Source organism: Triturus cristatus, chromosome 4_2 (assembly GCF_964204655.1).
Source record: "Triturus cristatus chromosome 4_2, aTriCri1.1, whole genome shotgun sequence".
Classification (NCBI taxonomy): Eukaryota; Metazoa; Chordata; class Amphibia; order Caudata; family Salamandridae; genus Triturus; species Triturus cristatus.
The window spans coordinates 237516023-237660201 of record NC_140586.1 but is presented as its reverse complement, the minus strand read 5'-3'; the positions used below and the strand labels follow the sequence as shown (position 1 = coordinate 237660201).

General features: G+C 46.1%; 2 protein-coding genes across 4 annotated transcripts; one reads left to right on the top strand and one right to left on the bottom strand.

Moving 5' to 3' along the window:
- Positions 1 to 19072: 19072 nt before the first annotated feature.
- LGALS2 (galectin 2) lies at positions 19073 to 29401 on the top strand. The gene is made up of 4 exons (XM_085601368.1): positions 19073 to 19213; positions 21625 to 21707; positions 23275 to 23434; positions 29147 to 29401. The coding sequence occupies exons 1-4, from the start codon at positions 19208 to 19210 to the stop codon at positions 29291 to 29293; spliced, it is 396 nt and encodes a 131-aa protein (XP_085457494.1). The 5' UTR covers positions 19073 to 19207; the 3' UTR covers positions 29294 to 29401.
- A 37931-nt stretch (positions 29402 to 67332) lies between these two features.
- Positions 67333 to 141755, bottom strand: CDC42EP1 (CDC42 effector protein 1). 3 transcript variants are annotated; one of them, XM_085601365.1, is made up of 3 exons: positions 141204 to 141755; positions 128495 to 129715; positions 67333 to 73271 (listed from the first exon to the last, which is right to left on the bottom strand). In XM_085601365.1, the coding sequence occupies exons 2-3, from the start codon at positions 128937 to 128939 to the stop codon at positions 72379 to 72381; spliced, it is 1338 nt and encodes a 445-aa protein (XP_085457491.1). In that variant the 5' UTR covers positions 128940 to 129715; positions 141204 to 141755; the 3' UTR covers positions 67333 to 72378. The 3 variants fall into 3 exon arrangements, with proteins under 3 accessions (XP_085457491.1, XP_085457493.1, XP_085457492.1); XM_085601367.1 differs by having other exon boundaries at positions 141300 to 141755; XM_085601366.1 differs by having other exon boundaries at positions 141431 to 141755.
- Between the last annotated feature and the right edge of the window lie 2424 nt (positions 141756 to 144179).

The following is a 144179-nucleotide window of genomic DNA, read 5'->3' as shown; positions in this document are numbered from 1 at the left end:
GTGCTGTTAGCGGTGCATCCACGTGCTGATGTAATTAAGTTCACGTATTTGCTTACCCCTGGTGCAGTATTGTGCTCATTCTCTCTTTATAACCCCCCGGGTGGTCATGCGATATTCCCGCACTCGTGCTACTAGACTCTTTCAGATCTGTCTACTATCTGGCATCATCCCATTGGATATAAGTTGTTACTGAGGGCGGACAGGGGCTGCAGACAGGCCTGTCGCAGCCCAGTGCTGTTACTGGGACTCCTTGAACTATTTGACTTGTGTTCCTCTATTAATCGCATTGTGTGCTGTTGTTGCATCTATCTCCCGCCGCCGCTTTCTAAATTTCTTTTTGCGGACGCTGTGTGGAGGACTCCATTTCTCAGGCTTTGAAGCACCGGAAGGAGGTGTTTGAGGCTCTTTTGTCAATGTACCTGAAAGTGCGCTAAATTTTCGCCTGACTCCCGCATTGTGAGCACAGCGCACGGGCAGCGGACAAAGGGCGGGTTCCTTGCGGCCCAACTTGACTTGATCGGACTGGGCCGGGAACTTTAGTTGTGTCCATACTATAGACATCAGAACTACAAATTTTTGTTTCTTCATTGTCATACTCATATTATTCAAGGGGTAACCATATTGTTGATACGAAGCCCAGATCCTATAGGAGAACAGTACCACTCTAAAACTCATAGGAGTATTAAGTGGGGATAACATGAGTAAGAACAAGGGCACATCAATGGCAACTCGTTCAATTTCTAGGAAAAAGGCTCAGGTTAACACACCACTCCCCAGCATCACTGCCATAGACAGGATGCTTCAAAGGACCATAGGAGTTGTTGTGAACGCGATCGAGAACACCGAAAGGCGCCTCTCATTACCCCCAAATATGTGTCTATCGACCCAACTGACTGAGGGTGTAAATATTGATGCAAATACCTCTATTGTCACTACATATTCACAGGATTCCATTCTTATGGGCACATTTGTTGGTCTCCCAGTAAGAGAGACAAATCAGATAATACCTTCACAACAAATTTCCCCCCCTGAGCTTATAAGTCGGGAAAGTAGGCTGTCAGCGACTCCAAACACCCAGATGAGTATAGAATCTTCACCACATATTAACATCTCAGAAGGTGAGGTAGGGATGGATGTTTGCATTGTTAATGAAGATAGTAACACACTTGATAAAGCTAACTCCACATGTAATCATCTGATGGAGAAGGGGCGTATAGACAAGCTGGAACCCAAAAAGGTGAGGGCTGCAAACAAATCAAGAGCAAAATCAAAAATTGCAAAGCCTAAACACGGATCAGGGCAGGGCAGAAATGCGAACCCTGTGACAAGAATCACTAATAGGACAATAGAACCCACAATACACACAGATCAATCACAGGAAATAATCACACAGGGAAACACTTGTCACAAAATTACTGATACAGTTTTCTGCAATCAGGGTAGTACTAACAATTTTTGCACGGAGAACCTAATGTCTAGAATGGAGCAGCTATTGAAGTCACTTATGCTCCCCACAAATGAAAGGGTAAAAACAATAGGGGAAAGGCTGGATAAAATTGAAACTGTGCAACAGCAAAATAATGAAATTCTGTTGAAACTTGTCAAGTCTCTCCAAACACAGAGCCAAAATATTATTAATGATAAGCCAGAGTGCTCATGGAATAATGAGAATAGCCTGAGAGATGTGCCGGGCACTAGTAAGCATACTCAATTAACCCAGCGACTTATATCGGTAGATAAGGGGCACAAGGAGCCGCTAATAGCCCCTCAAAAGAGCTTGGATGGGGCTAAAGAAGTGCCACCTCCCCCTAGTGCACAGACTGGAGACCCAGGCATAGAGCATACTATTGAGAAGGATGGGAGTAAGTGGGTAGCCAAGGGATCATGTGGAAATAATAGCAATGCCACTCAGGAAAAACCTGAGAGACTAAGGCCGCTTAGTAAGAGCGTATGTGTTGATTTACCACCAGAATCGCACCCCTTTACTGTGGTCATGATAGGAGTACCAACTTTAAGAGAGGGCAAGTCAGAAAATTACATCGAACTGAAGAACAAGGTCAGCCATTGGCTATCACAACATAGGCCTATCCCCCCATATTTAAATGGTCAAATACTTCACGTTAGAAGATTAAAATGGGTGGGACAGAGACAAAAGGACTATGAAGGTGACTGTATTATTATAAATTTCAAAGACAGACGTTTAGTAAATTACATCAGTGGGTGGAGGGAAGGTGATCCGGAGAGTAGAATTCAAACAGTAGATCTCACCTATTTTTACCCACCCTCCCTACTCGTCCAAAGAAACCTGTCTCGAAATTTTATTCAAGGGAATAGGTACTTCGATTATTACGATAACCGACACCTGCCACAAAGTCATCCACGCCCCGAACCCATATATGAAGATAGGCATTTTGATTTTGATTATTATGACAATCAATATAGGATACCCATTTATAATCGCTTCGACGCTTTTAATCTTCAAGGTTTAGAGGATGTGGACTGACCCTTTGAAGAGATTGTCACACTACCAAGTCCCAACCTATTTGAATCAAAAGGTAGTGTAACAATCAAAGAACAGGCCCAGGTAACCTTGAATTCAGTAGATGAACGGCTGGCCAGCCCCAACTCATTGTCTATAAATACCCTTGGAGTCCAGGATATGATTAAGAATCACTCAGAGCAATTGGTGGTTGCTAACGAACCATCGATTAATAAAAAAACCATCTAAAGACTTATCCCTATATATGCACGAACCTATTAGACTTCCAATAAAAGACCACAATAAAGTCTATGACCTAAAAATACTTAGTTGGAATGTCGCCGGCCTTGAACCCAGACTAAAAGATAAAGACTGGGTGGAGTTAATTACAAGGTACGACATAATCATGTTCCAAGAAACGTGGGCACCTTATAATTTGCACATCAATGGGTTTCACTGTTATAATATACCAGCGCGTAAATCGCAACATGGTCGGGCTGTTGGTGGTTTGTTTGTTGGCCTCAGTATAATGGCCGGGGGAAACCATAGGGCCATTGAGACTGATAATGCCAACATACAGGCCATTGAGTATAAGCGGAAAAATCCCTTTGTTTTAATACATTTTTATAATAATGATTTTATAACAGTCCCAAATAAGAATTTTATAGCACTCTCTAATTTCATTTCTATATTAGTTGATAGATGGGGGAAAATTGTTGGGCCTGAGATTGTTGTGGCCGGGGATTTCAATGCCCAGCTCCCAAGAGATGCATGGCAGGCACAGCAGCGAAAGGGACCCCTTGTTAATCACAGGGGTCAGGAATTGAGAGCCTTCTTAGATCACCATATTCTTAGTAACATAATGGATCACGGTCTGGAACAATCGCAGCGGCTGGTACCCACACATAGAGGATCAGTCAGTACCTCCACTATTGACTTCATTTTTGTCTCTCCTGGCATGGCTGATCGTATAATGGAAACCGATACGGTAGTCACTGATTTTGGGGATCACAACCCTGTAACTGTAATATTTAAAATGGCACCAAAACGGGTTTACAGTACATTGCAGGGAGCAAAAGATTTAAGTGTATTTACTGACAAATTAAGGTTAAAATGGAAAGGTATAGATAAAGCAGGAACCATGAGATCTCTGTTAAGGGAAAACCAGCAGTGCATAGATTTTTGCCTAGACCAAACAACTAGTGGCCAGCTAACTATAATATATTTTAGCAAAATATGTGCCACAGTTAGGACTATGCTGATGGTTCAAGCCTCTCAGAGCCCTAAAGATCCCAGGTGGTTTGACCACAGCTGTTCTGTGGCTAATAGGAACTTACGCAAGATACTTGCAGAAGTTCCTAGAATTGGAGTAAAAGTAAGTGTAGCAAGGAAGGCTTATAAACTAGCACTAGAGAAAAGGAGATCTACGCTCCTGGATGAACGCTGGGAGGCATTGGCTCTGACCGCTGAAGGAAGAAAATCGAGTAATTTATTCTGGCCAGCAGTAAAAGAACTCCGGAATATGGGCCAACAATTTACTCCAATTAGTTGTACCATTTCCGCTAGTTCTTGGGAATCACATTTCTCTAAAATCTATGCTGCCCCGGTAAAAGGCCCAATCATTAACATCCACGAAACTTCTCCCAATTTAAAGATAACCATCGGAGAAGTGGAGGAGGCAATCGCTCAGAGTCTTGGCAATAAGGCCCCCGGCCCAGATGGACTTCCAATAGATCTCATTAAATGGCAACCTGATTTCTGGGCACCCATATTGGTGAATGTTTTTAATAGTTTGCCCGAATCATTAATGCCTGATACATGGAGTACTAGCATAATAGTTCCAATTTATAAGAAAGGGGATAGGTCCGACCCTATAAATTATAGACCAATCTCACTGTTAGATAACACACTGAAAATATTAGGTCGTGTTATCTACAACAGATTAATTACATGGACAGAGGAGACTGGGATACTATCCCCTTGCCAGTTAGGATTCAGATCAAGGGTCGGCACAGTGGAACAAAGCCTTAATCTTAAATTAATTATTGACAAATATAACATTGCCCACTCCCAACCTATTTATTTAGCCTTTATGGATTTGTCATCCGCCTTTGATTTGGTTAATCGGTCCAAACTTTGGACTATTTTATTAGAGTATGGTTTAGATATCTCTCTGGTCCACTTTTTAGCTTTTTTACATACGGACCTAAAGTCCAGAGTGAGAATAGGCGTCGGTGGGGAACTGTCTGGACCCATTGAAATCAGAAGAGGAGTCAGACAGGGGTGCGTTTTAGCTCCCCTGCTTTTTATTATCTATATAAATGGGCTCAGTAATTATCTTGTAAAGTTTAAACCAGACGTACCCTTAATAAATGGTAAAGCCATACCCACTCTTCTGTACGCAGATGATGCGGTGCTAATGGGACGTACGCCAAACTCGCTCCGTTCTTTGGTTCTTAATTTTACCACATTTATGGATGACTTGGATTTACGAGTCAATTTAAAAAAATCTTTTATAATGGCAACTGGCCCTGGCAAACGACAATTTAGCCCCATACAGGTCGGGGGAGAAAAACCTATTGCTACCAATACCTTTCCATATTTGGTTGTGACCTTTGCTGCGAATGGCTCGTGGTCTGGGCATTTGGCCCAGGCCACGAGCAAATTCTCAAAGGCCACAAACTCAATTTTAAGTATTCCCAAACCAAAGAGATCGGGAGTTACCAAGGCGATTGCTAAGATTTTTAAACTTCAATGTGCCCCAGTGGCAACTTATGGAGCAGAAGTTTGGGGCATTGGGAACAGCATCTCTATCCAGCGAGTGGAGAAACAGTTCTGTAGGAGACCATTAAACGTGCCAATTTTTACATCTAATTTTATTACACACCATGAATTAAATCTAAATTTTATCTCAGATTTTGTTAGTTCCCGACCAGTGCTATTTTGGCACTCGGTCTGGATGAATAAATCAGCGTCACTTACGCAAGAAATAATAACCGATTGTCTAAGCTGTGATAGGGGGTTGAAGATCCCGTGGATTTCTTATATACACACAAATTTGAGAGAAATAGGCATGGATAATATTTTTATTAACCCTACCCATGCCAGCAAAATTAAGAAATCCGAACTAAAAGAGGCATTAAGTGTACTGTACTCCCAAAAGAGACTCAGGAGGGAACAAGAGAAACCAAAAGTTACGAGGTACATGGATATAGTAGTACCCAGATATCCCCCTGCATTATACCTAACGATACAACTGACAAATTGGGAAAGAAGCCTTTTATGTCGCTTGAGGGCTGGAACTATTAGGTATTTGTTAAATTTCCCCTTGGGTTACCAGGAAAGTACAACCACGATGAGCTGTCCCTGTAATGGACAAAGTAAACAAAATGATTTGCATTTCTTTTTTCTCTGTGATTTTTATTCAAAGTACACAAGATGGTTTTTAACTTCTTATTTTAAAAAACTTAGACCAATTAGTTTGGTCAAATCTTATCAGGCACTGTTAACACTTGAAAATGAGGAAATAATTTTTCGTGTTTGCAGTTTTTTAAAGATTGCTGTTTATGCGCGCAGAACGATGGAAATGTAAATAATGATGTGCTTTAATCTGTATGCCTTTTATTTGGGACTTAGATTTTCTTATGTGTTATAAGATGTCCTTTTATGAATTGTTATAATTCGAATAAAGATTCTTTGAATTGAATTGAATTTAATTGAATTGAAAATTGATAAGTAACACAGGGCAGTACAATGCACTGCAGTACATTTTATTTCAAAGCAATACAAATAACTATTTGCGTAGCTTTGTAAATATTACAAAGGATCTTGTTTCGGGTCTGTGTAAAGAAAGTGATGCAAACCTGACACAAAATCTTTTAAAATTTGACCCATTTTGTAAAAAAGATCCCACTTGACGGTGAGCCTGGGCAGGTGACTTACAGTCCTGCTCGTGGATAGGACCTGAGGATGAGGCATGCAAAAAAAAATAATTGAGGATCCTTTATCACAACAAATGGATGATGAGGATTACTCCCTAGTGATTTTAGGTGGAACAGAATATTTGTCTGTCATACTGTGTTGCACAAAACGGACAATGGAAGGATGTAAGGTAAATGACACTTAACTTCTTCTCTCCCTCTTTCTGTTTATCAACAATTAGCAACAAAGCTCCATGAAATGGCTGGAACTGGATACAAATCTTTATGTAATGAATGTAATGTATGCGTTTTCCTTAATATGAAATATCCTTGAAATGTTGGAACAGGATCATATCTTACTGAAATGCCTGATTTTAGCCTACATTTTAATGGAATGGATGTAATAAAATCAAAATATAAATATCCCGGTATTGGATTGGTGCTAGAAAAACCACATTCTTTCATGACTACAGGCAAGCTTCAGGCATAAGACCAGTAAAGTTGACCAGGCCTTTCGCTTCCTCCTGGTAAAGTGGAAGATGGTGGACCTGACTAATGGGTGACCTTTATGTGGACTTGATCGACCTCCATGCTGCATTTGACCTTGTGCCTAGAGGGAGATTATGGGAGGTGCTACAGAGGATGGCCCCCCACCCAGATCTCCTGCATTTGATTCAGATGCTCCACAAGGGGTATTATGCAAAAATAAGATGCGGTGTAAAGGGAGAATGAATCAAGGCTTTCCCTGTAAACCAAGGCATGCACCAAGGATGTGTCCTTGCCCCAACCCTATTCCTCCTATATATTAACAACTGTATTGCCTACCTATTAAGTTATACCAACAACTCCCCAACTCTGTCAGGAGAACCAGCACTCCTTTTCACGGACGACACGTTGTTGCTGTCCAAAACTACGAGGGGCCTTCAATACTTGATTGATAGCTTCAACTAATTTTGTGAAGACTTTAGTCTTGAAATTAATAGGTCCAAGACCAAATATATGATATATACTAAGAGAGGCAGAGTGAGTGGGTCATCAAGGTGGGCTCTGGAATACTGGATTTGGGTATCAGGCTGGAAGATACCGGATCCTGGGACCCTCAGATCACTAAGAGCACTTAAATTGTGTAACATCAAGCTTCAGCCATGCACAAATTTGCCACAAAAGCAGCCTGGCCCCCTACCCGCCCAGCAATTTAAATTTACACACTATATGGGGAGGAATTACGGGGCCATTGCAACATGAGTACCTTGATCACAGCAGAAAAAAACTACCTTAGGGTCCTCCTGGGCTTAGCTATATTTGAGGTTTGCAGGGGAATCTGGGTAGGAAAAGGTTGTGGGATCCACACAAGCCATATCTCCCCGGAATGAAATGTGATGTGTCCATGTTGCGTATTAGGCTGTTTCATGTCGGGACAGTAGGCCACCCACACAAGTGAGGTACCATTTTTATCAGGAGACTTAGGGAAATGCTGGGTGGGTGGAAATTGGTGGAAATTGGTGGCTCCCCACAGATTCCAGAACTTTCCATCATAAAAATGTAAGGAATATTTGTTTTTTGACAAAGTTTGTGGTGTGCAAGGGGTTATGGGTAACAGAACCTGGTGAGAGCCACACAAGTCACCGCATCCTGGCTTCCCCTGGGTGTCTAGTTTACAGAAATGTACAGGTTTGCTAGGTTTCCCTAGGTGCCGGCTGAGCTAGGGCCCAAAATCTACAGCCATGCACATTGCAAAAAAAGGGTTTGTGCCCAGTGGGCTTTCTTCCCCCAGGGAGGGGGGAAGACCTGGGGTTATTACCCAGATATGCCCCCCTAAGAAAGGACAAAAAGACTGTGGCTATTGTTTATGGGGGTGGGGTCATTGGCATGCCCATTCTGGGCAGCCCCAGCGCCTACACTAAGAAATAAAAATAGTCCCTTGTGCCTAGTGGGCTTTCTACTTCCCCGGTGGCCAGATCGGGGGCTATTGCTCCCATATGCCCCCAGGGAGCAGAAAGACTGTGCCCATTTTAATGGGGGGTGGGTGGGGGCATTGGCTTACCTATTGTGGGCAGTCCCCAGCCCTACGCTAAATAAAAAAATAGTCCCTGGTTCTTAATAGCCTTTCTGCCCCACGGGGGGAGATCAGGGGCTATTGCCTCACCTTCCCCCTAGGGGGGAGGCAGAAAGACTTCAGCCCCCATTTATGTGGGGTGGAGGCATGGTCAGGCCCATTGTTGCCAGCCCCCACCCATCTTTTATATGAAAAAAAAAATCCTGGTGTTCAGAGTGCTTTCTGCCTCCCCAGGGAGCAGATCTGGGTATTAACCCCCATCTACCCCTGGGGGGGCAGAAAGACTGTCCCATTTGTGTTTGGGGGATGGGGGCAATGGTACGCCCATTTTGGGCAGCCCCCAGGCCTACATATTAAAACAAAAAAATGGCGCCTAGTGGTCTTTCTGCCCCCGGGGTATATCGGGGGCTAATACCCCCATCTGCCCCCCAGGGGAGGCAGAAAGACTGTTTGGAATGTAATTTAGGTGGGGGGCTGGTCTTGCCCATTGTATGCAGCACCCACCACTCTTTTATATTTAAAAAAACCCGAAATCATTGGTGTCTAGTGGGCTTTCTGCCCCCTGGGTGCTGATAGGGGTAATTACTCACATCTGCCTCCCAGGGGGGACAAAAAGACTGTGGAGGTTGTTTGGGGTGGGGGCATTGGCACCCACCTCTAAATTTGCATTGAAAGAAATCCCTGGTGCCTAGTGTGCTTAGAAAGACTTTCCAGTTTGTTTGGAGTTCGTGGAGGCATTGGCATACCCATTTTGGGCATCCCCACCCCTAAATGTACAATTTAAAAAAATCCCTGGTGCCTAGTGTGCTTTCTGCTCCGCCTGTGGGGCACAAAGACTGTTTCCAATTACATTTGGGTGGGTGCATTTTCCTGCCCATTGTGGGAAGCCCCCACCCCACTTTTATAAAATAAAATAAAATCCCTGATGTCTAGTGGGCAGATTAGATTGTGGGTATATAACCCCCATCTGCCACCCAGAGGGGACAAAAAGACTGTGGAGGTTGTTTGGGGGGTGGGGGCATCGGCACCTACCTCTAAATTTACATTGAAAAAAAGTAGTATGCTTTCTGCCCCCGGGGGGCAGAAAGACTGTCCTGTTTGTTTGGTGGGAGCAAAGGCCGTTGCCCAAGGGGCCGCTCCCGGGGGGGAGCGGCTCCCGGCCGTCCGATGCATGGATGTGGTTAATGCTCTTATAGTGTCTTAACATTTTGTCAATGTATTTTTGATGATGAGACTGAATTCTTGAACTAGCAATAAAATGGAAATATCCCTAGTTGGCAGTGTGCAAGGGGTGATGACTCAGAAGAAACCCTGGCAGAACAGTTTTCCGAAACCTCCAACTCATTTGCCTTTCTTTGAGGGTAAGGACATATTTAAAGCTGACTGTCATCTAACACCAATGTGGGAGGTCTAAAATGTATGTGGGAAGACATATGACGGATTATGCCAAATGGCACCATCTGTCCTCTCTTCAAGAAGCCAAATGGCATCTAATTTGAAGCATGGAAAGATTTCAGGACATCCCCTCAACTGACTTCCTTCACTTGCAGACCGCCTGCTAGTGACGTCATTAGTGGTACAGAGGTGTCACCCTTTCCCTGGGATGAGCATAGAACTGACTCTGCTGAAGTCTACAATGTCTCTCCCCAGACCATCCCATGGCTTGAAGAGGTACCTACTGTGACATCAAAGTACAGCAAAAGGTGAACAGCCATGGTCTACTCTAAGAGGAAAGGAAGGGCTGGGAACTGAAGTACTGTATGACATAAGTGATTATGAACAATAAACTCAATGTCAAATCAGAGCTACAGGTTTGAAAATAAATATATACTTTATTTACATAAAGGAAAATAGGTCCCTTGAAGCCAAAACGAACACAAAAAATAAGGTCCAAGCACATTCTGTGGCTACAGATATGAGTACGGCCAAATGCACAATTATAGTGCAGATGTGTCTAAGCACTACAATTAAACTAACTTAGGACCCTGTGGTCAGTGTTGCCCAATGGGCATTGTTCAAGTGTCTGTGGTCATGTATAGGAACTCTCTGGTCTTAAGTCTCACTATGGGCTGTCTTTACAATGTCCATCCATTGGCCAAAGGTGCCAAAAAAGGTTTCAATTTATTGAGATAGCTATGATACATGTGCCTTTTGCCCTAGTTTCTTATTGATTATTGTTGCAAGACAGGGCATATCCGGAGGTCTGAGAACGGATGCCCGGGAATCTGCATAAACCATCCCGTAAAAAAGAAAGTCACCTAAAAATCCCAACTCCATAAATAAAGAAGAGTGTCACCTACGTCATAAGTGATGTCTCAGAGTTCTGGGATCCAGTTAAGGGGGCCGCCTAGGTTTTTGTATTCAATTCAAGGACCAGGTGGGGCACCTACGGGTCGAATTGGTCTTATTCACAATTAATACTTAATGAATATTGGTACTTTAATTTTTGTTAGACTGAAGGAGGAACCAGAGGTACCAAAGACAACTCCTCTCAGACTGTCAAAACCTCCAGTGCTCATCTCCACAAGCTAAGCTAAGCTTTTTGGTTGATGGTGGCACTTAGGGGAACAAGGACACGTAATTAAACCACAAGAACACCAGTTAAAAATGGGGAATGGGATTTGTGGTGCAATCATGAATATAAGCAAAGATATTTCCAGAACTATACAGACTAGAGAGGTGGTTCGAATTGTTTTTGGAAAAGGGCAAACAGCTGCTAGTAATAGCCACTATGTGAAGGCTCAGAGTGAAGATCAAACACTTCTGGCTCCCCTTTGGCTTGGAGTATGGCAGCTGTAGGATCCACAAAGAAAGGCATGGAGCCGAGTGTAGAATTCTGGAGGCCTTTGACCCACTAGTAACAAAATATGCCCTTCAGGAATCTCAGGCCTATTGAACTGCACAGTCCAACTGGGCGGTTCACTTCCTCAAGTGAATATCTGCACAGACTTTGGGCGGCTGAGCCCCAATCAATTGTCTTGGTAAGTAGCCGGCTCCTCACCAAACTGATCAGTGCAGCTTACCATTCTGCTGAGACCTTATTTCAGTGCCTTGGGCCTGTACCATGTCTGGTGGAGAATGCAGACATGATCTGTTGAACAAAGCACCTTCTGAAAGCCAAGACAAAGTTACTGGTTCAAGAGATACTGCACCGTTTCTGCTTTGGGATCACGGACAGGCCTGGGCGAAATTTCTGTTACGCTAATGTAATCTCACATAATGTCTGGTATTTCGTGTTATCATTGTTGAGCCAAATGCCAGAGATTACACCATTATGCCATGTCATGTAACTGGATTGCTTTCTGGTAAAAGTCCTATTATGGAAACACGAAAACAACGTGAACAAACGATGCGAGCTGCTGTTGTTCACAACACATGGGATTTTGTGATTTTCTTTAAGTACGTTTTGCATGTTTTTTTTCTGGAATTTCATATAATTATTGCTAATGGAATTACGCAAATTTCGACCATTCCTGTTCACTAACAGGAAGCCAGTTCCCAGACAAGCCCAAGCTCTCTTTACATTTTAAATTCTCCTCCAATCTGTAAAGTGTAGAACTTTTGGGGATTTTAGGTAGGTCAAAAGAGGGGCTGGTATCAACAGTAAGGTTGTGTGTATTTAAGCCACAATGTTAGCCAAGGCCTGTGGTATTGCCGGGGTCCTCCTTTTACCCGACCTGTCTGCAGCATTCAACACCAACAATCACTCTATCCAAGAGGTCTTCAAATTGGGGGGAGGGTCACCCCCCTAGGGGTCCGTGGCAGCAATTGGGGGGAGGGTCACCCCCCTAGGGGTCCGTGGCAGCGTTCCCAGGGGGTCGCAAATGCCGCATTGAGTACCGAATGAAGATGGCGTGAAAGCGAAACTTTTTTTATTTTGGAGGTTTCCAGGCTATCTTCATTTAGATATTTATAATCAAAAAGGAGTCAAAGAGGGAAAAACTACCAGGTCACCCTCCACTCAGTCACTAAATACACAGCAAAAGACCTGGTAATGTATAGGCACTTCTTGTAAATACATGGGATAAACAGAAGGGTAATGTAAACAACTATTACTCCTACAGCAGTAGTTCCCATCATGAACTATCATTCCATCCCTCGTGCCAACAAACTTAGTATTTTTAAAGAAATTTCAAAAAATGAACACCAAAAACAACCATGTGCAACGTGTTTAACCACAAAAGGTGTGAGGAAGTTTTGAAAAAATTGTGAAAAAATGAGAAAGTATCTCACGTGCGCAACACCAGGGGAGCTGCTGGCAGGTTCTCACCAGTTTGCTCACGATTTTCTCATCATTGATATCTTTCTCATGTATAAACGATAATGTGTCCCAATTACAAAACAAGGAAAAAGAGGAAAGAGGGAAGCAGGGAGGTTTTTTAAGGCAGCCCAAAACCAAAAGAAGGAGAAAGAAAGATCCGTGAAATCTTTATGGGTAAAATTAGGTCTGGCTCACGTCTATATTCCAATTAGTTTATTCCATTCCATGAGTCATCCCAAGGTTAAAAACACGGTCATGTTATGTAACCACATTAAGGAATGGCCAACATGTTTCATTGCCTACTTATCTTTGCGGCAAATTCATCAGGGCGTCAAGGGTCTGCACTCGCTTCCCTGGATTTTTCTATTTGAAAAGAAAAAACCTGCACACATGCAGAAGACACAATGAACACACATGGTTGATGAGTGTAACAAGGAAACCACATACACCCCACTTTAATTTTCAAGGCATATATCCTGAGCGACGACTGTACAATCATCACTGCGAGTTACCTAATAGGAGCCACGGGCCCGCATACCGGCTCTCAATTAGCTTAGGGAATCAATGCAACTTGCACTTAAGTTGATGATTGTACAGTCGTCGCTCAGGATATATGCCTTGAAAATTAAAGTGGGGTGTATGTGGTTTCCTTGTTACACTCATCAACCATGTGTGTTCATTGTGTCTTCTGCATGTGTGCAGGTTTTTTCTTTTCAAATAGAAAAATCCAGGGAAGCGAGTGCAGACCCTTGACGCCCTGATGAATTTGCCGCAAAGATAAGTAGGCAATGAAACATGTTGGCCATTCCTTAATGTGGTTACATAACATGACCGTGTTTTTAACCTTGGGATGACTCACGGAATGGAATAAACTAATTGGAATATAGACGTGAGCCAGACCTAATTTTACCCATAAAGATTTCACGGATCTTTCTTTTTCCTTCTTTTGGTTTTGGGCTGCCTTAAAAAACCTCCCTGCTTCCCTCTTTCCTCTTTTTCCTTGTTTTGTAATTGGGACACGTTATCGTTTATACATGAGAAAGATATCAATGATGAGAAAATCGTGAGCAAACTGGTGAGAACCTGCCAGCAGCTCCCCTGGTGTTGCGCACGTGAGATACTTTCTCATTTTTTCACAATTTTTTCAAAACTTCCTCACACCTTTTGTGGTTAAACACGTTGCACATGGTTGTTTTGGTGTTCATTTTTTGAAATTTCTTTAAAAATACTAAGTTTGTTGGCACGAGGGATGGAATGATAGTTCATGACGGGAACTACTGCTGTAGGAGTAATAGTTGTTTACATTACCCTTCTGTTTATCCCATGTATTTACAAGAAGTGCCTATACATTACCAGGTCTTTTGCTGTGTATTTATCTTCATTTAGATGACAGTTGACGTGGAGAAAGGAAGGCAACTGTGATCCTGAACCCTAAGGTGGTGAGGTCAAAGGCTTGGCTAAAAACAACAACAAATTATATAAGTATTTTGTTGTATGTTCATGTTTATAGCAACTGCATTTAAAATAATGCACACACCTAAAAGTGTATAACTGCAGATGTCTGTATGTGAGACCAGAGAGTCACAGAACGGAATCCTGGTTGGTGCAGAGCATAATAGTGACTTTTGTATTTATAGTGTTATAAGTTCCCAGCATGCAACAGAAAGCAATGTGAATATGTAAGGCATTATTCTAAAATTGTATTAAACACTGTATAAGATAGGCTGCCAGACAATAATTTTGTGTTTGTGTTCAGGGCCACTGGAATTATGCGGCGGGTAAGCACCAAATTATGCAGAAGGGTTTACTAAAGTATGCAGAAAGAAAAGGCAAATTATGTAGAACTGTATAATGTGGCACATTGTTTGCTAATATTACTTAATTATTTTGTAAACATTTTCACATAGTAGTACTGTTTAGGCAAAGATTTCACCTTCAGTACCAATTTAACAGCCAAATACAGAAATCAGCTACTGAAAGATGACCAATGACCCTTTGTGGAGGGCTACCAGCGCGCGCAAACACGCCACCTTGTTTTTAGTAACTTTTGATATGTGTGAGCTAGAAACAAAATTGTTTTTGCTTTAATGTGCATATTACACTGCAGGTGGTGGATTATGTGGCAAATAGGGCAAATCAATACATTTGCAAAAAAAATGCCACTGCTGCAGAATCGCTTAATTCCAGTGGCCCTGTATAAGATAAAACAAGTGCTTTCAAAGAATACATATTAGCAATAGCTAACCAGACTATACCTAGTGCAGGTATTTTTTTATAAGTCAATTAAAAGGACACTTTTCAAAATTCAGCATCCTTACATTACCTCTAAAAAAGAATACATTTTTGTTATCATAATGCTTTAAGTTACTCCTTAAACTAAATCACTTTAGACCCCTCTTTTAACTCTCATGCAGAGGTACCTTCATGTCCCCATTTACAAATCTGGAGTGGTTGTTTTCAACAAAAGGTATGAGAACAATTTTTGTAAAAATTAAAAACCCATGGGCATCTTACTTAGTCCTCATACACCCTACCAACTTTGGGCTCTGTTTACATGCAGATATCCTTTCAGGTCAGATGAAAGGGTAGAAGGGAGGAGGCCAAAAGAGTCTTATTAGAGGACTGATCATCTGGACCCATGGTGTTTCTGGGTAATGGTCCAGGAGAAATAGCAAAGGAGGAAAATTCATGGATAGTGTCAAAAAGATGGCCTGGAGGGGGTGGCGCTATGTGGAATATAATTTTTTCATTTTTAAATGAGACAGTTATCCTCCTTTCTCTGAGAGATGCCATAAAGAAGGTGTTGAGAAATGCGGGCTCATTATTTTTAAAAGGCCATCACTACCAGTAGTTCCGCGGATGCATTGTCACTGGGATAGTTGTGTGAGCGGCCACTGCACCCCAATAATGGGTGTGGTACTAGCACAAAGGGGTGGAAAGCCATTTTCCTTGTTAGCATTGGGGCCCAGAGTACAAGCAACCAGGGGTGGGGGGATGTGGATATTTTCCCGTTTTTTACAAAACAAAGGAGCAGTCTGCTTTGGATCGCAGAGGAGTAGGCATCATTGGTGATGCAGGTGCAGTGGCACCAGGACCCAGGGTGTGAGGGCCCAACTAAACCCCTATTATGGCTGCTTTACTCATTCCTTTCTTACATTAGGGCCAGTGCACCCTTGTTGTGCCAGTGTTGCTTTCGGCATTGGACCAATGGCCCAAGAGAGGGGATAATTGGAGAAGAGGAGTCACCTTATCATTAGGCTTCGGGGAGATGGCAGAAAGGAAGATGGGAGAAGGACTTTAACAAGGGGCAGAGAAGACGTCCTGCTTTGCAAGGCAGTAGGTCTCATTAGTGAAACAAGCAAAGTGGTACTGGGGCCCAAGAGTGTGAAGGGCCCCCTGCATCACAATTAAGACTGTCTTATACTTTACAAAAAGACATGGGGAGAGCATTAGGGAATGAGGTGAGCCATATGTGGGCGCTCATTTTTACTGAAAGGGACAATCTACTTCAAGAATGGAGTGATGCCCAGATGTGGTGGAGAAGGGGTGAAAGAGGCAGAGGGGATAGCCTAATATGGGGGCCCGCAGCTATCACTGGTGCAGCAGGTGCAGTTGCATTGGGACCCAAGAGCATGAGGACCTCAATTATTGGGAGTAGTGTTTTTTTGTCTAGTGCAGTTTTTTATGTGTTTGCTCTTTTATATGTCTCACATTTAGGGGTCCATTAGGATGTAAGGCGGATCGCCACTGCCCGCATGGCGGTGGTGAACCACCCTACATCCTTCCCCGCCCGCCACCCATTTACCCCCCGCCATATTAGTATGGCGGGGGAACCCCGAGGGACAGAAAGATCGGCGGAAAAGGTGCTCAATATGGTGGCGGTGTCTGCATGACACCGCCATCCATATTAGGTTGCAGGTGGAGACGTGCCTTTTCAAGGCATGCAGGTTTTGCATTCGGGGGCCCGTTGCGGGCCCCCAGGGTATTGGGGGGTGGGGGTTGCACATGGGGGGTACCTATGGTACCCCCCCTGCATTGTCATGGACATGGTGGCAGGCCCCTCGAGGTGCCTGTCACCTTGTGCATGCCAATGCACACAGTGCATTCCCAGCATTGTGGCGGGCGGTGCTGTGAGCACAGTCCGCCACAATGCTGGGAATGGAGGATGCCACGGTGGCATCCTAATTGCAGGTGCAGGACCGCCGCACCACTGGTGGCCGGTCCCAGCTGCGCTAGGGTGGCGGGCGGACATTCTAATGGGCCCCTTAGTGTGGAGAAGGAGCTACTGAAAAAGTGCCCCTGATATTATCTTATAATCCCCACCCTCGCGCTCAGCCCTAACCCTCCCAATTACCCAAAAGGTAATTTGGAGGGGTCTCAAACTCAAAATATTATGAGTATGGGGGCTCAGAGCAAAAAAGCTTGAAGACCTCTGCTCTATCCTCACCAGCAGACCCCTTGCACTATCATCCAGGAGCTTGCCTTGGGCTTGTTTATGCCCTTCAAGGAAGAGCAAACTTGAGTTTAGGGTGACCCTCCAGGTAATCTCAACACTATTCCTCTATGGGTTTCTAGATGATGCACTCACTACCCGGATGCAAGAGAGCTCTGATGCCCAGCCTGGCCGTCCTGTATGAATACTGCCAGTTCAACTAGACCACTATGGGGTGTCTGGGGCACGGCCACAAGGACAGCAGCTTGCTAGGTGCCACATCCACAAGGCATGGCAAAGACACCGTGAAAAAGGGTCATCACACACAAACACCTCATGTACACATATGGCCCACCACACCCACATGCATAAAGTCTCCTTCACTTCCGCACTCAACTCCGCCGTCATGGGGGTACAGAATACATTTTACAAGATAGGACCAACGGGCAGCCTCCAAACCAAGCCCTGTGCCCCTGGCTGAAACTATGATCAGCTTCCATCAACCGGTAGTCACAATATTGCGCGCTATCAGGGGCATGGGTCTTCTTTACAGGGGATGAGGGCACACTTTGGATGCCTCCTAAACAGCAGATCATTATCTTTTCCTGGCACAGAATATTCCTTTCACTGTGGAGGAAATATCAGGGCGGACAAGGAAAATTCAAACAGAGCAAGGTGGCACAGACATCCCAGCCACGAGAATTACACGTACACCACCTATCAGTTTTTGTATCCACACACATGTATATGGGCTCAGCCTTTAGCCAGTAAGTGTGGCTCTTATATTTGCGTTTCTACTGAATTTCAATTTCACAACAAAATAAAGACAGTGAAGTATATGTTCTCCGGTCTTCATTAGTGTTTAAAAATAGAAACATGGAAAGCAGATGTTCTTTTGTTCTCTCCACTGTTAAATGTGTATGCTTGGGCAATGTCTATTCAGACTGACAAATTGAGTGCTAAAAATCGACCAGTTGGGAATATCCTTGCATTGCATTACTAATGCTTTCAAACGAATATGTTGTTGTATGGTCACTTCTAGCCCTAGGCTAGAACCATAATAGGATTTAAGTAGAGTTAAATATATGTGAAAAAAACATCTGCAGAGTTTTGGAGAAATAAAAAATTAATACAGCTAAATCCTGGAAAGTGAAATACGGAAAATTACTGACAGAAAAATAAAAATTACACTAAAATCGGGAGCCCTGTGTAAAAGTTACTTGTGGAATTTGTACAATTGCAACCTGTGTGCAAATAGGCACATACACAGGATATGACTAGGGGTGTGCGCAATTGCATACAATTATGCGAAATTCGAATCTAGCATTTGGTGCTTATATTTCAGCACGAACTGCATTCTCGCGTTAATTTTTATATGAGAACGCATTTCATGCTAAAAATACAGCGCAAAAAAAAAAGTACTGTGAAGAGAGCCACGCGTTTTCTGATTGTTCCCGTTGATCCCATGCAACAATTTTGTTGCGAACTGTGGCGTAGTTAGTAGTTACACAACGTGGCATACTTTCAGGAATTATGCATAACAAACCTAACGCACAATTACCAAAAAGAAAGCAAGCTACGGGGGCATGATTTACATTTCACCTGGGGGAATAGACATGACACCACTCTAAGCGGCGTGGGGGCCTCAAGTTCACTCCCAGGTTCCTGTTGTCTGGAGCAGGTTCGTCAGATCCTGCCTTGTGACCAAGGGGTCACTGGCAGGTGACATTGCTGCACCTCCTCCCTCATCCTCACGCCCAGACCTCTCCCTGCTGTTCCGCATTATCAGGCCGTGCCTGGGAGGGTGTGCTGAAACCCCCTCCAACACACACTTTTATGATATTGATTGAGGAAGTTTAGCAAGGGCACAGGTGGTGGTTCAAAGTTCTTCCATTGTTGCAGATGGGTAATGGTACCGAGGTAATGAAGGGGAGGGATGGTTAATGAATGACAGGTAGGATATCATCCCAGCTGCTGGTTATAAAGGCGGCAGTGCACTGAGCAGTTCAGCCCCGTCCTCGCCAGAAGATCCGGAGCTGCCCTAAGACAACCTGCCACCATGTCGGTGAGTACACCCTCGTGCAGTGTCAATGTAGAGTGAGTAAAGGGGTTATGACCAGCGCCAGCCTCCACCGAGAACAGGAGCCTCCCACGGCTGAGCTCCACCCGCTGCCTTTGCTTGGCTCCAAAGCTGCTGTCGCATACCCCATTGAGAGTCAGACCTTCCCCGGGCTCAGCGGTGCTCCCTACCCTGGCGTAGTTCGAGGAGTTGCAATGGGTGTGATACTAAAATTCAGATCTCGCTGACAGACGTACCCTGAGCGCTAAACTCTGCAGCCCTTAGACCCGGACCCTGCTGACTTCCAAACCCTGCAAAGCTCTAGATCCTCCCATGGAGTAGCTCCAGCCATGAAGTACTGACCTCCAGGCCCTATCACGGGAGATCTCTGCACCCTAGGACCCTTGCAAGTAGACCCTGCCTTGGCTGAGCGTCAGACTAGCATGGGGGAGACGATTGAACAACGACCAACCCAATTATTTGTGGAGATAGCAGCTTATAAGGAAATAGGTCTCAGCGCTACAACACCATGTGCAGCCCTGGCTTCAAAGTCTTACAGACTCATCTAATTAATAATGCTAATGCAAAAATCACTCCTACTCCAGCGCCCTCCCCTGAGTAACCCACCCTCTCGATGCTACCGGCCTTTCTTCCCCTGCAAGATCAAAGGCAACCTGCTCTGCCAGTCTCAAAAGCAATCCTTATTCTGTCATCTCCTCCTTCTGCTTAATGTCCCTTCATCTTTCCCAATTTATACATAAATGTGCATCCCTGCACTGCCCCGCTTCAATGACACTTAATGGGTGACACGTAAGTCGCACCACTCACCGAAAATGACAGAAGGAAGACTTCATTTCCTGGCTTAACCCTGGGACTCCCATCTCCTGAGCCCACTGAGCATCAAACCCTGCTGGCATCCACACGCTGCCCTCACAGAGCTCCAGGCCACATCCCGCTGAACTACAGACATCACCCCAACTGAGGTATAGGCCCCACCCAACTGACCACTGGACATTGCCTTTGTTGAGCTCCAGAGCCCAGCGCATTAGGCACCGATATTCCCTTTTCTGAGACCCAGACCTCACTGTGCAGACATATACATTGCTTCTCCGAAGTCATGCCCTATGTTGACAATCCGCTCTGGTCATTGCTGACAGTGACCCCAGAATCCAACTGACCTCTCACAGCCCCCACTCGAGAGAGCTCAAGAAATTGCATCAGCTAAGTTCCAGAGCACTACCCTACTGAGAAGTGGAGATTGCCTGTACTGCGTTCCAGACGCGACCTCAGTCAGCTCCAACTCCAACACCCCTCCTGTGGCACAAACCATGCCCTGCCGCGGACCCTGACCCACACGAGCTCCACACCCCCACATGGGCTGCAGGTTACACCCCATATGAGCTCCAGACCTCACCCCCCACGGGCTGCAGACCACACTCTGACCTACCCCACTGAGGTCTGTGCATTGTTTACTCTTAGCTTCAAACCCCACCACATATGCGCTGCAAATCCCATATCACATGAGCTCTGGACTCCACAGTTCAGGTCCGACTTCATATAACCTCTAGATCTCCCCCCATAATATAAGATCCAACCCTAATTCCATGGGAAATCCAGACCATACTCTGCCCTCACACTAAGCTCAGGATATTGTCCACACTGAGCTCCAAGCCCTGCCTCACTTGCGCTGTACACCTTACCCAACCCCAGCCCATGGAGCTCTGGAATCTGCCTCTGCTGCATCCCAGACCCGCCCCCCCTCCCCCGAGTTCTGGGCGTAGACTCTGCTCCAGCTGAGCTTCAGAGGCTGTCCCATATGAATTCTGGAGATTACCTCTACTTAGCTACAAATGGCAACCCATATGAGCTGCAAATCCTATTCCCGCCCAGTGCTCAGCATCGCCTCCGCTGAGCTCTGACCCACACCCTAACCGAACTCCAGATATTAACCCCCAGATGAACCTTAGACCCCACCTCACTGACTACCAATCTGAAGCTCCATGTCCTACTCCACTCAGGACACTGACGGAAAATGAATTTTTATCTCCGAGCATGGACCGGTCCTATTTTAACCCTCACCCACTCTTGTCCCGTCTCTGATGTCTAATGTGTGCAACTACCAAGTTGCGTGAATGGGCAGGGACGTGCATTTCTGTATCTCAACCTTTAATGTATAATTCAGTATTGTTCGGTCACATAGGCCTTGAATTAGCAGAAAAAAATTCAAAGTTGTTCCTGACAAGCGCACCCAAAATATTTCTTGGATGGTACCCCTCAAAATCCTTTAGATGACACTGTGACTGGGTGGAGGCTACGGTGCATAGGATGTACTCCTGGACCATGAGACGGGTTGGTGTGAATGTGAGGTTATTCCAGCCTCTAGTGTAGTGACATTCAAGACTCTTGTTTGATTGCAGGAGAAGTTTGAAATGGTGAATTTGGACATTAAGCAAGGAGAGTCGGTGAAGGTGAAGTGCAAGCTCCCCGGAGACTGCAAGAAGTAAGTGGGGAAAAGGGGGTGCAGGGTGCTAGTTAGACGGTTTAGAGGGTTGTGGGAAGGGGGTGTTTGACCAGAAAAATATGCAGTGGATTGGGCAGCTGTATTTAAAAAGAACGCACAGAGATGAGGAGTAATTACCGTGGTTTGGTTGGTCAGTGCCATGGGGTTGACAATACTAAGGGTTGGCAGGGGTTGGTAGGGGAGCAGTTATGTTCCTCCATCCTTTTGAGGCTCTTCGTGGGGCTACCATTTTCGCCCTTTGCACTTGAGGAACTTGTGGTGAGCTATCTGCCTGGTTGTTTGCGATTCTGGTGAAAAATAACATTGATGACTCCTGATATAGTGCATTCTTTTTCCACATGCATATTTCCTCTTTTTTTTTTTGTTTAATGAATGGCATTTCCAAGATAGAAACGTCATCCTTGCAAATGTCTTTCATGAAAAAAAAATCCCCTGGTCACTTTACTTCCTCTTCCCTGTCAAAACTATTCGGGGAGGGACAGACCTGCAATATCGTTCCTTGTTGTCTAATCTCATTTTTTAAACAAAGTGGTTTTCTTTATTTTGGATAGTGTCCAAAATGGACGCTTGAAGTCGTCAGGCTGGTGTTCTCCATTTAGTTTTTTCTCAGAAATGAGGTACAGCCATTTGTCTGCCATTTCGAGTCCCTCAACCTCTCTCTTCCTGCTAGTCAAACGCTTCCAATAGACAGCAGAGAAAGCAGCACTATGTGGGAACTTTCACTGGGAATATATTCACCTGGCATTGGCAACTCTACTAACAGAAAGAAACTACAACTTGGCAGTTCACCCAACCTACCCCTGACTGTGGCAGACCACCTACCACCATTTTGCTGCCAAGCTGGCACCTCTGAAATTGTCGGTACATACGTTTTAATGGCGTGTACTGGCTCCACTCAGCGGAGGTGTCATCACCGCTTTATTTGTAAAAGAGCCAGTGTTGAGGCAAAAGTTTCTGGAAGAAGCCTTTGGCTTGTACTTCCGAATGTCAGGGCTGCCGAATACCAAACCTTAATAGTCTTGATTCCACCCGATAAATCCTTCGTCCAGCACCACACACACTCCCTGTCGTTTTAGCTCACTCTTACAGGTTCTTTTGTGTTCCTGCTTCATCCCTTTTTCAGTTGTAATCCTCCTTTCTCTTCCTCCTTCTTCTCCTTTCATATCTTTGTCTTCCTCTGGGTCAAAGTCTGATTTTGAAAATAAGCGCCGCCAGTGGTCCCACCAGCAACCACTGGCTCAAATTAGCCACTGGATGCAATATTTCCAATGGGTCGGGAAAAGTCCTCCTCACCACACTATGGCAGCAGCAATAAGCCCTTCATGACTGACTGATGAGACTGAACTTGGAAATCCCTCACTCTTCATCACTCACTTCTAATCCCTCACTTCTCACTCCGGAGTCCTCAGTCTTTATTTTTCACTCCTTGTTCCCCATCAGAAGTGTTCGCTGTTCATATTGATTTTCTGGTGGTTATTAATGTGGTGAGGCTGTTCACAACTTGGAGCGTATCTGATTTTTGCACTTCCGTCCATCTACATCACAGTTTCTCCATCAACTTGGGCAAGGGTCCTTCGGACGTGGGTCTGCACTTCAACCCCCGCCTCAATGACAAGGTCATTGTGTGCAACTCCAAGACCAGCAACAACTGGCAGTCTGAGCAACGCAGCAACCACATGTGCTTCCAACCAGGGACAGAGGTCAAGGTGAGTGACATAAGAGTGTGTGTGTGTGTATGTGCGTGCACAAGCTCACTCTCACCTTTGCGTGGAGAGGGCTGGAGGCAACCAGCAAGTTTGAGTCCAAGCTCAGTTGTAGACTCTTTGGGGTAAACTTATCAGGGCTTTGAGGTACCACAAAGTCAAGCAAAGTGGCTGAAATATTTATTTTCAAGGTCTAAACTTTTTTTGTGCCGGAAAGTTGCCTTTAAAGTAGCATATATAGTGCTTTGCATCAAAGGACGTTCCATGGGTGGTTCTTGGGCATTACAATGCTCCCACACATGGTTTTTGATGCAAAAGCAGATCTAGAGAGATTGTCAGACCTGGCTTTACATAAAAAACACAAGGCATCTTTTAGGCAGGTGCAAAGTCAGGGAACAGTTTCAATTCCACCCAACATTTCGCTTATTGCATATATCTTTGCACTGTGCAGCACACATCCAATGTGTGAAACGTTTTTTAAAAAGTGTTCAACCATAGGTTTTTGTACTGGAAGGGTATCCTTCCAGTACAAAATCGTTGCTATATATATATATCACACAACTGAATTATTTCAGCGATTTTTTATAATTACTGTTTATGTTACCCTTCTCAAAAGTTCTCATATTATCGGCCACTGAAGGACAAAAGGCAGATCCAGATACACCAAGACTCAAACGTGAAACTGACAGCAGCCATATATGCAGCAAGCATGTTAACACACTGAGCCATCTTGTCAGCTACATTTTCCTCTACTATTCATTTCTGAAGGTGTGCGTGGACTATGTTGGATCAGAAGGCTTATGGTTGTCCATCAACAATGATCAGCCATATTGTCCTCCTTCTCTGGTGGTTCAGCAAGTTAATCCACCTGCCACAGAAACATGTATGTCACCTGTAGATCACATGTTTTAAGTGCTTTCTACAGACATATGTTTGTATTCAGCATGCATGACACATGCTTGAATCAGGGTAGAAAAGTTTAGGAATGTAATGTGCCCACTGCAGAAATCTGTGTGTTGCCTGTGGGACAGAGGCTGAAATCCCAGGACATATACTCAGTGCACTCATGTGTCTTGTCTGCTTCAGAGATCTGTGTGTATTCTGGATGTTACAAGTTTGAATATGGACAGGGCTGCTATAGCATTTAATTCCTTCTGAGGCCGATACAATGAGTACCAAGTTGTTTGAAAAACATTACTTTTGTAACATAATTTGAAACGTGTCTAGATGATGTAGGAAATGAAATAAAACAATTCCAGGTCTTCACAACACCAGAAAGCATGTATTCTGGTTGGTTATCTCAATCCTGCCCCTAGTAAAAACTTGTTAGCTCCAACTCTTCTGTTAGTAATGATGTTAGCTAATCTATTCCCATAAGAATGATGTGTGCCCACCTCACTTATTAGTGAAACCCCTTTTCCTCATCCTTTCTCCTAGTAATACACCGTGTTCTCACCTTTTCTAAGTAAAACATGTTAGTTACTGTTTTATTTCAGGAATATAGTTTACCAATCTCTTCTTCTGGTAATAACCTGTATTACTAGGATTACCGCTTGCTCATCTTGCCTCTTAGTAACACCCTATCGGTTAATCTCTTCATCTTAGTATCGCTGTTTGCTCATCGCCTCTTATAGTAGTCTCCCATATACTCATATTTTCTTCCTGTGATACCCTGCTTATTTATCTCTTTTATTAGTATAACTGCTAGCTCATCTTGTGTCTTAGGTATACCCAGCTTGCTCCTCTCGTCCCTGTTTATTCAACGTTTCATAGTATTAATGTTTGCTCCCTTTGTCTCTTAGTAATACCTGTTTGTTCATCTTGTCCCTTAGTAATACCGTGTTTTTCATATTTTCTTAGTATTATAATAAGCTCATTTTGCTTTTAGTAGTACTTTGTGCGTTCATCTCTTTTCCTAGTAATAACTATTTTGTTCATTTGCAGTCATAATTATACTTGATTACTCACCTGTGATCCTAGTAATACCCTGTTTCCTCGTCTTTTCTCCTAAGACAATGTTTGTCCGTTTTTTTTAATAGTACTCTTTTTATACCTTTCTTCTACTAGTAATACTCTGTTAGTCCATCACTTCCTGTAGTAATGCTCTGTAGCAAACTCAATTTTCTTAGAAATGCCCAAGTGATTCATCTGTACTCCTAGCAATACCCAGTTTGCACATCTTTTGCCATAATAATACTATGTTTACGCATCTCTTTCCTAATTAATACCCTGCATGCTCTTCTCTTCGCCTAGTAATACCCTGCTTCCTTGTCTCATTTCTAAGAAATATGCTTTTTGTTCCATCTTTGTCCCCATGAATCTGGGGCTCTGCATCGCTGCCATTAGTAGTTCCATGTTCTCCTTCTCTATTCCATAACCCGCACTGGTGCCTTCTCCACCTCTAGGGAGCCTGTTTGCTCCATCTCTACCTTTAGTAATCGTTTCTCTTGTCCTTCTTTGCACCTAGACATTCTCTCATCTCCTCCGCCTCTAGTAAACTTCCTGTTCCTCTAAGTCCACCTTTGGTAATCTCCCAATTTGTAATGCCAAACTGCTTTCATCACCTCCTCTAATAATGTATAGTTCCTTTCCTCTACACCTATAGTAATCTCCAATTATTATCACCAAGCTCTAGTAATCCAGAACTTATTTCCATTCCACATATAACAATCCCCGTTTCCTTTAATCTCCACCTATAATAATACCTTGTACCTTTGTCTCCACCTATACTAATGCCTGCTTTCTTTAACCAGCATCTCCGCTGTAATGCCTCCTTCCTTTAATCCCCATCTTCATTAATTACCCGTTCCTTTCCACTCCACCTCTAGTTCTTTACTACCTACCTCTAGTACAGTCCAACTTCTTTCCACACCACCTTTAATAATCCCTGGTTCCTTTACTCTCCACCTTTGTTAATGCTCAGTACCTTCCCATTCCACGTACCGTTGATCTCAACCAGTAGAAATACCTGGTTCATTTGTCTCCACCTATACTAATGCCTGCTTTCTTTAATCAGCATCTCCGCTGTAATGCCTCCTTCCTTTAATCCCCATCTTCATTAATTACCCGTTCCTTTCCACTCCACCTCTAGTAGTGCCTGGTTTCTTTACTACCTACCTCTAGTACAGTCCAACTTCTTTCCACACCACCTTTAATAATCCCTGGTTCCTTTACTCTCCACCTTTGTTAATGCTCAGTTCCTTCCCATTTCACGTTCCGTTGATCTCAACCAGTAGAAATACCTGGTTCATTTCATCTCCACTTCTTAAAATACTCGTTTCCATGATTCTTCATGTTTAGTCATCTTGATTCCCTTTCATCTCCACTCCTAGTAAAGCTTGGTTCATTCAATCTTCACCTTTAATAGCTTCTAGTAATGCTCGTTGTCTCTAATCTCCACATCTGGTAATGTTCAAGTCCTTTCATCATCACCTCTAGTAACATCCGGTGTGATCGTCTCTACCTACTGTAATGCTTGGTTCCTTTAATCTGCACTTCTAGTAATGCCTGGTTTATTTAATAAATACCCCTAGTAGAGCTCCATTCCTTTCCAATCAAACTTTAGTAATGTCTGGTTCATGTTATTTCCGCCCCTAGAAATGTCTGTCTTTTTTAATCTCTACCTATGCTAATGCCTAGTTCATCTCATCTCTACCTCTAATAATCTCTAGTTTCTTATGTATTTGCCTTAAGTAGTGCCCATTCCCTATGACCTACACCGCTAGCAATCTTATGACTTCTTCGTCTTCACCTCTAGTTATCCCTGGTTCCTTTGTGGTCCACCTTTGATAATCTTCTTGTTTACTTCTTATCTACCTCTAGTTTCCCCCACCATCTATGCCTTTCATATTCCCATGCTTCCCCTCTCAGGCTTTAGTAATCCAATTTTTACTCTGCCCCACCCTCTAGTAATCTTTTGCTCTACTTGCACATCCAGCAATCCGCCATGTGAAAGATCCCCCACCACTACAAATGCCCCGCATGTGCCATCCACACCTCTACTAATCTCCCATTTGCTCTAATCTCACTGTAATCTCCGGTCTGCTTTACCCCACCTCTAACAATCCCTTGTTTGCTCTACTACCTCCTCTAATAATCCCGTTTGTGAGATACCCACCACTAATAATCACACATTTGTGTCATCTCATCCACATATTTAGTAATCCCCAGTTTGTTCTCCCCCACCTCTAGTAACACCCCTTTGCTCTACTCCCATCTCTTTAAGTCAAGTTTGTGAAATCCCGACCACTACTAATTCTGCACTTGTGTCATACTCACCTCTAGTAATCCCCTGTCTGCTCTACCCCACTGCTAGCAATCCCTGCTTGCACTATGCCCGCTTCTAGTAACACTTTATTGTCCCTTCCGTAGAAATAAGTTTGTTCATTGCTGCTCTTGTTAATTTTGTTTGCTACAATTCCATCTCTAGTTACCCTGTTGCTTCACCTCTAGTAACCCCATTTGCACCACCTCTAGCAACATGGCTTACCCCACCTCTAGTAACCCAGCTTTGTCGGCCTCCAGTAAGCCTGTTTGCTTCACTGTAGTAATCATTATTGCTCCGCCTCTAGTAAAACATCTTATTGCACTCCTAGTAATCCCATTTGCTCAACCTCTAGTAACACCACATTCTCCACCTCTAGTAATGCTGCTTGTTACATCTCTAGTACCCCCACTTACTCTGCCTGTAGTAACCCTGCTTGCTCCGACTCCAGTAAATCCATTTGCTCCACATCCAGTCACTGCGCTCGACCTCCAGTAACCCTGCTTGCTCCACCTCTAGTAATGCTGCTTGCTCCAAGTTTAGTAACCCTGCTTGCTCTGGCTTTAGACCCCCCACTTGCTCCACCTTCAGTAACGCCACGCTACCCCTAAGGTAACCCCGAAGCTCCACCGCCACCAATCCTGATTGCTCCTCCTTTAGTAATCCCATTTGCTGCATGTCTAGTAAGGCCACTTGCTCCATCTCTAGTAAACGCTCTTGCTCTGCCTTCATCAACCCCGCTTGTTTACCCTCCAGTAACCCTGCTTGTTTCCTCTCCAGTAACCCTGCTTGTTTCCCTTCAGTAACCCTGCTTGCTCTGCCTCCAGTAACCCGGATTGCCTCCCCTCCAGTAAACCTGCTTGCTTCCCCTCCAGTAAACCTGCTTGCCTCCCCTCCAGTAACCCCGCGTGCTTCCCCTCCAGTAAACCTGCTTGCTTCCCCTCCGGTAACCCTGCTGGTTTCCCCTCAGGTAACCCTGCTTGCTTCCCCTCCAGTAACCCTGCTCGTTTCCCCTCAGGTAACCCTGCTCGTTTCCCCTCCGGTAACTCTGCCTGCTTCCCTCCGGTAACCCCGCTTTCTTCCCCTCCGGTAACCCTTCTTACTTCCCCTCCGGTAACCCTGCCTGCTTCCCTCCGGTAACCCCGCTTTCTTCCCCTCCGGTAACCCCCACTTTCTTCCCCTCCGGTAACCCTTCTTGCTTCCCCTCCGGTGATCCTGCTTGCTTCCCCTCCAGTAACCCTGCTGCTTGTTTGCCCTCTGGTAATCCTGCTTGCTCCGCCTCAGCTTACTTCCCCTCCAGTAACCCTGCTTGTTTCCCCTCCGGTAACCCTGCTTGCTCCGCCTCCAGTAACCCCATTTGTTGCACCTCTAGTAGTAACCTTGCTTGTTCTACCTCTAGCAATGCCGTTTCCTTAAATTCTCTCTCAAACTCTCTCTGGTTCTGCCCACAGGTCAGCATCAAGCACTTAGGAGACAAGTTCGAGGTCAAGCTTCCCGACGGCCACGAGATCACCTTCCCCAACAGGCACGGCTACGACAAGCTGAGCTACATGTCCGTCAAGGGGGACGTCAAAATCACCTCCTTCAAGTACGAGTGAGGGCTGCCGTCCACGTGCTGCCCGTTCACCTCAAGCCCAGTGCGCTGTGACATGCCACTCACACCTGTAATAAAGATCCCAACAGGGATGTCAACTTTTTATACTATATTTATGGCGTCCGTCTTAATTCTTCCAATTGAAGAGGCCTTCCACTCTCTGGGGGATGGGGTTTCGCTGCTCGAGAAGGAAGTAGTGTGGTGGAAGGATGTCTCAACCATCAGTGCTGTTGCTACCTCCATCTGTGTTTGTAAAAATATTGCCCTGTTGGAGTTAAAAGTAGAAAAAGTACACCCAATGGGACAACACTTCTGTAAACAACATTTATGCAAACAATATTTATGTCAGAGGATAATTCGGACTACAATATGCTAGCCGCTTCCCTCGCTTAAGCTTCTGGCGTTGCTGACATCAGACTGCTCTGCATAGGTGCTATGCTGCTGCACGTCTGCCTATTGTATCAGGGTTTTATATATCATCGTGAAGCAACTTGGCAGCAGCTCCTGGGTATTCTGAGATCATGGAGGCACCAGGGTTGGACCGGCCTCCCAGGCTTTCTGGCAGTCTGGCGATGGCAGACGGGCCAGTCTGTGGGCTGTTTTTTCCGTCCCGTCACACGCGTCAGGCTGCTAGAAAGACTGAAAGGCCAGTCCAACACTGGCAGCCATAAGACATAAAAAAAGTAGCAGGATGCAGAAAAAGAGCAAAGTGCCTCGAAGGGTGTGAGCTAGGCGATGAAATGATGCGTGCAGGCTGCGACACACCAGAGGGCCCCCTGTTCACCAGGATTCTTAGAAAATGTTTCCGTAGACTCATCACAGTACCTTTCCACGTGTGTCATCTTCAGCTTAATTCAGTGGTGTAGCAAGGTTGCCATCATCCCTGGTGCAAGCAAGGCTCCCCTGTCTGTATATTAAAATACAGTCATAATAGGGATGCAGTGTCCCCCCCACCACAAAGCCCCTTGTCCCCAGTGTTACTGCACCTGCTGTACTATTAAAAGCTATGCCCATGATTTAATTACAGCCCAATGGTACAAAGGGGAGATGAAGAAAGACAGGTTGGGCTATCCTACATTCAACTCTCGCTTTCAGCCACGAAATCTCCCAGGTGTGATCCGAAACCTCACAGGCACGGCTCACCAGGGTTCGGCACTAAGGCATGGCTTGGGAGGTTGGCCAGGAACATAGCAGACCAGGCCTATCCCTCACCAGGCTGTCTCCTCTTGTCTCTGGACTTTGTCAGATGAGTTTGTCTCTTAAATTGTGTTTAAACCTACAGGTAGACCACATCATGAGTACCATGTGCCTAGCATAGAGTCTTCTGGGAACTCTTTAATTGGCTACTCTTGTGAGTGTAGCTGCACAACCATTCTTATACAAACCTACGATCCTCAACCTCTCCAGCTCAATTTGTAATCTTTTACCTCTGCCCCATCCAGTAATCCCAACCTCCTATCCCCATCTTCCAAATTATAAAACTCTGACAATGGTGGGAAAAGCCAACACACGTGAGGACATTGGCAATACCTCAAAGGGCTCAGCAGGACCATAAGCGATGCTCTACCTCACAAACAGAGGTGGCCTTGGCCATTAGGGATAAGGTGTGGTCAGCACAGATGTGCAAAATAGGCCATGACCAACAGAGGGGAGGCCATAGCCAACACAACAGTATACATAGCGAGCACATGGTAGTTAGGGGGCAAAATTACTATAAATGTAGTTTTTTTCTGAAAACTACTAAAGTATCAGTTACTATGAAGGAATAATCTGTTATTGACAGGCCTCCTGCTGAAGAAGAGGTTTTACAATAGAAAGTATTTATTTAGCAGAGTGAGCCGATTCGGTTAGCTTAAAGTGGTGCTGTCTTTTTTTATTTTTTCTAATCTATTTATGAACATGTCTTGCCCACTTTATAATTCATTGTGAACTTGCTAAACACCAGTCTAGGCATTTCTCAGAAAATATTTGTCAGGCAGTTACAGACTAGAAAGCACAATGACTTACCCGTTGCTGGGAACCAGTCAAGTTCTTCATCGGGATCATTTCAGACTTTATAGTTACAATTCAAGATATTCAAGAATCTGTTCAGCATGATGGCCTTGAGTGCTTTTTGTAGTATTGTTTTCTTGATCCTCTCACTTCAGGAATGCCTAGATGACCATTAAGGTCAAGCTTTAAACACACTGATATGGTCATGTGTTAGTGACACAACAGTCAGTCCCTGCAGTGATCAAATAAAGTGGATAACTTACTCAAAATCATTAGGAATAAAATCACCAAATACCTTCAACAAATGAATCTCTGCTCCAGATTGGCACCTAGCCTTAAAATCCCATCATGCAGGAGAAAAAACATAGGTGAACATCTTTCTTTGCTCAAGCAACCATACTATGGAATTAATTACCCCCAAACATAAGCTCCCCGGATAACAATCTTGTCTTCAGAAGACTACTCAAAAGTTGTCTCTTTCCTACATAACCGCCATACTCAAACAGAAATGTACAGCATATCCCTGTGCATATAAGCATGTAATTTGATTATATGTATGTATCAAGATGTGTGTATTTCTTAATATAAATATGTACTTATGTATCTATCTATTTATTACTTTACTCCTACTGTAAAAAAAAAAAGTTAACTCTCTCCGTTGCACTACCCTTTATTTCACCTTATACCTCTCTCAATATATCCTCTACCTCCACTGTCGGACTCATCCCAAGCCTCATTCTCCTACTATGATCTCCAAAATAACTCTTTCTAGACTCTTCCCTCCTCTATCCCTCTTTGGATCACCTCAAAACTCATTTTAATACTATGATCTCCCAAATAACCCTTCAAAAATCTTCCCTCACCTATCCCTCGTTTGACTCATCCCAAAACTTATAGACCTACTATGACCTCCCAATAAACACTTTCTAGACTCTTCCCTCTTCTATCCCCCTATTCCCCCATTATCATCTTCAATCCATCTAATAGACTCACATGTCCACTGCTCAAATAAACTCAAATGTCACTATATGAATCCACCACTAATCCTTTTTGGTTTCCGGAGTAGCGTGCTATTCGCCGAAAAGCGCTTTGATGCCTTGTTGGGGGTAGTAAGTGCTATATAAATACAATTACAGTACAATGCAATGAACAAGTCTATACTTAGTATGCAGACGAAGTCAAAGCTAACACAAAGAAAAGACTAACCAATACGTTAGAACAAGGGAGCTAATAGCCGAAGCCAACTCACTGAGGAAGCCAACAAGCTGAAAGGTCTGGCTACCAACCAGACACATGGGACAGACGCCATAGCCAACAAATAAGGACGCCTAACACACAGGGGAGGCCGCAACCGGCAGCGATAGAGGTCTGGCCAGCACTTGCCTAACGAACCTTAGACTGTAATAACTGCATCATCTCGGACAGCTCGTCGTATACCGCCATCTACTGGTGAAAGATATGAGTACACCTTAGAACCAGGGGTTTTGAGCAGCTTTAAGCAACATGTGAGCGCAGTCCCTAAGGAGGGTTTTGTCCGTATCAGTAAACAGAATAAGTGAGGGGTCCAAAGATTTCCTCTGAAGCGTCTGGTGCTTTCAAATTCAAAGGTCGTGGTGCATAATGCCAAGACTGCGGAGTCTGGATTCCAGCTGATGCCTCTTTCATCCACCACCAGACACTCCTGCCTGTTTGAGTCACTCCTGCATGCAGTGCTTTAAATGGAAAAAAAAAAGTGCAGGTACTCACCAAATTGAGATGTGGACTAGGGGGCAGGGTTTAGGGCGGGGCTATGGGGGCGGGGCTACTGGCAATGCTAAGGGACCCGGCTAGAGGCATACATTTAATTTGACTGAGATTCAATTGATACGCAGATGTGCATAATGACACTGAGATGCAAAACATACATTCACCTGAGCCACTCAATGCAAATTTGATTGTACTCTAGCCTAAGAACAATTTGATTACGCTTCCCTAAATAGGCCAACAATCTTCTCAGCAGCTAAGTCTACTCACAAAACCCAGCAAAAAGCGAGGAAAGCGGATTAAATCGGTGTAATTGTCCTATTACAGGGTCGCCCCTTAGGCTGTAGTGTCTCTGCCTTCTCAGAAGAAAAAGAGTGGGTGCCAAAAATAATACTGTTGGACTACAGCACTCGGTTTTCACCATCTCCGCGCAAGTTACAGGGGAATCTTGGGGAACAAAGAGATAAACCAGCTTGGTCAGAATATCAAGGAAGCTTCTTGTATTGAAAAAGTTCACAAAAGTACAGCATTTAGGCTAATAAAGTACTAGTTTTGAAAATCCAAAGGACTTTGGTTTAAAATTCTATGTGCTTTATGGTACAGACTGCCAACTCATGGTCATAGAGAATTTAGGATATTCCATGGCCGGAGAAAAACAATTCACAAAGTGCTTTGTAGTAGGGTTTGATCATTATTAAGGTAAAGTGGTTAGTTTCTCTTTGACTAGAGCATTGGACCATACGATCAATTGCCCAACAAATAACAAAACATTTGCTTTAGGCAACACACTTCACACACAAATGAAGCAAACCTATTTGCTGGTTCACTCGCAGAGAATTGTTCTGAACACAACCTCTTTTCCCACAAGTTTTAAATTCAGCTCGGAGTATTTCTTACTGAACAAGAACATTTTTGCTTCTGGTTGTAATGCCCCCTGCACCCTTCACATCCAACGGGCATGACAAAGGACAATGGGATTCAAATGTGCCACGACTCTCCATTTCCGTGAAGCACTCTGATCGAGTGCTAATCTCCCCTCCTGTTGGCATAGCAGAATACGGCAGCATTTGTTTGGAGTCCGATAAAGGAGGAAGGTGGTGATAGTGACGATGTAGCTGGTGGAAATCAAGGCTTAGTAATGTGGGCAGACTCCCTTTATCGGACTACAAACAAATGCAGCTGTATTCTGCAATGCCAGCAGGAAGACTTCTTTAGATTTACGCAAGTCACGAGATATGCCTTTTAGCCGTCCCTGCTCACAAATATACAGCGCTATTGACTTCACTGCATGAGTGGACACTGTGTAAATAATCACAGTGTGACTTGGGCTCTCCCAAACGTCCTGCCAGCTCTGAATGAATGCATACCGGCCGCTTCTTAACTGACACATTGTTTAGGGAGATTAGCACTCGATCAGAGTGCTTCACGAAAACGGACTGTGTCCGGCTTCTTTTTTTGTATATGCTAAATTTCACTGAGCTTGGCTTGATGCCCCATGAGTACCGGTACTGTCTTAGTACAAAGAGAAGTTCCGGTACTCAAGCCCCGAAAATTTAGAAGTGCCGGTACTTAGTACCGGTGAGTACCGGCCCATTTAAAGCACTGCCTGCATGTTCTTTTCACTCTCTGCTTCCTCCCTGTCTTGTGCTGGTGGTCCCCAAAAATGAATGTCCGTGGGCGCCACCCGCAACCAAAGCCTCAAAGGCGGCTCGGCCTTTCTGCCCTTGTGCTCTCCCTGTCGTGGAGCCCCTGTGCCTGTTGCACGTACTCTCAGGTGCCGGAGAAAGGGACAGAGGCATCAGCAGCGGCCCTGGACTTTCAAAACCAGCTCCCAATGGCTCCAGCCCACCGGGGAAATGCCCAACAGAAGAGAAGGCCTGTCCGGCCCTGCTCGGCATTACACTGCATCATCAGTCAGAGGAAGGCTGTGATAACATCTGGATTGCGCTGCGCACATCTCAAGGCGATTATTAACCAAGTATCTTAGTCGGAGTTAGAAGATATGCTGTAGTTATTTTTGCTGGCAATACTTAACGCATGGCTCGCCCCCAACCCACCCACCATTTTCCCGAACTGCCAGAGAAACACTGTTTGCACCCTTTGCCTTTCGCACTTTGGAATTGCAAGGCTCACAGCTACTCACACTGAACCTGTGGGGGATGCGAAAAAAACCTAGAACATGAACTGTAATCGACACAAATGTTGGCAAAAGAAGTGAATGACACCTGGAAGGGTTGAGGAGGCGGCAGCAGAAGCGTGGCTGGAAAGAGCACCGTATCCAGGCTTTTAATATTACACTTATTTTCACTAACCATTAACTCTGCAAAAAAATATTGTTGAAACTGCACGCTCCGCTGATGGCTGCACGTTCATTTGATTGACATTGTATATTTAATTGGCAATACTGTCTAATCTAAGAATTGAATTAGCGTGAAATGTGCTCTTAAGGTAGTATCCATGTCCAATGTCTGATATATCGTCGGCCTCTCTGGGTGAGAAATGCCCGCAAGGAGGGTAAACTGTCAGAGTAAAAGAGCCCTGCAGCCCTCTCTAGTCTACCCAGTGATTGCCTCCCTGCCTTTCCTCCTAGGTTTGTCTGACGTTTCTGCAAGAAGAGATGGGGCTAAAACGTAATGCAGTGCTTCTGGGCGCCACTTCGGTTGTTGCCAGAGACCATAAACACCTATTTCAATTAAACCAACAAAAACTGACTCCTGGGATAGAAAACTTAGCCTCGCGCACCATCTAGTGGCATGGTCATGTAAGCTTTTCTGAGGGCGCCTGAAAAGAGCGGGCTATATGGGCCACACAGACCGCCTGCTACCATGATGACCACCACATTTCGCTTGAGCCTATTTCTGAAAGACGTTTGGTTGCAAAAAAAATATTTAAGCAAACAGAGAGTGATAAAAAAAAATCAGAATACGGTCTTGAGTTTTCTCGCAAGCAGCACAATATGCACATTTTTGTTGCTGTTTTTATATATCAAGACGTTGGCCCAGGCTCAGGGGACTTAGATAGATCGTTGAAATTGCAACAGTGCTTTTTTGAGACACACGGATTTACCCAGAAACACATATGTTGAGCGTGTCTGGCTCCCCAGATCCCAAGTCGGCAGCTCTTGCGATTAGGCCACATCGCTTCCCAATTGACTGAGTGAGGGCATAGTTCAGAGTCAGTGATACTTCAGGAGTAATTCTGAAAGGACCGCAGGCCTCAGGACCGTTCTTTCCCTCTCTGGCTCGCCGTCCTTCAAGCCTCTTCTCTTTTTGTGACCAATGAACATGGTCGGAGAGCTGTGATGACGTGGGCACGGATGCATTGGACCAGCCATACGAGGGACGTGGAAAACACAGGTAGGCTGAGAACCAGCGGCTGCTTTGTGGGGATCAGCAGCTGTACGGTCTGGCAAACAATCCCGAGGCAATATACACAAGATACAGATATAATCTATTTGCCCCACATACTCTTTCTCGAGACAGTCTGACGCACTCGGTACACTGCTGCTGTGCAATATGGGGCAGGCAGAAACACATTTTCCTGGCCTGCTTTTAGCTCCAAGTCTACCATTGCGTGTAGGCAGTGCTTTAAAAGGACAGGCACTGTCATGTACCGAGTACCTGCACTTCTTTAATTTGAAAGAGAGAGTACCTGCACTTCTCAGTATTGTTTTAATACATTTAAAGGGACAGTACCAGAACTCCTTAAAAGCAAACAGGTACTCAGCGGTAGTGAGCACCTGCACTGCTATATTTTCGTTTCAAGCACTGAGCGCAGGTAACCAAACCATGCCCTATGGCGGCCTCTCCCTGCCGCCGCCAGTGGAGCCCAAGGTCACGCCACTGATACAGGCATTCATTCACACGACTGACTGGCCTTCAAAGGACACGCCAGAGAGCAGGAATTTTCTAAATATGGTGTGCGCTGGGGAACCGGTGACGTCAGCTGGTTAATGTGTAACTCAGGTACATTTCAGGTGGCCTCACAATCAAATGAAGCTGTCGCCGGGTAGGGTAGTGCCAGCCTCCAACACGGCCAAGGTTACGTCAATTTACCCCCGTTCACTCGATAACACCCGGGAGTTACAAAACGAGGCCGTATTTCACAAAATGTGCACAGGTGCAAACCAAAGAGGAAATTGAAATATTTGTGTTGCGTGTGCAAAAGGGAATGCTACAAATGATATTTGCAAAGTAGTAAAAAAAACACAGATGGAGCGAACTGATTTCAGGTTATTTTTGCCCAGTTTCCATATTAAGTATTTAAAAAAATACATTTGCTGCACCTCCCCGAGCTGAAAGATGGGATTGTGTTTGTGGCAAAATCCTTTTCCTTGTTTTTCACGATAAAGATTGCAAAAATACAGCAAACTGTGTGTTGCCTTCTTTTAGAGGTTTATTCGTGTAAGTATATGTGTTTGTTAAAATCTCTTTGACTCATTTTGCATTTATAAATGCATTTATTTTCCTTCATTTTTACTCTGATGAAAAAAACTGTATGTGAAGTTGACAGACACAAAATCTAGTGGCCCTTTTTAGACCTGAAGAAGCTGCAACAATGGTCCAAAAGCAGCGTCGGATTGGTAACGCGGGCACCCAGGAAATGGCCAAAGGGCCAGTAGCCGATTTCTAGCTGTGGGCAGCTTTTTTGGGCAGCCTGGGGGCGGTCTGTGCTGTCAGGATGCCGTCAGCGGCCCTGTGGGTGCCTGAGTGGCCTTTCTAGAGGCAGATGGGCGGAGGTGTCACTCCCTGTCTCTCGCCGGGCCGGCCCATTATTGTATGCTGATTGAGCGGGGCAGGGGGCCTAAGCATTCATGTGTGGCTCAGCAGTGTGAACTAATCTGTGCATTTATTTTTTTCATCTAAGTGAAGTTAATAAAACATGCCCCCCACTCCCTTTCTTTTCATAAAACTTCGCTGAAGCACTGTTTTACGGAAAGGCAATATGCAAGTGTGGGCCACTTTTTTTGATGTCCCCAGGCCGATTTTTGATCCTGATCCAACCGTGTCCAAAAGGACTCCTTCTTCGTTGCATTAGTGCAACATTTCTTTAAAATAAACGTGACTCCGGAGCGCGTTGACAGCTGTGAGCGTGCCACTGTAGACTGACATTGTAGGGGTGCGAGGCAGACGGGAGGGAAAACTGAACATTTTCAGTAAGCAGTCTGTTTTCTGTGCGTTGGCAGCAGGAGGTGCTCTCCCTCTCACTGATAGCAGATGGCGCTAGTTCCATTGTCCACAGAGGTGCCCACTCTTTGCTGACAGCAGGAAACTATTTGTAGGCTGATATCAGGAGGTGCAGTGACAGTGAAGGGTGTTCTGTACATAGACAGGATGTACTCTTCCTATACTGACTGCAGAGGGCGCTGGGTACATTGTATTGTCAGAAGAGGTAACTAGTCTATGCTGACAGCAGAAAGTGCTTTTTAGGTCTCGCCTGGCGTTAGCAACACGCATGCGCTGCTTCACCATGCGAGAGCTTTTGGAATAGATACAATTTCAGAAGGGGGCTTTAAGCCACACCCTTCTTTTCAATTGGCTCGCGTCCTTAATTATGTTAAACGAGGGAGCGTGATTGGCAACTGGGCTTTTGGGTTACCGCCTTGTCCACTTTTAGGACGTCCCATGTGGACAGCCCAACGTCATCTTTGTTTACTTTAATGAGTGCGCTCGCTCTCGCTTCTCATAACGCAGCTTTTGTATCCTGGTTGCCTGACAACGGACAGACTCTTCGAGTGGCCGATGCTTTCTAATAGTAGACTGCACGGCAACGCAACTTTGTCTGGACTTGCTTTTGTCCAGTTCAGTGGGCTGTGTCGGGCACCGGCAGCGCCTTGTTAAACCCGCCAGAGAATCTCGCGCACAACTTGTTTAGTTTAGTTTAAAGCCTTGACCTAGTGACGCAGCAGCAACGGGACGGGACTGACAGGAAATAAAGCGTTGTACTTACAACAACATGCTCTAAGGCATTTATGATGTTAGAAGTGCCTTATAATATATCAATAGCCTGAAAGGGAATGATAATAAAATAATGTTACCATATAATCGCGAGTTAAAGCAAACAGGTGGTGCATCGAGGCAACAACTTTCCGTAAAATAATTACTGCACACCGCGAGTTAATGGAGCCTCGGCTCGGTCGTATTATCACTAACGAAGCTGTCATTACGGACACCAGGCCTGAATATTTTACAGGGTTGGCGCCTACTCGGTTCTCCAACAGGCTGGGCCCAAGCTGCACTTAGAGGCTCTGCAGGGGCATACCTCTCCCTCCCACGCCATGGGGTTGTTGGGCCCACTATGCTCCTTCAGAGAAGTTGTGGACGTGGACATTCGCCACAGAAACCCACAGGACCAGAAGTAACCAACCGGACTAAACTGAGAGAAACAGGCTGTCTGAGAGGGTAAGGCAGGAAGAACCTCCTCCAAAACCCTTGGGCTCACCTTGTACTTACCCCGAATATGGTCAGACACTGTATACAAGGGGTCAGGTGCGGTTCACTTAAATTACATACACACAAAAGCCCTACCAGCACAAACAAGCAGCCAAGGACTACTTCTGCCTGGAGAACTTTTAAAAGGACTGAGCGTACAGCCAAGGTGGCTTGGACTCCCAAGGCTGAATAATTTAACCATCTCACAAGAGAAGGGTGAGGCTCTAGTGTGGAAAAAGGGGATTGAGGGTGGGCAGAGAGACACACTGGGTTGGGGTGGGTGCAATGAGAACAAGCATTGAAAATGCAATAGGTCTCGCCTTTGATTAAGTTAAAGCCATTTGCTTTGCTAATGGTATTGTATAGTAAAGCAAATGGCTTTAACTTAATGAAAGGCGAGACCTATTACATTTTTAATGCTTGTTAATCAAGCAGTGTTCTATGTGCACTGACAGCAGGGGTGCACACTATAAACTAACCGCAGAAGATGCTCGGTACACTTTCAGTACTGGTGTCTTTGTACAGTGACACCAGAATTTACTCTGTACACTAACAACAGGAAGTCTACACTGCGAGAGTTGGATATTGTCCATGAAGCGCACCCACCTTGATGAAAGTTTGACTACAGGGGGTCACTCCCAATCTCACGCTAGTTAGCGTTGCAGTATATGAAACTCAAACACAGAGTGCATGTTATACAGGGGAGCCCTCTGCTTGGAAGCAATGCATTCCAAGAATACCTAATTCAGGTTCAGAGGCCAACACATTTTGGGATCCGAAGGGTCCTGACGAATGCCGGTGTGACCCAACACTGAGGGCACGAATCAAACGGCAGAATCATGACAACACTTTGGCAGTAAGGAGGGGGGGTGAAGGACATCTTTATCTTCTCCTATCACCACCATCCTTCATGTTTTTAGACCAAGCCCGGGGTGGGGGGGGGGGTCGGGGGTGGGGGGGGGTAGAGAAAAACATTTCGAGAGGGAACACTTCCGAGCTAGTTTTAATCTTCACTGCACTTTTCTTCGGTGATCTCAATTTTTATTTTTGTATTGTTTTCCCCTCCCCTTTGCTCCACCCCAAACGTTGGTCTGCGCAGGGGTGTATTGAAGCAGGCCCGATGATGAAGCATGTCACAATTCAGTGAGTGAGGGCAGTACTTTTCCAAGAAGCACGTGCCACTGCTGTATTGCATTTCCCTACTCCTCCATGTGCGTGATAGAGCCTGTGTACAATGACAGAAGGGGTGCCCTCTGTACAGTTCAACATGGATTCTCTGTACAATGACAGCCGGGATGCTCTGTGTACATTGCAGCAGAGACCCTCTGTAGCATGGGCTCTCTGCACTAACAGCAGGGGTGCTTTATGCACTGTGCAGCAGAGACCCTCTATAGCCTGGGCTCTGTGCACTGACAGCTGGAGTGCTTTATGCACTGTGCACCAGAGACCCTCCGTAGTATGGGCTCTGTGCAGGGACAACAGGGGTCCTCTATGCACAGTGCAGCAGAGACTCTTGGTAACCTGGGCTCTCTGCACTGACAACAGGGGTGCACTATGCACAATGCTGCAGCGCTCCCTGGTAGCCTGGGCTCTGTACACAGACAGCAGGGGTGTTCCCTGTGTGGCGACAGCAGAAAGTGTTCTCTGTGCATTGGCAGCAGATGATTTTTAATACTATAGGTGGGATGTGTTTTCTGTACCACCTCCACACCAACAGAGGGAGCACTTTGCTCTGTGACAGCACAGAGTGCTCTCTCTCCTGGTGCACTGACAGCGGATAACACTTGTGAGAAGTTGGCCTGGTATATGCTGTCCATTAGTTATAGTGGGCACCTTGCACCAGTCCAAACAACCCTTATTGATGATAAGGTTTAAAACAACCTTTATTGAAATCTATCCTAGTGGTAGCTATGGAAAGCTGCCTTCAGGCTAAGTCTTGAAGGAGTGTAAAGCAGCTTGGTTTACCAGATTATAACCTCTTGAATAACTAATTGAAAGGAAAACCAAACAAGGTATATATATAAAATATATGTATTTATTTCTAAACACTCTCTACTAACCTCTTTATGGAGTTAGAGAGCAAGGCACACAATAATACAGTTATTAAACAACAGTAAATAGCACAATATACAATGGGCCCCAGGGGGAGACCAAACCACATATTAAGAAAGTGGTATAAGAACCACGACTTGACTAGACATAGTGCCTAGAGCACGTAGAATCGCTGGGACCCCAAGGAAGTGACACAGGAGACCCACGGGGGACGTGTGCAGTGTGAGAACACAGCCGCGAGCCCCGTACACTTCAATCGGAAAGTCGCGTTTGGAATTTTAAAGAATAAGGACACTTAGGAGAGGACTTTGAGTAAACCCCTTTAGACTTAGAGGGTTCTCGGGCCAGCACCCATGGGAGTACCGGAGTACTCATGTTACCTCACCCAGAGAAGCCGGGTGCATAGGTGTCAAATGGTGTCGGGAATCGTCGTTGATTTCAATGGCGATGTGCTGCAAAGTTCTGCTGCCGTGGAAAGGAGAAGTGTCCGGTGTGATCCAAGCCTGGATCAAAGATGTGAAGAACCTGAAAGCAGAGGGGACAGAGTCTAGGTCACTTGCCAGTGACCAGGGGCACGCTAGACGAATGCCCACTGATGTCGGGTGTTTCAGGTGCGAAAAGGTGAAGCTTGACTCCACTGCCACGGGGACCAGGAGGAGTCGACGATGACCACAGTCCGCAAGCGAGCTGTCCCACAAAGGATGTCGAGTGCTGGGGGGTCAGGTTCCGGAATGGAGACCAGCAAGCCTTGGCAACTGCAACCCATGCGGTGAGAGAAAAATGGCTTCCATGTGGACCAGCAAGGTCCTGTGGACTCCCCAAGAGATGGGAGAGTCAGGGCACATCCGGTGCAACCAGGTAAGCCAGTTGAAAGTCAAAGAACCCTTCTCAGGGACCCACAAGTTGATGGACAAGTGATCCGAAAGGGACCTCGAGAGGAATCACTAGATACCAGCCCACGGGTCACTCGAGGAGTGTAGGCCAGCAATCTTCAGTGGAATCACTGCTCGGGGTCTGGACTACAAGAACCCCAAAGCACAGCCTCAGTGATTGCCAAGAAGCATATGCTGCTGCAAGAGGTCGCGGTGTACAGGGGCTCGGGTTGCACGCTCCCCACAAGGGCTTTGAATCTCAGAGTTGCTGAGAGCACGGATCGGCCTCGGGGAAGCTTGGAAACCCACCTCCTGTGTTGCAAAATTGTCGGTGTCCTTCGGGAGCAGCGTCGATGCAAACCGGACAGATACATCTTTGGTGCCTGCCTTGCAGGGGAGTATCTCCTTTACTTCAAGGGAGATTTTTCAGTCATCCAACGTCGTGTAGATAGTAGAAGTTCTGGGATTCAGTAGCAGAGTTTCATCCAGGTAAATCTAAAGTACTGTAGTCAGGGGTTCCTACTTTATACCCAAGGATGGGGTGGGACAAACTCTGGGGACCCACCTATGTCAGGACAGAGGGGTGGCCACACACATGTCCTTGACCCCTGCAACCGGTTTGAGCTGGACTATGCACAGGGACACCAAATGTGCCCCCAGTGCAGACATCAAAGCACGCTTGGAGTGCACCCACCCAGCCCCAATACACTAAAGCCTGTCTGGGAGGTGGTTACACCTCCCTGTGAGAGGAAACCTATTGTCCAGGCCTCCCCTGCCAGAGTTTCATCCAGCAGCAGGAGGGAGGACTCGTGTCTGTGGCTGGCAGCATCCATTTTGTGATGCCAGGGCCTGTTAAGCTGGTACCGGGTATACTGGTGCTGTCATGTTTCTCCCTCTAGTAGGGTGGAATCATACCTCCCTCACCAGTTACTGGTGTGGGGGTATGATTCCAAGGTGTTTGACACCAAACACAACATGATTCCATGCAGCCATTCCAAAGTTTGCATTTACCGCGAGGTTATAATGCACTTCAGAGTATATGGTTTGACTGCATCACAAACAACCCCGGAATAAAGGTTCCGAAAGCTGCAGAGGAGCTCTGCCCATGCATGGGCACCCTCTGACATGAAACCCAGCAACCTGCCTTCAGGATTGTTAAGGCCTTCCATAGGGGTGACTGATAGGTTTACATGTGCAGTGATATGGAGAGATATAGGCAACCTATATCTCAGTAAGGGGTGCATACACCACCTTACACAGGCTGCTGTAGCAGACCTGTTGTGTCATTTTAAAGGGCTTCCCAGGGGTGGCACAATGCATGCTGCTGCCCCTGGTAGGTCTCTGGGGTACCTATGCTCTGGGTACATAGTATACCATATACTAGGGACTTATAAGGGTACCCCAGAATCCAATCTGGAGTGTACCTAAAGTACATACAATCAATTTAGAGAGGAAGCAGCTAGGCTGGGGCCCTGAATAGCAGGGTCCCAGCCAGACTAAAGTCGAAAAACAGTGAAACATCAGCAAAAAGTGGGGGTAACCATAAGAAGCAGATCCTACTCTCCTACAACACTTGCCTACAGCCCTGACAGCTGGGATGCTCTCACGCGGGGCTCTTCCAGCAAGGACACTCTCACCTGCTTCACTGACAGCAGGTGACTAAGCAGAGACAGAGACGCTATCACCCAGAGCACTGACAGCAGGGAAACCTCTCTCCTGGTGTCCTGACAGCAGATATATTGATATTGAGAAATTTGTACAGCGCGAATGCCACAGGCGTTTTGGTACTCATGTCTACTGCACAGAATTGAAGGATAAGCCTAGGCTAAAAGACCATTTATGGTAGAAAGAACCTTTAGCTGATTGCACAACAAGAAAATAAACAGCTTCTCAGGGCACCTGCTGATTTCGTTGGGTAAGAGAACAGCCATGTTGTGAGCTGCTTCCTGAAAATGAGAAGATATGACTGATGTCTAAGATGTACCGGAAGATGATTCCACAGTTGAGCTGTAGAAAAAGTAAAGCTCCTGCCTCCCCATTTCTTTGTTCTAATTTTACAAGCATCACTAGAGTTCTTTGAATGCAGTGTTCTTCTTGGGCAGTACCACTAATGTCTTATTTCAGGTAGGCCGGGCCATCTTCATACAGTGTTTTATGTGCTAGACATAGGGCTTTAAACCTACATCTCTTTATTGCAGGCAGCCAGTGAAGATTGTGCAATGTTTCTGCCACTGTTTGTGCAATGTTTCTGCCACTGGCTTAAACTTGGAAATTTTCATTAGCAAGCAGGCTGCTGCAGCTAACACTTGCCTACAGCCCTGGCAGCTGGGATGCTCTCCCGTATGGCAATGAAAGCAGTGAAAGCTGTTGTTCAGCCCACGGAAAGTAGATGACCCTCACCTAGGGCACTGACAGCAGCAATGGTCTCAAGTGAGGCACTGACAGCAGGGACACTCTAACTTAGGACACAGACAGCAGGGAAGCTCTCACATAGCTCACTGACAGCAGTTGACACTCACCTAGGTTACTGACTGCAAGAAGCTTCTCAGCTTGGGACCCTTTCACCAGATGAGTCACTCAGTGACAGCAAGGTGGGCTCTCAACCAGTATCTCACTTCCTGCCACCATCAACTCATCGCCCCCTGCCCACAGTGAAAAACAAAAGACTGCAAACACTCCTCAACACTCCCACTTCCAAGACTCTATCACGGAAGGAGGCTGGGAACTAAACCCACCCCAGCCATATTCACCAAACTCACAACACCCTTCCACATGACTCAGCTCCACCTCTAGTGACCTGTCGAATGGCACTCTCTGGTCAGCCTTCGCCTCCTACTATCCCATGCACCTTCAGAAAACCCAAAAAATCCCAGTCTTGTCCTCGAATAACCTCCGCCACCTTGCTTCCACCTGCAGATGACCTACTCACCCCTACTCTCTCTACCTTTAGCCTCTTAAACATTTGTTGTACGGCCGCCACTTAGCAATAGCCTGGGTGCACACAATGCATCATGTATACACGCCACGCATGTGCAATACTTCTACCTGCGGGTAGGACAGCATTACGTAATCACCTGCAGGGAATGACAACAGTGGACACTCTTGCCTGAGGGAACTCTTAACTTGGCACAATGAACAGACAGACCCCAATCCCCCTTCACTGTGCCCCAGATGGCCTGAAATTGCCATGTAACAAGCACACAATGAACAGAGACACCCCATCCTAAAATGAGCAAGCATTGTCTGGTGTTGACTGCCATCCTCTTGGCGTTGCCAATGCTTGTTTTGTCTTGTTTATTTTTTTACAAAGCTTCATGTTGCCGAAAGCTACCGGACCCTTATCAATCTGAAAAAAGATTGGTTAGTAACAGAAATATTGTTTTGGTCTAAAAAAACACACTGTGCCATAGTAGGTCCTAGCCCAGCATGGGCACTACTTTATGTGTAAATGTGCTCCTTGTGAAAGGGCAGAATGCCTATACTCACATTAGAGTTGGCCAATGGCTGAGAGGGCTGACCCATTACCTCATGCTGTATTGTAGTAGGTAGAAGAAAAATGAGAATGACCCAACAATGTACCAATGGATGAAGACAGCTGTCAGAAAGACTTGAGAATTAAGAATACTACACATACAGTTTTAGTAAAAGCAAACTGTCTTGGCTAACGTCAAACCTGAATATAGCCAAAATACTAACAGCAAGAATCGTTTCTCCTTCCAGAATATCTATTCCAGATATGGCATGGATCAGATCTACAACTCAACCCCCACCTTCTGTGCGTTCCCAAAGCAGGCCATTGGTTACTCCACCCATCACAGCAGCCACAAAAATGAAGTAAACCCCTGCCCCAAAAATGCCAGCAGACACCCTTCCTCCGTTCAACATAGGAGTATAACTTGATTAAGGAACTCAATGTGCTAGTTTGTAGATGTGTGGCAGGAGCTTCACCCCCAGCACAGGAGTATTCTAGTTACTTTCCAACCCATGTTAGCCACAGTAGATTGGTAAATTTCTTGTTGCTGCCGAGGGAGTTCTCGACATTTTAATAGCGTCTTGCCAATGCGTTTTCTCTCTGACCACGCCCCGCTGATCCTGGAATGTAGGGTGATGAGTCGTCGGCCCGGTATCCCTTTATGGAGGTTCAGAACTGAGTCTCTAGGAGATCCAGAATATACCACTGACATGCAGGACGTACTCCAGGGTTTTTTCAACATGATCTGGCGCACTGCGAGTTGCCATGGGGTAGAATGGAAAACACTGAAGGTAGTTATTAGAGGGGCGAGTCTTGGTAAGAGATACGGTATTAGCAGGAAGCAGTAATGGGAACTGGGAGAAAAGGAAACAGAGCTTGCTGGGTTGCATGGACAGATGCAGTGGCGAGAGCGGGACGAGACAGCCAGCGTCAGATTGGTAACGCGGGCAATCGGGCAATGCCAGAGGGGCCGGTGTCCGAGTTCCAGCTGTGGGCTGGTCTTTTGGGCAGCTTGGGGGGCTGATTTGGGCTGTGTCTCTGTTGTTCAGATACAGCCAGTGGCCCAGTGGGTTTCTGAGTGGCCTTTCTGGAGGCAGATGGGCACTCATTAACTTCTTCCATGCGCAGGACGGCCGGGAGCCGTCACGTGTCACGGTGGGCGTGTGCGCACGACGGCTCCCGGCCGTCCGAATCCCCGTCCACTAAGAGAAACGTCCGCACAGCGCGAGAAATTCCCCGCGCATGGAAGGGGTTAAATTGGGGGCTCATTAACTCTCGTTTAGCAACGGGCAGAGGTGTCACTCCCTTTCTTTGGCTGGGCCGGCCCATTAATGTATGCATACTGAGTGGGGCAGGGGGCCTGAGCAGAGCTGGCCTCACTTGTTTTCAGGTGTGTTTCACCAGTGTAAACTAATCCTTGCATTTTTTTTACCCCCACCCTTTTTTTTAATAAAATGTCACCGAAGCAGTGTTTTGAGGAAAGGCACTATGCAAATGTGGGCCACTTTTTTTTAGCGTACCCGGGCCGATTTTTAATCCCAATCCAGCTCTGGAGACAGCCCTGACGGAGGCACACAGAACGATGGCAATTTACTAGGATAGGCTAGACTGCCACTTGTGAAAAGATTACGGGCAACAGCTCCATAGAGCGTGAGATCAGTCGAGCGCATGCTGGCATAGTTGCTCAAGAGGGAACACCCTCCACCAACTATTTTCGCTTTGCAGGCACCCGATGGTGTGCTGGTTATGGGTCAGATAGCTATTACACAACTCCTACGCAGCCACCTCGCTGGGTTTTATACTGCACCAGTGCAAGCAGTTATTGTGGGAGTTGACGGGTTCCTGCATCGAGTGACTCTCCCCTGATTAACGCCACTCAGGCAGAGGGACTGGGTGAGGCCATAATATTAGAGGAACTGAGGGAGGCGCTCTGAGCCATGGCGGGGGGGGAAATGACTGGGCCCCGACGGACTGAAGGTTGAGTACTATCAGGCACATTCTGCCACCTTGATCCCAGCAATTTTGGAGACCCTCTTGGAGGCACACAAGTTGGGCGAACTCCTGCCACATATGAGAGAAGCAGCTATACTCATGCTCCCAAAGCCGGGCAAGGACTCTGGAACCTGGGTCATACAGGCCACTCTCTATGCTGAACGTGGATGTAAAATTGCTCACAAAGGTTTTAGCTCTCCAGCTGGGGCGGGTTATAGTGTGTTTGGTGTGGGAAGATAAGTGAGGATTCGTACCAGGTAGGTGTTCCCATAAGAATCTGCGGCGACTGTCACACGTGAGGCATGAGACCCGGGCATCCACCTTTGGAGCAGCTTTGGTGGCATTGGACATAGAGAAGGCTTTCAATACCCTGCCTTGGCTGTACCTATGGGAAGTTCAGAGTCATATGGAATTGGGGACCGGGTATCTGTCTTGGGTCCAGTTGCTTTATAAATTGCCCACAGCAACATTGCGGTTGGGTGCAGGGTGTCCTAGGCTTTCAGTGTGGGCAAGGGTACCCGGTAGGGCTGCCAATTGTCATCGCTCTTGTTCGTGTTGCCAATGGAACCACTTGCGATATATCTTAGGGACCAATTGCTAGATTGGAGCATACCAGAAGGAGATAAAAGTAATTTTGTGTCAATGTACGCAGGTGACACATTGGTATATGTGAGGGATCCTGAACACTCGGTGCCACTTCTCATGCAGTTACTGAAGCATTTTGGCGATGCATCGGGCTCCACATCAACTGACACAAGATGGTGCTCTACCGCCTGGCTGCTCTGGAGGATGATGATGAGGCAGATCTCCCAGCAGTGGGAATGCCATGGGAAACGCGTAGCTTCCGGTGTCTTGGATTCCATATTACCCATAACCGTCACCTCCAATATGAACTAAACATGGGAAGGATTCTGGACTGTCTCACTGGCTCAGTTCTATTCTGGACTACACTGCTCCTGTCAGTGATGGGTAGATTGTCTCTGAGAAAAATGGTCCTCCTGCCCTGTTGCCTTTATGCGATGCAGAACTCTTTTTGTACCCTACCGCTGGCGATGTTTCATCAGATAGCTATGCTATTAGTAAATCTGAAAATGGATGGGCAAAAGGTGCAAGGTTCGATTGGAGATATTGAAACTGGATCTCAGTGAGGGTGGGTTGGGGCTCCTTGATTCACAATTGTATTACCTGGCAGGTCTCTTGTAGTATGCGGCGATGTGGTGTGATGCTGACCCCAACTAGGTAAAGAGTTTGATGTTGGGTCCACTGGAACTGTTTGGCTCCCCCACTTGCTGATGTGTGGCAGGGCACTACTGCTGGGGAGCTCTTTTTGTGTGGCTACGGTAGCACAGGCATGGGACTTGACTGTTAGGAAAGTTATCAAGAAGGCACCGTTCGCCCGCTTCTCCCACTTTGGTGGTTGCGCCCCTGCCTGCATGTTCGTGAATCTATGAATATCGAGGGCTGGATAGATAGGGGCTGCTGGACAGAGGGAGACTTGTATTTGAATGGTAACTTTATGACCATAGAGGAAGTGGAAATGAACTATGGAGTTGATAATCAACAGATTTTGCAATATGCGAGTATTTCACATACTGTCCGTGAGATATGGCCCACTTTCCCTGAGGAGCCGGAGCAGTCCCAGGTACTGTGAGTAATTCTGGGCCCTTGTTTCTTTAAGGGCATTATTTCCTGACTAACTGTAGCCTTAAAATCTGATAGAATAATGAGTATTGCCCCGAAGCGGGTGGCATGGAAGAGGGAGTTAGAAGCACCATTCTCTGACAATGAATGGTGCAGAGCTCGAGCACAAGTGCGTGCGGTGGCTAGAAATGCCCGCTTCAAACTGGTGCACTTTTATTTCCTTTACCAAGCATATCTGACTCCATCTCGTCTACATAGGGTATGCCTAACGAGGTCAACGGGGTGTACCAGATGTGGGATAACACCTGCAGATTTTTGCCACATAGCATGGAATTGCAAGCAAATGACTGCGTACTGGAATGAAGTGCGCGGGGAAATACATAGGGTGACAAGGGTAGCCACGGAAATTTCAATCCGTCACTGTTTTCTGGGACCGCTGCCCCTCCCCAAGAAGGGGAGAAAATGATAAATAAGTTTGCTCATGTGGGCCTACTGCTGACACAATGCTATACAGCTATGCACTGGGCCAGCCGGTCCCCCCAGCACTCACTAAATGGAGGATGGATTTGTTGGAATGGGCGGTGGCGGAGAAATGTAGACTCCAGAGAGTGCGCACGGATGAGCACGCGGAACGGGATCTTGAAGTATGGTCAAATATGTTGGACGCACTCTGGGAATGTAGTGGGGAGCGGGAAATGGAGAGGATCAAAATGGCAGTGATGGGGAGGGAGACACAGCTTCAGATTGGGAACACAAGCTGGGGGCTACATTAGATGCACACGTATCACAAAACAGTGAACGATCATTGGTCCTGATCAGGCTTGATGATTAAGCCTCTGAGTAGACGCTAAATCGGGCTCACGCTTATAGTTGAGACACACTCTGTTGACCACACATAAAACTCAGCATATGTATAACATGTATGACTGAGGGAACTATACTCTCCTCCCATCCATGCTGTATCTTGAGAACCCCCTGCTCGGCCTTGACACTTACTGCATATTGCTAAATAAGAATGTTGATTGAAATGTTTTGAGCTGCACTGTTATTTGTATTTCTCTTGACAGGAACTTGATGTACTCAAAAGCATTAGAAATGTAAATAAATGAAGTCTTTGAGAACCAGAGCACCACAACTGGCCCCACCCAAACCGGTCTCCCATTAGGGACAAAAAGTACAAACGCATGCTTGTCAATGTAAGATATATATATCAAAGACTAAATATAAAACACACTAAACTTAATAACAGACTCACAATAAGAAAGGTTATTCATAACTGAAATAAGCAGATGACACCTCCCTCATCTTGCAGAAAGAAATATTACCAGAATATAAAATTACTATGAAAAACATCTGAACTCACGGGAAAGTATGATTAGTGCGACGAGAGGCAAGATGGCGGCCGCTTGAGACAGCAGTGCAGTCCAAACGGTGCTCGTAAGAATTTGATTAAGCGCAACATGCAACGTGGATGAGGGGAGCCTAAGGATATTCCGTTTGGATTATGAGTTATGAATATCGAGTCGTGCGGATGTAGTGTATAATGTTGGAAGGGGAGATTGCCGAGAAATACAGAGTGCTACTTAAAAGACAGGTCCCAGCGCTGGCCACAGTAATTGGCCTCTCCGTGATTCGGTATCTATCCTGGGGGGTCTGCAGATTATTCAAATGGAGCAAACTGCGGTAGTACTCCTGCATGGCTCCCAAGCTTTACAACTCGGGTCTGAAACTGTCAGTGAGGATTATCCGGATAAAGACAGAGATAAGGATAAGGACAAAGACCCTAGTGATTTTTACTCTTTCTCAGATGAGCTGGGTTAGTCAACCGATACAGGATCCCACTTGACTGATTCTAGTGATGATGAAACCAGCACCAAGGAGATTAGAACGGCTCAGCAGAGTTGGCTTGGGACTATACACCTACCAGCAATCTTCTCCCAGCAGTCACTCCAACACATTCACATGGGCTAACCTCTGGCCTAGCTCAGCATCAGGAGCCTGGAACTTCTCAAGATATAGTAGCACCTACGATTGAAACCGTCTTGTTAGCCATAGCTGCGCACAGGGAGGAGACATCTCATGATGGTCGTAAGGCCCAAGCAGAGCTACGTAAGGTGCAGGGTGTGGTCCGTAAACTTTCAAGGAAAATTGGTTCCTTTAGTGATCGAATGACTGAGATGGAGTCGAGAGTGTTGGCAAATGAGACAGAAATAGCCTCAAATCGGTTCCTGAAGGAGTGGAAGGGGGGGATGCTCGTTCCTTTGTGGTTAAATTATTTCAAGACTTCCTTACTGAGCTGTCAGCCTGGAATTAGGATATAGAGGTGCAGCGAGCGCATCGGGTACCCTTTAACATGAGAAGTACACCTAAACTTGGGGCATATCCCAGGGCCATATTAGTGTATTTTTGCAATTTCCTACTTAGGCAGGCGATCTGGAAAAAAGCGAGACCAGAGGCTAAGAAAACCAGTGGTCATATAACTTACTTTGTACGCCCCGACTTCTGTCATGTAACGGTTGAGCGGAGGTGGCGCTTGCGTCAACTCATCAAACCATTCCAAGATAAGAAACTTCAGGTATTTCTAAACAACCCAGCTCGGCTGAAAGTCATTAATGGAGATCAGATAAAATTTTTCCCCTCCGAAATTAAGGCAAAGGAATATTTGAATAGCCTTCCGTGATAAATAGTATGAGTTAGGAGTTAGGAGAATTTTTGCCTTTATATAACGACAAAATCGGGGAATATGTGAAGCTTTAAAAATTCTTTTTATGTCTTCCCATTTTTTTTGTGTTATTAAGATTTACCTTTTCTTTGGAAGTGGTATAATTTTGTTTTTTTAGAGAAGGAGGGGGTGAAAAGATATAAAGGGAAGAGAAAAAAAAATGGGTTAAAGAGGGAAAATAAAGGGGGAAAAAAAAATACATGAAAATGGAAGAAATACAGAGATAAGAACTGGTTCCTCGTATACGTTGCTCACTGTATGTTAGGGAGCATCAGACCGGTACTGCACGTCCATCACTATAGACTCTTATGGAGTCTTTTTGCCTCAATTGTGGGAGGCGGGGGAGGGCTGGGGGGGCTGAGGGTAGAGGGGGTAAGGGAGACAGGGAAGGGGGAGAAAGCGCATAAAAATGGCAACTATAATTGTAGAAATAGAAATAAAAATCGAAATTATAAGATTAATGCTAAATTTGGTCACATAGCGGATTCTGATTGGAAAACAAATATAACATAATATGGCTAGGCTAAAACTGTGTTGCTGGAATATAGCGGGGCTTAATGATAGGGCGAAAAGGGATCAAATGCGTGGGATAATTATCCAAAATACATTTGACATAATATGTCTTCAAGAGACCCACATTCCATGGGCAGAAAGGGGTGTATTGAGGGTCCCGGGGTTTAATTTATTGGTATGTACAAGCCATACTACAAGAACAAGAGTCGTCGCAATTTTAACAAAATCATTTTTGGGCGAGGCCTTACGCAAGGCAGCTGATCCTATGGGTAGATGGGTGATTGTGGAGCTTAAAATTGGAATTACAATATGTTCTATCTACGCTTCCAATCAGGATGATCCCTCTATCTTTACTGATCTCGAAATGGAGCTTGCATCCTGGCCTCAGGCATTGATATTCTGTGGGGACTTCAATATTTCTTTGACTCAAAAAGGGTTAGTACATAATCAAGGTCAATATAAATATGTTGGACGTAAACCGAAAGTATACAGAGCTATTTCACAACTCAAGGAAAGCCTAGGCCTGGTTGATGTATGGGATCTGAAGCAGCATCAGGATCCAGGGTATACGCATTTCTCACACCCGCATAATAAATATGTTCGTATTGATTATATCTGGATGACAAGTAATTGCGCCAATAGGACACAAATTAGTAAACTGCCGAAGATTATTTCGGACCACAATCCTTTAGTACTCACACTAAGTATTAATAATATGCCTAGAACTCGCTCAAGTTGGTCCTTTGATAGGAAATTGCTTGTTAATAATGAGTACATAGAGTATATTAAGAAATGGGCGCAAGGATTCATTGACTGTAATTAGTATAGTGCTTCGAGAGATATGGTCTGGGACAGTTTTAAGGCGTCAATTCGTGGACAGACAATAAGTTACGTGGCTAGACAGAGGAAAGAAATCGCTAGGATAAACAAATTACAGCTCCAAGAATTAGCTCGAATAGAGGAGAAGCATACTACTTTATTAATGCAGGGTGGGGACGGGGGGCCAACCTTTAGAGAGATGATTCTCAAAACTGAGATAAATAGTAGGTTCTCTCAGAGGGCGGCTGAGACGTATCAATCTCATCGCAATAAGATTTACGAAGCGGGGGAGAAGTGTGGTAAGCAGTTGGCTCTTCGCACTCGCCAAAAACAATCTTTAAACCTTATCACTAGCATCAAGTTAGATGGGCAAGAATATACATAAATATAAACTTTATTGCGTGATTTAAAAGTAAACCATTGCAAATACAAACATTTAAAATTCGAGGTTAATTTAAGACGATAATTCCATAAAAAGTTGATATGTATGGATAATAAGGTAAAACTTCAGTTTAAAAAGTCATATTCAAAGGAGCCAGAAGCAGCAAGTGAGGATTTAGCAGCATTATTCCAATGGGGGGTCGCAGACTCTGGACAGCTCAGTATGTTTTTTTGCAGCGCACTCCATAAATCTTACTAGGGCACAATTTAATTTAGTGTTCCTAGGATCGAAACACGCCAAAACTGCTGCTCTACAGCTTCTAATCATCTTTCTATTCCAGTGATGCTTGAGTAAAGCCCGTCGCTCTGTCAATAGTAGAGGACACAGGCATATGATGTGTATAATGTCTTCTTTGGGAGACCCACAAAGTCGGCACTGTACTTTTCCATGTTCTCTTTTCCATTTTGGCCGATGTGTCAACAGATTGATGACTCCCAGTCTCAGTTTTAAAAAACTTAGTTTCGTCCGAGCACTAAACAATGTGGTAAGGTACGGCTGTGGGATTAGTAAGGCATAGGATTGAAGAGTCATCCACCCATGACTTCTTTTTGCGAGGCTGGCTTTGTCTTCCACTCTTGATAATTGTTTAGTGCTGATTTTCGCTAGCCTTTTGAATTCCTTCTGACTGGCATGCAGGATCCAGAGGTCATTTAGGCACAGAGTTTTTAAGCCTTTTGACCAATATTCGTGTCCTGCTCGCCATAAGTTGTTATCAATGCAGGCCCACAAATGGTAACCTAAACTTCCCTCCTTTGATAACCTCAACTTGTGACAGCACACGAGGAAGGACATGGCTCTAGCCAGTCGTTGTTTGCAGATGCCAAATTCCAACCTGATTTGTGCAGGTGATGTATGGTTTGGTAATTTAAACACGGACCTGTAGATATTAGTGATTATTTTATCCAGATGGTCACTGTCCAATCCTTTTAAGGCTTCACTGCCATAAGTTAGAGTGGGAATGATTTTTGCCTGAGCCACCTGAAGTGTGGGTGCAAGAGTAGGGCCTTGAAGTTTCTTTTGAATTAGACCGATTGCAAAGGCAAGTGCCGTGCCCTTCCTTTTTTGCTCTTCTAGTTGGGATTTGTATTTTCCGTTGTTGTTAAAAGTGACACCAAGGTACCTTTGGCAGTTGGATTCGACAATGCGTTCGTTATTCAGAGCCCATGACAGCTTCTTTGCTTTCCTTGAATGCACCGCTAGAATTTTCGTCTTCCTGTTGTTAATGCGAAGCTCATTATTGTTGGAGTAGTCGGAAATAGCATCCAGAAGTCTTTGCATTCCGATCTTTGTTTTACTTAACAGTACCACGTCATCAGCATATAATAGGTTTGTCAGCGGCAAACCGGATAATTTAGGAGCGTGGGAGTTGACCTTATTGAGAACTTCGGGAAGGTCGGCTAGGAATAGATTGAAAAGTATTGGGGCCAAGACACATCCCTGTTGGAGGCCTTTTTCTGTCGAAATCTGGCGAGACAGTCTTGAGCCGTCCCCGATCTTAATTCTAACCCATGTATCCTGGTGCAGGAGTTGTATGGCTCTTAGAAGGGCATCTGGAATGTTGAAACTGGACAGCTTCTGCCATAATTTGCTTCTGTTGACATTGTCAAAGGCCGCTTGATAGTCGATAAACCCCATATAAAGTGAACAAGAGCAGAATTTAGCTTGGTCAATTAGGCATGAGAGGGACATGAGATTGACTGAAGTTCCGGTGTTTATTGTAAAGCCTGTTTGATTCGGGGGAATTATGGAGTTTTCCACAGCCCATGACCTAAGTGAGTTTAGCAGCACTCCCGCAAAATACTTTGCTTCGTTGTCAATGAGTGCAATGAGGCGGTAATTCCCAGGAGATTTTTTGTCCCCGCCTTTAAAGATTGGTGCAAGGATAGATCCACGCCAGGAGGGCGGTATGATGTTGTTTTGGAGACATGTGTTGAAAAGGGGGCTTAGTTTCGCAGCCCAAAAAGTTGGATCTTCCTTGAACAAAGCTTGAGGAATTCCCCCAGGGCCAGGCGCGCCATCCTGACGTCCCTTTTTTATTATTTTTTCAATTTCGCCCTTCTGAACTAGCACTAAGTTAGCGCAGCTCTGGATCGAATGAATTACTTTTATTGGTGTCATTTTGTGGCCGAGCTTTTTTGAAGAGTTTGAAGAGTTCTGATGAGATTCTGAGACAGTCTCTGATTGTAGTAGTGTGTCCCTGAAAGGGGGATATTGATCATTAATGCGCAATTCCTGGTCATTGAAGTGGGAAGAAAGATATTCAACCCACTCTATTTCGAGAATGCTCGAGGAAGCGACTTTGGAAGAGCGTTCAGATGTACTATTGATTGTGCGGCAAAACCTGGCAGAGTTGTTTGATTTAATATCATACTGTAATTTGACCCAAAACAGGTTCCATTGGTTTTTGCGTAGTTCACGTTTAACTTTCTTAAGATGATTACGTGCCTCTCTCAGTTTTTTTATTTTGCTGGGATCCGATGGGTCAGTTTTTATAGCCCGCCATGAGCGATTCATTGCTCTTTTTGCAGATAGTATCTCACTGTTTGAGCGTGGCGTGTTCTTTTGATCAATTTGGCTTGCATGTTTTGTTAGTTTCGCAAATCTATCCGTAAGTTCGGTAGCAAATATTGACCAGTTGGCACATATATTGCCCGAGCACGTTTGGCGCTCAATTATTTGTTTGGCCTCGGCTGATATGGGTTGAATATTCTTAAGGGAACATTTGATGCGTTTGAGGTTGATTGTGAGGCTCTCAGATGGCAAGTCCCTTACCTTTTTATATTGTGTGAGGCCAGTCCTCAAAGTAATTTCTTGAGGGCAATGATCACTTTCTATTCTGTTACCAAGACAGTATCCAGCTACTTGATGGAGCAAAGAGATGCTGACAAAGGTATAGTCGATTAATGAAGTGCCTTTTTTCGATAGGTAGGAGAATCGAGGTGGCTTGTCAGCAGGATAACGTCCGTTTAAGGCTCTTAGACCCAGATTTTCGAGGTTACCTTGTAGAGAACTTCCGTGAGAATCCTCCTTATGCCAACCCGGCTTGGCTTGCGGTGGGATCACCCAGATGCTATCGTGTGATTTGGTGACCTCATTTTTATGAAGAACTGACATTAACCACATGTTAAAGTCACCAGTGAGTAAAATTTCTGAGTTTGGAAAACCTGTTTGCGCTCTTATTACTGATGCCGATACTTCATCTGCAAAGGATTTCCTGGATGCTGTATTTGGGCGAACATAGACGTTCATGAGTGTTAACCTCCATTTTTGGCCATTGTTCACGATAAGAGAGATTCCCACACATTGGAGGCGATTTGATGAGGCCGGCAAGTCCCAGGAAGTGGCTGCGTTTTTTGTTGATATATAAACTGCTAGACCGCCACTCCCCCTTCCCGGACGATTCAGTTTGTGCGCTGGAATGTGGTGGATTTTGAAGCCTTCTAGATGATGCGGTGCCATGAGCCATGTCTCTTGTAATAAGAGTATGTCAAAACCCCGAAGGTAGGGAATGGTAGTGTTGTCCTCGAGTTTGTTCGTGAGGCCATTTATGTTCCATGAACAGATTTTTAAAGGAATCTTATCGTAGCAGTCCACCCTGCTAGGATGTCAGCGTAAAAGACGGGTTGTATTCAGGGCGCCGGCCAGCCAAGACCAAGAACCCACCTCGTCCAGATTCCTATTTGTTGTGCACCCATCTTCTTTTGCTTTCCTCATTGGGTGGGAAGAGTTGGGAGTTTTATTACATGCTCCCCTAAGGACGGAGTAAACTGTACCCCTACCTACGCTTCTATTTACAGCACCGCAGCTTCCCTGTAAAACGTGTGGGTAACCCTCTTCCCTTCCCGGTTGTATCAGTATTCCCCATTGTTTGAAGGTGTCGATTGACCCTAAAATTTTGTTCATTTTTTCAGCAGTTTTCCAGGTGATTTTTGTAGAATCATTTGATTGGCCTTGACATGGTGCGATGAATTCTACCGAGATTATGTCTTGAGAGGTAATTTCATCAGACAGACCTAACGCTTGTATCAGCTTTAAAATGTTACCCCGATTTAGGATATCGTGGCTGCCTTTAGACTTGTATTCTGGATAGAAGAGGGTAGAGTAGTAGTCCCCACTCCGAACTGTGCTATTTGGCCTGGGCATTGCCTCTGTTTTATCCATGAATGGTAATTGCGCTATTTTTATCAAAGGACCCTTGAAGGGGATCTCATTGCGCAAAGTGTCAGGCTTTTCATTATTTACATGACCAAAGTTCCAGTTTTTATTTACTGGGAGTGGGCCCTGTTGATGATTGGCACAGGTTGCTGCATCTTCCAGCTTTGAGGAGGGGCCTCCAAGCGGCCTTGTCGCAAGACTCGGAGCATGATTCACGTCTATTCCATTCTGCTTGATGTGTATGTTGGGGGGAGCCAAGTTGGTGGTGGTTTTTTGTTCTTTTGCATCAATGGGCAAATATTTTCCCGAAGGGACCGTTGGTGGTTCCTTTACTATTGGCGGGCTGGAAGTGAGGCTCTTCCTTTTGTCACAAACTTGATTGATTGGTTGTGCTTCCGTTGTTGTTCCTGGGACAGAGGGAGTTACTTGCTCGACATCTCCGGAAACACCAGGTGGTCCAAGGCTGTTAAACATCGGGTAGAGGTTTAGGACTTGTTTGCCCCTTTTCATTTTATTGCGTCCTTTCCGCTTTCTCTGTCTCTTAATTTTCCCCGCAGGGTTTTCCTCTTCTTGTTCAATTGAAGAGAGAGGGGTGGAACTGGCTCTACTAGTAACCTGCTTCCCTCTCGTGCCACCACTTTGCGCCGTGTTCTCTTCGGGTCGTAGGGAGTTGTCAATTTCTTCCACACTTGGTCTTAAATTAAAGACTGTTTTAGATTGACGAGCTTCGCTTGGATTTCCTGGGTCTGTATCGCTACCATTCCCAGAGGTAGGTGTAGCTTTTGCTATTTCTTTTAAGTCTGCTACCAGCTTTTCCATTATGCCTGGAAGCGAACTGAGTTTCTCCACAATAGGTAAGCAGTCGCATCCTTGCTGCGGGCGATCTACAGTTTCCTGGGCCCGTCTGATCAGGCTGTTTAGATTTGAGATCCTTTCGTCGATTTTGGTAACGTATATGGCAAGTGTGTTTAAAAGGCTGATTTGTATATCCATTTTGTCAGCCTGATAGAGCATAGCGTCTGCTGACTTTTGAAGGATATCAAGGGCGGTGGCCCATGCATTTTCTTGCGAGGGTACCTCACCTTTGTCCTGCCTTGAATTTGCTGGTGGCTTGGGAGAGCCAGGATTTGAATTCCCATATGAGTTCAACATTTTTGCCCATTCCGTCGATTCGAGATAGGAAAGCTCCTTCATGACACCCTCAGCGTCTTCTGTGTTCGTTACAGTTTCATTATGCACTGATTCAGATTTGCATACACAGTGAGAAACCTGTTGGTTGCAACCACCCCCCCCAGGGAAGGTGCCTAGCTTTTCCGTCATAAGGGAGGTGTTAATACCCTTAATAAAGTGAAGCGCAGATTCTCTGTTTTGACTGCACGGGATGGTTAAGCTAACTTCAGGAAGCGTACGGTTGAGATTTCCAAAAATCCTGTTGTTTTCCGCCACTGATTCAGTGTCAGTTTCCTTTATGTTGAGGTCAACACTCCTTGGACCCCCGTTTACTGAGCGATGCTTGGAAATAATCACAAGTGGGCTTAGGGGGGTTGGGAGCCCGGTGATGTTCTTGTTGCTAGAAAAAACCGCTGACCCAGCGTCCTTTAAGTAGTTGAATTTTGTTGTTATCTTCGGTTGGTTCCCAATAAATTTACTGGCCCTTGTATCAGAATGCTTCTTCAAGGCCTGGGACTCGATAACAGTTGTGGTATCGGTGTCGCTCAGCAACAGAATAGGTGACCGACTTGGGTCAGAGACTATCCTCTCGTTTCTCCCTTTGCTTTTCTTTTTCCTTTGGGGAGCCGTCGTCCTCACCCTGCCAGATCTCATCTCAAGGCAACAAAGTAGAGGGGGGCTTGACTGAGGAAAAGCTCACAGGACTACTGCCGGACTTCTGCAGCGACAGGGCTTTGATCAAATACTACCAGCCAAATGAGCGCTGCACGATTTCCGCGCCCTCAAGCTCTAATACTGGCTAGTGCGGCTTCATCCCAGGTCAGATCTCCTCTGCCACATCTGCAATGGGAACAGCCGTATCGGCACTGTCTGTTCCACTCCAGAAGTGATCCCAGCGCCCACCAATGGGAAATCCTACGAAATAGTACAGCGCTGAACAAATCGAAATGATTTACTATGACTTCCAACAAAAAAAAGAAAAAAGCGTTGTGTAAATGGGTGATTGAGTTACTGCTGTTAACTCAGAGGGCCTTTTGTTACTTGCAGTTCATAAAATGCAAACTTTTCAATATAACGCAGTCACTTATGTTCAGTATTAGCTGGTGTCTTGGAATTGGTATGACTCCCAAAGACAAACAACGGGCAACAAAGCAATGCCCCTCAGCTGCGCGCGCCTTACTTGCTGAATCTCCCAGGACCTGGTATCAGCGTGCAGCCTCCAGCGTCGGTCTCAGTGCTTGGTGAAACGTTCGATAGTTTAATCCCGACCTCAGCGGGCTGAGTGATCAAAAAAAAAAAAAAAAAAGGGTCCGTACTTCTTTAAGGGCCTTAAGGCAGGCAGGCTTCGCCCAGCCTGTGTCCTTCGCTGCCTCGTCTTTCCCTCCTAGCTCCCGGGGAAGCAATCCTTCGACTGGGGAGCCACCGACAAACCGCCAACGAACCGCCCTGGGGAAAGGAGGGACGGTCGCCGTTGCCCCCAGGCCGCTCCTCCGGCTCGCTCCCCGGAATGAAGGCAGAGTAAGCTCCTGCGCCTGACTCCCCGACTCCCCGTCGGCCGGCCGATCTGATCCGCAGGTAGGCTTGGGTGTTGATTAGTTTGCCGCTGCTCCAACCAATGGCCAATTGGGGAAAGCACTGGAGAGTAAGCAAGGATCAGTGGTTTGCCGCTGCTCCAACCGACCAACCACCGAACCGCCAACTGGGCAAGAATATACAACATCCGAGGCTATCCTAGAAGTTTTAAAAATATATTATCAGAAGTTGTATCAAAACGAGGATATGTTAGACCCTGTAGCAATTAAAGAAGCACTTGCTAGATGGGTAATTGAGCCGGAAGATAGTCTAGGAATAGATATGGCTACTAAGCAAGATCTAGAAAGGGATATAACTCAGATGGAGCTGCAAATGGCCCTCGCTGAGCTAGCCTCGGGTAAAGCCGTAGGCCCTGACAAAATACCACTGGAGCTATATAGAAATTTGGGCGATGTTATAACACCTTTACTTCTAGATTTATTTATCGGGATTCAAGTGAGTAGTACCCCTCCTAGGTCATGGATGGAAACTAATATAGTGATTTTCCCCCCCAAAAAATAAACCCCCTAACCTACCTTCATCTTACCGCCCAATTTCTCTCATAAACTCTGATTCGAAGTTATATTCTAAGATTCTAGCTAACCGGCTCAGGGGGGTCATCAAGAGTCTGGTCTCCCCGTGGCAAGATGGCTTCATTCCGGGCAAGGACACTACGGGCCATACCCGTCGGGCTATAGCATTGTTTGATGCCATGAGTGTCACGGGGGGCCGGATGTCGATGGTCCTCCTTGACGCCGAGAAGGCCTTCGACAGGGTTTCGTGGGAATTTCTATGGGCAGTTTTAGATCAAAATAAATTGGGCCCCAGTTTTGTGAAGTCCATTAAGGCTATGTACCATACACCTAAGGCTAGGGTATTGGTAATGGGTCAGGAGTCTAAGATCTTTGATATATTTCGTGGGACTAGGCAGGGGTGTCCTTGCTCTCCGATTCTCTTTGCCCTATATATAAATCCCCTGATTCTAAAATTGTTAGGCGCAGAGGCAATCAAACCAATTACAGTAGGCCCCTTCGACACTAAAATATTAGCATACGCAGATGACATCGCGCTAGTAACATCTCACCCCACGGAGGCAATAATGGAAATTGAACAGATTACTCGAGCTTTTGGACAGTTCTCGGGGTATTCCCTTAATAGGGATAAAACGATGGTTATATGCACTCAGAATACGCAATTTGAAGATCCAAGAAAGGTGGAAAGTGCCGTATATCTTGGAGTTCGAATATCTCCTAAGATGGATGAAATCATTAAAATAAACTATGATCCTCTTCTTCAAAAGGTTAAGAATGATTTTAAAAGGATAGACGGTTTACATCTCTCAATTATTGGAAGAGGTAATTTTCTTCAAATGAATATTTTACCCAGGGTCCTATATCTGTTCCGTGCGATCCCGTTGTTGGTGGATGATAAAACTATTAAGGCCCTGGAATCCCAGATGAGTAAATTTGTATGGGGGTATGGGAAGATAAGGAGATCCATCCGGTACCTCTCTTTACCAGTTAAAAGGGGGGGTTTGGCAATCCCCAATTTAGGATTCTACCTGTGGGCTACCTTGCTTCAGCAGATGACATCATTACTTTATATTAAAACACCTGAAATAGAGATAGGGGAGAATTTTATACACTCAGTGTACGAATTGGTCATTGGAGTTAAGGCTAGTGGTCTCTTTGTAAAGCAACTAGAACCCTCATACTTCAAGAAAGTTAAGTTTAAGATCATATCGAGTGCCTGGGGAATTTGGAGGAAAACTGTCAGGCATCTTAATATTCCTAAATATAATAGATATATGTCGCTATGGCATTCTACACTGCTACCAGCCCAAATATACGATGATATTGCTAGAAGTTGGGAATATTTAGGAGTATTAACGGTAGGAGATTTCTTACTGCCTGGCTATGGTAATAGATTCCAACAACTGCAAAGCAAATTTTCTATCCCTAATACTAGTGTATTTAAATTTATCCAAATTAATACAATTCTTAACATAAAAAGTGCTGACATTTCATTGGATAATATTCCCCTATTTGATTGTATGGACAAATCCACAACTAGGATTGGTACTATATATGATGTCTTAATCGAAAGTCAACGGGATGACGTAGAGTCTATTGAAGCAAGCTGGTCAAGGAAACTGAACAATTCTAATGTAGATATTGATATGTCATTAACACTCTTAATGAAGCTGTTTGTGACCTCCAATCTGAAAGCTCAGTTGTATAAGACTATATACGATCTCTATTTTACACCGGCTAAACTTTACTCTTGGGGGAAAAGAGCTACATCAGAATGCCCGAGATGTGGAAAAACCGCGGCACATTTAATCCATATGTTATATGAGTGTGATAAACTCTTAATTTTGAGAGGTATGATAGCAGGTTTTTGGCTGGAAGTTTTTGGGCATGTAATAGCTGAATCTCCTACCCTTTACATCTTGGGATATGATAATACATTGAGGCATACCAAGGAGGAGGAAACATGTCTCTTTTTGGGGACGGCTGTATATAGGATTATTTTAACAGCTCGTTGGAAGGATATAGATCCCCCCAACTTTCAGGTTTGGCTTGCCCGGCTGTTAGGTATGTATAATCAAGAAAAGGCAATTTTTGCCTGTAAAGGGAAGAAGGCGAGAGCTCAAGGTATTAAGATCTGGGAATCAATTGAAAATTGGAGTAATAATAATAGAGCTTCCTAGTCGAATTTGTTTTTTTTAACCTCTGTTCTTTATTCCCGAAGCCGTGGCAGATCTATTATGTTTCTCCCAAACTCTTTGATATGCTGTATATTCCTGGTATTTCTAGTGCGATGTTCGACTCGACGTTCAAATATCCCTAGTATTGACCTATAGTACTGAGAGGAGGTTGAAGCTGCTACCTGAATCTTGGTAGCATATTCCCATAGTATGTCAATATTGCCTCTCTGTAGACAGATTTGTATTGTTCCTTTTTTTTTTTTTTACTGAATCTGTTTGTCTCATGCGTTTTATTGTGCCTCTACTCTATTGTCTTTGTTTTCTTGTATACTGTATCAAAAGATTCAATTTATTTATTTACATTTAGCAAAACCATTGTTATAACAGAACAAGGTGAAATTAATAACCGATGTGACCAATTGTTGTTATTTGAAAAAAAAAATTGTATTATTTTTAATAGTTTGCCAATAAAAACAAAATTTTAAAAAAAAGAAAAACATCTGAACTAAAGGGTGGCAGGAATCACTATTGTGCATAACAATTCCCTAAATACTTTGCATCTACATGACTACTTAGTGGTAGAATCTGAATCTCTCATTGTTAAATCGTCCGTCAGCCAACGACTCAATCTGATTCTTGCTGATCAACAGTTCAACACCACAAAGCACCTCATTCACAACAAATGTCTGCAATACTGCCACCAGCCTCAGTCTTAGGACAACCAAACATCATTGTACTGATGTTTGGTTACCAATACCTGGCTCGACAAACCAGATTTACTCTAAAGACATTTACCACTATGGGACTTCAGAGATTTTGACCTGACACAGGCCTTCACAAACGAAATGCTCTTTGCATGACACACCCTTGATGAAACCTTCAGTAACACTAGCAACATAACTGCATCCAATCCTCTACTCTTAACATGGAGCAACCCTCTTGACATCCTTTCAACATTACAATGCCAAACTTTTGCAAATACTTAAGGCAACTGCATCCAAGAACTGTCTCACCTAAAAACCTGGGGGGAAAAGGCATCTAACACCTTGGAAATAACCCTAATTACAACAAAAACCCACACAGGAACATTTAGCTGCATGTCGTCAGCAATTTCAATACTCAGTGAATGTCTGTCTAAAGCTTTTGACACAAACCATCCAACGAACAAAGAGCTCGTAACACTCAAAGCCCCAAACAGAGCACTTGATCATAAATGGAGGAAAAAACTAGACCTGGACAGTAGAAACTGATAAACAGAGCAGCCTTCAGAAAAGAAAAAATAAATATTATTCCTTTTGCCTCTCCTATGCATGACGCTCTTCAAAAGAGGTCTTCAAGCTCGTCACTGAATGTAAAGACCCTACAGTTTGCTCCACTTGATCTGGGGCCTCCCACATGCCCCTCGATGCTCCTGCCCATGATTTCATGGGGGGGGGGGGGGAGGAATGAAGAATTACACACTCTCAGCTCAAAGACACCAAGAAACAACAACCACCCCAAAGCAGCATGATCTATACAAACTACTGAAAGAAACACTTTTAAAATGTTCCCCCTGTTATAGGACCAATATTTTAAATAACTAGTGTTGCACAGCAAAAACGTCTGGATCACTAGTTCACACATGTCCCCTAATATTTTCGAGGAAATATCTTTAATTCTTTTGCAGAAAACATCCAAATCAATATCAATGCATTGCTTACTACAAGTATCATGCTGAAAGAGTGCAAATGCTCACCAATCAAACCACTTCTAAGGAAACGTGGTCTGGGTCCAAAGAAGCCTGTGAATAACAGATCACTGCCAAGTAATCTAAAACGAAGCAAAATGGCATTTCACCTAAAAACAAAAAGAAATGCTTTTCTTGTGCGCAAACTGGCTTCAGTCCTTCTAGAGGAACATAATCATCCTTTACAATGGATGAAATAAGAACACAAGCAGATGCTAATGGAACAGCTGCCTTGATCGTACTTGACCTCTCTGACATTTTAGACACGGTCCACCAACAAAAACTACTGCCAGGGAGCAGAACGTGGGCATCCACAGAAAAGCCTTGGATTGCATCACTTTTTTCCTGACAAATCACATCATTTCTCTGCCACCTTTTACCTCCAAACCCTAGCATGGGATACTGGTGTCCTCACAGGGGTAACCATCTCCTCCCTTCTGTTTAACATCTACCTCAGACCTTTGCATGGGGTTCAATCCATCTGTCTGTCTTTTTAACAAGTATGCCAGTGACACCACAGATTATCCTCAAAACTAAGACCCTCAGTGATACACGAAATCCAGACAGGCACCCTGCCGGGTAGCAATGAAAGCTTGAATGACCACCGATCACCTTAAATCCAGCACAGCCACTATCCACCTGCACAAGAGATCTCACCCTAGCCTGCAGACCAAAGAAAAGTGCTTGCACAACCAACCACCACAAAACCTCTAGTAGTCTTTGTAGGTAGGTTCCGCTCTTACTCTGGGCCACAAATAATGCCGGGCCACAAATAATGCCGTGAAGTTCTCAACAAGAATGTTCACGACAATGTCCTCAACCTAGGCTTTCCCCACAAAGTTGAAACCACAGCTGTGCTTGTGCTCTGTCCTCTGGATTATGAAATGGACATCATTCCTATACATATTACAACAAGTGTAAAGCTGCTGTCAGGCTACTCCTACACCTGAAACAACGGGGCCTCGAACACCAGCACTAATGATCTTGCACTGACTCCCAGTGTCTTTCAGGGTCACATCCGAAGGACTGTGCACAATACATCACACCAAACAATGGCTTGAACTTTGACCGAAATGTCTCCAACATGCGTGCCCCACTGCCTTTACAGCGCCTTCGAAGCCATGCCGTCTCACAGCTGAATGTGCCACGCGTCAGCGAACCCCAGTTTGGCGGGCGCTCCTCTAGGGATGATGACAGCAGGGAGAGCACCTCCCTGAAAGCGGTGACAGCAGGAGGCGCTCTCATCTGATAGCACTGAAAGCAGGGACGACCTCTGACCTGCCGGGCTGGCAGCAGGGCTCAGTCTCCTGGGCACTGTCGCTCACCTGGAGACGCAGACAGCAGGACCCGTCCTCACCTGTGGTACCGCAGAATGGGCGCTCTCACCAGGATCCACCAGCGACCCTTTCACCTGGGGACGGTGATAACAGGACGCCGCCTCTCCTGGTGGCCCTAACAGCATGGACGGCCTCTCCCCTGTAGGTACAACCATGACGTATATGGAGGTTTAAACGTCATGGGGCGCTCTCGCCTGGAGGTACAGGCGGCCGCGCGCGCTCTCACTGAGGCATGGCCAGCACGCGGACCTCCCTGACCTGAGGGGGCGCCCTCGCCTTGAACGCTGCTAGCAAGGGGCGCCTTCGCCTGGGCTGCGCCAGCAGAGCGCGCTCCGCTCAGGTAACACTGACAGCTGAGGGGCTTTTACTTGATTGCACTGACCGGAAGGGGGCACCCTCTCACCTGGAGACACAGGAAGCGGTGGACAGCTTTCACGTGGGACAGCCTGATGCTCACCACGCACGAGCACTGACCGCAGGGGGCGCTCTCACCAATGACCCTATGAACAGGGGGGCATTCTCTCAGCTGGAGGCAGTCAGCAGAGGGGCTCGCTCCCAAGGCGCTGGCAGGGGCGGCGCTATCACCCGGGGCTGCGACAGAAAGGCGCTATCTAACCTCGAGGGACAGTCTGCAGGGAGCGCCCTCTCCCGACCGGATACAACAGAATCATAGGACATAAAACATGTTTAAAAAAGCTTTAATATACTTTGTTCTCAAAAGACGTATTCGGTAGACGTTCAAAGCTTGAATAAGGATGGCCCCTTAAGCCTCTAACAGAACGAGATGTGCTACCCCAAAACTACACTTCACCCTAAGAAAAACCCTCGTGCCTACTTGTCGACCCCAGAGAAGACCAAGTAAAAACACCTGCCCAATGACCTTCTGCTAGGGGGGTCTATTTCGAGTTAAACCATCCCTTGTACCAGGGATACGGGGTTTCCCGGGGAGAAGGCAGGGCAAGTGGAGAGAGTGCTGGCCTGGCGGGGAGGGGTAGCTCACTGACAGGGGTAGCTGGCTGGGGAGTGTAGGGGTGGCAATGAATGCTCGTTGCAGGAGGCATGAAAGCTGGCAAGAGTTAATGAGCTGGCAGATGGTAGTTCTACCCTGCAGGAGCCAGGGTAGCTGGTGAGGGGGCAGGAGCTGGCAGCATGCCCCTGCTGGAACACAGTTTGCAATTGAAGGTGTTGGCAGGGTGAACCGGGCAGGTACCAGATCAACTGGTAACCGGGTCCCTGCTGGAGTCAGGGCAGCTGATGAGAATGCAGAGGCTTGCTATGGGATGTACCCGACAGAACCCATGGCATCAGGTGAGGCAGCTTGGGCTGGCAGGGGTTCAACCCAGCAGGAGCCACGCAGCTGGAGAGGGCACCAGGGCTGGCAGGTGTAATCATTGCAAGATTTGGGTCCGCTGGTGAGGGCGCTTACTGGGGGTGCCAGGGTGACGCAGCTGGCAACAGGAGCTGAAGATGGCAGGGGCGCCCACTCTGGTGAGGGTGCCAGGATCGGTTGCTCATGGAGTGAGTCAGGGCTGCAGGTCTGTGGTGATCATCTGGTGAGAAGCATGGGCCTGCAGTGAGCACTCTTTGTGGGAGGTGGGCAACTGGTGCTGCCACGCTGTGCTTCCTGCAGAAAGTGGTAAACCTGGTGATGGAGGTGCCAGGAATAGGGAAGATGGAGGGATGCTTTGGTTGGCACAGGTAATGGTAGGAGCTAAGCAGTTGGTACAGTTCCACTGGAGCTGGGCAGATGGGCGTGGCACTAGAACTGGCAAGGGTGCTTCTTGTGGTAGCTTGGCATTTGATCATGATGCTTTGGCTGGGATGGGATTCTGCTGGCTGGGCAGTTGCACAGGTGCTGAGAGGTGAAACAAACTGCCTGAGATGGGCAGCTGGTAAGAATGCTGGCTTAGGATGCTCCTTGTTGATGGCGGTCACCTGTCGTAGACTGCTGGGCATGCAAGGGGCTCTCTGCTGGGCAGAGAGTGAGGCTTGTTGGGTATGGCAGTGGATATGCTCTCTATATGGTCACCAACTGGTGCCGTCTTGGACTAGCAAGGGTGCTCCCTGAAGGAGCTGAGCTACTGCAGAGGGTGCTGTGCAGCAGGTGCTACCTGTTGAGGAAGCTGGGGAGTCCTGTTGAAGAAGGTGGGGGTGTCTGTTTTGCATGCAGTGAAAGTGAGGGGCAGGCAGAGGTTGCTCCTTGTAGAAGTTGCATCACAACAAGGTGATGGATCGAAATCTTATATCAGTCTCAGCCAATGGCAATCGCTCGGGCTGCATACCAGTCCATTGTGTTTCGCCCACCAAGCCACCTCAGTTTGGACCCAGCCATATGCAAATCAGACTTGGCCCTGCTCTAATGGGAACAGTCCAGCTCGAAATACCAGGCCAGGTACTCCCTGAACCAATGCACCAAAAACGTAGGTCTGGTTTCGCCCTGATAAGGGCTCCTTAGCTGAGTATAGCTTGATTCTAGTGGCACAGTAAGCAAGGGACCCACATCTGGGCATACCTGCACCACTTAGGAACCCATTCCATCGTTTTTCGCTTACAATACCACCTCTGTTTGGACCCAGTCATAAGTTGGGCAGTTCACGAGGGTGCTGGGTAGTGAGTGCTCCCACTGGGCCGTTGAGGAGGGTGTTAGCAGGGGTGCTGGCGCCCGGGCAACTGGTGAGGGTATTGCTGTGGGGGGGCAGCTATTTAGACTGATGGGGCAGGTGTATGGTGCTCCCTGTAGAAGCTTCTAGGCAGGTGTCGAGGGTAATTCTGGGGACTCATTTGCTGGACACCGGGTGAGAGTGCTGCTAGGCAGGGCGAGGAGCACGACACGAGACTGCGGGGGCAGGCAACAGCTCCGCTCAGTTGGCACTAGCACGGACAGATGATTGCTCCCAGATGGTAAGGCGTCGAAGGAGCCCCTTTTCAGGCCCCGGCACCCTCACCAGCTGCGTGCCATTCGCAAGGGTACCACGGCCTGCGCAGCCTCAGGCTCGAGGGTGAAGTGACATCTGAGCGAGAAAGTGCACAGCCGCCACCCCTGTCCCTGGCACACTGCCTGGCATTGTCCTGCCAGGGAAGGCGGGTGACCTCACTGCCCTGGCATCTCCCTGTCACTGAGGCTTTCTGTGGGCAGAGAGACCGTCCCGGATCCTGGGCAGGAGGGGGCGGGGGAGGAGGAAGTGGGGAAAGAGACCCAGCGCGAGAGAGGGGCACGGTGGTAGAAGGGAGGCTGACGATTCAAGGGAGTGAAAGGAAAGTGTGAGGAGAGGAGATGGAATGCCATGGACGAGAGGCCATACAGAAAGAGGGGTACATCAGGGGGGGGGGGGGGGTCATAGGGACATCTGGCAGTACAGGGGAAGCGATATTGGGTCAGAGGGAACCAGGAGCAGGGGGGTGGTATTTCGGAGTGGCCTCCAGGTCACCTAGGGTAGAGGCTCCCACGAAGCACAGGGAAGGAGGGGCAGCTGGAAAAAAATTGGGGAGAGAGAGAGGACGCCCACGGGAGGGGTCCGCAGGGAAGATAGGGCAGGGCTCCTCGAGGAGTATAGGCGGGGCCACAGGAATTATGCGATTTTGCGTCTGCGTCGTTCTAATTTGGCACTTAATGCATCATCTGATGCATAAGCTGTAGATTTTAGAGAAAAAAATATATAGCTTAAACTAATCAAAAGTTACTAAAAATGTAGCAACATGTTTTGCTGCGCAGTGGAAGGCCTGTTGCAAAAGTTGACTGGCCCTCTTTTATGTTCCTTATTATGTATTTGGGTGTTAAATTAGTAGCTATGAGGTGAAATCTTTGCACAGACAGTGTTAGCTTGTGTAAAAATAACACAACAAGGAAGTACTACTATCACAAATTGTGCAGCATTATGCCGCATAATCTAGTCTTCCCCTGCTGCATAATTCCAGTGGCCCTGAGTAGAGGGAAGAGCCCCCAGGAAACCTAGGAGCGGGGCGGTGAGGGGGCAAATGAAAGGTTCTAAGGAGGGCCTAGAATGAGAGAGCAGAAGCTGCTGCCCCAGCACGTCTCACCCTTGTAGTGCAGCTGGGCTCTCTCTTTGGCTACCTGCGCATGTGTCTCTTTGCTCTGCTGGGGTGTACTATGGACAGAAAGCTCTCTCTCTTTCTCTGGTATGCATCAATCCCCAGGGCGCTTTTGGTTTTGTCACTGTTTCTTTGGTCTTTGGTGACAGTATATTTGAGGTGTCTCTTTAGTATGTGCTAGCTGTCTCCTGTGATTGGCTGCATGTCTCTTTGGACAGTCTAGCACACTCTCATTGGTATCCTATGTTTGTGCGAGGCCTGCCTCGAGGATGTCCGTCTCTGCACCACTATGTGGCTGTCTCTTTGGTGCTCCTGACTGCTGCTTATGTATCTTAAGCTGTCTCCTTGGGGTTATGTGAGACGTCTCTTTGGAGGTGTGCAATATCTCCTACGGATAGTTAACCCTGTCTTTGGTGTGATCTTTTTGGGGTACAGTTACTGTCATATGTAACACCTCGATATCACTTTGTAGAGGGCATACAGGTTCCTCTGCAGGTCTGGTGATTGTCTCTTTATAGAATGCATGCTGTTTCTTAAAGCTATCTCTGTGGAGGGGTCTCTGTTTATATTCTGATTGTCTCTGCGGTGTGTGTGACAGCCTCTTCTGTCTGTGCGGGCATCTTGCTCCCTCTTCAAGACGCAGTGAACACTCTTCCTCCCTTCCTACACAACGTCATCTCCCTTCCAATATCTCTCCCCTCAACCTCTCCCTCCCTTTCTACCCTACGTCATCTCTCTTCCTCTCCCGCTCTCACCCCACTCACTCAACCTACCCCTCTCATTGCCTTCATTGCGTATCCCACTCCTTCTCCCTTTCTTCTCGAACAGAGTCTATTTTCTTGCACTCACTCTGCCCTCGTCTCCCGCCCTCCAACTTTCTAGGTCACTCCTTCTCATTCTGCCCGGCTCTCTTTTGCTCCATCTTCCTCTCAACCATACGCCCCTCTTTTGATGTATCTTTCCACACCTAAGGTACCCTCTCAACTGGTCATATGCCCACTTCTGCACTCAATATCTAGCTCTCTATGTATCTTCTCGACACATCCATTCTCTATCTTGTGTCTCACTCCTTATCTACCATTCCATTCCTCCTTACTCTTGCATTTTGTCCTCCTCCTTTATCCCCCCTTCTCAAATTCTCTCCTTTCCGCTGCCTTTTCCACACTACCTCTCCCCTCTGTCTCTTTGTCTGCCACTCATTTTATCGCTCTCTCTCTCGAGTCTCTCTGGCACCTCTCTCTCTCTCTCTCTCTCTCATCAGGCGCCTCCCTCCTGCTTGTTTCTGTGGTCTCCTCTCTTGTCCTTCTTTTGTGACATTCTCTTCACTTCTCACACTCTCTCATCCTTCCCCAGGCATACTTACTCTCTGCCCCCCCCCCCCACCGTTCTCACTCTGCCCTTCTCTGTAATTCCTCACCATTGTCAGTTCTCTCTCTTCCACTGGCACTCTTTCCATTTATCTTTCGCACTTTCTTTCCTATGTTGTATCTTTACCGTGCCCTCTCCCACACCCCTCACTTCTCTTTCCCTTTCTCTCCCCGCCCCTCTCTCCTCAGAAGCCGTTGTTAGCGTTTCCTATTAACGTACAGAACGCCAGAGCCCGCCCTTCGTCACGTGCTGCGCTGCAAAGTTCCATGAATGTCCCAAGTCCTGTTTATGTCCCGCGCGGAGGTCGAGGTCACAGTTTCACCTCGTCATCGTCCTCTTCCTCCTCTGCATATGCGAAGGCCCCTCCCCGCAGGGCCAGGTAGACTCGGCTGGCCTTTGGCGCCGGAGCCTTAGTGTCTGTTTCTTCCTCTTCCGCTGGCAACGGGACTACTTCCTCCTCGTGCTCCTCTTTGCAGGCTTCACCAGGAGTCGCCTCGTATTGGTTTTCCAAAACTCGGGCAACCCTGCTGAACTCGCCAGCCCTCATACCCACCTTGGAAACTGCAAAATGGCGGGCCTGCGGCGTGACCTCTGCTTTGAAGTCCGGGTTAGCTGGTCCCATGTGCTCTTGGTCCCTGGACAGGTCAGGTCGCTCGTTTTGCCACGATCCACGCTGCCTGCGAGGGCTTGGGGTCGGCTTTGTGACAGAATCTGTGTCTCTTTTAAAACTGTCGTGATCTACCGTTAAGACTGCTTGGGGGATCGCGTGGCTACTAAGGCCATTCAAGCGAATGCTCCCTGTGTCCTGCGTATGGGAAGTATGTTCCCATGGGGCCTGGTGGTTTGCGACACCCTCTGCACGTCGCTCTGTATGCGCATCCTGGGGTTGTTGTGCAAAATGGCCGTTTGTCATCGCGCCAGAGGAGTTCCCATTGGGCGAGTAACCCCAACCATTCTCCTCTTCTTCCTCCTCCTCAGCGATGGTGGCTGGAAATCCAATGCCCCCCATGACCTCACTCATCAACGAAGGCCCAAAGTCCAGGTGGAAGTATTGCAGGGAGTCGCGTCCCTCAGTGTCTGGCTCTGAGTCTTCGTCTGACTCGGCCTCCTCCGGATCCTCTGGGTCCTCCAACGCGTAGGAAGGTTCTGGGGTCCTCTCTTGACGGGAAAACCGGGGGATGGTGCAGAATCCAGACTCCAGCCCTGCAATGGAAGGGAAGAAGAGCTTCAGTGTGTGAACTATTTAACATTTGAACAGCAATAATGTGATGGATGAATTGCTTAAATTAATCCGAACCACTGATAATTACTTTAAGTGCATTCATTTACATCATTTTTTAGGTTGTCTGTGCTATGACAAAGAAAGCCTAACTATACCCACATCCGACTTGGTGTTTACACAAAAGGGACAGATGAGTCCGAACTGCCAGGCCAAGGCCACTGGAAACAGCAACCCCAACTGGTTTCGGCCTCGTTGTGCCTCATCAGTGAGGTGCGAAAGAAATGGTGTCTTGCAAAAGTTTGAAAATCACAATGTTCCAAGCGGTAGCAGATTTTTCATTGATCCAAATCCCCATCTGTATGAAAAGGTTCCCACCTTGGACAGTTGGGTGTCATTTCAAGACTGTTTTCTTTATGATTTTACTGGGAAATATTCATTACAACGCAGTTATTACAACTACCTACCTTTACAACACAACTGTTACAACGCAAATGCCTTTACATCGCATGCCATTACAACGTATGTCATTACAATGCATGCCATTACAATGCTTACCATTACAACGCATGACATTATAATGTATTATAAGGTAAGTAGTGGAGATTTTTTTAGTATCAGGGTGTGTATGGGTTTTGGGGTACCTGGTAATAGTAATTTTTACCCCTACACTATCCAACACTTACCCTACTGTTGCACTCACTGGAGTAGGAATAGTAATTTTTACCCCTACACTATCCAACACTTAGTAATTTTTACCCCTACACTATCCAACACTTACCCTACTGTTGCACTCACTGGAGTGGGAATAGTAATTTTTACCCCTACACTATCCAAAACTTACCCTACTGTTTGCCCTAAAAGTATTGTGCGTTGTAATGGTATGCGTTGTAATGGTAGTTTAAAAAAATGCTTTGTGATGGCATGCGTTGTAAAATCATGCAATGTAATGGTAGTTGCGATGTAAAGACTGCGTTGTAAAAGCATACGTTGTAATTGCATGCGTTGTAACGTCATACATACGATTTTACTGTGCACAGTGTTTGTTGCCTTTATTTGGGTACAGTGCTTAATTTGTTAAAAAAATAAAAAAAAGTGCCAGGGCCCCAAGTATTTCTCAGGCGGCCACTGCAGCTTGCACCAACACTGCCTCTGCCAGTGTTAACTAATGCCAGTAACAATACTTTTTACCAACCATCACACTACTGCAAATGAGACAGTTTTGACTATTCCAGCACCCAAAACTTGCCTGGTAGCGGTGATATTATTTTTTTGATGACAGCGACACCATATGGTAGACTATCATAGTGCCGGTGTCAAGAAACAGGTGCCAGTTCCAAGCACCAGAATTACTGGCACAAAGTATGCACTGGCTGCACTCTGAGAAGCAGCAGCGGCTGGCATTGCACTGGATGGCACATGTACTACTCTAACTTCAGTCCTATTCCGCCAAACATTGCAATTTGGAGTCTCAATGTAAACACAGATCCTGTTTCCCAAGGGTTCCGCCGAAGCCACTAGACTATGAATACCTTAATGCTTGTGTCCAAAATGCTTTTTTACGAAGTTTGTTTTCCCTTCAATTGTCTCGTAAGTCTTTTCTGACCAAGGCGGCATAGCAGAAGTCCTCTAAAGGGGCGCCTATTTTGTTGCAGAAGTCTCGATGCGCCTCCTTATCACTATGTCAAACTACAATAAAAACAGCCTTATCCGTCAGGGCGCAGATGTACCTGGTTTAAACAACATCCCTTCTCAACCACTACCCCTCATCTCTCCTCCCTAACCTTCGCCTCTCTCCCGGGACCTGACCGACAGCACTGGGTGATACACTTGCAGTATGCGTTGGATAAACCAGGAATTGGGTTTCTGTGCTGGGCTTTATTTGGGCTGGAATTTCAGGCTCCTCTTACCAATGGACGCGTTTCTGCTGCTCAATTTTTATAGGATCTGAAAAACATGGTATGAAAACAACTCTAATCGCTGTGTTTGTCACATATGACACGTTTTGGCACGAGCCCCTGTCAGAACATGTCGAATGACTGCCTGACAAGAGGTTCTTTGGTGCTATAAACACCTACCTGTATCACTAAAACAATCAAACCAGAGTTAAGAGGCTCTTCTGCCCACCAGCTCTTTGCAGCTGTTGCTCAGCAGAAATTCAGGGCCAGAAGTACGAAGCATTTTAGTTGTCGCAAACACTCCAGTTCAGTGTTTGCTACAGTTGAAATGCATTTTTAAATGTACTAATCCCATTTTGGGGATCAGTGAACTTTTTCTGACTTCTAAAAAGTAATTGCAACCCTATAAAGAATTGGTATTTGGAAGAGGCGTGCTGTAGCCATCCCCTCCAAATGCCAATTTGGTTTGCAATTTATCAATATGTTAGCAATAAAATCCAGTAGCAAGACACTGAGAAGTTACCATTTCCTGAGATGGAGCAGTAACCCATTCGCAAAAGGGAAGGGATGCCTGTGGGACCTCTTGTACTTTCTCTAGATGTTAGAAAAAGTATGTTGGAGAGAAGCCAGGGGACAACCGTCAACTCTCAAACAAACTTAAAAAAGAAGGTACTTTTTTATAGGGGTGGGCGGAATTTGCGTAGTCGCGTTAAGCAAAGTTCGGCGAAACGGTAAAAAATCTCCGCGAGCTGCGCTGAATTCCGCGATCACACGGAATTGCTTTTTCCGCCCGTTTACGATGCGTTGTACCTGTTTGGGGACGCTGTTTGCGTGCTCGGGGGGAAATATCTTGCAAACTTGCCCATGCGGTCGTCAATTGACATGGCCATCATGTTTCACTTGTCCCACCTGCTCGCGATGCATGTTTCCTGTTCACGAACGCGGATGTACGATGGCACGTCCGAAGGGCGTGTTCGCGATCGCACAGTCTCGCGGGTTCTCGTGGCGCACACAAACGGATTGGAAAACTCGCTGACAAACGTAGGGATCCCGGTAAGTCGTTCCCACGAACACGCATTTTGAAAGAGAGAACAAGGAAAAAATTCCACTACGCCGCGGATCGCGGAATTTTCAGCATTCCGCAAATTCCGCAAGTGGAGCGGAATTTACCACCCAGGCCTACTTTTTTAACTATAGCACCATTTTTTTTTAAGGAAAATGGGCTGCATTTAAAATAAATTACTTAATTGAAAAGCAATCACAGACATGAGGGTCTGATGACCCTAGTAGGCCACCATCCCGTTGATGGAATCCAATCTGAGTAGGTCATAATTTGGGACCTACGTTTATTTATTATTTATTTCATAAAAATTAATGAGATAGGTCCAATTACGACGGACTTCGAATCCAAATTTTAAGAACCGACCTGCAAGTAGTTTTTTGCAAACAGTAATTGCCCATAATTCTTTGCACACTCCCCAAAAACAAGTGATAACATCAAAAACTCCCATTCTGTCTTGACCTTCATTCCTTCATTATTCTCCTTTGCACCCTCTTTATAAAATGCCTTCCTCAACGCTGTCCCTTCTCCTTTGTGACATCCATCCATCAGTAGGGTTACGTGAACCCCTCCTATGTTTCTTCGTGGAGTTGCAGCACAGCACGCTTATGATCCAACATGGGGGTCGCTTGAAATAGAGCCAATACTTCTCCTTCAGCCTTCTCAAGCACGGGTCCACTTGTCAAATGTTCACCTTATCCTAAGGGATCTATCAGGTCTGGACTTCTGGGGTTTGGTTTCCTAAGCAGTGGGCACATAGGATAATTCTTTTGCACACATGTTAAGTATTCTGTGAACAAAAGCATGCAGGATGGGTTAGGTGTGTTGGTTATAGGTGGAACTACTAGAATTTAAAACCTTTTTGCCCCACTTTTCACCCTTGAGTACTGGAATATTTTACTCTAGTTTACCCTTGCATAATAAAGGGTCACTTCAGAAGGAGGGATATAGGAGCGGTAGTTGGTCTCAACTTGTTTGAAGCTTCACTTGCTTTTACATATTTAAATTATGTTGGTAAAAATGTAGTAAAGTATTTTGAAACTTTGCATCAATAATTCTACCTTTTTTAAACAGAAAAGGCTATTCACCATATGACACGTTACTACCACAACAAAACTGGTATACATCTTATTATTCTTTTGTTTCTGATAGAATAATCACAATAATCCTTTTAAGATTATGTTACTATTTTTGAACTGTTATTTACACTTAATGTATATTTTGTTTAGTTATTATTTTTTTTTAGTATTAATCATTTTCATTTTTTGTTTTAATTATACCATAGGTGATCTAATATGTTAAATTCAAATAACATCATACATTTATTCTTCAACTTTTGTACCACTTTTCTTCATTATTTGAGACACTTCATATTATTATAAAATACACCAATAATGCACCATATTTTAGATATGTAGGTAATTTGCTCACAGGCTCATTCTACAGAATAGCTAATACCTAATGTGAGCCTATGAAATTTTCTGCTTTCAGCCTGTCAATTATGCTTCTTTGGAATGTCACAATAGATACTAACAGCATTTTGCATTTCTAGAATGTTTCTAAAATGCAATAAAGCAAACCACGTTTTTGAAATGTCAGATGTCGCCATGGGGGAAAACTCTTACATGCTGCTTTTTTGCACACTAATGAAAGAATAATCTTAAACATAATTTAGTGTGCTCCGCGTATATTGCTAAGAAATTAAACAAGCCTAACTTTATTTTAACTTTGCAAAGACATTAACTAACTTTTTAAAGTTGTGAATAAAGTTGATATTTTGTATCCCAGCTAAATTAACATCATATCCAGCTAAATCTTACATAACTCACTTTTGACTTTTTAGGCACTGAAACAAAATCTTACCTTACATAAAGGGGGTTACGCATACTCACCTAGACCTATGGAAATTGATACATTGGCTTGATGTGGCACGTGTGTGAGGGATGAAGTAGAAATTATGGATAACAAGTAAGGATAATAAGTAGTGAAGAGAGATGAAAGGTAGAAGTAGGATAAGAAGTAGGGAGGATGGATGGGAAGTAGGGATTGCAGATGAGAAGTAGGAATGATTGAGGAGCAATAGGGATGTTGGATTAAAAGATAGGATAAGAAGTTGTGATGGTGGATGAGAAGCTAGGGATGATGAATGAGAAGAAGGTAGGGATGGGAAGTAGAGATAAGGAGTGAGGAGGTCGTATGCTGTACATCTGTAATTCTAGTCACAGTTTTGACGTAGCATAATGGGTTAATGTCCAGGCTGTAAAAATCCTGGTGTAACATGCAGATCACAGATTTATATTTTATGTAGGCAGTTCAGTGGGTAACTGCTTTTGTCTATTTGTTACTGGGAGTCCATAAGTAACAGTCTTTCCTTCTACTACAGCACTTTGATCTATGAACTGGAAGTTCTGCATGCAAATTGCAAGGGCAGGTTTAGAATCTTTTTGTTTTTCCTCAATCTTTTGTTATTTTAAGATTGCCAAAAATTATTATTTTAGGTAGTAATACAATTTTGTTAGTAGGATACCTCCAATCATTGCTTTAAGTTTCAAATACTGAGTTTATGGGGTGGATTTATTAACCTGGTGACACAAACCTAGTGTTAAGTGTTGCTTTGGGTTTGCTTTCCTTTGCAAATCCTGAACTGTGGTTGAAAGTAGCCCATAAGCAACACAAATTAGCACTATGCATTACTTTGTATCAAGGAAGCGAACCATGAGGGGTACTTGGACATTACCATGCTCTCACCCATGGATTTGATGCTAATCCTTATCTACTAACGTTGTTTGAAAGGGATTTTCATCAGAAAATTATGCCTTCTCGGGGCAGGTGTAAAGTTAGAGAAAAGATTTATTTTCTCTAAACCTTTCCAACTTTGCATGTGTGCTGCACCATACAGCACACATACAAAGTGGTAAAGTTTTCAAAGCATAGAATTTTGTGCTGGAATGGTACCCTTCTGGTATAAAAACCTATGGTTAACATCACAAGCAAACCCTTGAGCTATGGTGCAAGGGTATGTGTATTGGCACAAGGCAGCCTTAGGTACACTAGCACTAGAGGAGAGAGCAACAGCTCCACATCATAGTAGACATGGGGCTGTTGTACTCTCCTTTTTACACAACGCCGCGCAGCAACTTTTTTACTACACTGCATGACAACTTAGTAAAATTCCCCTTAGTTTCTCCAGACCAAGCACGTTTGCTATATAATGGCAACCATTATGAATGACATGTAAATCCCACACCTTGTAGTCCTCATTGTCTTTAGTAAGATTTCCTATACACTGATTTACACTCTTATATGACTCATTGTCTCTGTATATGTTTGTGATGTAAATCACTGTGATACTCTACATTGGAATGAGAAACACGATAAAATAAATGTGAGAAGGGGCTAAGGAGAGATGAGGCCCCCACTGGAGGGTGGTAGTGAGGCAATCCATGAAGAAGAAGGTCACTACACGTGTTGCCAACAGAAATGTTCGCACAAGGCGCCACCAACGCTAAAGCCGGCTCTGGTTCTGGTGCAGCTTGCAATGACATCCTTTGGGAATGGAACCCATTCTCCCACCATGTTGTGCTCTCACAAGGGAGGAAATTTATCAGGGGGTCTGGTGTGGGAAAGAACCTTGATCTGTGGTGTGGATGGAAAATAAACTGTGAAAGGAGACAGGGGGAGGACTGGCCCTGATAAGCAACTCATATCAGGTGGCCCACTTAGATCACATAATTTTTCTTAACTACTCGTCTCACGGAAGGAAATTTTCAATGAATTACCTCAACTCCATGGACAAGGAATGCTTGCTGTTACCATTAGTAATCACCTGAAGAATGGATGTTATAGGTTCCTGTAGCCATGCATTTTCGTTCTGCGAGTGTACATCGAGGAAGAGGTGAAGGTGTGCCGTGGTACTGCTTCCATCAACACTTGGAGGCCTACCTTGTGCTGCAAGTACAGTATCCTGATAGATGACTCGGGAGGAAAGGGGTTGCATTGACTTGCCTGCCAGTGCACCCCCTTTGGATGGGAAACCATGGGTCCATCATTTTCTTCCATCCAGCCTGCTGCCCTGCAAATCAGCCTACTTCAAGTGCAGATCATCAATGACTGTAAGGATGTTCGGATGTCTTTCTATCTACAATACAGGGCCAAGAGAGACATCCTTACCCATATTTAAGTCTGGTGTTAACCAGGCAATTGTGATTTTAATAAAATATATGTATTACATTTACTTATAGAGACTTTCAGCCAGCCCTCATGATCTATTGGTCTGTTATTTTGTGATTCACGTTTTTCTTCCACCCTCTACACCATACAGCATGGGACAATGGGTTAACTCACTTTGGCTATTGGCTAAATTCATTGTGAGTGGCAGCATTATGCTCTTTCACAAGGAGCATATCCACACACAAAGCAGTTCCCTTCAGAGCCAGGCACTACTATGGCACTACTATGGCAATGTGTGCTTTTAGAAACCAAAGACCTATTTTTGCTTTTAGCTACAGTTTTTTTAGATTGATGTGGGTCATGCAACATCTCCAACAATAAAGTTTTACAAAAAACATGACGAAACAAAACAAGCATTGACAAAGTTAAAAGGCTGGCATCCGACACAAAACCTATTGACTTTATCAATGCACCTCTCGGAAAGGCTTTAGAAAGGGTACATGATGCCACAGACTGGTGAAACTGTCGTTTTCACCCAGAGCAATATTTGGAAGCTATTTAGGGTGAATGAAATCGCCTAATTTTTTTTGCAAAATTTGGTAACAATTGTGTGAAGTGTAATGAGTGGCCTGTAATATGGTTTGCTGGTATCTGGCATGAAGTTGTCTTGTGAGGGCATACCTTATGAAAAAAAGTAATTTGAGATAGCAGCCAGAGATGGGTTTGAGAAGAAAATATCTCTCAGTAAGACGTTTACTGCACAAGCAAAAAATGATACAAAATGTCATAATGTTAACGTTTTTTTTTAATCTTACAGACTTCTAGAGAATCTTTAATGTTTTGCACGACCCTGGTCCACAGGTTGCTGCTTCTGTTTTTACTTTCAGATTTTTGCCTGTATCAGAAATCCCACATATACCCTTCTCCCATCTTATGGTTGCCAATTTAACCAGTCTTTTCCTCTCTGTGTCCACATGCCCCAGGCTGCTATCCATAACTAGACAAGGAAATAGACTACCTCACAATCGTGAGCACCCAGAACACAGCTTTTCCTTTGTTTCTCCCTCCCCTTCAGGGGCCCAGATGCAGGGGCGGCTCCTCCACGTGGCCAGAGGAGTGTCGCCCCCTTGCTTTCTCGCAGTGTGAGAAGCAGAAACATAAAATGGTATTATAAATACCATTTTTTGGTTTGGGGCAGGCAGGTGGACGGTCCTGCTCGAGAGCAAGGGAGGGTGGCTTGCACACTTTGAAGGCGCTGACTGTTTGGTCAGCCCCAGCATTTTCTTCATGTAGGCTGCATGAAGCGTACATGGAGAAAATGGCCTCCCCATAGACGCCTTTGTGGTCGACGTCCCAACCAATCACAACGCTGCCCTTGCAGTGTTGCGATTGGCTTTAGGGAGGGGAGGGAGGCTGCCTGCTTACTGTGAGGAGCAGAGACGACACGGGACCGGACCAGGCCAGCTAAGGTATGTTAACTTTTTTTATATATTTAAAATTACCCCCCCTTCCACAGCATGACCCCCTCCCCATGTGACCCCCCTGCATATCCACCCGCGAGTCATGCCGGCCGCGACTGCCCAGATGCCTATAAAGCTGCTCTACTCCCAAGACATTATCATCATCTTCACCAAGAGCACCAACTGGATGCCAACAGACCTAACAATTTTAGAAAAACTACCACCGACGTGTACAGGTTTATTTGAAAGGGATGGGGCCAGAGGGACCATTATATGTCATGTCCTGTGCTCTTTTGTGGGCCCTGCGCTCGTACTGCCTTATATATTTATAGATTTTACAACAAAGCTGCCGTATTTATTAAAGGCGAGACAGCTAACACTGCTAACTCCACTACACGGCGCCCGATGCTGGATTTGCCATGTGGTGTATTTCCCTAATGGTCATTTTTAGGTCTCGCCTGAGCCAGCGCGCATGCGCTGCTCTGCGAGGCTTCTAGTAAGGACTTTCAACTCGGACCACACGCTCGGGCGTGTGCTTTTTTTTTGTTGCTCACACGCTATTGGCGTTTGCATGCGTCTTTCTAAGAAAGAGAGCACGCAATTGGCCAAAGGCATGTGCATGTCCCGCCTTCTCTCTCAGCTGGTCTAGGGAGCTCGGGAGCGAGCAGCAGCGCGGCCGGGTGCCAGCTGCATACCTCACATTCCTTTCGCGGCTGCGTGGCCGCGCTTGTTTTAATTACTTTGGGAGATGTGTTTGTGGGCACCATATTAAGAAAATAAAGGCATGCAGTCGCTGTATTAGCTGTGCACAGCCGGCGCCACTCTTGTATTTTATTTACTTTGCAAGCTCTGTTTGTGGGCACTATATTCAGATAACAAAGGCGTGCCGCCGCTTTATTTGCCGAGCATGGCCGCCACCTCTCTTGTATTTTATTTACTTTGCGAGCCATGTTTGTGGGCGCCATATTAAAAAAACAAAGGCCCGTGCACGCTTTATTTCCTACACACTGTCGCCGCCTCTTTTGTAATTTATTTACTTTTGGAGCCGTGTTTATGAACACCATGTGCAAAAATGAAAGGCCAGCGCCCGCTATGTGCCGTGCCCCCACCGAACTTATTTAAGACTTTTTTTCCTCACTTGTTAATTATTGCAGGGTCTGCAATCCGGCCCACTTAAAGCCCCGAGCTTCGCAGTTTTTCAACACGAAGTTTGAACAGTTGGTCGCACGATTTTTTTGAGTTTCAGCTTAAGTCGTTCACACAATACAGTGAGTTATGGGCATTATTTACTCTGCGACACTAAATTTGCAAAAAGCCATGTGCATCGAAACAAACTGCCTCCGTGCAGCCTCGATCCTCTCACGTGGGTAAATATAGCTCTGCTGACGACAGCAAAACAACCCCGTCCCGCTCATTAGCTACGCTGAAACCAGGCGGCCTGCGTGTGGGAGAGGCTATTTACCTCCTGTTTACGTCTATTCTGGTGACTAGAAAGGAGCGGTCAAATTAAGCATGCAGACCATATAAATTGCCCTATCCCCTAATTATATAACACACGTTCTTGTTCTTATGACATGACAATACTGCACGACCAGTTAAACGACACCAAAGTAATGCCTCTGTATGCTAAAGTAAAGTTGTGCTACTTATGTTTGCTCTCTGTACTTGCTGTACGTAGCAGGTGGGGTGAGACGTCATGAAGCATCTTAATAGAGTGTGCCTTTAAAGCTCCCCTGAAGCTCACGAGCCTAGATGAAGGGGCAGCTGAAGGGGATTCCACATGGAGAAACCTTGAAAAGGAAGGTTATTTCTCTAAACCATTGTAACAATGTGTGCAGACATTCTAGGACTAATCTCTTCATCCGTTGCCTTCTGCTCAGTCGGCTGAAGAAGGATGAAATGTTTGGGACTACTCAATAACAGGTCCATTCACCGGCACACGCTTCATGCTGGTGGCTGTCCCGCTGTAAATCCCCTACCTAATGGCGTCCCCTGATCATGGACGTTGATACACGAAAATCCCAGGGGTAGCAGAAGTGACATCACTTGTCCTTTGATCCCCCTCCCCAATTACTTCACAGGAAGTGGCATCATATGAACCTAGGAAGTGATGTCAAATGACATTTTACTCTGATGACATATTTAGAAGTGACTTCACTGCAGTTACAAACCAAACAATAATTGCACGGCTGATAAAAAAGAAACAGTTACAAAAGCAGATACATTTCTAATTTAGTTGCCATCGGTAATTCAAATAGGATTTTACCAATAGGCATAGATATCACCTCCACAGCTACAAAAGGTGGTCAATTGCAAAGTAAAAATAATTATGTAACACAGACCACATGACTATCACTTTGCTTGGACTTATTGGATCTACAACAGCGGTAATTGCAATCTACGATATTTTAAACATGGCTGTAAATGGTCAACTAAAACCTTGAAAAATCTCCAGGTAAGACGGCTACTAGGGGACGAAACACAAAGAATTAAATAATTCCCCAAAGCGAGTGCAGTTAGCATATTCAGTGGGACCCATTGAGTTTGCATCAGTGAACAGGGATCTCTTCAGTGACGCTCTCACAAGGGGCCCAACCAATCCCTGAATGTAAGCAAGGAACAGACAGAGTCCAGTTTCAAACCGAGGCCTGATCCCCTACAGAGATGCAGAAACAAGGCCTGCATCCCCCATATGTGTCATCCATACCTAGACTGTTTTATCATATTACATTTATAAAAACTTTAAGAAAATGTACCTACCCAAACTCCATATTTTGTCAACTGTCAAAGGATATTCAGTTGTTTTATCACAGCATATTCACCCATCAATCTCCTATAACATGACAAAAGTTATACATGGTACACGTGATGCCCTCCACTTACAATGTAGGTATAGTGTGCCTTACATGCGCTCTAAGTCATCTCTGGAAATCTGTGCTGTAAGAACAAGCATTGCCATAGCGATAGGTCTCGCCTTTAGGACCTTATAAGTGTTTAGTTATCCAGCACAATATCCTTGGTGCAACAACATCAACTGTTGCATGACAAAACACGTATAAGATCCCAAAGGCAAGACCTATTGGCTATGCCAATGCGTGTTAATGAAGTCTCAAACAGGTCCTGTTCTGTCCTGTGAAGGGCTTGCTTCAGTTTACTGACCCTGGCCCCACAACAACTTCTCACATGCCTGAGTGCGTGAGTGTGTGTTGCGGGCCCTGAAGTAGCAGTATAATTTACTGCTTATCCACTTGCACCATTTGTCTTTTCTCCAAGGACAGGGAACAAAAGAGCACTTGTTCATAGTATGTGACATGTTGTTTATCCAAAGAGTGAATGTTGTTCCTGGTACAGCGTGCTGCCAAGAATGGTGCCAGCTTGCTTTGTTTCATGTATCCAGCCAGATCCATGTCCCATCGTAGCAGCCCCCACAGACGATCTCAAATCCAAAGTGAGGCATACCCACCCCTAAAAAGGAATCCTCCCCTCAAGCAACAGTGCTTGAACGCTACACCTGAAGCTCACATAGCCCTGGCATACCGCGACCCGCAGTGAATGCGTATGTAGTTACGGCTTATCTGTTTCCATTAGACATTGCCTTTCTGTCAAGGTCAGAGGATATAGGAGTGTTTGTTCATAGTCTATGGTTTACATTGCTAATCTCCAGAGTCAGCACTGTTCAAGGTACAGTGCATGGGCAGGATCACTCCTGTCTTTTGTTTCAGGTATTAGGACAGGTCCACACAGCATTGTTTTGCTCCGTAGAAGGTCTAAAGCCCCAGAGGTAGAGTACACTCGCCCCACTACCATCCAACACAATATTGGGGACCTCTGCAGAAAACTTTCTGAGGGGCCTTATGGTCACTCTTGTCCCTTTCAGCTCTACTAACAGTTGCCATTCCATGCCTCAGTGGTTGAGTCACCTACTACCAGTGTTTACTTTGGAAAATAATAAGTGCCAGGGCCCAAAGTTTTGCTCAGACGCTGCTGGTTGGCACTACTGAATGATGGTGTGCTGAATACCAAGGCAGTGGTGTCTTGATCCACCTCATGTCTCTTTAATTCACTATCAAACACTCTGGGCCGCTTTATCGAACTCTTGCAGGTGCTTTTTAGGTTGCAGTCTACCAAACAGAGCAGCTATCTGGTTTGATAAAGACATCTTGGGGACATTCAGAAAATTGACCTAGGAATGCATTCTGTAACATTGGCTTAGTGATGTGTAACTCAGTTTCTGGCTTACAATTTGCTGGCTTTGGTTTAGGCTGTTCTGCTGGTATATGTCCCTCCCAGTGCCCAAACCTTGTTTACTTTATTCTTCCACAAACTTGCTTTCTGTACACAGGCCTTTAAATCTTGTTCTTATCTTGTCACTTTTGCTGTGCATTCAAAGACAGAGGTCAGATGTCAGGCTGTGTCTTTCAGGGAGCTTGGTGTTTCTTTTTCTTTTCCTGACTTTAAAGTGAGAAGATTTATGTGACAATCATGCTGGCTACTTGGGGTCTGCTTGAGGAAGGCTGTAAGATGCTTTTTTGTTCTAGCAAACAATAACATTTAAATGTCTGTAAATGAATTGTGCTTACAATCAAATCAATACATTGGGTGATGACATTCCCTCACATTATTGTTTGTGTGGTGTATACTTTTATCAGTAAAACTGTATGTGAGTGCAAATGTAATGGTCATTTAAATTGAAGATGTGTTGTCTGTAATGGTAGAACGCTACCATACCATGCATACTCCACGTTACCCAACTCCACTTTACTCTGCACCACTTTACTCAAAACCAATGCTCTCGATGCCATTCCACTCTGCATCACAGCACTCTACACCACTGCACTTGACGCCATTGTACTCTGTCACTGCACTCTATGCCCCTCTGTTCTACTCTGTGTCACTGCACTCTACACCACTCTATTCTACTTTGCGCCACTATATTATTTGCCACTCTACTCAGCGCCACTGCACTCTATGCCGCTTTACTCTGCGCCACTGCACTCTATGCCATTCTACTCTACGCCAATATACGCCATGCCACTCTACTAAACACCACTGCTTACGACCGTATACTCTGCAACACTGAACTCTCTGCCACTCTACTTTCATTCTGCTCTACTTTATGCCACTCCACGCCACTGAACTCTACGCCAATGAACTCAGCATCGTTCCACTCGATGCCAATCCACTCTAATCTACTCTACACCACTGTACTCTACACCACTGTACTCTATGCCACTTCCCTCTACTCTATGCCACTGCAGGCTATGCCACTCTATTCCACTATGCCCCACTGCACTCTGCACCACCTTACTCAAAACCAATACACTCTATGCAACTGCAGTATGCCAATCTACTCTGCACCACTGCAGTGTACGCCACACTCTATGCCACTGCACTATGCCAATCTACTCTATGTCCCTGCACTCTACGCCACTCTACTTTACACCATTGCACTCTACGTCACTTTACTGTGCACCACTGTATGCCACTGCACTCACACCAATGCACTCTACACCACTGTACTCTGCAGCACTGTCACTGAACTATACTCTGTGCCACTCTACTCTGTGCCACTTTATAACATTGCACTCTCTGGCAATTTACTCTGCGCCACTGTACACCATCGCACCCTACACCACTGCACTCTACTCTACACCACTGAACTCTACGGTATTCTACTCTGCAGAACTGCACTCTCTGTCACCAAACTCCATTCCACTCTACTCTATGCTACTCTACTCTGCACCACTTTACGCCACTCTAATCTACTGTGCACCACTGCACTCTGACACTGCATTCTACGCCTCTCTGCTCTGCTCACTCAACTCTACGTGGTACACTCTACCCCACTCTACTAAGCACAACTGCACTCTTTGTAACTGCACTCTACAACACTTTACTCTGCATCGCTTCACTCTACGCCACTGTACTCTATGCCAATCCACGCTAAGTCACTCTAATCAACTCTACTCCACTGCGCTCTACGACACAACTCTATACCACTGCAGTCTATGCCACTTCACTCTATTCTGAAACAATCCACTCTATGCCACTGCAGTCTATGCCGCTCTAGTCCACTCTGCACTACTCCGCTCTACGCCACTCCACACTATGGCACTCTATTCTACAGCGCTGCACTCTATGCAACTGTACTCTAAACCAATACTCTCTACACCACTTTACCCAAAACCAATGCACTCTAGGCCACTGCATTCTATGCCAATCTACTCTGCACCACTGCTTGCAACTATACTCTACGCCATTGCACTCCATCACTTTACTCTGCACCACTCTACACCACTGTACTCTACACCAATGCACTCTACGCCACTTTACCCTACACCACTTCACTCTACGACACTACTCTGCAGCACTGTACTCTCTGCCACTGCACTCTATTCTGTACTACTCTATGGCACTTTACTGCACTCTACGCCTCTCTAATTTACTGTGCACCACTGCACTCTATGACACTGCTCTCTATGACACTTCATTCTACGCTTCTCTACTCTACTCTGCACCACTCTATTCACCACTGCACTCTACAGCACTCCAGTCTAAACTACTTCACTCCTTAGCCCCAGGACACTCCTTGGAGTAACAGTCGCACTCTAGAAATCACATACATACATACTCCACTCTGCAACACAGCCCTCTACGCCACTACTCTATTCCACTCCACTCCACTCCACTCTACACAACTCCACTCTACCCTGCACCACTCCACTCAGAAATCACTCCTTCACTCTAGCCTGAAACAATCAATGCCACTGCACTCTACGCCACTGCAATCAATGATACACCACTCTACTCTATGCCACTGCGCTCTACCCTGCACCACTCCACTCCACTCTGAAACCATCACTGCAGTCTACGTCAATGCACTCTACACCACTTTACTCAAAACCAATGCACACTACGCCAACTACTTTGCACCACTGCAACCTTCTACTCTATACCACTGCACTCTATGCCACTCCACGCTATGTCACTCTACACCATTTCACTCTACGTCACTGCACTCTACACCACTCTATTCTACTCTGTACCACTGTACTTTACACCACAGCTCTCTGCACCACTCTATTCTGCACCACTCTACGACCCTACACTCTGACACTCTTCTCTGCATGACTGCACTCCATGCCACTGTACTCTATGCCACTGTACACTATGCCACTACACTCCATGCCACTACACTCATCTCTGCACCACTCAACTCTATGCCACTCTACACCCTTACGCTCTTCGCCACTGCACTCTACATCACTCTATGCTACACCACTGCACTCTACCCTGCACTACTCCCTTATACAATGTATGACTCCACTCTATGCCACTTCACTGAATCCATTCTATGCCACTTCACTCAATGTCACTCTACTCCACTCTGTGCGACACCACTCAACACCATTGCACTGTATGCCACTGCAATCTACTCTGCTCCTCTCTAATCTATGCCACTGCACTCTGCGCTACTCTACGTCACTGTGCTCAACGCCAATGCACTTTACACCACTTTACTCAAAACCAATGCACTCTACGATGTTGCCCTCTACACCAATATACTCTGCACCACTGTAGGTTATGCCACTTCAATCTAGGCTACTCTACTCCACTCCACGATACTCCACTCTATGATGCTCTACTACATTAAACACTGCTCCACTGACACTCTACTCCAATCAATGCCACTCCACTCTACTCCACCCTGTGCCATTCTGCCACATTTCTCCACTCTATGAAGCTCTACCCAACTCCCTTTATGCCACTCCATGCCAATTTTCTCCACTTTATTCTATGACACACTACTCACTCCACTGTATGCCACTGCGGTCTATGACAATCTACTCCGCTTCACCCCACTCTACTCTACAACACTCTACTCCAGTCTATGCAACACCCTCTACGCCAATCCATTCTGCTCTACACTACTCCATGACACTCTATGCCACTCCACTCTACAAACCTCTACTCCATCAGTGACTCTCTACAACAATTTACGCTACTCCATCACACTCCACTTCACTCCATGCCACTCTCCTTTACAGCACTAACTTTTAGCCATGCTCAACAGCAGCTACTCTGGTCTACAACATTGCTAAAACATATTGGCAAAGCCAAAGCTCTTGCATAGGCGAGACCTTTTGGCTTTGACAATGCTTGTTCATCCCTGTTTTCTCCCCTTGTTGCTGTTTTTCCATCTTTCTCCTCCATTCCTTCTTTTGGGAATGTGTTTCCCTCGCTCAGGATAAGAACATGTTGAGAAAAAGAAGCACCAGGTCCCTAAAATGAGTACTGGTGAGCCCCACCTGCAACCACCAACTCAAATTAAGCACTGCCTACTAAGGATCTAATAAGGTGCTGCCTGGTAATCAGAGGGGTAAAAACCGGGGCCTTGGATGACGCTTCCCTGTGGTGTCTGCCCCATAGTTACTGTCAAAATGGTAGAACATGCAGGTCCTGGAATTACTGTGCTCATTCTCACGTGCAGCACCCTGATTCCTGGCCTTCAATGCACACATTTTCCCCATTCGTTGTTACGCACCCATTTTCCTGCCTGCATCCAACCCTGCTATAGAAGTTGTTTGGTTCTATTGTTGCTGGAGCGGTGACAGGTTAATGTAAATATTGCACCTTTCTTTGCCTTTTCATTTTGAGTGCCTGGATGCAGAGACCTGGGAACCCAGGGCTACACATGCTCTAACTACAGAATGGCACATACGCAGAACCCTAGCCCTCGTTTTACGCCTGCTCAGCCATCAGTTCACGCATGGCTATGCCCTGCGATTGCGCATGGGCATTTATAAATACCACCAGGGCCAGGCTGGAGACCAATATCAACCCATGCAAAAAAATTAAAACCTGACTCGCACTGCAGAATTAAGGCTGCGACTAGCGTGAGGCAATGCGAGCTTTTTATGTTTGGGTCATGGCGACCTATTGTGCCCTGAAGGCAGCCCCCGGGCCTGTCGGATGTGGGTCAGGGTGGCCTATTGTGCCCTCAAAGCAGCCCCCGAGCCTGCTTTCTACCGGATATGGGTCAGGGTGGCTGGTCTATTGTGCCCTGAAAGCAGCCCCCGAGCCGGCGGTCAGTCGGGAAAATGCGAGCGTGGCAGATTGGCCAGTAAAGTCTAGTAGTTTGCATGTGTGGCCAACCCTGGACTGCAAATGAGGGATCCAGTTTTCATTTTTGTGGATCCGCACATGCCAGCGTTTTAGCAGCGGAAAGTAGGAGGCTAAAAAAACCAAAACGTAACCGGGAGAATGTATTTTCCTCAAACTTCTATTAAAGTATTTTCTGCGGAGACAGCCAAAATAAAGCCGTTTTTGACTTCATCGCCTAAATTAGGTCTGGCATCTATGTGGATTGTTTGTTGATCAAAGGCAAGTAGGGGCCTGCGCATGCGTTAATATTGGGATTGCACTTGTCCTGACCGTTGGTGTGCTGACGTCATATTGCACGTGTGCAGACTGCAGGAGAGAGGAGTGTCAATAAGAGTTAATGAAATTAGTTTTATGGAAAAGGAGGTTGAAACCCCAGCCATTGTTATGAGAGGAGGGGGAGGGATACTCGTGGGTAGAAGAGAATCTGTAGAATTCCCAAGAAAGGGCAGTATAGCCTAGAATTGAAATCGCTAGGTCGCTCTAAGGTTACACGGCTGTAGGAAATTGCAAGACTTTTTCGCAGCTCTTTTGAAAAGCTTAGTGAACTTTACAGAGTTTGCACAAAACAATCCCACAAAAATGTACTTTTAGTGCGTGAATTTTGCAAAATTCTCCACCAAGAACATATTTTGGTGGAACACTTTGGCACAAGCCAAGTTGTGCAAAATTCATAAACTTCGCAACTTGCCTTCACAAAGCGGTGAAACTTGGGAAGCTCACTAGCAGAGTTTTGATCCCACACACCACTCTTTGGAAGGAGTTGACCCTGAGTAGAGGAAGTTAGAGGAGGAGTTCAGGAAGACTCTGGCGGAAGCTGGGGAGCAGTAGATTAGGATGGTTGTCAGGCAGGAACTGTACAAGAATGACTCTAAAGAGAAAGTCTGTGTGGGTGATGCAGGGGCAGTTAGCAAGGATGCTGCTGCCTTTATGTCGGCAAGACGGCTAAGGGTGATACCTGTAGCAATATGGAGGAAGCAAGGGGTGCTGGTTGGCCTGAACCACATAGGATCAGGGAAAGACAGCTCGCGGAGTGATAGCAGAGGTTGACCACACGAAGAGGGTGATCAGAATATTTTGTTTTTAACATCGACCTACAAAAATATCAACTCCTCAATATCGACAAGCACTATATCATCGAGGTAAGTGTAGATTTTCTGTTTTTATATCCACATCTGCATACCTTGATGATCCGATCCAGATATAGCATCAAGGTATGCCGATGCGGAGTTATGGATAGTAAATCAACACTTACTTACACTACTGTACAGGGCACTACAGTAACCTGGCCCTGAGCCATTTTGGCTTCTTGTTTTTCATAGCTGCCTCACCACCGTATGTTCAAGTCATCATCTGCCAGGACGAGGTCGCGGGTACAAATTTCCCACTTGCTGATTTTGGTTTCCTGCTTTTGTGAGCCCTAGTGGTTATGGGTTTCAGCAGAGGCCCATAATTTTACCAGGTTGTCTGGGACCATCTCCTAGAATGGCTCCATGAGGGTGAATTTTGGCACTTATTTTAAAATCTTAAAAAACTTTTTGTGTGCTACCTGGTAGCAAAGCAGTAGCAAGCATGTAAACATACTCAAACACAGTTAATAATATTAACATTCAATTGGCTCTCTGTTGTGAGAGTCTAGAGGTTAAATGTGCAAACACACCCAGATGTAGTTATTAATATCAAAATGTGGCCCGCTCTCTAGGGGAAACAGCCTTTACAACGCTGCTTTTACCATGCAGCCTTTACCATTCAGGCCTTTACCACATAGGTAAGCATTTGTGTCATTAACACGCATGGTAAGTATTGGTAAAGTAAGTAATATGGGGTGGGTAGTGCTAAAGGGTGGTAAGGGTAACCTTAGGGTTGGTAAGGTTAACTTTAGAGTTCAGCAGTAGGTAGTGGGAAAGGTGGGAAAGGCATACAAGAGAAGGCAGTGCTTAATTTTAGCCAGTGGGGTCACCAGCACTGATTTTTGGGGCACCACACTTATTTTTAAGCGTTAGACATTTACTGAGCTCAGGAGAGGGAAATCAAAGAAAGCACACGGACAGTGGAAGAGAATGAATGAAAACTGGCACAAAGGAAGAAAGCAGTAACCCGCATGAGTAAGATAGAGGAGCTGGGAGTGTCTGGTAGTGAATTAGAGATGCCTGTGCTGAATTTAAGACTATGCTGCCTTGGTATTCAGCACACGGACATTTAACTTAACTGGCCCTGGACTTCCTAGCAGAGCTTTGGGCAGTGGCAATCCTTGTTTTACAAGTTAAGCACTGGGCAAAGCCATCTGCATGGTAAAAGGCTTCTGTGGTAAAGGCTGCATGGAAAAGGCAAGCATTGTATCATCATACAAGTGCTCTCTGGTGGGGGGGCGTGAGGGAGGTAAGTAGGTATGACTATGGGGACACAATTTAATATTAAAATTCGATCCACCCTCCTTACGGGAGACGGGGGTAAATGTGTAAGCACACTCAGACACCGCTATTAACCCCTTCCCCAGCCACGGTTGCGCTGTGCTCATGACAGAGTGGTTCCGTCATGCTGCGGCCACTGCGCTAATCGCCCGCACAGGCGGGGAATTAGCGCCGCGTGGGCGGAGACGTGACGGAACCACTCCGTCATGAACACAGCTCAACCCTGGCTCGTGACGGAGCGGTTCCGTCACGAGCACAGCGCCACCGAGCTGCCCCCAAACCCCCCCCAGTGCCGCGGCAGAATTCCTGCCGCGGCGAAGGGGTTAATATTAAAATTTGGCTCGCTCTCCGGTAGATGAGTATGTGTGTGAGCACACTCAGGCACACATATTAATATTACTCTGGTAGGGGATCTGGAGGGTAAGGGTACACTCACACTCAGTTATTAATACTAAAATTAGGTCCGCGCTGGTAGCGGGGTGGCAGATAAGTGTAAAAGGACATTAAGAAATCTTTATTACCAGAAAATGAGGTCCCCTGTCTGGTAGGGGCGCTGTGGTAATTGTCTAAACACAAAAAGGGAATTGTGGCAAAGAAATACTGTTTGCTGGGATTTGGGTGATAACAGTGATGCTGGCGTTTCTTGTGTGCAAAAAGCTTTCAGGAGTCTAGTAAGATTTCCCGTCACTCCTTGCTTTAGATTCTTTATTTCGTGTGCTTCTAGACAACAGGTTAAATCCAGTTTCATAGTATTTATTTATTTGAAAGGTTTTACATAGCGCGAACATGACCGGTATGGGTATCAGAGCGCTGTACAGCAGAAAAAGGATACGATGGGTCACTAAAAAGCAAACATCATAAACATGTGTAGTTAACCAACCCAGTTACAGTAAGAGCAAACCCAAACATGTGTTTCATAGTATCACAGAGTATATAGATTGATGGCGATATTTAGTAAACCATCATAAGTAAACTAAACATTGTATATCCTTACACTGTCAGCACATGGTTCACCCCCTATAGCGGTGGGCTTGGGACTTCCTCAAGGCTGGAATTGTTTTTGTGCATTTAGATCGTAATACAATTAGTATACATTCTTTTCTAACATATTAAACAAGCAATGGTTGTCAATCCAGGGTAGCAGGCTGTAATGCAATCCCATATTGAGGTGCCATGGCCGGTGAGAAATGAATGGAAACAATAATGAATAAGGACCCAATCAGTGCTTATTTTTAAAGACTTTTCCAGCCGGACAGCGGTCATAGATTTTACTGATATAGTAATGAAGCAAAATATCGAAAAAATACACAAAGTGGGACACAAGCCTGTGTCCCGTACAAATAACAAGGAGAAGAACAGAAAAACACAAAGGTTCAGGCAAAAAAACGTTTGTTGCAAATGGCAGGAATAGAAAATGAACCAAAACACATTACATGGGACACCCTTATGTATCATGCTTAGTATTGCTAAGACCATATAGGGTGTTTACAAGTGTCGACGGCGTTTTGATCCTATAAACGAAATATTAGGATCATCATCAGGACAACATTGATTATGCCTGTACAGTTTAACCTGAATAGCCGTTACTGTGAGTGTGGATGAGTACGTAACGGTACTTAGAGTTGTTAGGAGCCGTTAATAGAAGGGATCGTCAGGAAGACTGAGAGTACCCATAAGGGTACTCAGAGTAGTAGAGAATTTGCACGAGTCCGTCAATGCAGGGTGCGCGATCCGAAATAACGGCAATAGCCGCGAGGGGAAACCAGGATTGTGAAGGTAGTCTGATTACCGGATCGTCAAGAAGGCTGGTAGTAGTCCGCGGAGTAGCGCGGTAGGATCGAAGATACGAAACTGTCCGTCAATGCGGGGAGCGAGGTCCGGTGATACGGCTGCATCACCGGACTACCTTCACAATCAATGTTGTCCTGATGATGATCCTAATATTTCGTTTATAGGATCGAAACGCCGTCGACACTTGTAAACACCCTATATGGTCTTAGCAATCCTAAGTATGATACATAAGGGTGTCCCATGTAATGTTTGTTGGTTCATTTTCTATTCCTGCCATTTGCAACAAACGTTTTTTGCCTGAACCTTTGTTTTTTCTGTTTTTCTCCTTGTTATATGTACGGGACACAGGCTTGTGTCCCACTTTGTGTATTTTTTTGGTATTTTGCTTCATTACTATATCAGTAAAATCTATGACCACTGTCCGGCTGGACAAGTCTTTAAAAATAAGCACTGATTGGGTCCTTATTCATTATTGTTTCCATTCATTCCTTCCTAGGGACTTTTTGTTGTTTATAAATACGTAATTCCCAGGGTCCCTGGTCGACCTTATATGGTGCTCTTGTTGTCATTTAAATATGGCCGGTGAGAAAGGCACTGCGATCCTGCAATCAGTAAGGTGCTGCGACGCCGAGATGTGCATGGTAAAGCTGGCCATGATGTGCTATCATATTGGAAACTGAGAGCAATGTGCTAACCAGACATACTAGAAACTGATCATGTTTTAATAACTTTACATACTGGCATCTGGCCAGGGTATGCGAAACATTAGGAAAAATGGCAATGACGTTCTAATAGGCTCGAGTAGAGCAGGTCACGCTGTGCTGGCTGAACATAATGCAAACTATGCTGTGATGTGATAAATGGGCGTCACCGAAACTGGCCACAATGTGCCAACTGAGTGTATAAAGGAATCTAGCAAGATAGTTACCACAGTTTTTCATGGAATTTCTTAAGACAAACATTCTTTGAGGGAGAACCACCACCTACTGCTGTTGGCTACATCCCGTAATGTTATTGCCTCAAGATGTTTGTTAATGCCCCATTGCATGCCAACATTTTCAAAAAATCACGAAAAAAGTAGTTAAAAACCAGCATTATTACTTTCTCAAAGTTATGATATTTATTCAACCGAATGGTTTATTTATTTTAGTGGCAAAACAGCTTTTTAAAATTCTTCTAGGAAAAAAAAAGAGCACGTTTTTCAAAACAAACTTCTTGCTGGTTTTCTTTTTTCACCCAAATAGATTTTCGGGAAAATTCTATGAGAGGTGTAACTGAACAAAATGAATCATCATTTTGTAATATTCTAAGAGCGTAAAATGTAGATTTTGCCAGCGAAATGGGATTTCTATTGACAGAAATAAATGCGCCAAACGTTATTAACTATTATTTCCCTGTGCACACGTGTTTGACCAGAGAACAAACATTGAACCCTTTTTCCTTAAAAATTAAAATTGATATGTTTGCTAGCTCTAGCATACATTACTAGCCCTGGAGGAAATGTAAATTACGCCGTGCAATTTGCACAATTTCATAATTTACCGTTTATTCTTATTATGAGAAATTCCCCAAATTACAGCATCGTCTCATGTATGTCACGTATTTACGGCACCACCTGCAGCAAAATTATGGCACCGGAACTGCACAAACTACAAGAATGGCATTACATGTAGCTCGCTGCAAATGTGCTTTCCAGGCTTTTTTAGAGCGAAATTCATCTTCGTATCAACACTTAGGCCCAAGTTTACTAGATAATTATGCAGCGCAGTGCAGCAGCCACAAATGTTGCGCTGCGTGAGAAGAAGAGAGCAGGAGACTGCCATATTTACACAAATATGCCACTTTCCTCCCCTTTCCTTAGCACCGGCGCGGAAATGTGCTGCTGGGTGCCGCGGATACACCTTTGCACAGGTGTCTCTTTGAGCTGTGGTGGCTCCTCCGCTAAGGCGGAGGAGCGTCCCCCCACTGACCAGGTGAAAAGTAAAAAATAAAATGATAACTCATTGTTATTATCATTTTATTTTTCCTCTTGCTCGGGGTGGGGCTGCTCTGCTCACACAGCAGGGCAGCGGAGGAGTGGTTTGCCCACTACAAGTGCGCATGCTGCTTAGGCCGGCAGTCTCGAGCCGGTCAAACAGTCAAGTGTACTATGTATGTTCTCCATGCAGGCTGTAATAACATGCCCAGCCTCCCATTCTCTGGATGAGTGCGAATCCACGGCGCTCAGACCAATCACAACGATGCATTGGCTATCATGAGGCTGGCAGCAGGGTGCTTCCTGCCTTCGAATCAGGCGAAAAGGACCGAGAGGAGGAGGAGGCGGTGGCGGTGGCAGAAGACAGGTAAGTGTTTATTTTAATATTTTTCATTTCCCCAAACCCCCCCAATGCCGTTGAATACAAGCCGCCACGGTCTGTGAGTCTAGCATAGGTTTTGCACTGGAAGGGAGCCAGGACCAACAACAAATTTGGCTTAATCATTGGAATGACTTAGTGGTGACTCCACTCTGCCATCCTTATCCATACTCTCTCCCGACATTTTGGTTCCCAGGCCATATCTGACTTACTTGTCGAGATCAAAGTAAATAGTGTTGTGAATCAAAAACTATGGGGGGTTGAATAGGAACACCAATTCATCACCCATGGAATGCCCCCTTGGCACTAAGTAACTGCTTTGTGTTAGTTCCAAGTGATTTTCCCGCGTAAAACAGTTTTACGCTGGAAAGTAAATAGGTAAAAAAAGATTTTGCGTCAATTTGCAATGCAAAACAAACAAGCATTGGCATAGCCAATAGGTCTCGCTTTCTGGACCTTATAAGTATTTAGTTATGCAGCACAATATCCTTTGTGCAACAACATTAATCGTTGAATGGCTAAACCTTTATAAGATCCCCAAGGTGAGACCTATTGGCTATGCCAATGTTTTTTTTTTGTGGGGGGCATAAATAACAGGACGATGAAGGTTAGTCAGTTACAGTGAGTGAGAGAGTCAGTAAGTGAGAGAAAGTTAGTTAGTGAGAGAGTTAGTGTTTTAGTGAGAGAGTAAGTTAGTGAGAGAGTGAGAGTTAGTGAGTAAGTGAGACAGTGAGAGTCACTGAGAGAGTGATAGAGTCAGTTAGTGAGAGAGGCATTTAGTTAGTGAGAGTTTGAGAGTTAGTTAGTTAGTGAGTGTGAGAGTCAGTTAGTTAGTGAGAGTGAGAGAGTTAGTGAGAGTCAGTTAGTGAGAGTGAATGAGAGTGAGAGAGTGAGTTAGTTAGTTATTGAGTGAAAGAGAGTGAGTTAGTGGGATAGTAAGTTAGTGCGAGTGAATAAGTGTTTTAGCGAGTGCGAGTTATTTTTTCAGCGAGATTGATTTGGTTTTTTAGTGAGAGTTAGTTTATGAATCCTGGGGATTCATAAACAAGAGATCAGAGATTTCATAATGGGTAGTGAGTGGAATATCGGCAGATTACCACACGAGGGCTCCACATAGCTTAGTGTGGGACTGGCGGGCTGCACCCTCAGGGGGGAGTCAGAATGTAATAGAATGATTAAATCCACACTATAAAGCCTCCTGTAAAAGGTGATCTACAGTTTAACACACTTGTCTGATTTATATAGGTGGAAATGTAGGGGAACAACCTTTACAACGCAACGTTTACAACGCACTACACTTACAACGCATTTTTTACAACGCAAAATCCATTACAACGCATTCCATTACAACGCATGACACTACAACGCATTTTTAAAAACTACCTTTACAACGCATTCCATTACAACGCATACTACCTTTACAACGCATACCATTACAACGCATAATATTACACTACACTATCCAACACTTACCCTACTGTTGCACCCCCTGGAGTTAGAATAGTAATTTTTACCCCTATACTATCCAACACTTACCCTACTGTTGCACCCCCTGGAGTTAGAATAGTAATTTTTACCCCTATACTATCCAACACTTACCCTACTGTTGCGCCCCCTGGAGTTAGAATAGTCATTTTTACCCCTATACTATCCAACACTTACCCTACTGTTGCACCCCCTGGAGTTAGAATAGTAATTTTTACCCCTATACTATCCAACACTTACCCTACTGTTGCACTCCCTGGAGTTAGAATAGTAATGTTTACCCCTATACTATCCAACACTTACCCTACTGTTGCACCCCCTGGAGTTAGAATAGTAATTTTTACCCCTATACTATCCAACACTTACCCTACTGTTGCACCCCCTGGAGTTAGAATAGTAATTTTTACCTCTATACTATCCAACACTTACCCTACTGTTGCACCCCCTGGAGTTAGAATAGTAATTTTTACCCCTATACTATCCAACACTTACCCTACTGTTGCACCCCCTGGAGTTAGAATAGTAATTTTTACCCCTATACTATCCAACACTTACCCTACTGTTGCACCCCCTGGAGTTAGAATAGCAATTTTTACCCCTATACTATCCAACACTTTCCCTACTGTTGCACCCCCTGGAGTTAGAATAGCAATTTTTACTCCTATACTATCCAACACTTACCCTACTGTTGCACCCCCTGGAGTTAGAAAAGTAATTTTTACCCCTATACTATCTAATACTTACCTTAAATGCAATTTAATATTATGCGTTGTAATGGTATGCGTTGTAAAGGTAGTATGCGTTGTAATGGAATGCGTTGTAAAGGTAGTTTTTAAAAATGCGTTGTAGTGTCATGCGTTGTAATGGAATGCGTTGTAATGGATTTTGCGTTGTAAAAAATGCGTTGTAAGTGCATGCGTTGTAAAAGTGTGCGTTGTAACGACATACATCCGGAAATGTATACTGGAATTACTGTATGTAATAACTAATGCACAAGAGTAATCAATCCAATATGAGAATGTGGCAACTGGCTATTTGTTTGCTATTTCTGTTTACAAATGCCAATAAATAAAAAAAGATTTTTTTTTTTTGCTATTCGTTCATTTAGTAATTTATTTTAGTTTTTTTTATATAGGAGGGAGGTGTATGGTAAAGTACTTATTACGTCACGTTTAACATTTCTGTGTTCTTTTCTGTTTGAGTGCACTGCCAGGCACAACCTAGCTTTGTAACCATCTTTATGGCATCATGGTGTAACTTGGGTTCGACATTCCAGAGCAGTTGCTTGAACGTCTGCCATCTATGTGGATGCTCCAATAAAGCTTTTTCTTAAACTTATATAATTGTGGAGAGTCTTAACTACCACAGCATGGTAATGTCAGTACAGAATAATTCCTAGTGAACTTCCCATCAAGGAATGATGAAAGGCTGAGTCAGTTTGGTAGGTTTTTAACGCTCTCGCTCTCTCTCTCACCGCTAAGGTTTTCAAACCACTAGAATATAGATACAACTCTGTGGCCAGCGCACAATCCACGTAGCTATTTTCATTATTAAAATGCTTGCGTAGGGTTTTAGTTTCTATCCCAAACTAAAGGCAGGATAATTCGCATAGCAAGAGGAGGGGGTGTTTGGCAGGAGAGAAAGAGTACGAGGTAGAGCAACACAAAGAGAGGCTGGGTTGCGGGGCAAGGGTACGAGACAGGTTGTTTTGCAAGGAGCAGAAGAGGAAGACGGGGGCAGTGAGATATTTGTAGGGTGACCAGATTTTGAGAAGAAAAAAACGTGACAGACCAGACATAAAAGTAGGGCTAAAGCCTTTAGCCTTACTTTTAAGACTGGCCTGTTCTGATACCACGGAACTACAGGCGAACACCCGCCCATCTCCACTGTAGTGTTTAGAAAGAGAGTACTGCACTGACTGGTTCAGAATCTTTTAATGGAATAACAAAGCAACAATCGCAGTAAAAGCAGAGTGTTTGCAGCACTTCCTTCTCATCATGTCTTGGAGCTCTTTACCTCGACTCAAGCTGTGATCTCAGAGTTCACTAGAGACATTTCATAAACACCGTAGTATGTGGGGGTAGGGCAGCTGATGCCAGAGCTTAACAGAGCCGCTCACGACTCCTTCCAGTGAGGTTAACATGTCAGGAATGTTCCAGGTGCTGCGGGTGCGCCATTTGACAGCCAAGTCCATGAGCAGATGGAAAGATGACCTGTGCCCCCAAGTTAATATGCCCTCTGTTCTTCCCAGACTCCATCCCCCGTCTCTGGAGCCCCACAGGCAGTAACCCTGCAGCCAGCGTCCTTGTAAGAGCCAAGCTGAGCACTGGTCTGTGTACAGATCTGTCTGCCACGGAGGGCTCTGGAGCGGCTGCAAGGTACAATGCAACAGACCGAAATTGTTACCATAGAATGTGCTTCTGTCGTGTTTTTAAAATGCTAACTTTCCAGAGCGATGGAAGCTCCGCATTGTGAGTCGTGTGATGTTTCTTGTGTTCAGCTTGATTTTAAACGAATCCCTGACCCGCTCACCCCTTGAGGATGCTGGCTTCTCATGGGAAGGAGGACAGTGCGGTTGCTTTAAGATAAAGCAACTAATTTGCATGTAATGCGGTGGCCAGACATAAAGCGGGGATAGAGTGTTTTTAAAAGAGAAAGCGCTGCTTCTATTATTGGTGCCAGGCTTGAGTATCGAAAATAGGGCAGGTTAGTAAGTGGGAGGGTTGTAATGGTTGCAAATAAACCAAAAACAAAAGGTCGAGGTAGGGTGGGTTGGTAAGCGGGAGGGTTGTAATGACTGCAAATTAAAAAAGGCACTTACTTACCAAAGCGCGGCTAACACAACAAGCACTGGCCGCGCGGCCATTAAAATCCCCGACAGCGCAGAAGGCACTTACTTACCAAAGCGCAGCCAACACAACAAGCATTGGCCGTGCGGCCATTAAAACCTCCGACAGCGGTGAGTGCAACACTTTAAACCCGGCAAAAGTGAAAGCAGATGCAGCGTCGCCCGTGCGGCCCCAAAAGTGAAAGCAGATGCAGCATCTGCATTGGAGAGGCGGAGGGAGGCGTGCGCGCTTTTGTGCGTAACCGCAAGCTGGTGGCCGGCAAAAGACTTTGGTAGCACTTTAAAAAGCCGCTACTAAATGTCTTGCAGAGCAGCGCATGACTTAGCTCAGGCGAGACCTAAAAATCTTACTAAATATACCCCTTAATGTGAGGAGGCATTTCTCTCTAACATAGATCGCTACATTAAGGATTTGCATTTTGCACAATTACGCATAACTCCCTAGAAATTTTGCATAAATTCCAGAGATTGAAATTACACAAATTTCACCCAACATACAATTTACATGCTTGCATGGGTGTAAGTTACACTGGGTTGGGTTATTTGCTGCACTTACCTACTTTAATAGCTGCAAATTACACCTGCCACAAGGAACAGGAATAAGTGCAGTAGTGGTGAGACGGGGACAGGGGGATAGGAGGGAGGCAGGGGAGGGATTAAGAAAAAAAGAAAAATTCTTATACCTGAGGGCTCCCGCTTCTCCTCCCTCCTCTTCAGTCGACGCAGGAAGCAGACTCTCCTAGCCAATTACGACACTGCGGTCACCAGCATGACAGCAGCACCGTGACTGGTCTGAGCGCCGTGGTTTGGCACTCAGACAGACAGTGTGAGACTGTGCATGTCTGTTTGGCCGGTGTTTAACGACCGACCAAACCGTCTTGCACACATTTAGAAAGTGTTCGCAGCTCCTGCCCCTGCCCTGTGGGCAGCCACGCCCCACACCTACAGAGTCTTCTGAAAAATAAAATGATAATAAGATGGTGTTATCATTATTTTATTTTTCCTGTCAGGGAGCCGCCGCTGCAAGTGCACAGTATGCATGAATCATGAACACTTATACATGTTTTCCTAAATCCATGGCTCTCTTTACGATTTTCTGCATTTTGGTGCAGGGATACTGTGGGGCCAGAATCGCTGATTCCAGTCAGTGTCACTGCACTAAAATCTGGCAATTCTGAGAGTTGTTTCCGTGATGGGGAATAAACACAAAAATGTAGGAATACCGGGTCCTTTTCCGAAGCTTTTAACCCTGACACCCGGAACAAATCTCAAAGCAGGCGGAAGATGTCAGTGGGAGGTCTGGAGGATGTCAGGGTGCTAGGGGTTCAGGGCAGGACACGGCCAGTCTGGGGGATGAGGTGCAAGTGGTGTTTCAAATTTTTTGCCTTTATTGAACTCCGGGCGGAGGGGGTGCACTCAAACCCCAGTCTACTTGGGGCCGAGGTTCGTAGAGACATCAGTCCCATGCTCTTTCAGTGACCGGGACTTGTCATTTTTCTGGGGCTGGGCTACGCAGCAGTGGTAGATTCATCTGCGTCAGGCTCTGACAGTGGCCCCGCATTGCTGCTGTGGGTGGTAGAGATGGGGTATGTGAAGTGCGTGGATGGTGGGCAGGTTCCAGGCTATGTGGCGGAAGCCAAGGCTGCTCCACCCCATGGGTGTTGGGCTGAGGGAGCCCTTGTCTGCCTAGGACCCCAGCCTCTGTCGAGGGCCCTGGATGTAGTTAGTGCAGTGCAGTGCTTAATTTGTAAACAAATAAGTGCCAAGGCTTTCGTCAGGAGGCCAGTGCAGCTTGCATCATGCTGTCAATGATAGAAACAAGACAGCTACTAAGCATCACACTCCTATAAATGTGACAATTTGGACTATTCCAGGCCCCAAGAGCTATAAGAATGGCTTGGATGGCAGATAATAGTCATTTTCATGTATATTGCATTAATAATTAACTGTTGTTGCAGTAATCTTTAAATTAGCCATACAGCGCCACCTTGTACTGGACTGCCACAAGCGTCGGTTTTGACAAATAAGTGCTGGTGCCGTGCAGCAGACACCACCGGCTCAAAAAAGCTCCGACCTGGGAGTGTGTACATCTCACCGGCTTTGCTGCTAAAGAGGGAGGGGAGATGGGGGGGGGGGGGGGGGGGTCAGAAAAAAGGGAAGTCCTGGCCCTGTTTGTGGGTGCTGCAGGAGTCAGACAGGGATCCGGCTATGCCCCTGCTTTAGGAGGCATTCTTTCCACCATTGCACAATGGAGGAAGCAATTGAAGTGGCTCCGGGGCCCTCGTCTGGCTCCCCTCCAATGGTATCCATACAGCTTATGATCGACAGCGCTGTAAAGGTCGCGCTCAGGCGAAGGGAGGGGCCACCACCTGCTGAAGTACCTTATGTCCAGGTGTGGATGTTGAGCCTGACATTGATGAGGACATTGATGGGGATACAGAGGAGCGGAAGAAAGGCAGATGTATTGAGGGATTCAGGAGAGAATAATGGGTAGCCTGGTACTGAGCCTGTGGTAGGAAAGGAGGACATTTTCACAAAATGTGTGCGTCCTGAACCCGAGCCTTTACCCACGCATGCTGCTACAAAATGGGAAACATCCACTAGTACGCGGACATTTCTTCGGGTACCGTTACTACGCAAGTGTTAGTACGCATGCGATGTAACAACGCGTCCCTTTAGTACGCATGCTGTTACATCGCATGCGTTGTACAACGCATGCGTAGGGGGCGGGTACTAGTCACGGCGGACATTTGCAAAGAGAGTCTGACGGAGGAAGCCGGTGGAAGCATGAAGGGGGAGAAGATTTGAACCACGTGTGTTAAGAGGTAAGTGCGGCTGTGTAGGGGCTGTGTAGGATAGTGCAGAGTTGTGTACTTGTGTAGTGTATTATGGTTTAGTGAAGTGTCGTTGGGTTAGTGTTTTAGGGTTTAGGGTAGTGTTGTGGGTTATTGAAGTCTAGGTTAGTGTTTTAGGGTTTAGTGTAGTGTCGGGGGTTATTGTTTTAGGGTTTAGGGTAGTGTTGTGGGTTAGTGTAGTCTAGGGTAGTGTTTTAGGGTTTAGTGTAGTGTCGTGGGGTTAGTGTTTTAGGGTTTAGTGTAGTGTTGTGGGGTTAGTGATTTAGGGTTTAGGGTAGTGTTGTGGGTTAGTGAAGTCTAGGGTAGTGTTTTAGGGTGTAGTGTAGTGTCGGGGGTTTGTGTTTTAGGGTTAAGGGTAGTGTTGTGTGTTAGTGAAGTGTACTGTAGAGTTTTAGGGTTAAGTGTAGTATGACACGTTATTCCGCATACCATTATTATTACTAGGTAAGTTTTTACTTCGCATACCATAACACTTTCATTGTAATGGTATGCAAAATAAAAACTTACGTAGTAACGGTTATTGCTAAGTAATAACCGCGTAGTAAAAGCATGCGAAGTAATGGCATGCGAAATAACGTCTCATATTCCTACAAAACATGTGTTGGACCATAGATGGAGGGATGTGGAAAAGTCATTATTCACCTGTTTTTTGGCCAGACACTACCCTGCTGACACATTTTCTGATGAATTTCCAGTAGTGTTAAAGTGGATAACCTCATGGCGGCTCCGTCCGCTGAAGCTAACACGTGTCAAGCGAGCATATGCATACTCTAACTTTTCACTCACGGTCATTACATGCACCACCCACACGGTCCAATCACTCCCCAAAGACTTCCATCAGTTGGTGGAGCGGATAGGCTGAAGGATTAGACTGTTCATCCCTTCTCAGTATTATTGAACAACAGGTCTGTTTTCTTTCAGATTTGCCGTTTGATAACTTATGTGCCTCAGCTGTTTCATCAGGGGCAACAGTGTCAACGTGTCATCCCCTATGGATGTGGACCTGGAAAGCTGATGCCTCGTGAAAGTCAATTTTGATGAAGTTACATTTTAATGGTCCACATTGGCGGCTCCTCCACTAAGGCGGAGGAGCGTCGCCTCGCTGCTTTTCGGCAGTGTAAGGAAAAATAAAATGATAATAACTGAGAGTTATTATCATTTTATTTTTTCCTGTTTGGACGCGGCAGCTTTGCCAGGCAGTGCGGGAGGTGGTTGCTCTGCTGACAGAGCAGGGGAGGGGAGGAGTGGTTTTCACTCCTTAAGAACGCATGAATGTTTGACCAGCCCTCTCGGGCCGGCCAAACATTCATGCACACTTTCCCTGTTCTCCATGCAGGCTGAATTACATCCTGCGTGGAGAACATGCCCAGGCCCAATTTCCTGGTTGAGCGCCAAACCAATCACAAAGCTGCATTGCAGCGTTGTGATTGGTCAGGGGAGTCTGGATGCTTACCAATCACCACAATGCAATGCAGCATTGTGATTGGCTCAGGGAAGCTTCAGCCTGGGTGCTTCCTGTTGTTCCGACGGAGGACCCAGGGAGGAAGATGCGGCGAGGAGGTAAGTTACGTTTTATGTTTTATTCACCCCCTTCCCAAACGCCCCACCTACCCGCCCAACCACCCCTGATCAGTGCCGGCCGCCACTGATGGTCCTTCTCTTTTTGGCCAACAGTTAGAGGATATGATCAAAAGGACTGTTGAGAAGAAAAAAAGCTGGTTGCACCAGTTAAATCCTTTTCTAAGGGAAAACGCTTTGGTTATAAGAGAGTTTTTCCACCATCTGCAGGTAGAGGAGGTGTGCAGCTCTTTCGAGGCAGGGATTATGGCTGGGGTACCCCCACCCTTGACAAGTCCTGGTCCCAAAATACTAGCAGCACCAATGTCCCCACAGCCTCTTCCAAGTCTTGACAATCAACAGGGGCAGCCAGTGGTTGGTTGGGTATCCATTTTCAAGGCAGTCTGGATTCAGACAGTATCTGACCAATGGGCAGTCTCTTTGGTCTCCAAAGGGTATCGTCTAGAGTTATCACAGCAGCCAAATGATTATTATGAAATAACCCCACTCTCAACAGACATGGGGAAGCGGCAAGCTTTCTTAGAAGGAATTCATGCCCTGCTGTTAAATAATGCCATCTTTCCCCATGAAGGGGCGTAGCCTCAGAAGGGATGTTACACCCTCCTAATGGATTTATTTTCTGGTAAATAGTTGAGAACAGGTGCTTTCAGTTGGGTATGGTGAGGTGTGTGTCGGATTTCACCAGGAATAGTCAAAAAAGCACACACGCACTCCATTTGTCTGTTTTAAAAGTCTTCAAAATGTTTCAGTCATTTTACAAAATACTGTGTTTTCCCTCACTAAGTAACGCTACAAATGTTTCTACGGGTAGCTGTGGGCCACCAGCATTTCCAATTTCAAGTGCTCCTATTTGGATTAACCTCAGCCCCAGAGGTATTTACTAAGTTCTTGGCACCTTTGGTGGGTATTCTTCATTCTCGAGGTATGTATAATTCTATAATCCATGTATAATCCTTTCTTGAAGAGTGGTTAATCAGTTCTCCTTCTTTTTCTAAGGCGGAAAGAGTTGCTTTGTATATGTGTTCCCTTCTAAAACAGTATGGGTTTCTCCTCAATTTCGAGAATTAGTCGCTCCACCTGCGCAGAGATTTAAATTCATCGGAGCCCTTTTTTGCATGGACACAGGAGAAGTTTTTCTTTCTCCAACAAAAAAGGCAGACTGTTAGTGTCTCCTGTGAGGGATTTATTAGACCTACCTCAGGCCTCGGTAAGACTGTGGCTGAGGAGTCAGGGGAGATGGCATCAGTCCTGGCCATCGTTTCTTGGAGTTGCCTCCATCTTTATCCATTGGTACACTATATGTTGATACATTGGAACCCCCTTTCTCAAGACTATGAGGCTCTGATTCCAGTCACTCCACAGATATTGGTAGATGTTCGATGGTGGCTGAATCTGGTGAACTTGGAGAAGAGACATCAGTTGAGTCAGACCAGTCCAGTGGTGAAATCTACAGATGCCAGCAAGCTGGGGAGGGGGCAGTTCTGAGATCCTCCAAGGCACAGGGCAAATGGTCATACCGGGAGGCTCAGTCTTCGTCCAAGTAGAGAGAGTTAGCTGAGGTCAGGGCAGCTCTAGCTTCCTATCTTCCACAAATCAGGGGTCAATTGGGGTGCATCCAGTTAGGCAATCAAGTAATCATGGCCTCTATCAATCGTCAGGGAGGGATGGTCCTTTCCCTCTTTTCTCCTCTCCAGCGAGATATGTGCTTGGGCAGAATCCAATCTGCAATCTCTCATAGCAGTTTATCTTCCAGTGAAGGAGAATGGGCCTGCCGGCCAGTTGAGCAGGATGTTTCCAACTTCAATCTCTTTCTGTCTGTTACAAGCACTTGTCCGGCAGATTTGTCTAAGTTTGGTCATCTATGGATAGATATGTTTGCTTCCAGGGAGAATGCGTTTTTGCCTCGCATTTGCTCTCTGGTACTCACCAGGGAAGCATGGGCGATTTATGGATTATCAGTGAAATGGCCTCAGAGTCTGCTGTATTGTTTTCCTCCTGCTCCTCTAATTCCTCAGGTGTTGCCGAAAATCCAGGAAGATCAGGGCCAAATGCAATTGATTGTACCAAGGTAGGTTCGGAGAACATGGTTGCCAATGTTGAGGAAGATGGCTATGATGCGGCCGTGGATTTTCCCTCTACAGCCATCTCTGTTGAGGCAACCTCAGTTGTCTCACAAATCTCTGGTTCTTCTAATTTTGACCCTTCCTCCTTTTAAACCTTTGGAGCCAGTGTCTCTCAAGTTGTTAACACAAAAAAGTGTTTTTTTGGTTGCCATATGTTCAGGAAGATGAGTGGGGGTGTTGGGTGCTATGCTGCCAGTTTCCCCTTTTATTCTTTTTATTCTGGTCAAGGTGGTCCTTCGTCCCAGACCTTACTTTTTGCCAAAAGTCCCATCTGATTTTCACCGCTCCCTCAACATTCCCTACCTGTATTTTTCCCAGAACCCTCTTTGGCTGAGGAGGAAGTTCTTCATACCTTGAACGTGCATAGAGCCCTGAAGGTTTATTTGTCCAGGACTGTTGCTTTTCTCAAGGTGGATGCTCTATTTGCGAGCTTTGGGTTATCAAATAAAAGGTCTTGTCCTTCTCAGTCATCTCTCTCTAGGTGGATTAGGTCCACCATTGTCCCCTGTTATGAATTAGCTCAGGTTTCTCTTCTATCTGTCATTGAGAGGCGATCCACTAGAGGGTTGGAAACTTCCTGGGCTTCTTTCAATGGGGATTCCTTGAGAGACATCTGTTGTGCTGCTACATGGCAAAAACCTCATAATTTCCTTTCCCATTATAGAGTGCAGTTGGGTGAGGGATTTTCCTACTTCTTTAGGGGATTGTCTCTTGTCAGCTGGTGTCAGACATCTAATTTATGCAAGCATTTACATACATTGAATTTATTAAAGAACTGATATTTTGCAGTCACTTGAGGGGTGATATGCTCTTCTATAATCAATTCTATGCTGCTTGAGTAGTCTCTCGCAGGTAAGGACTGTATCTTGGAAGATGGATGCGGAGGTAACGGCAGCCATGTTAGCTGGATTTTTTTAGATCAGCTAAGGAACAGGTTCTGCAGGACGGAGATGACATCTCACATGTAAGGACTGTATCGGGGAAGACTTGGACTTGGAGTGATGAAGATTGCTGGTAAATGACTGGACACTAAAATGCATTTTAGAAATTCTGCATTGCTGGAGCTACCGATACTAGGGGCCCCATTAACTCCAGGGTGAGTCATTATTGGGATTTCTAGGTTCTTCCCTGGAACTACCCCAAGTAATGAGGAATTGTTGGGAAAGTTGGTATTTCGGGGTCTGATTCCACCCATAATCCCTCCTTTAGTAGGCCAAAATCTCAGTGAAAAAACCTCAGAGGTCCACAGCAGCCCCATAACCTTCATAATTCCTGATGGTCTGGGTAACAAGCTTACCGTCCCCTTTGGGAATTACGGCTGTCTCTTAATGTGGACCTTATACCTTTAGACATGTTTTGTGTAGTTTACGAATACGTACATTGCTTCCCCCCCCCCCAATCATTGTCCCAAATTTGTTAAATTCAAAACTTTGAAACTCAATTTTTCCTTTTAGGCACCTTTAGGAGGTTAGAGTTATTTATTTCACTTCTCTTGCTACCACTGTTGCAGGAATGTTGCTGCTCCTACCAGAGGCTTCCAGCTCTAGTGAGTTTGGGGCGTTTCTCTGGGCCTACTGTTATCTTACAGGAAAGATGAACTTGCTGGAATCCAGCTTTTTTCAATAACTGCTTTTTTATATTTTATTGTTGCTCATTTAATCAAGAAACATGGGTATTTTTTAAATCATATTGTGTGAGAAATGTATAATGATTTGTAAAGCTAGTGTGAGGGACGCCTGCTAGTGTGGTAGCTCTGGAAAACCCCTGGAGCTCGATCCGACTACCCCTGCATACGATTGGGGCTCCCCCATCGGACACCCTGATGATAGACAGGGCAGAGAGCGCTGACTCATACACAGCTACACATAGCTACCACTGGCTTTTACCCTGTGTCCTTCCTTCTTGTTTGTATATGGATCACACTATTCTGCCCCTGGACCCCTGGATTGTTTATGTACATTTTGGGTTGTTAATTCTATACATTGTTTTGACTATTTCTTTGCAGATAGCATCACCCTGAGGAATGTATTGACCTAGCTACCTCTCTTGTTTGAGGGCTATAATGGTTTGTCTGCATATGCACTATGTGCTTCTCCATTTTGTTTTATAAACCATTGTTACATTATTGATATTACTGCTGTCCTGTGGGCTGATATAAGTACTGTCCCCACACTAATGCCTTGACTATTGTAGTAACAACATAAAAAAGGCCAATAAAAAATATATTTTAAAAAAAGGACTACTGTGGAAGATATTTAAATTGCTGCATTTACTATTTTCAAAAGTAAAGGTTTCTATAAAAAGCTAATTTGAATTGCTTGCAAATAGATATTGAGTATTGGAACGAGAAAATGGGTAGCAGGTGTAGCGCACTCCCAAGGTGGAGCATGTGTAGTCCTCCGTTCTCTATGACTATGACACACACGGAGCTTAGTATAACACGTCTTCCCTCTTCTGCGTGTAACTGCAAACTCAACATTCTAAATCAGCCTTCATTGTATTCTGCTCTAACACTTACGTCATAGCTCTACGGAGTTTATCAGGAACCAAAGGGGTTCCGTCATTGCTAATTTGTAAGACACTATTGCAGGCTTAACGAATCTTGCCTATCTATTCTTGATAACAAGAAATCCACATGGGGTCCAGGCTTAAAGCAGCTGTCGGAAAACTGTCACTAGTCTCAATCTGTCACAAGCCCCCTTTTAAAACAAGCATTGGCAAAGCCTAATGGTCTGGCCTTAGCAGGCTGGTGCAATAGTTTGTTTTTTATTCTATTATTGGAAGAGTGTACCAAAAAAAGAAAACATTTGACTATCTAAACAAGGCACCTTATGGTTGCCTTACATTTTTTACATTTAAAAGACATTTACTGATGTGGTGTTTTAATAGTTATTATTTTTTATAGTTGACTTTCAGTTGTGCCATGCATTTTATAATAATTATCATTATTTAAGGGGGGGGCAAACATTAATAACCAGCTAATCAAGCACTAAAATTACAGGAAGATATGTCACAATGTCATGTAAACATTTTATAACTTCTAAAAAGAAACAGACAATAAATCACGATCTAACTGGAGCCCCGAAGTGCAGGAGAAAAAAAACTGGCTATTGGAAGTTAAAATTGAAAAATAAAAACGATAAAGCCAACTTAGAATCAGGTTTATCACTGAAAAGGGTGTGAACAATGTGCACGGGCTTTGTGCAGTCACTCAGAGAGAAAGGAGCCAATGGACAGAGAGGGCTGATCCAGTGTCCCATGCTGTCCACTGTGGTAGGAGGAAGCGAAGTGTGAATGACAATTTAACAAACCAATGGATGAAGCATATTGATCAAAAGCCCTTCTGTACTATGCATGATTTCTTAAAAAACAACATAAAAAACAGGTGAGACAAAGAAGCTCTGAGGCCAGACCTAAAAACAGGGCTCTCAAGCTTCCCGAGGCGTGTGCGGGATGCAGGTTACCCACTCCATATTTATTTTACTACGCATTTCGAGACTTTTATTCCCGATTCTATAATGGGATAGGGATGTCTACATGTCCCAAAATGCAAAGTAAAGTCCTGGACTGGACGAGTTTTCTTTCCCTGAACAGAACTGGGAATTTTGAGAGTCCTGAAAAACGTGTTAACCGTGCTTCGCCCCGGCCTGTTCTGCTTGGGAAATGTTTTGTGCATCCACTCAGCCCCCGCGGCCTTCCGCCTCACAGCGTGTCCTCTGGTTCGAAGAGTACACGTGCTTCTCGGGGACAGGTCAGTCTGTTCTGAGCAGCGCTTGTGTCATTGTGTGCAGGTTTCTTACTCGCAGATAGGGTAAAGTGTATCCATGCCAAAGTCCATGTGTTTGCTTGTGTTTCCTTCAGTGGTGTTTCGGAGGGTGGGGGCGGGGGGTGTTAGAGTTTAAAAAACAAACGACTTCAGCTTTTGCACAGCGCATGCTCCTGGAGACGCGCACACATTCACGCTTAGATCCTACATATCAGCACACATGTATTTTTGTGTGAATTATATTAATAAACTCTGACCTGTAAAGTAACAAAGTGTCTTGGAAGTGTGAGGTTTGATAACGCCTGGTGGGCGATGAAGGCAACTGGTGAGGAAGTAAGAACAACTCACCTTGAACCTTGTTTTACGAGCATACAAATGTGATAAAACACCTGCACACACATTCGCACATACGCACCCATGCATGAAATATGCACACTTAAAGGCAACCCTATACACAGTCCAACAGACATGCTGCTGTCCATACACTCATACCAAATCACACAAGACAGTGGTACACACACACAAAATCACCTAGCACCCTAAACACATGCAGTCACATACAACACAGGTGCACATAGATGGACTGATGCACGGAGAGGAACACCCACAGGCACACACATACACATACACAACATGGACACTCAGACACACAAGCCAACTGATTTCCATGTACTCTTGCTCAAAGACCAACAGAGATAAAGGGGGCCAAGAGACATATATGCACGTGTACTCAAAGGCGTCCATATATATTCACACTCAGAGCCCAGATATACATAGATGGGCACACCACTTATAAACACACTAATGCAAGCCACTTATAGAAGCACGCACAGTCATAAAAACGCACATACATATACAAATGAAGGGCAGAAGCGAAAGGAAAAACAGAGAGATGGAAGGAATGGCGGATGCAGGGTGAGTGGATGGATGAAGGCTCAATCATAAGACCCTATACGGAGGTAAGAACATTTGAAGCGAGGAAGGTTTTGGTTTCCTAATGTCCGCTCAGTCCTGGGTCTGTCTTTCCTTGGAAAAATGACTTCCACTGGGTGAGGGAAGCTTAAGCCTCCATGCCCAGCCAATGCTTGTCTTTTTTGCATTGAAGCTGTTCACAGTTCTAGATGTCTACCAGAGGCCACGACATAAAAAGACTCACAACAGCTTAGGCCACAGCATACACCACAACTGCAACAGCATCTGCAACACTAGCTTCAAGCACAGCAATGCGAGCAGCTTCCACTACAGCTGCGACCACAGCAAAGACTACAGCTACCATCACTGCAAGGACAAGCGTGGTGAAAACAGTGGTGGTGTCACGGCAGCGGTAACAGCAGCAGCAAGAGTAGGCCTCTCAGGAGCAACAACACCTGTTGAGTTACATGGACCACAGATAGTGGCGTAAAAAAACGTAAGCCCCCCCACAACCCCTCTACAAAGTACATGGAGGAGGTACCCCACCCCCGGCACACCGCCAAAAACGTTGGCTATGTGGGGCCCCCTGGAGCTCGGGGTCCCCCACACCACGGGGGCTAATGTTACGCCACTGACCACAGAAGCAACCTCATTTGCCACTATCACAAGGAAAACTGCAGTGACAACAACAGAAAACAAGGCAAAGATCACAGCTGCTGCCACAGCAGGGACAACAGCTTTCACCAAAGCAAAGACAACAGCAGCTACAACTGCTACCAGGCAGGAGTGACCAAATCTGCAGTGACCATAGCAGAGTGAAAGAAGTAACCAGAACTACCACCATGACACGAACAATAACTGTAATAACAGCATCAGTGACCACAATGGTAACAATAACAGGGGCAAGAAACAACAGCTGTCATGAAAGCAGGAACCACAGCATCAACCATAGCTCTTGCAACACCTGCCACAACATCTGTTATAACAAGCTTCACAACCACCTGCATAAAACAGTTTCAATAATAGCCACACCTGAGGCAGTATTTGCTGCAGGTACTGCAGTGTCACAGCTATAATGACAACAGGCCCTACTGCAGTGGCCACAGCTGCCACCACTGTAGGGACCAGAACTGTGGCCATATCTTCAACCACAGCAGGGACCACAATAGTCACCACAACATGGAAAACTCCAACAATGGCAGCAGTCACCACAACAGCGAAAGCAGCAGCAAACACAACAGCACCTGTGGCATGGACTACAGCAATGACTACAAATGCATCCGCAGCAAGAAAAACAGCATAAACGACAGCTGCGATTGCAGCCACAACAGCTGCAATAATAGTGTCTGCCCGATCAGAAACCATAACAGCATCAGGGGTCACAGCATTATCTACAGTATCTTTGATCACAAGCAGCAGCACACTAGCAATTATTGTTGCAGCAATAGTTGCAAGTACAGCAGGGACTACAGCAGAGATGACAGCTTTCACCATAGCGGCAAGGACCAGAGTAATAACCACATCAACCACCATGTACAATAGCAACTACCACAGCTGTAGCCACGGCGAAGACACAATCGACACTGTAGCAAGTTCAATAGCATCTGTAATAGCAGGGAACACAGCTGTAACAAGAGAGACTAAAGGAGCAACCACATCTGTGCAGAGACTGCAATAGAAACAATAGTTAGTACAACAGCATCAGCCACAGCTGCAGCAACAATAGTGAAAGTGACCACTAAGTGACCACATCAGGGATTACTGTAGCAAACACAGCTGCTACCATTGCAGAGACAACAACAACAACAGCTGTCATCATGACAGGAAAAACTGCAATGGCCACTGTTGCAACCACTGACAAAAACAAGCATTGGCAAAACCAACATGTCCGACGTGGGCTGCCAGCCTTATGGTTTTGTCGAAGCTTGTTTTGCCATGTTTTTTGTGAAACATTATTATTGGGAAAGCTGCCAAGTTCCTGTCAATATTGAAAAAGCGTTGGCAAAAAGTCAAAATATATATGTTTGGCATCATTGCTAATAATAGTACCTTAGGAATCCTAACTTTACTACTACTAAAGGCCTTTTGTGAATACCATAAATCGCAAGTTTAGGATTTTATCTCAGATTAGTTCTGTGAATAGGCCCCAAGGGAACTAATTTACTCCTGGATGTACTTTTTGTGTGTGAGAAGTTGGCCTGGTATATGATGTTCACTAGTTAAAGTGACCACCTTGTACCATGCCAAGCAACCCTTATGGTGTGGTTGTAAGTCAACCTTTTCGGACTAGCTGCCCTAGTGGTAGCGTAGGCTAAGCAGTCTTTGAGGCTAAACTCGTGAAGCGTGTTAAGCCAGCTGTTTTACCAAATGCAACCCCCTTTTATACCAATGAAAGGACACCACACAGATATATATTCAAAATATATATGTATTTATTTCTCAAAGTAACCCCTAGTCTCTTTATGAGCACAGGAGCACAAATTGTCAAACAAGATTACAGTAGAATACACAGAAGTTGCACTTTATATGGATAGGCCCTGGTGGCCGCTCAAACCATATCCTAAAATAGTGGTATAAGTACCACGAACAGAAAAGGAAAAAGGCCTAGGGCCTCTAGAATTGCTGGGCCTACAAGGAGCTAACTTTAGTTAGTGACCAGGAGGTCCACGGGTGGCGTGTGCAGAGCAAATAGTCACACGCGTGCTCCCATAGGTTTTCAATGGGTGCGTAAAAAGTACAAAGTTACTGCAGAGAGGATCTTCCGGATGGACTAGGAACTCAAGATTTGGAACACAGGCACTAGAGATGTAATACTACACTTGGGCACAGGAGTGCCAGCTTTACCTCACCCACAGGAAGCGGGTGCATAGGCCTCGAAGTGCGTCGGGTTTCTTCTATCTGTTCCGTGGAGCCTGAAGACAAAGATGCTGCAGGCGGTCGGTCCGGGAGAGATGCAGTGGATCCAAGAGTGGATCGGAGATGTTGAAGACCTGTAAGCAGAGGGGACAGTGTTCACAGTCACTAGCCAGTGACCAGCGTGGCACCAGGTGGGTACCAGGCAATGTCGGGTGCAAACAGGAAGAAAGGTGTAGCTTGTCTCTGCAGCCACGTGGTCCCTGGGGGTCGACGACGTCCAGGAGTCAGTTCACGAGCTGTCCCACGCAGGCTCTCGCTGTCGGCAGTGTCGGCGACTTGATCGAAGCACACAAGCCTTGGCAAAAGCAATTGTGGTAGGAGATGAAATAAGCTGATGGTTCTGACCAGCAAGGTCAGAGGGACTGCTCCTATGGAGGGGAGCAAGGGCCAGTCTGGAGCAACCAGACCAGCGGTGTATTTTGTAAAGTTGGTCGCCAAGATGGCCACTAGCCAACGGGCCAGCAACCGGTTAGGCGCGTCGAGTGGCAAAATGCAGAAGGGCCCCACGCAGATCGTGGAGATGCTGGAGGGCTCACCTTTGGTGCAGATGCTGCTCGGGTGTTGGGCTTCTCAGATCCCAAAGCACAACTTGGAGGGAGCCTCGGTTGTTGCACTTGTCAGCTTGTCGTGGTCGTTTCAAGATGGCTGGCTCCACGTGTCTCGGTGCCTCCACGGGTCTCCTCTTTTCAGGGACTGTGGCTCGGGCGGTGAGAGGTCTGGAGGTCCAGGTCTTGTCAGTCTCTGGGCTCGGGCTCCGGCGGGAGGCGGCGGCAAAGCAGACGTTGATTCGCTGGATGGTGCTTGCGTTAGCAAGGTGGTCACTCCCTGACCACAGGGGAGATTTCCTTCAGTCTTCTGTGCAGCAGAATGTCGAAGTTCCCGTCTTCTTCTTAGTTTCAAGTTGATTCCAGGATGTCTGAAGTCTTAAGACACAGCTCCTACCTTTAAGCGGATTCTAGGGGCCGGACTACCTGCTAGGTCCCTCCCTATGGGTGGGACCAGGAAGGGGGGTGGTTACACCCCCAATCCTTTGTCCAGCTCGCCCCAGGCCCGGGACTGGTGTGCCCCAGGACCGGTTTGAACTGGCATATGCACCGAGGCTCCTTGTGAGCCACAGGCATGTCTGGTTTCTTTCAAGCCCTACCTGACCAATACACAAAATCCTGTCTGGGGTGGTGCATGCACCTCCCCTGGCAGGAAACCCTTTGTCCACACCTCCCAAGCTGGAAGGACTCCCAGCAGCAGGAGGGCAGACTTGTGTCTGTGGTGGCAGCATCCATTTTGTGGAGCTGTGGCTATGTCTGATTTTACCCGGGTTTCAGGTACTGTACATGTCGTGTCCCTCTAGAAGGGTGGAATGCTAACCCCGTCGCCAGAATTGGCGAGGGGTTAGTATTCCAATTCGTATGACACCTTACTCGACATGTTTTGATAAAGCCAAACCAAAGATAGCATTTAACCGCGAGGTTCATAATGCACTTAAGAGTATATGGTATGACGATATCTGGAAACAGTAGAAGGAAGTTGTTCCGACCACTGCAGACAGGCTCAGCTCATGCCAGAGCACCATCTCACATGGAACCAAGCACTCTGCCTTCAGGATTGTTAGGGCCTGCCATAGGAGTGACTTATAGGTTAACATGTGTCCCATTTAAGGTTAGGTATAGGTATACTACACCTAAGTAAGAGGTGGTTACACCAACTTACCCCAGCTGAGTGATCAGCCAGTTGTGTCAAATTTGTTAGGCCAGGCCGGGGGTGGCATAATACATGCTTCAGCCCCTGGTAGGCCTTGGGTACACCAATGCCCTGGGTACCTAGTGTACACTGGTACAGGGGCTCACAGGGTGATCCACTTCCAATTGGTTATGCACCTAGGGTACATGGAGTCCATTTTAAAGAGAGAACAGCCAGGCTGAGATCCTGAATGGCAGGATCTCAGGCCAACTAAGTCGAAAAACCAGCTAGACACTAGGCAAAAATTTGGGGGTAACCATAGTCAGATATCCACCTTCCTACACAACCCCCCCCAAACGAAGGGAGATAAGGCTGACCTTGACCAGGTAAGCCTATATTGCCCAAGTGGCCATATAAGGAGGAACCAGCACTGGCATGGTTACCCCCTGTCTCATGGTCCACTAAGCAATCCCTCACCCTATGGGTATCAGAGGGTCTCCACCATAGGGAATCTCTACCTTTGGTGTGTCTTGGCAAAGTAAAAGGCTGGTGTTGAGATGGAGTACTGAAGTGTGTGTCCTCAAAGTGAGGCCTCAGCTTCCTCCAATCATCCTCCACCATGGATGCCTTTCTTTCCTTAACTGAGTTGCACTGTGCTCTCAGGGTCAGCCTCTGGCTACCTAAAGCTGGAGGCTGGGTCCCTTTTGTGGGCTTACTGGAGGGACAGGTCAGGTTTGGGGCCCTAAGGTCCCATGTTTGCCTGTGCCCAACAGAATCCCTCTGGGGGAGGTCCCTAACTACCTGTAAAGGAGATCCCTCAGGAATGTTTTTACCCATCACCTGACTAGGGCTACTAGCCAGGCAATCCTCATTCTTTTGATGGGGGGGTTCTTGTGGACAGGGGCCCTCTGGGGGTCCACTGGCCTCCCTGACCTCTGCAGCCCTGGGCCGACTGAGGCAGGGTAGAGAGAGGCAGGCTACCTGCACCAGACTGGGTCCCACCTTGGAAGGGGCCACTGACATCAGAGGCTCTGCCAGGCCAGGCCTGGCTACCTCTGGGGCAGTTCCTTCACAAGGGGTGAGGTCAGATCCCTGAGGAGGCTGACCTTTTCCTAATGTCTGGGGAGAGGGAGACTTTTCTTCCTCCCCACTACTCTCTGTTTGTGTGGAGTGATCCATAGTTTCAGGCTTCACTACACCTATGTCAGTCTGAGTATAGGCTGAGACCATTACAGCCTTGCCAACCTTTTCAGGGGGGCACTCAGTTTGTGTTTGAGCTGTGACTGTCACAGCTCTGCCAATCTCTACAGGGAAGTCTGTCTGTGCCTGGGCTGTGGCTACCACTGCCCTTCCAACCTTTTCAGGGAGGAAATCTATTTGGACAGGGCTTGTGAATGGCACAACCCCACTACCCTTTTTTGAAAGGCCTACCATTTTAGAATGGGTGTCTTGTTCAACTCCAGCCCAAGCTGAGAGTTCTAAGTCATTCCCCAGTAAGCAGTCTACAGGCAAGGTTGGGGACACTGCCACCCTTTTAGGGCCAGTGACCCCTCCCCACCTGAGACATACCTCTGCCATGGGATGACTGTTCTGTTTGCCATCAATGTTAGTCACCTGGTAGGAGAAACCAGGCAAAAGCTGCTCAGAGGGAACTAGCCAATAGGCCACCATTGTGATGCTAGCTCCAGTGTCTCTGTAGGCCTCAGCTTTTGTACCATTGATGTAGGGCTCCTGTCTGTACCTACCCAAAGTGTTGGGACAGGCAGTGAAGTTGGCAAACCCCATGCCACCATCACAGACAAGAGTAGTTGCTGTAGGGGAATTGGCTAAGCCAGGGTCCCCCTGTGTTCCCCAAGTAAACCCACCCAGATTTCTGGGGGCACTCCCACCACCTGGGGGATTACTGCTGACAGTAATAGGTGGTGTGACAGGAGTAATTGGAGGAACAGTTTTGTTTTTAGCCCTTGGGCAACTGCTGTCAGTTTTCCAATGCCCAGGAGTTTTACACTCATGGCAGTAAGGCTTTTTACCTGTGGTAGAGGAGGGAGCTTGGGACCCACCACCCTGTGTGGAGTTTTGGGGCCCTGAGGAAGATTTCTCTTTTGCTTTATCCCCACCCTTCTCTTGAGGTTTGGTGGTATCTTTCTTTTGGTCACCACCCTGATTCTTAGGCCTGATCCTGGTCCTGACCCATTTATCTGCCCTCTTTCCCAATTCTTGGGGAGAGGTCAAATCTGAGTCTACCAGGTGTTGATGGAGGAGCTGGTTTTGACAGTTACTTAAAATCTGTTCTCTCATCATCAAATTGTACAATCCTGTATAATCAGATACCTTACTTCCCAGCAACCAACCCTCCAAAGCCTTAGTGGCACATTCAACATATTCAGACCAGTCCTGAGTCTGTGTCTTCTGGGTGTCTCTGAACATTAACCTGTACTGTTCAGTGGTTAAGCCTAACCCATCAACTAGGACACTCTTCAGGACTCTGTAATTTCTGACATCCTCCTCCCTAACAGTGAGGAGTCTGTCTCTGCCTCTTCCTTCAAAGGAGAGCCAGAGGATTGCTGCCCACTGGTCTTCAGGAACCTGCTGCACTTTGCAGGCTCTCTCAAGAGCAGTCATCCATTTGTGGATGTCATCCCCACTTTTGTAGGGGGGCACAACCTTAGACAGGTTCCTATTATCAAAGACCCTATCTTTGTCCTTAGGGACAATGCTGCCACCAGTGGGTATAGACCCACTCTCTCTAGGTTGCCTAGCCTTGTTCAGTTTCTCTTCCATCAGGGCTACCTCTAGCTCCTGCTTCCTGATCCTCAGCTGGGCTTCCTGCATTCTGGCCTCATGTTCTCTCCTCTGAGGGGTGGTCATCCTTCTCCTGGAGTGACCTTGAGAGCCTCTAGAGGCATGAGATGCATTAGAGTCACCTGAGCGATTCCTTTGCCTCCCAAGCCCCTGGTTAAGTCCACTGGGGAGATCTAGTGGGTTGAACCCACTATCAGTCCCCAATAGCCTTAGTTTAGCTGGGCCAAGTATAACACTTGGCACTGGGCTAGTTCTCCCTTCATCCTCACTACTTTCTGTATCCTTACCACTTTCCTCCCCTGTAGTATGATTCTCATCTAAGGGATGGCTATTGGAACTGGGTACCTCTGTAGCATCTTCAGAAGGGGGGCCTCCTGTTCCTGTCCCTAAGGGGTCTAACTGGGAAGCTTTCTTGAGCTCTCTTTGATTTTCATCATTTTGCAAGAGTTCTCTGAGCTCAGCAGAGGTAGGGTTCTTGGGCTGTTTAAGGCCTCTAAGAGTTGCCAAATGCCTGAGCTCATTCTGGTTAAGGGTAGCAAAGCTGGATGGTTCCCTCTGGGGGTCACTCTCAACAGAGATGGGTACAGTGGACCCCTCTGCTCCGGCCATTGCTCTTAAGTGTGGGTGGATGTGTTGCAATCTACCTACACTTGGGTTTACCTACTCAACATATCTAGTAGTTGTAGTCAGGGTGTGCTACTCCCTTTGCTCTACAACACTAAGTTCAGTAGAACTTAAGTATATCTAATCTTGTTTTATATGTACCTACAGGTACCTATGTGATCTTTCAATTGGTAACCAAGAGATTACAATGGTAAAACACAGCAAGCTCAAATCCAACCGCTGCTCACCAATGTGAGAAGTTGGCCTGGTATATGATGTTCACTAGTTAAAGTGACCACCTTGTACCATGCCAAGCAACCCTTATGGTGTGGTTGTAAGTCAACCTTTTTGGACTAGCTGCCCTAGTGGTAGCGTAGGCTAAGCAGTCTTTGAGGCTAAACTCGTGAAGCGTGTTAAGCCAGCTGTTTTACCAAATGCAACCCCCTTTTATACCAATGAAAGGACACCACACAGATATATATTCAAAATATATATGTATTTATTTCTCAAAGTAACCCCTAGTCTCTTTATGAGCACAGGAGCACAAATCGTCAAACAAGATTACAGTAGAATACACAGAAGTTGCACTTTATATGGATAGGCCCTGGTGGCCGCTCAAACCATATACTAAAATAGTGGTATAAGTACCACGAACAGAAAAGGAAAAAGGCCTAGGGCCTCTAGAATCGCTGGGCCTACAAGGAGCTAACTTTAGTTAGTGACCAGGAGGTCTACGGGTGGCGTGTGCAGAACAAATAGTCACACGCGTGCTCCCATAGGTTTTCAACGGGTGCGTAAAAAGTACAAAGTTACTGCAGAGAGGATCTTCCGGATGGACTAGGAACTCAAGATTTGGAACACAGGCACTAGAGATGTAATACTACACTTGGGCACAGGAGTGCCAGCTTTACCTCACCCACAGGAAGCGGGTGCATAGGCCTCGAAGTGCGTCGGGTTTCTTCTATCTGTTCCGTGGAGCCTGAAGACAAAGATGCTGCAGGCGGTCGGTCCGGGAGAGATGCAGTGGATCCAAGAGTGGATCGGAGATGTTGAAGACCTGTAAGCAGAGGGGACAGTGTTCACAGTCACTAGCCAGTGACCAGCGTGGCACCAGGTGGGTACCAGGCAATGTCGGGTGCACACAGGAAGAAAGGTGTAGCTTGTCTCTGCAGCCACGTGGTCCCTGGGGGTTGACGACGTCCAGGAGTCGGTTCACGAGCTGTCCCACGCAGGCTCTCGCTGTCGGCGGTGTCGGCGACTTGATCGAAGCAAACAAGCCTTGGCAAAAGCAATTGTGGTAGGAGATGAAATAAGCTGATGGTTCTGACCAGCAAGGTCAGAGGGACTGCTCCTTTGGAGGGGAGCAAGGGCCAGTCTGGAGCAATCAGACCAGTGGTGTATTTTGTAAAGTTCGTCGCCAAGATGGCCACTAGCCAACGGGCCAGCAACCGGTTAGGCGCGTCGAGTGGCAAAATGCAGAAGGGCCCCACGCAGATCGTGGAGATGCTGGAGGGCTCACCTTTGGTGCAGATGCTGCTCGGGTTTTGGGCTTCTCAGATCCCAAAGCACAACTTGGAGGGAGCCTCGGTTGTTGCACTTGTCAGCTTGTCGTGGTCGTTTCAAGATGGCTGGCTCCACGTGTCTCGGTGCCTCCACGGGTCTCCTCTTTTCAGGGACTGTGGATCGGGCGGTGAGAGGTCTGGAGGTCCAGGTCTTGTCAGTCTCTGGGCTCAGGCTCCGGCGGGAGGCGGCGGCAAAGCAGATGTTGATTCGCTGGATGGTGCTTGCGTTAGCAAGGTGGTCACTCCTTGACCACAGGGGAGATTTCCTTCAGTCTTCTGTGCAGCAGAATGTTGAAGTTCCTGTCTTCTTCTTAGTTTCAAGTTGATTCCAGGATGTCTGAAGTCTTAAGACACAGCTCCTACCTTTAAGCGGATTCTAGGGGCCGGACTACCTGCTAGGTCCCTCCCTATGGGTGGGACCAGGAAGGGGGGTGGTTACACCCCCAATCCTTTGTCCAGCTCGCCCCAGGCCCGGGACTGGTGTGCCCCAGGACCGGTTTGAACTGGCATATGCACCGAGGCTCCTTGTGAGCCACAGGCATGTCTGGTTTCTTTCAAGCCCTACCTGACCAATACACAAAATCCTGTCTGGGGTGGTGCATGCACCTCCCCTGGCAGGAAACCCTTTGTCCACACCTCCCAAGCTGGAAGGACTCCCAGCAGCAGGAGGGCAGACTTGTGTCTGTGGTGGCAGCATCCATTTTGTGGAGCTGAGGCTATGTCTGATTTTACCCGGGTTTCAGGTACTGTACATGTCGTGTCCCTCTAGAAGGGTGGAATGCTAACCCCGTCGCCAGAATTGGCGAGGGGTTAGTATTCCAATTCGTATGACACCTTACTCGACATGTTTTGATAAAGCCAAACCAAAGATAGCATTTAACCGCGAGGTTCATAATGCACTTAAGAGTATATGGTATGACGATATCTGGAAACAGTAGAAGGAAGTTGTTCCGACCACTGCAGACAGGCTCAGCTCATGCCAGAGCACCATCTCACATGGAACCAAGCACTCTGCCTTCAGGATTGTTAAGGCCTGCCATAGGAGTGACTTATAGGTTAACATGTGTCCCATTTAAGGTTAGGTATAGGTATACTACACCTAAGTAAGAGGTGGTTACACCAACTTACCCCAGCTGAGTGATCAGCCAGTTGTGTCAAATTTGTTAGGCCAGGCCGGGGGTGGCATAATACATGCTTCAGCCCCTGGTAGGCCTTGGGTACACCAATGCCCTGGGTACCTAGTGTACACTGGTACAGGGGCTCACAGGGTGATCCACTTCCAATTGGTTATGCACCTAGGGTACATGGAGTCCATTTTAAAGAGAGAACAGCCAGGCTGAGATCCTGAATGGCAGGATCTCAGGCCAACTAAGTCGAAAAACCAGCTAGACACTAGGCAAAAATTTGGGGGTAACCATAGTCAGATATCCACCTTCCTACATTGTGAAAGAGCAAAATACTGTGACGCTTGGTGCAGTTAGCTAGTGGTTAAAGTGGGGTGGGGTTGACCCACTGTCGCGTGCTGTTCCTGTAATGGGTGACCCAGCAACACAACAATGGATAAAGTGCTGCAAGTATATTATGCATATCACTTTAGTAAAATCAAAAGGTCCTGACAAATTTCAGACCTTTAGAAGGAGATGAGTAGAATGCTTCAATTAATATCAGTCGCTGGTAATTACTCTGGGCCACATTCAAGTCTATCATTTTGTGTGCTCACTGTGCCACCTGCTCCAATGTGAACTGCCCACAAAAACTGCTAAGCAAAATCTCATCTGAATTGCTACACAAGCAACCCCAGACTGGTTTCAGCATTTGTTGCCTCATTGCTGGCGTACAATTTTGAACTATGACACTAAGAGCACGGGACCAGCATTTGGCATACCTGTTGTACTTAGGGCACCTCACAGAGGAAATCAAGCACTGGCAAAACAACTAGATTGGCTTTAATGTGATAATTAAGGCATGCAAAGAGAGGCATGTAGAGTTTATTTGTGCCTCCTACCCCGGCAACCAGCCTTTTCCTGTACCTTCTATGTCTGTGCCCTGGTTCTTAGTCCCCAAACTTGTGATGCCATGCAGCAAGTTTCACAGAAAAATTGGCAGCCAGCCTGTGCACATTTCTGGTGTGTTTACATATTAAAGCCTTACATGTTGGGGTTTGCCAGTGCTTGTTGGAGTGGTCACCAATAGGTAACAATACACTGCCCCCTGCAGGCCAATTTCATCCTTGACCTCTTTGGTATGCACATACATTTCTAGCACTGTAATTCAGTAACTGGGACCCAATGGCCATTATCAGAGTTATCAGTTCGCTCCATTACCACAAATAACACGTATCCAGTCATGGACCTTCATTTTATGAACCATTGCTAAGAAGTGTTGCATGTGAATCAGAGACTATCATTCCCAGAATACACTGTTTTGTTCAATAAATGGCTAGGCCTAGAAACATAGGCAAAAGCTTGATAGATATTTTCCCATCAGCGCTAATGCAGATTTGGAATACAAAAAAGTGTATTTTGTGCATCGCAGAATGCAGATGCATAAAATAAATCTGAGCATGGGTGAAATATGCTGCTGGTACATAATCTGTATTTTTGTACCGCAGGTACATGCGGTGCAAAATGTGGACTTGGGGCACAGCCCGGTGCGTGGCAGATCTCGTATTTTTAATATTCAAAAGAAAGCACTAGGATAGGCGCTTGCCCCACATCTTGTTTCGGTACGGTTGTTACTGCTAGACTGCTCATGAAAAAATACAATGCTGACATTGGACAGAAATGTTCATCCAGTCTTGCAGGCCCATGTAGTGCACAGCCCTTGAAAGACCAGGTGTAAAGCTATCAATAGGACAGCAGGTGCATTTCACCAGGACCAAAGGGGTGTGAAGAGTCCAGTGCACCCAAATGAAAGCTATCTCTTGCTACCCAACTGGAGAATGGTAGCACCACTTTCCTTACTTACATTATGCGTTATGGCACTTTTGCTCTGCTATTATGCGAGACATGAAAGGGTAAATTTACTAAACACTCATGCAACGCAGTTCAGCAGCCGAATATGTGAGAGGTATAGAGCAGGAAAGTGCCCTATCTTTTACGACATGGCCTCAGGCTGCCTAGCGCCACACACCACACACCTTTGCAACATAGTGGAAAGATGTCTACATTGAATTTGAATTTGTAAAGCGCAGGAATCGCCCCCAAAAGTGTATCTCTGTGCTAGAGGAGTGGTATATGCAGACCAAGGTCAGTCAGTTACTGAAGAGTTCTGTCTTTAGGAGTTTCCTAAAGTGGAGGAGATTAGTGCGCTTTCCTAGTTGAACGGGCAATGAGTTCCAGTACATGGGAGCAAGATATGCAAAAGCTTTGCCTCTTGCCCAAAGTTTTCTGCAGTGGGGTATAGCCAGCAGAGCTTTTTCCCCCTGAGCGAAGAGATCTGCCAGGCAGATAGTACTTAAGTTTTTCGGAGAGGTAGCTTGGGCCTCTGCCATGTAATGCCTTGTGGACTAGATTGCAAATTTTAAACTTGATTCTCTGACGGATGGGAAGCCAGTGAAGCTGCCGCAACAGTGGCTGGGAAGGGGTTCTAGGGGGCATGTTGAGAGCCAGGCGTGCTGCTGTGTGCTGAACCACCTGCAGACTGTTCAGCAGGTATGCGTTAGCGGACATAAGAAGGGCGTTGCAATGATCAAGATGGCTGATAACTAAGGCTTGAATTAGGGTCCTGCAGCCATTTAAGGGAAGAAGATGGAACACTCTACGGAGAAGATTCAATGTGTGGAAACAGGTACCTGAGGTGGCCATGACTTGGTTTCTCATAGTGGTCCAGTCGGACACCCTGATTTTTAGCCACAAGTTTAGGGGAAGGGGCTGAGCTTAACTCTGCGGGCCACCAGTTGGGGACCACGGGGATTGAGCATTACCGAATAGCAAAATTTCAGTTTTAGCTGCATTAAGCTGAAGAAAGTTTGGCCTCATCCATCCGGAGATAGCTCACATACCTTCAGCGAAGAGAGATTTAGTCGAGACCATGTCGTTATCAAAAGACATCATATCTAGAATAGGTTTTGGACTGGAAGGGCAGTCTTCGAGTTCAAAATATTATGCCTACACAAACTTTAAAACTCTGCTTACATTGTATGTGTGCTCTACAGTGCAGCAGACATGTCAAGTCAGAAACATTTGGAGAAATAAAACAATTTCTCCTTTTTAATGTCTGCCTTAAGCCTTAAGCCTTAGGTGTTATATTTTTGGTTGTCTGATATTAGCAGATATGGCTTCGGCTCATAAACCATGGGTGTTTGCATGGGAGCACCCATGTACCAACCATGAAATACCCCCTTGGTGCAAAGTAATGCAAAGCAGCCTTTGTGTTACTTTCGGGGAAAATTTTGCATTAGAAAAGAAATTCCAAACAAATATTTTGGGCTGGTTTGCCTCACTTTTGTGATGTGAATCTGACAGAAAATGTTAGCAAATCTTCCCTGAAGAGGGAAGCACGTAATTACATTTCAAGCCTTAACTTAAGGGTAGAAAGGCAATTCAGTGCATCGACTCATAAGGCTCCTTCAAGGACCATATATGTCCATGCCAATCCCATGGGTAACCGGAAATATGGACTCAGACTACTGACATCAATAGGGCCCTTTCACTATATCCAGATGGCATTTGGGAGCCAAAGCATATTAGGGCGATGGGCAAGAACTCGTCACTGTGATATGCACACTGTGTGGGCCACAGGGTGTGAGTGCAGCAACGACACCTGCAGCTTGACCCTAGGTCCCTTTTATCAATCAGAATCTGCAGAAACAAAAAAGCACAAGCCCGTTTGTGAGGGGAATTTTGACCCGCAAATATGTGCTGTTAATTCCTTGCATATCGTGCATATAGTGTTTGGCATTCTACATAAATGAACTTTTCCAGCTTTTTTTTTCGTTAACATTTTTAGGTCGAGCTTGGGCAACGCATGCGCTGCTCTGTGAGTTACGCTGTATTCAGGTAGGGACTTGAAGCTCTGCCCACTCTCTGCCCATATTTTTCATTGGCTTGTGTCATTGGCCACTGTAAACTGTGGTTGGTCATTGGTCAAAAGGCTTAGTAGTCTCTCCTTAGTACTGTCTTGTCTCATTTTGTAACCTCCCATGGTGACACCCCGTTACGTGTGTTGTTAATTGGTAGGCTTTAATTACAGCCTCGAAACCCTATTTTCTCAAATAGCTTTGTCCTGCCTGCTGCTGCCGACAGGACACACACTCTCTTTACGCTTTTTAAAAAAAATTATAGCACGGGTGCTGGCAGTTGCAATGCAATAGGTCTTGCATTTGCGAGAGTTTAATCTATTGTCTTTTTTTTATCTGTTCTAAAAAAAAAACATTTAAAAAAGGCATTGTCATTTACAATGCCAATAGCTCAAACTCTCATAAATGCAAGACCTATTGTTTTGCAAATGCTTGTTAGCAATGCATTGATGCACCTGCAGCCATCACCATAAAGTCCTATCCTCCCAATCGGAATTCACTGAAGATATGACCTTTTTTTAAACTGCCACAGATGAAACAGCACGTGTCACCTTACTCCAAAACAAATTAAATGGTGTTAAGGCAAACTTTAAATGATCCTAAGAATTAGACTGAGATGATGTTCTAAGGCCAACAGAGACTATTCACCCGCAACCAGTCTGTACCGTGTGCCATTTGCCATTTCTGCATTCTGTTATATATATATTTCCTTGGGGGCACACACCCTTTCTACACAACATGGGACAGAACTCACCGTAAGGGTGCATTTTCTCAGATGTGCTGTTGACGGGGGCGCTCTTGTACGTGAACCTCTCTGAGCCGCCATTTGCAATCTCGTTCAGCTGCGGCAGCGAGACAGCATTCTTGATGATGGGCGAGACGGGGGGTGGTGGGTAGGTGGTGGCCGCCGTCTCGCTCTTGATGCTCCCACCCCGGCCCCGCAGCGGTGACCTCCGTACGTGACGCAGCGTCCGGGCAAAGAAGCCGCCTTTGCTTGGTGACTCAGCTGCTTGTCCGCCATGCTCGCTGAGGAAGGAAGTGTCTCCAAAAACCTCCCCCCCGCGGCCCACGTGCATGGTGTGCCGGAAGTCGCCCAATGGAGGGCCAATCATGTCCAGAGTCAGGTCATGCCTCTGGCGCCGCTTGGGATTGGTGCCAGACACCAGGCTCTTAAGAGTGGGTAGCTTCCCCAAACTCATCTCCCAAATGCAATTCCACAGATCAGAACAAAAAAAGAAACACTTCCCAGTGTCCACAAGTTTCCTTTGCTTTGAGGAGCAATTAAACCAACATTGTGATGGCACGAACAAACTTAGGCAAGATAAAATCCCCTTGTAGGCAAAATTCACTGTTGAGGTTAATGGGATCCAAGGGCACAAACACGGTCGTCAAACTCTACATGACCACAAAATCGAGACTGTTCTGTGAAGGCTCTGGTATCCCTGAGATAGAGTGTGCATCAGCCAGCCCTGACAGAAGCACACTGTTGGGTAGCAGGGGTTCAATGCACTGTTGTCCACATCCACGTGGCTACAAGGCACTCTAGGGAGGCGAGAGTGAGTGTTTCTAGGGCTCTTGCTGTCCCTGGGGTAGTGTTTGCCCCAACCAGCCACAAATGTACCCAACTCCACGTGACCGCAAGCTGTTGCTGGATGGTTAAGGGCACTTGTATTGTTTGTAGTTGTTTGCGTAGTGCTTAAAACTTTAGATATCCTTTAAATACTGGGTGCTGCATCCCACTGTTGATGTTAATCCGCTGTCTGGTGGCTGGCGGGCACCACACCTGCAAGACGTTGAAGTCCACCACTAACCTTTGCTTCTCAGGAGTCTCTCATTTGGTCAATGGAGTGTTTGAGAGGCATTCAGCAAAGATTAGGTATTAGACTGATCTAGAAACCTCCACAATAGGGTGTCCTCCCAGTCCAGTGAGGGGCAGAGGTTATAAGGCAGGGCGTACCTGTCGCCACTGTTCCACCTGGAATAAAAGAGAGAGGCACATTAGTTACAATATTGAGCTTTTAGATGGAGTGCAACAACAGATGAAATATTCTTTGGTTGTAATAACAGGTTTCATTTTTACCCATCTGGTTTTCATCGACCTGTTAAGAATCAAAGTCTGTATCGGCCCAAGATCTGAACCTGTGGGGGGCTGTGGCAGCCTGCTGCGGGGGCGCCCATGGGAGTCTCGTACCTCTCTGCGGGTGCGCCCTTGTTAAAAACTTGAAAGGAGTCTGACTGTCCCTGCTCTGTGAGACTGGGCATTCACAAAGTGAATCCCGGCTGAACCAGGGCAAGCCACCGATGTGCTCTCTAGCACAGGGGGCGGGGGATGCACCGGAGCACGAGGCCTGCCCGGGCCAATGACTCTTTTTAGACCCAGGGCTAAAGCTCTGCTCTTCCTCTCTTGGGTAAATGGACTGTCATGGTTCCTTTCTCTCTAATGGTGAAGGATAATAGAAAGCACATCCCCTTGTGTTTTCGGTGTCGGAATCCTGTTTCTTTGTGAAGGAGGGGTGCATCGACTCTGCTCTGGTCTTTGAGGAAGGATCCTGGGGGGCTTTACTGCCCCGACTCCTGTCTCTTTGAGGATGGTGTGCTGGGGTGACACCTGGGGTCTTTGGAAAGGGTGGTTTTCCTGACTTCTTGCCAGGGCCCCAGCATCCTTGTACTTGGGCACCTTTCCCCTTAGGCACTGAATACTCTGGGCCCTTTGTCTTCTGGGAGGGGGGCATCTTTCCAGGTCCATATGGGATTTTCGATGAGGCGAGGCCCTCATTGGCCATTTAGTGTGATGAGTGTGAGGAAATGTAAAAAAACACTGGGCCCAATTAAAAAAAAACGAAGTATTAAATCTATACCTGTAGTGCTACTTCTATGAATAGGTGCAGTTTTACTACGTTTGGGAATTCAGAAACATTCCCAGCAGTATGTCTGGAAAGATGTGGCAGGCGCTGCCTTGCAAAACTACTACTGGGAATGTCATGAGACGTATTGTCGGGGCTCCCATTCCTGGTAGCGTCACCTAAATTAGGGGGCGTCCCCCTGAGCACCGCTGGATCCCCCCAGCCGACTGGGTGAGGGATCTAAAATATTGATACGTTTGATATCTCAAAGGACATCACATTATCTGTAAAGGTACATCATGGTAGATATTTATTCTGCTATCGATATTTCATCTTTCATATCGAGCGCAGATAAATCAAAATGAACTCATTACATTTTTCTTAGTTTCAAACGTGTCTCCCGATGCATTGCGGGCGTCAAAGTGCCCTTTGTCAGGGGAGATGGTTTCTACACGCGTGTAGAGGAGACTGAGTCTCTGTTCATGCATGTTGAGACTGATTTATCTTCGCTCGATATGAAAGATGAAATATTGATACAAGAATAAATATCTACCATGATGTACCTTTACAGATGATGTCTCCAGCGGTGCTGAGGGGGACGCCCCCTAATTTAGGTGAGTCTACCAGAATTTCTTCACATGTCACACTCACAGATCAGAGAGTGATACTCCTGAAGCACGCCACAACGTCTCACCTTTCAGCACACTCCCGCTGTGCGTGTTTTGCAACATATAATCCTTGGGGCTCCCATTCCCACAATGCATAATTGTCCATACACTGATATTATGCACTGTGGAAATGCACATGAAGACATTTTCACTCATGGAGAAACCTTTTCCACTACATCCTCTCCACGCTTTAATGTGAGCCTTCCAGTTCCCAAGCTGGGATGGGAGTTACTCTATCCTTTTGCAGGAGTAAAACCCTGATCCTTGGTTGAGTGGGAAAGAGTCAGATCGCAGTTTGTGAATGGTCACAAACTCACAAGTTTCTTGGCATCCACAAACTTACAAAGCAACATGATGGCGTGCTCGCTCACTCCCCAACCCTTGCGTGGGGGTAATTCTGCACACCACTGGCAGAGACACATGCAGCAGTAAAACCAGTTATGCCTGTCAGGAATCTTTCTGTGAATTCTTGACAGATTTAAATGAAGCCATTTTCAGCAGCAAACCCAGACATGCCTTTGTGAATCAGGCTCACCACATATGTTTGCGGTTCGACCGCATCTGGGCCCAGACATTCGCAGTCAGAAATGAACCGCCCCTCTTTGAGTGCCCTGCAGTCGGTAAAGGAATGCAAGGTTTAATACAACCCAATACAAAACAGCCAGAGAAGAAGAACATAAAGCGGAAATTCTTAACGTGATATCAAATGTATTACTAAATATTACCCTTGGCGAGTTGATCTTTCTCTTATCAAAAACACAAACAACTAATAGGAATACAAGTTAAAGTCTTAGATTTTTCTGGGACCATCCTTCTACTATATTTATGTGTAAAAAATTCCTTTAAAATTACAATTTCTGTTTGGGTGACTTTTAATGGGGAAAATCTGCGGTTCACAGCATACAGAGCTAGGACTTGGTGAGTTAGCAGTAGAAGTTAGTCTTTAACCGCAAAGTCACCTTTGGACTTAGACCATGGTTTGAAAGACACTTGATAGGCAAAGTAGTGGCCAAATTGTGTAGTAATCATGGTAACAGTGCTTTTTTCATGTTTTACTCTTATAAAAACGTGTTATTACTGATTACGCATCAGCAGCAATATTACAATGGGCACTAAGCAGGTGATACAGGGCATCTGCTGGTAATTATCAGAGCTATGTCTGGCAGTACAGTGCTGCTGCAGAAAGCCTGCGGCATTACTAACTAGCGGCAACAATGTTTATGCTGGATTTTACCTAGATTACTAGTCCGAGAATTAAATAAATCAAACACTGCTGCTGGTGTTCCCAGCTAAGCCCCTTTTCACTGTAGTTTGGGGCCCAGGTCACATTAGGAATCTTAGTGAACTGAGTGCATCAACGCGCCTCCAAGTGGGACCTGGGCTGAGAGTATTCGATGATGCTGCTGAGGACATTGACTGGTTGGTGTTTGCTCCAAAAGGAATTGGACTATCAATTGAGTGGAAACCCAGGGCCTCCTTCTGGGTAGAATCTAAAGGCCGAATTTACTCCACAACAATATTCCTATGGTGGAAAAAGTTCAACCAGTGGATTTTACTCCATATTTCGAGGTTCTTCCAGTAGTTGGAGGACTTCAATTTCTCTCCAAACTCTAAATGAAGTCCGGGTCTCCAATGAGGTGTTCTCAACCTTAAAAAGTGCAGTAAAGTTTATTTTGATGTGGATGAATTTAGCAGTCAACACTTATTTGCAATTGCTGGTTTCTTGTGCCCCTAGTTTCACATGCCCCTGGTTCTACACCACCACGTCTACCTGACCCAAGATTCTAGATGTGTGGACATTGAACAATAACGGAGCTGTTGATGTTTTTTTCTTGATGTGAAATTATGATTTCCAGAACTGGAGCTACTGCCGAGCTGTCAAAGTCTGCTCATGCCAGCTGATTCTAGAACCACCAGAGAAGGCCCACCAAGGATGATCTAAAAACTGGACAGGTGCAGTCGTTCCTCCCTTGAGTCTCTCCACGTGGTTGTGAGACCCAAGTCAATGCCTTCTAGTTGCCCCTGAGTGATAGCTCTTGACAGATCCAGCAAGCAAGCTAGGCTCAGGACTCCGGTAAAGCTGCTCGGTATTAAATTATTGTATTGTAATTGTATTTATATGGCACTTACTGTAGCTGATGGAACACTTAAGCCCCTCATGGTATGCAGCACACTGCTCCAGAATCCAAGGTTAGCAGCCAACCCTTTTTGAGACAAGTAGGTTTGTCCTAGAATCGTCTCAACCTTGATGACGACTCTTGGGTAAGCTCTTGTTGCAATGAAGAGTCGGATCTCTAATGTAATTCAGCCAGCATCAAATATGTAACTGACGCTTAGCTGAATGTGATGCCAAGATTGATGAAAGTATCAACCTCGTTGGTGAACTGATGAGCAATTTTGCCTTTAAACTGATCCTACAGCCTTCAGATAGGGTTGCTAGGTAACACCTATTTATCAACTCCTGTCTCCTTGAGAGGACTGGAATGCCCTTGTTCCCGTCTATGGAGGATTGAGTGCCTGGGCTCCCCTCTCTTTGGATGATGGGTTGCCTGGACCTTGCCTCACTGGGAATGAGGTACCATGGCTCTTGTCTTGTGTGGGATTGTCCATCAATGGAATAGGAGACCTGTTACTGCTCTTTCTGGGCAGAGAGCGTCACAGCTCCTATCTCATGGCAAACAAATGCTTTTGTTTGTAAAAGCGCCCCATACCGTGGTTTCACTTTAATTGCACTCGCGCCCCTTTATTTAGATGCAGCTCGTCTAAAGAAAGAGGTGCGGTCTCCATTAATGTGAAAGCGCGACATTGGGCAGTTTTTTTTTTAAGTTAAGAATTATTTTTTTAAATCATGTGGCCGCATTCTGCGCCGTAAATAAACCAAAAAAATATTCTAGCAAGGGGGGAGAGTGTCCTGCCTGCAGTAGCAGGCAGGAGAAATCCATTTAAGCAGATAGTGCTCGGAGGCTGTAATTAAAGCCTACCAAGTAACAACACATGTAACAGGGTGTGTCCTCATGGGAGGTTACAAAATGAGACAAGGCAGGACTAAGGAGGGACTACTAAGCCTATTGACCAATGAAAAGCAACACTTTTCAAAGGACAATTACACAAGCCAATGACAAATATAGGCAGAGAGTAGGCAGAGCTTCAAGTCCATACCTGAATACAGCATGCCACGCAGAGCAGTGCATGTGCTGCCCAGGCTCGACCTAAAAATGAAGGAATGCTACCCACATTAATTCCTAGTAGTTCATATTTATTCAAATATTTCCATTGTTCAATATTATTAGGCTGATTGATATAAGTAACCAGGCTACCCATAAATGAGTTTGGAATTGATGCAGCATAGAGACTTAAGCTGCATGACACCAAACATGTTAAAATGTGTTTATCGTGTTCCAGTTCGGGCTGGACTCTTTTTTTGGGACACTCATATTTTGGGGTGGACAAAAACGTATTTCCATACTGTAAGTATACAGCACACAAGAGTTAAACCAGTAGATGTAAATGTGCCTCGATTAATTACCAATGGTACGTGCTGATGCATCAATTATTCCTAATGTTACACAAACCATTATCCTTTTACGCTTCAGTTCAGGAGGGTCCATCAAAGGTGAACCAAGACTACAACTCCCACAATGCATTATGCTGTTAGTCGAAAGCGAGGACTGAAAATGGTGCCTCAGATGTCAAGGAGCCATATCTTAGCTCTGAGTGCTGAATAACGGGCATCTCCCTTCTATTACCCCAACATGTTGCCATTTTCAGTTTTGTGCAAACAAGGGTGCGCGGTATATGGTGGAAATGTTAGATGTCCGCCACTTCTGCAGAATGAGATACAAAAACATTTTTTTTTAAACTCCCATCAAATCAACTGCCAACAACATGACAGATCAGCTGCTCGAGGCAGTGAGGCACTGGAGGCTGAGCACTGGCAGGGTAGGCACAGGGAGGATGTGCATTGGTAGGCTGGGGGCGGGAGGCTCTGGTCTGAGAATCTGAACCCTGGGTGACTGAGCCCTGGGAAGTTGGGCACAGGAGGCCACGAGACGTGGTTCTAGGAGGCAGTGGACCGAGGAGACTGGTAATCTGGCGTAGTGAGCTGAGGCCTGGCTCTGGCAGTGACTTTTTCTGTTGGGTGGCTTGGCAATGGAAAGTCTGGTCCTGGGGTGGAAGGCGCAGGGCCACGGGGGAGACTACCACAGAAAGGTCAGGGTCTGGCTCATGAGGAGGAGCACTGGAATGCCAGATCTTGACAGGAAGGTTGGTCTGTGACCTGTGAGCACTGGGAGGCAGATAACCCTAAAGTCATGACCTGAGATTCTTGGCATAGGAAGGCCAGAAAGGTCAGGCCCTGTGAGGCTGGACACAGGAAAGTAAGAGTCTGGATGGCCAGGACCCGAGAGGTAGCCTGGTGTGTGTCCGAGGAGCAATGAGGGAGGACACTGAAAAGTAAAAGAGGTCTGGGTGTGGGAGGGCAGGCCCTAGGTCGAAGCCAGGCCCAGGAAGGAAGGCCAGACTTTAGAAAGTAAAAGCGTGGAGGGCAGCCCGTGAGAAGCTGGGCCTTGGAAAGCCAATTCCTGTGAGGTCAGGCACTTGGAGACTAGGCACTGGAAAGCACCTGGAAGGCCAGGCCCTGACTGGCTGTGTCTTGGGAAGCCAATCCCAGGAAAGACAGGCCCTGGAAGACCAGGCGCTGTTAAGTCAGTCCCTGAAGTGTCAGGTCCATACAGGCGTGGGACTTTAAAAGTGGCTTTTGAAATATCATGCTCTGGCAGTCAAAGCACTTAAAAGTTAGGCACTTGGGGACAATTCACAAAGGAGTGTACCCCCTTTAGCCTTGGGCCTCCCCTAGAAGGCCAGGACCTGAGAGGCCAGACATTGAAAAGTCAGGCACTGGAAGGCCTGGTCTCAGAATGTTGGCCACTGGGCGGGAAGACACTGGACAGTCAGGCCTTGAGAAGCTGGAAAGAAGAATTCCAGTCCCTTGGAAGGCCCTGCCACCAAGGTGGAACCCCAGGAGATTGAGAACAGGAAATTCGAGCCCTTGAAGGCTTGACACTAGGAAGTCACTCCTTTGAAGGTCAGTCTTTGTGTTGCAGAGATCTGGAAAGTTAGACCCAGGGATACCAGGCACTGGAAGGTCAAGGCCTGGGAGACTGGGTACAGGAGAGTTAAGCTCTCAGATGCTGACACTGGAATGCTAGGACCTCATAAAATGGTCAGTGGAATGTCAGTGCCTGGAAGATCATGCTCCCGGAGGGTGGGCAATAGGAAGTCAGCTACTGGGAGGCTGGCACAAGAAATTCATTCCTGGGCGGGGGGGGGGGGGGGGGGCAGTCTCAGCAAGGCTGGGCACTGGAAATTCAGGCACTAGGAGTGACGGTGCTGGAGTGTCAGTGCCTCGAAGATCAGTCTTCGTGATACTGCGTGATGAAAAGTCAGTCCCTGAAGGATCAGGTTGTGAGAGTATGGGCACAGGAAAGTCTGGCCCTTAACGAGCTGGCACTGGGGAATTGATCACTGGATAGTCGGTCGCTGGCTATAGGAAGCTGGGGACTGGAACGCCAGGCACTCGAGGGTCAGGCTGTGAGAGGCCTGGCACTGGAAAGTCACTCCCTGGCAGAACAGGTTCTGTGAAAGCCAGGCTGTGGGTGGCCAGGCACTTGGGTATGGAGCACTGGAAAGTTGGCACATGACAGGGCGGGCGCTGGTAGCCAGTCCCTAGAAGGCCTTGTTTCGGGAAGCCGCAGAGTGAAAGGTGCTCTTGTTCAGAACACGTTTTCCTCCCCGGGATCCAGTTCCGTGGCTGAGCCCTGAGCCCCGGATTACCCATTATTTGATATTTGCACACCTCCCCCTCCGTTATCAGACAGTGGCGCAGTCCGAGCCAGCTCTCTGTGTGACGAAGGCACGCCTGAGGCCGCCTCGTGCCAGCCCCGGGCTCTGATAACGGTTACTGACTGGGGCTGGGGTAAGGTGACCCCCACACGCGGTGAGTAAGAGGGTGAGAGGCAAGAGGGACTTGAAAACAGAGGCACTGGGGAGAACATGGAGTCAGGAGAACACGAGCATAAAAGGGCGTTATAGGGCACCCCTCTCAAATGTAACCGTCTCCCATTAGGCTGCGATTAAGGGGCTTTGGGGTGTGATCCCATTGAAGTCAATAAAGACACTACAGTTTTTGTAAGCTGAGGAACGTTTCCAGGGCGCGTGATACCACTGAAGTCTATGGCAGGTATCTTGCTTGTGTGAAGGGTGAAGACGAGTCTGACGAGGTTGACACCCTCCAAATGAGGGTGAGTTGAGAAACCTGGATAGAGACCAGAGCAAAAAAATGAGAACCACCAAAAAGTAGAAAGGAGCGAAGAAGGTAGACAAGAAACCGAAAGGAGAACTGGGTGAAGAGAAGAAGGGGTAAAGGAAATGGGGGTATACCAGGATAACAGCTGCTGAAAGAGACCTTGAGATGTGACACAGTAAGGGGCCCCGGGATGAGAAGCAGGGGGAACAAGAGAGACAGGAACATGGAAGAGGATCAGGGATAAAAGGAAGGAGGCTTGTTAAGGAGGGTGAATGATAATAATAGCGGCAACAATAGGGTAAAGACCTGACAGTGGGGGGAGAACCAGGGATAAAAATAAGAGAAAGGAAGAGAACTTGGGACAGAAAGGAGTACCATGAGAAAGAGATGGCTAAGCCTGAAAGTTAGTTTGAGAACCAGGAATGAGAGCAACAGTGTGAGGAATAGAGAAGGATGGGTGAGGGGTGGAACAAGAAGGAGAACCAGAGATCGGGGCTGGAGGAAGAGAACCAGATATAGAAAGGACAACCATGAATAAGAGAGGTATAGAAACGAGGATAACTAGGAATAAGAGTTGTAAGGGGGCCAGGGGCTGGAGCAACAGAAGTAGGACTTGAGACAGTGTGCAGGAAGGAGCATGAGAGGGAGGGAGAGACTAGGAAACAAAGAGGATGAGAGATAAGGGGGAACGGTGAAGTACTAGGAAAGAATCCCATGTGGAAGCCTAGACCATAAAAACATATTTTTAAAGAAAGTAGACTCTAAATTATAGATGATTTGATATGTCAGCCTTAAATAACTCCCTACAAAAAATTCAACCTGTATTTAATTTCTAAATCCAGCCAAAGCCTATTCTCGTGTGCATTAGGGCTGGCTCATTTCTCAGTTCTGACTCCAGTCGCAGCATGTTTGCGGAGAAGCGCTTGAGAGCAAGTCAACATTTTTGGAGCATATTTATGTAAATTCAGGATTTTGGCAGTCTGCCTTTTGGAGTCTATATTTTGCCTATCGTTTTTTTCAGTCAATATTTTCTCAAGCTTCTCCGGAAAAGAGACAACCCTGGTGTAACCCAAGCCCTTTGTGTAATCCAAAACTCACTAGCTACTTAGAAACACAATCACTGACAAAGCCAATAGGTGTGGCCTTGACATGCTGAGGCAATGCTTACATATTTTTATTTTTCATTACAAGCACTGGCTTCAAAAAGAAAAAAAGAAAAAACATACTGCCTGGTAAGTGTGACAGTCATAGTGATTGCAATAAAATAATACTATTTTTTTACAACCACTAAGGTGGCTGTGTAACTGGTGATTTTTTTTAATACAAAGCCTTTCAGATGTGCCATGCATTTTATTATTATCATTATTTGAGAAGAAGTCAAGAATAAACCGCCCCCCACCAAGACAAGGATTCAAATCATGGTCATCTACAATGTTTCAATGTCACTTAATGATATTATTATAACAACATTTTTTTTTAAATCACCATCTAAATGAACACACGAATTGCAGGCAAAATAAATAGCTGGTATTTAAAGTTAAAATTAAAATAAAATATAAATGCACACTTTGAACCACCTATGCCACTGGAAAAAAATAGTTTTAGACAGATGTGAAAAATGTGCACCTGCTTTGTGCAGTCATTTCTACTGAATGGTGCCAGCAGGTAAAGCCCAATGCAGTGATGGGTGAAAGCAAAATGTGAATGACAGTTCAACAGACCAATGGATGAGACCTGCTGATCAAAACCCCCTTATAGTTTCTTTGTTTTTTTGGGGGGTGGGTCGGGTCAATAGTCTGTATCTGTCTCAGTTTCAAACCCAGATTGAAAAAGCGTGCTACTAGCTAGTATGTTTGGCGATCATTTCGAGGTGCACCCTAAGATGTAAACACTAGGGTTAAAGGCGTGTGGTCAAATGAAAGTGCCTTACATTTTTTTTCCAAAAGAGCTGAGAAGCCTTTGGATCCGACAACACAGGGGCATAATGGAGACCCCACTGCAGCCCCCAAGGTGCGAGGGGAGGGGGGCCCTATGTACCTTTTTTCGGAGAGGGCCCCCTCAGCCCTTTAGCCTTGCCATTGCATGCCGGCAGAACGCGTACATTGGCATGCAATATGAAACAGCTTAGAGCTCAGGAAAACCACTCTGCTGTCCCGGGCAATAACAAACAGAATTACAAATCTGGTAAGTAAATATTGCTGCCGGACAGAGGCCAAGCTAAAGTGTATGGAAGGGGCGTAACACAGGCAGGGCGCTGGGGGACCTCCAACCCTTTAGAGGGGACCTCACTCCTGGGAGGGGGTGGGGGGGTATTGAGCCCAAGACAAGTGAATATCTGTTCAGTTTGAGAGACTCTGGGGCCCACGTTACATTCTGCATGGGGGAGCCGTCATTTCGCGTTACGCCACTGCGACAGCCTCGCAGACTGGGCCCTCGACAGCTCGCTGCCTACTGAGAGGACGCGCCCTGGGGTACAGCCGGCCCTCCTTAAACAGAGGCTGAGGCGCACGCCGCTCGGGCAGGCGGTGTTTACATTACATCTTTCCCTCCACTGCCCCCACTCAGCCCCCACCACTCGCTGGCGTGGGCCCTGCGTCTCACTCTCGAAGGCTCCAACAGCGGCGTGGTTTGTCTCCTGACAGCTCCTTCCGGAACGGTGCCCTTTCCCACAAAATAAGTTTAACTCGAAACTTGGACTAAGGACTGGGAAATGGACGAAGGCGACAAAGGAGAGAGGAAGAAAGAAAGGGGACGAAGAAGAATAAAGAATAAAGGGGAGAGGGGAAGAGAGAGAGCGCGGCAGAGAAAGGAGGAGCTAAAGGGAAGGGGCGAGATGAGATGGAAGGGAAAGAGAGAGAGAATAAAGGAAAAACTGAAGAAAGAAAGGGGCGGGCGGGAGAGACTAAACGAAGAGAGGAGCTAGAGAAAGAGAGGTTTAAGACACTGACTGGAAGGGGCACAGAGTTTATACAGAGGAGATATGGAAAGTAAAAGAGAGGGAAAGGAGAAAGCGTGAAAGGCAAAGGCATGGGTGGAGGGGTGAATGAGGGAAGAAGAGTGTAGCAGAGGAGTGTCAGCAAGTGAAAGGGATGAAGAAACAATGAGAGAAAGAGGGTCTGACCGAGACAGACAGAAGAGAGAAAACGTTAGAGAGAGGGGGAAATAAAATCCGTGCAGGTGGGAAAGGGATACGGGAAGGGAAGGGACAGGGAAAAAGGTGGAGGCGGAGAGGGAGGATAATTAGCGAGGGGAGGAATGACGAACCTGAAGGTGAGAAAGAGAGGATACCTTTGGGGAAAGATTTGTTATAGCGCCTAATGAGGCGCGTGTTGCGCACAGGGAGAAAGACACATGAGAGGTGGGCACTGAGGGGGCCTCGATGCCTTTCGTGAGAAGGAGACAGAGGAAAGGTGGAGTAATGGAATGAGACACGGGCAGACGGTAGCAACAGGTTAACAACTACATTTAATTTTACATAGCGTTACATGGCACACAGATGGCCTCGGAGTGCCTAAAAAGAAACAGCGAGGCCAAGAAACTAAGAAGAGTCGTAAAAACGGAGGACGTCAGTCGGGAGGTCCGGTTCCCTTCTCCTGAGCTCCCCATAACCCTGGCGCAGATGCCTGTGCCCTCTCCGCGGAGACCCACCTTCTGGAAAGGGTGCCAGCAGCACTGCCACTCGCACAGACACAAGGTCACGGAGAATCTTGTCCCACCAGATCACCGTTTCATCCCTTTCCTTACTTCATCCATTGATATCATTCCTTTGGTACAGTGCCACGTGCACCTGGGAGCTGCTTCGCAGCACTTGAGAATGTAGCGGTGCCACTTTAGAATATGCAGAGACGTCTACTGTACGGAGTAGGGTCTCTCACCTGTCCTCGGAGGGCGGGAGTCGTCCGGTTCTGCCCAGTCCTTGACATATGGCCCCGCCGTGCCGCGCTGTGCCCTGCCACCCTGCACAGCCCGTGCTCCCGGATCCAGTGCCCGGGCTTCGCTTCGGGTAGTGCGCTTGGCTGCTGTGCAGAGTCCTGGTTTGTGCAGCAGCGGGAGCCAGGGAAAGGGGAGGAGAGGAAGAGGAGGAGGGTGGATGCTGAGGGGGAAGAGCGGTCCCGGCTCCAGCCCAAGAAATTCGGGCCAATCTGCAGTCGCCAGAGCGGGGTGTGGGCCAGTGCCAGGGCCCAGCGGATGCCAAGCCCGCCGAGGAGGACGTGCAAAAGTGCCCACCAGCTCCGTGGCTGGAACAAGCCTGCGACCACAGTCTACGGGAACTATGAGCCTGGGAAGAAGGGGTCACCCCAGCAGCCCGGGTGCCAGCCCCTGAAGGGGGCACGTCTCTAGCTGGCAGAGGCGTCTAGTTATGGTCAAGGGGCATCACAGACGCAGCCCCCCCCTACAGCCTTTCTGACAATCCCAAGAAATAACTGACCAGCTGGCACGTCTGTGATTCTTGTGCCGGGGATGCTGGCAGTGCCAATGGGCACGTATATAAGGAAACGATGGCCTACAAGCCACCTTTCCTACCCAGTTCTCACTCAAACCTGGGTGGAGATACCCTTGAATTTGTGTGCCGTGGTACAAAGTTGGCAGTACCAACGGGTATTTCAAAAGGGCAGTGAACCAGCTCCGACTCTTCGTATGCACTGCGTGCTCCAAGGGGCACTTTAAAATCTCATACCTGCCACCCTTCCCGTGGGGTACTTCATTCTAAACTGGCTGAAGTCATCACGAGATGGTGGTGTGGGCAAGTCCAGCGAGCACGTGCGACTCCTCACTAATGAACTTCTATCATCTCTCTACAGGCGACAACTGTAAACTGGCACAGATACCCCTTTTGGGGTTTGGCGCAGAGCACACGACTAATTATGCCCCAAGCCCAGGCTGGCACTGCCAGGAGACACGGTGTACAGCGAGCCCTCCGCTAACAACACGAGCACGTGTAAACTGGCATGGGAGAGTCACTCAAGAGATGCCAGGTTACAACTCCAGGGTGAGAGTATGGGAGTGGTGGCAGGTGCGGGGTGGGGGGTGGGGGGTGGGGGGGGGGTCGAGTTTACACCCGCCTCACTTCAAAGCCTAAAGACCACGTGGCTAGCTTCGTGCAGCTGTAGCAGTTCTTATCCCTTTCAGATGCTCCACCCCCACGTTGGTGCAAAAAGTGCCCCCACCGCTGTATTCTCTGAGTGAGAGCATAGGGTACACCCACACCTGCCTCCTGCTGTGGCTGGAACCAACCTATAGGCCCGGTACTCGGAAATAAGTAGGGAGAAGAAGAGCATGCACAGGGCTTTAAGTTGGGCGAATCCTGCCGGTGGCGGCACTCCGCACTCCCAGTAAATGAACAGGCACCCCCCGCCCCCTCCGGAACCATTAATCATGCCATTAACTTTACAAGAAAAAAAAACACTGATTTCTGACAATGTGTGCAAGAACCTTTAAGCTGATCCGAGTCAGTGACTCAGTCCCTGTTAAAGTTCGTTCGCTTTATGCAATGGTGAACTATGTGTGCACCTCTATTTCCTAAGAATATTTTCATATCTCAGATGGGTTTCAGTGATGTTGTTTTTCATGCAATGTACGAATCTTGCATAACCGCACTGCAAGCCCAGTCACCTCAAGATGTCTGAATGATTTCAGGGTGTGGGTGATCGTTCATGACTGGGCATGATTGAGAACTGCAGCTGAGGCTGAAAGCAGTTCGGCATTCTGACAGGGTCTCGTATCAAGGTGTTCTTACTAAATGCTCATCCAATCCTTAGCCTCTCTGCTGGGCGCACAGAACAGCGATTCTATGGGAAAGTGCATGGGGGTATTCAGCTGTCAAAATAGGGACAGTGCCAATGAAAACGAAAATTCAGGGTGGGTGAGAGGGGATGTTGACGTGGAGGAGATGAAAGGAAGTATGGGTAGGAGAGAGTGAAAGAGAGTGGTGCAGATGACTTGAAATATGTAGATGGGGAGAATTCAGAAATATGAGTGCAGCAAAGGGTGTAAGTGAATAACAGAGATGGAGCCTGCAGCAGGAAGTGATGTGACAGGAAGAAAGTGAGTTACCCCTTCATGTACATTGGATAAAAATCAGTGCTAACAAGCATTGGTACAGCTAATGAGTCTGGCCTGTTTTAGGTGTTTGTGTTAGCTGATGTATGATGTTTTTAGAAGCACTACCAGAAAACGCACATAAAGGCGCCGGAATACTTGTCAGGTGGCATGCAGCGTTCAGTTCACATTTAGGCCCCACCCATTTTTGCATAGGCCATGCGTTTTGCAAAGGTTTCCTAGTTACGCCTAAATGGCAATGCCACTTTTGGAGACCCCACCATATTTTCCATCCCACTTACAGCACTGACATGGGAGAGGTGGTCCCACAGAGGAAGCTTGTATGTTTTTTGGAGAGAGGCAAGGCTGGGAGAAGGAACGGGTTTGAAAGCCATAGGAGTACCACAGGTTAGTGATACAATACAAGCGACGATTATTCAGCACTCCATCTTCCCTCCTTCCTCTCACATGCCACCTTTTCTGTTGCTTCCCTTTCCTTTTTCTTCTTCTTCTTCCCGCTTCCTTCTCCACTGCTGCACACTCACCCAGGACCACTGGAATGATGCAATGCTGCAGTTATGGTGT

What these genes read in the sequence shown, in the direction of transcription:
- LGALS2 (XM_085601368.1), top strand. An exon ending in CTCCCCGGAGACTGCAAGAA is followed by an intron (nt 21,708 to 23,274) that starts GTAAGTGGGGAA and finishes TCTACATCACAG; the next exon opens with TTTCTCCATCAACTTGGGCA. An exon ending in AACCAGGGACAGAGGTCAAG is followed by an intron (nt 23,435 to 29,146) that starts GTGAGTGACATA and finishes TTCTGCCCACAG; the next exon opens with GTCAGCATCAAGCACTTAGG.
- CDC42EP1 (XM_085601365.1), bottom strand. Translation starts at nt 128,939, where the DNA reads ATGAGTTTGGGGAAGCTACCCACTCTTAAGAGCCTGGTGTCTGGCACC. An exon ending in TGAGAAAATGCACCCTTACG is followed by an intron (nt 73,272 to 128,494) that starts GTGAGTTCTGTC and finishes CTTCCATTGCAG; the next exon opens with GGCTGGAGTCTGGATTCTGC.